Source organism: Muntiacus reevesi, chromosome 6 (assembly GCF_963930625.1).
Source record: "Muntiacus reevesi chromosome 6, mMunRee1.1, whole genome shotgun sequence".
In the NCBI taxonomy this organism is placed as follows: Eukaryota; Metazoa; Chordata; class Mammalia; order Artiodactyla; family Cervidae; genus Muntiacus; species Muntiacus reevesi.
The window spans coordinates 72,926,873-73,048,768 of record NC_089254.1 but is presented as its reverse complement, the minus strand read 5'-3'; the positions used below and the strand labels follow the sequence as shown (position 1 = coordinate 73,048,768).

General features: G+C 48.3%; 2 protein-coding genes across 2 annotated transcripts; both read right to left on the bottom strand.

Annotated features, from left to right (window-relative positions):
* Positions 1 to 23,998: 23,998 nt before the first annotated feature.
* NUDCD3 (NudC domain containing 3) lies at positions 23,999 to 93,217 on the bottom strand. Its single transcript, XM_065938636.1, has 6 exons — positions 92,760 to 93,217; positions 86,763 to 87,073; positions 48,076 to 48,208; positions 38,307 to 38,450; positions 28,622 to 28,810; positions 23,999 to 25,723 (listed from the first exon to the last, which is right to left on the bottom strand). The coding sequence occupies exons 1-6, from the start codon at positions 92,949 to 92,951 to the stop codon at positions 25,613 to 25,615; spliced, it is 1,080 nt and encodes a 359-aa protein (XP_065794708.1). The 5' UTR covers positions 92,952 to 93,217; the 3' UTR covers positions 23,999 to 25,612.
* Positions 93,218 to 98,358: 5,141 nt separating this feature from the next.
* NPC1L1 (NPC1 like intracellular cholesterol transporter 1) lies at positions 98,359 to 119,389 on the bottom strand. The gene is made up of 19 exons (XM_065938481.1): positions 119,336 to 119,389; positions 116,832 to 118,363; positions 113,996 to 114,096; positions 113,414 to 113,586; positions 113,044 to 113,172; positions 112,348 to 112,530; positions 111,133 to 111,247; positions 110,873 to 111,000; positions 110,277 to 110,414; positions 109,907 to 109,996; positions 103,970 to 104,160; positions 103,679 to 103,803; positions 102,961 to 103,087; positions 102,743 to 102,798; positions 101,646 to 101,796; positions 101,242 to 101,473; positions 100,985 to 101,098; positions 100,745 to 100,907; positions 98,359 to 98,558 (listed from the first exon to the last, which is right to left on the bottom strand). Exons 1-19 carry the CDS (start codon positions 119,387 to 119,389, stop codon positions 98,359 to 98,361), a joined length of 4,002 nt encoding a protein of 1,333 aa, XP_065794553.1.
* Between the last annotated feature and the right edge of the window lie 2,507 nt (positions 119,390 to 121,896).

Genomic DNA, 121,896 nt, shown 5'->3' with positions numbered 1-121,896 from the left:
GATATTCCTGAGGTCTTGGGCCATGCTCTGTCAGTTTGACGAGGGTTATGAATTTAACTGTGACTGCTACAAATCCAGTTGTTGAAACTCTAGTCCACAGTACTTCAGAATGTGACTGTATTTGGAGAGAGGGTCTTTAAAGATAAACAAGCTAAAATGAGGTTATTTGGGTGGACCCTAGTACAATTTTGCTAATGTCATTATAAGGAGATGAGGACACACAGAGAGATACTATGGATGCAGAGAAAAAGTCGTGGGCAGACACAGGGAGAAAGTGGCCCTCTGCAAGCCATGGGGAGAGGTCTCAGAGAAATCAACACTGACATCTCAATGTTCTAGTCTCCAGAACTGTGAGAAAATAAATTTCTGTTGTTTAAGCTACCCAGTCTGTGGAATTTTGTTATGGCAGCCCTGGCTGACCTATACAATCACATAGCTATGCTAGCATGACTTGTGGTGAATATCCGTTTCTGTAGACTGAGGCCCTGGGCTACCCTGCATTGGCTTTATCTCCGGGGGCTGAGCAACTAAGGCTAGTCATGAGATAGTGCAGCCAATTCCCAATATAAACCCTTGACATCAAGGCTTGGGTGAACTCCTTAGTTGGCAATGCTTCATGTGTGTTATCAGGCTTCCCTGGTGGTTCAGACGGTAAAAAATCCTCCTATAAACCAGGAGTCCTGGATTCGATACTTTGGTTGGGAAGATCCCCTGGAGGAGGGCATGACAACCCACTCCAGTGGGTTGCCTGGAGAATCCCCATGGACAGAGGAGCCTGGCAGGACTCTGGTCCATGGGGTTGCAGAGTCAGACATGGCTGAGCACCTAAGCACACACAGCACACTTGTGTATTATCACACTTTTTTATCAGGAAAATTAAACAACTTCACTGGGAGCGGTTTCCCAGGTTATGCCAGTAGTAAAGAATCTGCCTGCCAATGCAGGAGACATAAGAGATGTGGGTTCAATCCGTGGGTCAGAAAGAGTGCCTGGAGGAGGGTATGGCAACCCATTCCAGTATTCTTGCCTGGAAAATCCTATGGACAGAGGACCCTGGAGGGCTATGGTCCATAGGGTTACAAAGAGTCAGACACAACTGAAGCAGCTTAGCGCGCGCGCGTGCGCACACACACACACACACACACACACACACACACACACACACACACACTGGGAGGGATACCCTTGGAAACTAGTGTCTGGTTTCCCCTAGATTTCATTCACGCACCTTTCCCCTTTGCTGATTGTAATCTATTTCCTTCTGCTTGAAAAAAAATAAAAAAGTAATTGTGAATATAACAGCTCCTCTGAGCCCTGTCAGTCCTTCTAGTGAACCACCAAGCCTGAGAGTAGTCTTAGGGACCTGCAACACACATGGTCTATATTTTCCCATCCCTTAATTGTCAGATTCTCTGCATCCTTATATTTAAGATATGCCTCTTGTAGCAACATACAGTTTATTTTGATCCAGTCTATTTTAGTCTTTATCTTGGAATAATTCATCCCTTTACATTTAATGTGGGCTTCCCAGTTTGCGCTACTGGTAAAGAAATCACCTGCCAATGCAGGAGACATAAGAGACTTGGATTCGATCCCTGGATTGGGAAGATCCCCTGGAGAGGGGCATGGCAACCCACTCCAGTATTCTTGCTTGGAAAATCCCATGTACAGAGGAGCCTGGTGGGCTACAGTCCACGGGGTTGCACAGAGAGGGGTTGCACGACTGAAGCGACTTAGCACGCACACACATTCTGCCAATGAAGATTTTCATTTTTTAATTTTTTCTATTTTTCCTGAGATGTCTTCATTTCACCCTCACTTCTGAAGAAGATTTTTGCTACCAAATTCTATGGTATTCTAGGTTGGTGTTTATTTTTGCCAGCACTTAAAAATGTTATTTTATTGCCTTCTGATTATTCACTTGTGTTGAAAACTCTGCTATGTCTGATTGTCACTCCTTTGAAGTTACATTGTAGTTACTTATTTTTAGTCTGGCTCCTTTCAAGATTATCTTTGTATTTATCCTGCTTGTGAGTTCATTGAGTATCTTGAATCTGTGGGCTGATAGCATTCATTTATTTTTAAAATCATCTGCCATTATGTCCATTAATATTTCTTCGCTTCTTTCTCTTCCTAGGACTCCAGTGTACACATTTTAGAACTTTTCAACATGTTCCATATTTTCTTTTTTTCCATCTTTATGCATCAGCCTTGATATTTTCTACTGTCCTGGCTTCTACTAACCCTGTCAATCAACTTTCATTAGTTCTTTAATCTCTTGTGTCCCATCATAAGCCCACTGACTTATTCTAAATATCAGTAATTATGTTTTCAGCTCTAAAATATATAATATATGTTTCTCTAATTAAATTCTTTATCTCATCATCTATTTTCTTTAAAATATCAATAACAGCTATTTTAAAGCCTGTCTGATAACTCCAAAACCTGTGTCATCTAAAAGTTCCCTGGTATGTTGACAATTTATCACTGAATGTTGGATACTGTCCATGACAGTTGACTGAGGTTTCTGGATTCTTCTACATTTCTCCAGAGAGGGTTCATCTTATAGTCTGGAGGCAGCTAGCATGTGGGCAGACTACTTTAGTCCAAAGTAACTGGAGGCAGGATTTCAGTCCTTTTGTCTCCCTCTGTTTTTGGTTCATGCCCATTCCCAGGGTATAGCCTTCCCCAGGCCCCAACTCAGATCCTAAGTTCCAATTTTTGTCTCTTCATAACCATGAGATTATTGAAAATTCCTCTTCTCGGTTCTTAGCCTCTCACCATGCATTTAATATATGGGCAAATGCTTTAGGGGCCACATCTGAGTTTGGAGCTTACAGCCTTTTCAGTCCTGGCTAATTTATTGGCACTATAATTAAAAATGTCTCCTTTTCTCCATGTACGTGTAGAAAATTATGCTGGTTTCTATGCCTTTTAGCAATAGTAGCCCTATGCTCAGATTCGTAGCCTCTCTAAGCCAAGAATTGGCTCACATCTGAAGATGTAAGTGGTGTGCAGAATGTCAGCTCACATCTCTCCAGTTCTCTTTTCTCAGGAAACTTGGCTCCTCAATTTATGGTTGTCTGCAGCTCTCAGATGCCTTCAAACCAATTTTTTCATCTGGATTTTCTAATTGTTCACAGTGGTCTAGCCAAGTCCTCCACTGTAGCTGGAAGTAGAAACTCGAGGAAGGGATGACATCAAACTGGACAGGTCTCTCTCTCTCTCTCTCTCTCTCTCTCTCTCTCTCTCTCTCTCTCTCTCTCTCTCTCTCTCTCTCACACACACACACACACACACACACACACACACAGAGTAAATAATGATGACTGCTCCCCTCCAAGGAGCCCTCATCCTGTGCCAGACTTGGTGCTAAGTACTTACATGTATTATGCCATTTGATTTTTATGGCAGCCTCATAGGATAGGTATTATGTCTGTCTTCATTTTACAAATGTGGAAACTGAGACTTAGGAGGTAAATCTACTTGTCCAGGCAACCAATCTATCTCTTGGAACTGAAATACACACAAAATATTTTAAGTTGTTTTTATTTTAGTAAAATATATATATTATAAAAGTTACCGTCTCAGCTATTTTAAGTGTACAGTTCAATGATATTTAAGTACATTGTTGTGCAACCATCACTACTATTGTGTCTTTCCAAATTTTTCATCACTCCAAACAGAAACTCTGGTCATTCAGTAATAACTCCCCATCCCACCACCCTCCAGAGACTGGTGATCTCTAATCTACTTTCCATCTCTATGAATTTGCCTATCCTAGATATTTCAGATAAATGGGATCATACACAATTTGTCATTTTTTGCATCTAGCTTATTTCCCTTAGCATAATGTTTGCAACATTTGTCCACAATGTAGGCTACATTCCAAGCTCCCCAGTAGATGCCTCAAACTGCAGATAGTACTGAGCATTATGTATATCATGTTTTTTCTATACAGGCATAGCTGTGATCAAGTTTAATTTATAAATTAGGCATAATAAGAGATTAACTGTCATAATAAAATAAATACAACAATGTATGCTGCATCTGCTCAGTGGTGTCCAGCTCTTTGTGACTCTGTGGACTGTAGCCCACCACACTCCTCTGTCCATAGGATCTTCCGGGCAAGAATACTGGAGTGGGCTGCCATTTTCTCCTCCAGGGGATCTGCCCTACCCAGGGATCGAACCCAGGTCTCCTGCATTGGCAGGTGAATTCTTTACCACTGAGCCACCAGGGGAACCAATTATAACAATATACTGTATAAAAGAATTATGTGAATGTGATCTCTTCCTCAAAATATATTATTGTACTATATTTACCTTTCTTGTGATGATGTGAAATGACAAAATGCCTACAAGATGAGATAAAGTAGTGTGAATGAAGTAGGCATTGTGATGTAGCATCAAACTATTATTGACCTTCTGATGATGTGTCAGAAGGAGGATTATCTGCTTAGGGTGATCGTGGAACATGGAGCCATGATGATGTCAGTGGCTGAATGTCATGAGCTGACAGTGTCAATGACTGGAGATCTCAGACAGAATGGTGTGAGATTTCAACAACCTACTCAGAATGGTAAAATTTTAAGACTTAGGAATTGTCTATTTCTAAAATTTCCCATTTCATATTTTTGGATTACAGTTGACCATGGTAACTGAAACCTTGGAAAGTGAAACTATGGATAAGGGTGAACTACTATATCAGAAAGTCATTCATTTTTATGGATGAATTATATTTTGCTATCTGGATATACTATTGATACATTTTACTTATCCATTCATCAGTGGATAGACATTTCAGTTGTTTCTGTGTGTGCTAAGTCACTTCAGTCAAGTCCGACTCTTTGCCCCTCTATAGGCTGCAGCCTACCAGGCACTTCTGTCCATGGGATTCTCCAGGCAGGAATACTGGAGTGGGTTGCTGTGCCCTTCTTCAGGGGATCTTCAAGACCCAGGGATTGAACTCAAGTCTCTTGCATCTCGTGCATTGGCAGGTGGTCAGTTGTTTCTACCTTTTGGCTATTGTGAATAATGAGGCAATCAACATGGGTGCACAAGTATCTGTTTGAACCTGTTTTCAATTCATTTGGGCACTTACCTAGGAGTGGAATTGCTAGATCATATGGTACTTCTATGTTTATCTTTTTGAGGAACCAACAAACTGTTTGCTATAGCCACAGTATAGTTTTTCATTCCTACCAGCAATATGCAAGGTTCCAACTTCTCCATATCTTCACCAACACTTACTTGCCTTTCTAAAAAAATTGTAACTGTCCTAGTACAGGTGAAATGTACCTCATTGTGGTTTTTGCACTTCTCTATTGACTAATGATATGGAGGATATTTTCATCTCCTTATTGGTTATTTGTCTATGCACTTTGAAGAAATGTCTATTGAGATCTTTTCCCCATATTTTAGCTGGTTTGTCTTTTTCTCATTGAGTTGTAGTTCTTTCTACATTCTGGATATTAAACACTTCTCTCTTCTACTCTGTATGTTGTATTTTCACTTTCTTGATAATGTCTTTTGATGCTCCCAAATTTTTAATTTTAATTAGGTCTACTTTATCTAGTTTTTTGTTGTTGTTGTTGCTTTTTGGTGTAATACTTAAGAAGCCAATATAAAATCTGAAGTTCAAAGATTTGTTTTCTTCTACGAGTGTTATGCTTTTAGCTCTTACATTTGGGTGGTTTATCCATTTTAAGTTAATTTTTGTGTATGGTGTGAGGTAGGGGTCCAACATTATCTTATGACACAGGCAAGTTCATACAGATAAGATCAGTGGTTGATGAGGCCTGGGGATGGGGGTGGGTGGGTGGAATAAGGAGTGACTGCTAATGGGTATGAGGTTTCTTTTGGGGATGATTAAAACATTCTGCATTTAGATAGTGGTGATGGTTGCATAACTGTGAATACATTAACAACCACGAATTGTACACTTTAAAAGGGTGAATTTTATGCTATGTGAATTAGACCTCAATAAAGCTGTTATTAAAACAAACAAACAGAAAGAACAGCTGGTGGCCCGTAGGAGGGGGACAGGCCTGGCAGCCCCGCCTCCTGCTTCTAGGAGAGCAAGCATGCTGCCCTCCTGTGGCCTCTGATGGCCGCCAGCCAGGCTCCAGGACTGCCAGGGCTGTGTTCTAAATCAAACTCACCGCCCAGACCCAGGGTTCGTTCTCCTCTGCAGTATCACAGTTTAGGAGGAAAGGGTCTTCTTTCACCAACTTTTCTCCACTTTGGTCCCAACCCCAAATGCGACTGCAGTGGACTTTTAATCCTGGCAAATCAACAAGATGGAAAGAGCACACAGCAGCTCCTGGGCCGTCCTCTCTTCCAGGGAGTGGAGGAAGCGCAGAAGGAAAGGCAGGAGCACGAGTGGTCCCAGTGTATCCGTGGGTGAGGCCAAGATCGAGCTCTGCCCTGAGTTCCCTCTGTGCGGGGAGGGGCTGGGACTCGACCTGTCCTCTGGCATGAACAAATCTGGCAAGGTGTCTGGGGGTCTTCCTGCTGCAGGGTCAGCCTGGGTTCCACCTGGGACTTGAGCACTTGAGTTCGTAGACAGCCTCTCAGGAGGCCCGATTTGCACTGGTCCTTTGCACGAGGCTGCTTTGTGGGCCTTTTTGTAGATTGAGGGGATAGGAAGTTCTCTCATGGCTCCTGGGCATGGGGGTCTCAGGAAACCCACTGCCTTCCTGCACTTGGAGGGGCAGGGGCTTGGGGAGGGCTGTCAGCATTCTCCCAGGGACTTGGCAGCCAAGGCTGTCGACAACCTGGGCTAGAAAGGAGAAGGCGGCAGGCAAGGGGTGAGGACTGTGGCTGAACGACTGTGGATGGGTCCCTGAGTCACTCCCAGCCCCCTCAGTATGGCCAAGGCTCTAGGTTGGGAGCAGGGGGACTGGAACCAGTCTGATTGGTGCCATTGCTGTGTGGCCCCCAGTGGGCCTCTGCCTGGGAAGCTTGGGGTCACTCAAGCAGGCCTTGGGGGCCCTGAGCCCTCTCTTAAATTTCCTGCCTCCCAACAGGGCCGGGGCCCAGAGGAAGCAGAGTGTGGGACTCTGGGTGCAAAAAACAGACTTGAGAAGAAGGTCCTCTGAGTCTCCCTGTGAAGTCTGCAAGGCCGGGAAGGAGAAGGAGCAGAGGATACACTGCCAGGAAGGCACAGCCCTCCCCTCTCCCGGCCTGAAGGCCCAAGGGGCCTGGCTGGCCCGCTGCCCCTGGTGTCAGGCACTTGCGGCTCTTCAGCAGGATTCAGGAACCACCTGGCCGCTACAGAGCTGCCTTGGCATTTTAATTACAGTCATTAAGATGCCTCCTGCCACTGCAGCCCTGTCAGCTGTTCCAGGCCTTTCCGTGTGGAGCACCTCAGCCCCAGCCCCTCCGCCTGGCTGCTAACACTCTCCTCTGCCCCTCCAGGGCTCACAGTCCCCTGGGGCTTCTGGCCCCCCATGTCCCACCTCCCCAGCTGGACGGGCAGGGTTTTAGGCAGCATCTCCAGCCCCCCCCACCACCACTCTCCCCCCATTCACCCTGGCCATGAGGTCAGGTCCTGGGCAGAGGCCACGGTGACTGGGTGAGGGTGTAAGCACTTTCCCACAGAAGTATCCTCAACAGTGTCCAGACCACTGTCTGCCTTGTCCCTCTGGCATTGGGAGCTCTGCCCATAGTTCAATGGTGTCCCCTGCCCCCAGCCCACCCAGCCAGCCCCTAGCCCCTCTCCAGTGGGACCCCTGGGCTCCAAGTGCTGCCTCTTCACAGAATCTGTAGAGTGGGGATCTCTTCCACAGAGCCACCACACCACCACAGTTCGGGTGTGACAAGCACCCTATTTGTCTGTCTGTCCCCTCACAAGGCTACAAGCAAAGCACCTGTCTCCCTATGCCTCCTTTAAGACCTGGGCCTGAGTCTGAGAATCTTAATTCCCCAGAAAAAGCTGTTCAGCCAAACTTAGCACAGAATGGCAATTCTGGGGTTGAACTCTACCTAGCAACAAGATTAGCAGCTGATTTTGCAAACTGGTATTTTTATCCCTGGGACTGGAACGGCTCAAAAAGTGGCCTCCTCCTGCACCACCTGGGGACCCCGCCTCCCCAGACATTCATCCTGGCCCCATGCCTGGCTCTGCCTTCCCTTCTCGCTTGTAGGGGTCCCTGAGTTCTGGGAGGTAGGGGGGAGGATCGTGACAGCCCCCAGAGAGGAATGTCAGTCCCTCGGTCTGTGAGGAAATGCTGGATAGATGCTGAGGCTCCCAAAGTGACCTGTCCTCCCCTCCTCACTCACTGCCTCCCTTTTTCCTGTCCTCATCCCTCTGTCTCCACAACCCAGATCACTGATACCTTCCATGCTGTGCTGCACTGGGTGCCCCATCAGCCGGGGGATCTGTGGGGCCAGCGTCACAGTGGGCTGGGCAGCTGTGGGATGCTCTGGACCACTTCCTTGCCTCCAGCTCCCAGCTCCTCTCTGCTCACCTTCTCTCTGCCCTCCCCCCCCCCGCACAATGATCGGAACCTTCCGGCAGCCTAAAGCCCTAGTGCTGTTTGTGTGGGCTGCCATCTGCCAAGCTGTCATCTAGGAGTCATCATGGCTCCTTGTTTTAGAGAAAAAATATTGTGATGGTAAAACCTCCCAGAACTGGACTTTCAGTTCCAGAACAGGATGGATGGTGTGGACTCCTTTTTCCAGCTCCTCCTGCCTGGACATAATCCAGCAGACACCCATAAAAGGACCCTGAAACCTGGAAAGGAGAAGGGCAGGCAGCCTGGGGTCACAGGACTTGAGAACAACATGCTGTGTGTCCCTGGATTTCTTTTTATCTCTCATACATACCCAGGGCTGAGCACAGGGGCTTGCAACCTGGATTGACACCAGACATCGACAAAACAGACAACAGGAAAAGCTATTCTCAGGCCAAAGGATGGGAGAGGGGAGGCCCAGCAGAGCTGGTGCTCTGTGCTCTCCCATCAGATGTCAAGGCAAGCAGGATCATGGAGCCCTGCATCTCCCTACCTCCATCCAGTGCCTTTCAGAGCCCCAGGCCTAATAAAAGTGTGCCTGGCCTCACAGGCTGTGCCACCATGCAAGAACTCTGAAAACTAAACAGTTCAGTTCAGTCACTCAGTCGTGTCCAACTCTGTTGGACTGCAGCATGCCAGGCTTCCCTGTCCATCATCAACTCCTGGAGTTTACTCAAACTCATGTCCATTGAGTTGGTGATGCCACCCAACCATCTCATCCTCTGTTGTCCCCTTCTCCTCCTGCCTTCAATCTTTCCCAGCATCAGGGTCTTTTCCAATGAGTCAGTTCTTCGCATCAGATGGCCAAAGTATGGGAGTTTCAGCTTCAGCATTAGTCCTTCCAATGAATATTCAGGATGGATTTCCTTTAGGATTGACTGGTTTGATCTCCTTGCAGTTCAAGAGACTCTCAAGAGCTCTCTCCAATACCACAGTTGAAAGGCATCAGTGCTTTGGTGCTCAGGTTTCTTTATAGTCCAATTCTCACATCTGTACATGTGGTAAACACTGTTGCCACAATCTATAAAAGTAAGTCTGAAAGTATACATTAAACCTGAGAAGGGTGACTACCTGCTAAACAGAGGAGTTAAATAAGATCAAGACTCAACATAATAACCAAAATATCCAGGATATAATAAAAAAATTATCTCTCATCATACCAAAAACCAGGAAAACCACAATTTGAGTGAGAAAAGACAATCAACTAATGCCAATGCCAAGCTAAATTGGCAGTTAGAATTATCAGGTAAGAATTTTAGAGCAGCCATCATGAAAATGCTTCACTAAGCCAAGCAATTACAAGTTTTCTCCAAGAAACAAAGAAATGGAAAAACCTCAAAGAAGTTTTGTAAGTTTTTTTTTATAAAAACTTTTCTATAAAGAAAAGTATTTTTTACAAAGTAAAAATTATACCCACAACTGTTGAGTTTTTTTAATCATAAATGGATGTTGAATCTTGTCAAATGTTTTTTTCTGAATCTATCGAGATGATCACATGGTTTTTACCCTTCATTTTGTTCTTTCACATGTATTACAGTGACAGATTTGTAGATGTTGAATCCTTGCATCCCTGGAACAAACCCCACATGACCATAGTGTAGGACTCTTCTAATGAATTGTTGAATTCAATTTGTTCATATTTTGTTAACAATTTTTGCATCTATGTTCATCAGGGATATTGGCCTGTAATTTTCTTTTCTTGTGGCATCCCTGTCTGGTTTTGGTATCAGGATATTGCTAGCCCATGAGTTTGGGAGAGTTCTCTCCTATTCTGTTATTTGGAAATGTTTTAGGAGGTTTGGTATCAATTCTTCTTTGAATGTTTGGTAAAATTCACCAGTGAAGCCATCCGGTCTGGACTTCTGTCTGTCGGGAGATTTTTATTATGGCTTCAATCTCCTTACTGGTAATCAGTCTGCTCAGATCTTCTATTAATATTTCATCATGACTAAGTCCTGGTATGGACTTCCCTGGTGACTCAGACAGTAAAGAATCTGCCTGCAATGTGGGAGACCTGGGTTCGATCCCTGGGTTGGGAAAATCCCCTGGAGGAGGACATGGCAATCCACTCCAGTATTCTTGCCTGGAGAATACCCATGGACAGATGAGCCTGGTGGGCTACAGTCCATGGGGTCACAAAAAGTTGGACATGACTGAGTGACTAGGCACAGCATAGCACAAGTCATATGTTGTTAGGAATTTATCAATTTTTTTCTAGGTTGTCCAATTTGTTGGTGTATAATTGTTCATAGCAGTCTCTATTGTTGTATAATTGTTCATAGCAGTTATGGTTTTTTGTACTTCTATGGTACCTCCTCTTTCATGAAATTCTGATCTTATTTATATATTCTTTGTTTTTCTTGGCAAGTCTAGCTAAATGTTGGTAAATTTTGTTTACCTTTTCAAAGAATCCAATCTTAGTTTCATTGATCTTTTCTATTGTCTTTTTAACTTCTATTTCACTTATTTCTACTCTAAGCTTTGTTATTGCCTTCCTTCTACAAACTTTGGGCTTTCTTCTTCTTTTTGTTGTTCCTTGAGGTATAAATTTAGGTTGTTCAAGATGTTTTTTTCCCCTTGAGATAGATATCTATTGCTATAAACTTCCCTCCTAGTAATGCTCAGCTGATCGCAGCACTACAAGTGTCGGCAGCCAGCACAGGGCAATAGAAGAGACCAGAATGAGAATGACTGGCTCCAAACAAGATCTGATGAGCTGGACCAGCAGTACAATGAGATAAACAAGAGAGAAGGAGAAGAATATCCAGTTGAAGAGAAGAGTTGAGGATCTGGAGTCCAAGAAAAAGAGATGAAGCTGAAAGGCCTCTGAAAACAAAGTGAAATCACACCTCCACTCATGTCAGAGTGTGAGCACATCTCTGAGAAGTTACAGGCAGCAGAGAGAGACAGCAGGAACCTGGAAGACGAGGTGGGTTCTCTGAAGACAGACATCGAGGAGAGCAAGTACCGACACCACCTCCTGAAGGTGGAGCCGAAGAGCTTCCTGGAGGCGCTGCATGGGAAGATCTAGGCCCTGCAAGCCTTCCACCAGGGCCTCTCCAAGCTGGGGGCCAGCAACTAGGGCTGCTCCTGAGTCCCCAGTGTGTGTGAGAGAGAGGGCGTCTCTAGTCGTAGCACTAGGATGTCCTCTTATTTGCGTTGCTTCTGTAAATGCAGCTGCAGTGTGTCATGCTTCCAAACCAGAGGTGCTGTCCACTCTCTCCTCCCCAGAATTGAAATCTCTCTTTGCTTCTCTGGCCTTATGAGGTTGTAGATAACTGAATGATTCTGACTCAGGAATCCAAAACTAGGTCTATCTTAAACATTTATGCTGTCAAGGCAGGGATGTTTATATCTTTCTCAAGGGTTGTTGCAACCACATTAACTGAAAAAAAGGCTCTTCTAATCCAAATATGAATACCTTCCTTGGCCACTTTCTTTTTTTGAGTAGTGTTCAGAGTATTCGAATGTCCATCAGGCACCAGTGCGTGGGGATGTGGTGACAGCAACTTCCCTCTCAGTATACATGGAGATGTTTCAAAACAGCCACTTAGTAGAGATTTGTCCCAAGAAAGAAAACAAGTTTCTGGTGGGTGTGTTTTTTGGCACAGGAATCGCCTGCATTCACTCTGCCCACTTCCACTCGCCCCTAGTTTGTAGGGTTGTGACAATTTTCTTTATCTTGGCTTCATTTCTGAGCAGATTACAATGCTGTGGGGACACTACACAGTGAGGGTGCCTAACACAGTGCCTGGCACAAAGTAGGTGCTTAGTAAATATTTGTTCAATTAAACATATTGAAAGAAAACGTCCCTCTTAGAACTGCCTTTGCTGTATTCCATTAATTTTGGTATGGTATTCAGACATTTTTATTTTCATTTGTCTCAAGGTATTTTTTAAATTTCTTCTTAAATCCATTGGTGGTTCAGTAGCATGTTGTTTAATATCCACATATTTATGAATTTTCCAGTTTTCTTCATGTAATTAATTTCTAGTTTCACACCATTGTGCTTAGAAAAGGTGCTTGATGTAATTTCAGTCCTCTTACATTGATTAAGTCTTATTTTATAGTCTAACATACAAGCTATCTTGGAAAATGTTCCATGTGCACTTAAGAAGAATGTGTATTCTGTTGCTTTTGGATGGATTGTTCTAAAAATATCTGTTAAGTCCATCTGCTGAACATGTTGCTTAAAACCAATGTTCCCTTGCTGATTTTCTGTGTGGAAGTAAGTGGGGTATTAAAATCCCTTAGTACTATTGTGCTGCTGTCTATTCCTCCTTTTAGGCCTGTTAATACTTACTTTACGTATTCGGGTGCTCCCGTGTTCAGTGCGTATACAATTGTTATATCCTTTTGTTGGACTGACTCCTTTATCATTACACAACACCTTTGTCTCTCATTACAGCCTTTGCTTTAATGTCTCTTTTGTCTGACATAAGTTTAGCTATTCCAATTTTCTTTTGGTTTCCACTTGCATGGAAATATCTTTTTCACATCTCTTCACTTTCAGCCTGTGTGTCCTTACATTTAAAGTGGGTCTGTTCTTTGGACTCTATGCGAGAAGGCGAGGGTGGAATGTTCTGAGAGAATAGCATTGAAACATGTATATTATCAAGTGTGAAACAGATCACCAGCCCAGGTTGGATGCATGAGACAAGTGCTCAGGGCTGGTGCACTGGGAAGACCCAGAGGGGTGGGATGGGGAGGGAGGTGGGAGGGGGGTTCAGGATGGGGAACACATGTAAATCCATGGCTGATTCATGTCAGTGTATGGCAAAAACCACTACAATATTGTAAAGGAATTAGCCTCCAACTAATAAAAATAGTGAAAAAGTAAAAAAATAAATAAATAAAAACCATCCTCTTTTTTAGGGGAGATGCATGGAGAGAGTAGCATGGAAATTTACAACACCATGTGTAAAATAGATAGCCAAAGGGAATGTGCTTTGTGATTCAGGGAACTCAAACAGGGGCTCTGTGACAGGCTGAAGGGTGGGATGGGGAGAGAGAAAGGAGGGAAGGAGGTGCCAGAGAGAGGGGGCATGGGTGCATCTATGGCTGATTCTTGTTGATGTGTAACAGAAAACCAAAAAATTCTGTAAAGCAATTATTCTTCAAACATTTTTTTAAATGTTGAAAAATAAAAATAAAAACAAAAACAAAGTGAGTCTGGTAGGAAGCCAATAGATGGGTACTGGTTTTTGTTGTTGTTGCTCATTTGTTTTTTCAGCCCCTCTATGTCTTTGGAGAATTTAGCCCACTTATAAATTTTATTGACAGACATGTGCTTATTGTCATTTTGTTAATTGCTTTCTGGCTCTTTTTGTAATTCCTCTGTTCCTTTCTTCTCTTTGAGAGGACTCAAAAAAAGTCCTCTTCTTTTGTGACTTTACTTCTTAAGTAGTATGCTTATATTCCTTTCACTTTATCTTGTGTATTTACTGTAAGTTTTTGCTTTATGGTTACCATGTTGCTTACATATAACAACTTATATCCTTAACAGTCTGTTTCAAGTGGATTAACAACTTATGTTTGAGTCCATTCTAAAACTCAACATTTTTGCACTTTGTCACCCTTGGCTTAATGTTTTTGATGTCACATTTTACCTTGTGGCTCAGCTGGAAAAGAATCTGCCTGTAATGGGGGAGACCTGGGTTTGATCCCTGGGTTGGGAATATCCCCTGGAGAAGGGAAAGGCTACCCACTCCAGTATTCTGGCCTGGAGAATTCCATGAACTGGGGTCGCAAAGAGTCAGACACAACTGAGCGACTTTCACTTTCAATGTATCCCTTAGCTAATTACTAAACTCATTTTTTACTACTTCTGTCTTTTAATCATCATACTAGCTTTATAAGTAATTAAAACACTACTATCTATTTACCCTTACCAATGAGATTTACACTTTCATAGGTGTCCTTTCACTACTTAGCAACCTTTCTTTCAGCTTAAATAAGGTCCTCTAATATTTCTTGTTTAGTGGTAATGAACTCCTCTAGCTTTGTTTGTCCATAATACTCTTCATTTCTCCTTCAATTCTGAAGGATAACCTTGCTGGGTAAAGTGTTCCTGGTTGGAGGTTTTTTCCCTTTCATCACTTTGAATATATCATGCCACTCCCTTCTGGCCTGCAAAGTATATGCTGAAAAAATCTAATGATGGTCTTATAGGAGTTTCCTTGTATATACTAAGCTGTTTTTCTCTTGCTGCTTTTAAAATCCTCTCCTTGTCTTTAACTTTTGACACTTTAATTATCATGTGCCTTGCTGTGGATCTCCTTGGAGTCCTCTTTTTTGGTAGTCTCTGGATGCTTGTTTAGTTCCCCAAGTTAGGGAAGTTTTCAGTCATTAGTTCTTCAAATATGATTTCTGACCTTCTCTCTCTCTCTCTCCTCACCTGTGGGACTCCTATAATGTGAATGTTAATCCATTTGATGTTGTCCCATAATTCCCTTAAGTCACCTTCAGTCTTTTCATTCTTTTTTCTTTTTGCTACTCTGCATTGTCCTCAAGTTGATTCTTTTTCTTTTTCTCTCTGCTTCATGTAGTCTGCTGTTGAACACTTCTGATGTACTTTTTCCGTTCAGTTATTGTATGCTTCAGCTCTGTTGGGGTTTTTGTAGAATTTTTTAATTGGAATATAATTAATTTATATTCAATGTTGTGAGCTCTGTTGTTTCTATTTGGTACTTTCTTATATTTTCCATCTCGTTGTTGAAGTTCTCACTGTGTCCATCCATTCTTCTCCCCAGTTCAGTGATCATCTTTATGACAATTACTTTGAACTCTTTATCAGGTAAATAATTAAATAGTATTAATAAACTATTTAGTTATTTAATCAAAGCTTTTTTTCTGAGGTTTTGCCTTCTTCTTTCATTTGAAAACTATTTCTCTGTTGCTTCATTTTGCTTGACTCTATGTGTAAGCTTCTATCCAATAGATAAAACAACCACTTCTCCTAGTCTTGAAAAGAGCTACCTTGTATAGAAGAGATATCTTGTTCCACCCTGCCCCAACTTTTTGTTGTCTCTCAAGTTTTGTGCTTGTCCAGACAGCCTATTACATTTTTAATAGCTCCCAGTAGTTGAGAATGTGCCAAGACAAGTCAATGTCCCAAAGAAGAGGATCTCTGTACCTAGGTTCATGCTGGCTGGAAGCCAGACCCTCAGGTAACAGTTTTTAAAATACACAAGTATACACAGTCCTGTGGAACTGCAAGAGTGAGCCCCACTGGCCACCAGAGTTAGGTGATCTGGAGTTATCCCCTGGGCCACAGCCACAAAAATCAGGGCTCCAGATGAGTGTAACTCTTTTCTTGGTGACTCCAGTGAGCTGAAGCAAGACAGATGGAGAGTGTCAAGATGGTAACAGCAGCCTACATTCCTTGAGAGCAGCTCTGTAAGCCACAAAATGTGTGCCAAACCTGAAGTTTGCCCCTCAAGCTGATGCTCTAAGAGAAGCAAAGAAGCCTTTTTCACAGCAAGGCTGGAGGAGGGGCCTCAGTTCAGTCTGTGCAGTGTCCTGGGAGTAGCAGCCTCACAAGAACCATCTCTCCAACTGCCACAATCCTGTGGGACCCAGGAATAAAAGCCCTCCTGCTCATCAGAACCGGGTGATCAAGAGGTGGTTCCTGGGTGGGTCAGTCACAGAAAAACAGGCACTAAACATAAAAACAAGGGCACTAATGCAGGTAAAGATCCCCCCACTCCCTGCCACCAGAAGATGTGGCCGCTGTAGCATGGCAGGGGGTAAGTAGAGAGAACATCCACCCTCCCAGGTCTCTGGAAAAGATTACAATTAGCCCCTAAATCCAGTACTTTTGCCTGGAAAATCCCATGGACAGAGGAACCTGGTAGGCTGTGGCCCATGGGGTCGCTAAGAGTCGGACATGACTGAGCGACTTCATTTTCACTTTTCACTTTCATGCACTGGAGAAGGAAATGGCAACCCACTCCAGTGTTCTTGCCTGGAGAATCCCAGGGACGGGGGAGCCTCGTGGGCTGCCGTCTATGGGGTCGCACAGAGTCGGACACGACTGAAGGGACTTAGCAGCAGCAGCAACAGCCCCTAAATGCATATCTAATTAGAAACCTGCCCCTTAGGCCTCAGTCATGATGATTAGCTAACAGGTTTTCTTCATAGAAAGGCAGAGCACCTGGGTCTATTACTTCTTGCTCTGCCTGAGGGTGGCTGTTTAAGAACTCTTTCTCCATTGCTTACAATCTTCAAAAAGATATATGTTCCCTCATGTTCACTGTAGAATTATTTACAGTAGCCAAGACAAAAAAACAACCTAAGTGTCCACTGATAGATGAATGGATAAAGAAATTGTGATATATACATCTGACGGAATATTATTCAGTTATAAAAAAAGAATGAAATCCTGCCATTTGTTGACAACATGGATGGACCTCAAGAGCATTACACCAAGTGAAATAAGTCAGAGAGAGAAAGACAAATACCATATAATGTCTCTTGTAAGTGGAACTTAAAAAAAAAGCTCAAGGATACAGAGAACAGATTGGTGGTTGACAGAGGTGGGGTTAGGGGTAGGAAAAAAATTTTTTATTAAAAAAAATTAATATTTTCTGTAAAGTATAAATTATAGAACTGAAAAATACACTAGCCAAATTAAAAACTTTCCTGAACAAACTCTCCAGTAGATTGGAGATGACAGAGGATAGAATCAGTATACTTAAAGAAAGATCAGTAGAATTTACTCATTCTGAACAACAGGCAGAAAATAGACTGAAAAATAAAATGAACAGATCTATGGAATAAGGACACAAGATTCAACATTCATATTGCATCATTCTTATTATATTAGAAGGCAGGAAGAAAGAATATGGGGCTGAAAAAGTAATTTAATATATGGCATCTTTTTAAACATCCCAATTTTTACAAAAGAGATAAATGTACAGATTCAAGAAGCTGAGCAAACCCCAAATAGGAAAAATCTAAAGAGATCCACACCAAGACATCATGACTAACCTTCTGAAAACAAAGAAGAAGAAATCTTCAAAAGAGTCTGAAACAATAAATTTCTATAGAGGAATATCATTCAAATGCCAGCAGATTTCTCACATGAAACCCTGGTGGCTCAGAAGTGGGTGGCACAATATCATATTATTTTTCTTTGTTGTTGTTGTTGTTTTATCATATTATTTTTCATGTGCTGTAAAAAAGGGAATAGTCAACTGCAAAATCCAGTGAAATTACCCCTCAGGAATGCAGGGGAAATAAAAGTATTCCAAGATGAAGAAAAACTAAGAGAATTTGTTGCTATCAGACCTAACTTTAAAAATGGCTTAAGGAAGCTCTCCAGATATAATGACAGTAGAAGGCAAGGAACTTTTTCAAGAAAAGAACAATGGAGAGGACAAATATAAAGAAAACAGGGAATCCCTGGTGATCCAGTGGTTAGGACTCTGCGTTTCCACTGCCAGGGGCTGGTTTTGATCCCTGGCTAGGGAACTAAGAGCCTACAAGCCATGTGAGGTGGCCAAAAAATAAATAAACACAATAGACTACTTCACTTCATGAATTTCTTTTTTTGTTTGTTTTTTTTCATGAATTTCTTTAATAACATTTCATGGCTTAAGTAAAAATCCTAATACCATCTGGTGTGGTTTCTCAATGTAGAGAAAATACTGAAGACAAATGTATTTTAAAACTTAGAAGAATAAAGAGACATTAACAAAAGTAAAATGACTAGACTCAAAGTGAGAAAATGTCAACACCACTGGACCAGTTATATATGTGTATGAGATACTTAGGGCAACCACTAAATAAAACTATACAAGGCACTATATAAAAAAATGTTACAAATAAATCAGAGTAGACTTATTAAAAAGGTTCAAGAAATGAAAAGAAAGCCAATGAAAAAGAAACAGAGGAATGAAAAAAGGAACAAAAACAGAAAAGAAATATTAAAATGACCAACAAAAGCCTAATATACCAATAATTACTTTAAATATATTGGTCTAAATACACCAATTAAAAGACAGAGATTGGTAGAATGGATTTAAAAAACATGACCCAACTATACACTGTCTACAAGGACCTTAGCTCAAAACAGAATGATACTGAAAGCATGAATTATAAAAAAATTTTAATAAATTGGACCTTGCCAATATTAAAAACTTTAGCTCGGAGAAAATCTGTGCTAAAAGATTAAAAAGATTTAGTCACAGACAGGGAGAAAATATTTGCAAATCACATATCTGACAAAGGACTTTTACCCAGACTATATTTTAAAAATTTAAAACTTTTAAAAACAATTAGTCCAATTAGGAAACAAGCAAAACATTTGACAGATATTTCACCAAAAAATATATGGATGGCAAAAGGCACATGAAAAGATGTTTACCACAGTTAGCCATTGGAAAAATATAAATTAAATCACAATGAGAAACCAGCACCCACCTATTAGACCAGTTAAAATATAAAATATTGACAGTGCCTAGCACTCACGCATGTTAATTTCCTACTGCTGCTTTTAACAAATTACCACAAATTTAGTAGCTTAAAATAACACATTTGGGGCTTCCCTGGTGGTCCAGTAGTTAAGAATTTGTTGCCAATGCAGGGTACATGGGTTCAATCCCTAGTCTAGGAACCAGGATCCCACATGTCACGGGGCAGCTGAGCCTGTGAGGCACCACAATTGAAGCCTGCGCACCCTAGATCCTGTGCTCCAAAATGAGAAGCCGTCACAGAAAGCTTGTGCCCTGCAACTAGAGTGGCCCTTGCCGTCGCAACTAGAGAAAGCCTACAGGCAGCAACGAAGACAGTGCAGTCAAAAATAAATAAATAACTTAAAAAAAAAAAGCATAGTTATTTTCTCAGAGTACTGGAAGTCAGAAGCCCCAGATGGGTCTCGTGGGGCGAGAGGCAATGTTGGCAGGGCTGTGTTCTTTTCAAGGCTCTCGGAGAGAATCCTTTTCCTGGCCTTTTCCAGCTTGGAGAGCCCGACGGCATTTTTTGGCCCACAAGCCCCCACCACCCTCATAGGAAGCAATGGCTGGTCATTTCTTCCCATCATTACAGCACTCTGACGTGAACTCCCCTGCCCCCACTTTCAAGCCTGAGGGAGTGTAGGCGGACAGTGTGGAGCGAAGGGGTTTGCAGTAGCTGGCTCCACCCACCTGCTATGGCCACAGCTGCCCGGATGCCACCTGCTTGGGTTCCCAAGCTGTCAACAGAGCCCAGAAACTGAGACTTCTGTTAAGTCTCATTTCCAATACCTGCAATGAATTTTTAAAAATTTTAACCGATGTGGAATTTCGCTTTGGGAAGATAAAGTAGTTCTGGATGTGGACAGTGGTGATGACTGCAGACCCATGTGAATGCACTTGATGCCATGGAACTGCACGCTTCAACACAGGTAAGATGCTAAATTCTACATCATGCACACTGCTGCTGCTGCTGCTAAGTCACTTCAGTCGTGTCCGACTCTGTGCGACCCCATAGATGGCAGCCCACCAGGCTCCCCCATCCCTGGGACTCTCCAGGCAAGAACACTGGAGTGGGTTGCCATTTCCTTCTCCAATGCGTGAAAGTGAAAAGTGAAAGTGAAGTCACTCAGTTGTGTCCGACTCTTAGTGACCCCATGGACTGCAGCCCACCAGGCTCCTCCATCCATGGGATTTTCCAGGCAAGAGTAATGGAGTGGGGCCCCATTGCCTTCTCTGCTATATCATGCATATGGTACCACAATAAACATGTTAAAAGGTATGGTCATCTTCCTGCCTTGAGGTCAGGAGACGAAGGCCTGAGGAGGTGGGGAGGAGAGTGGACGGAGGAGGGAAAGGATGGGAGCAGAGGGGAGATGGGAGCAGCGGGGAGAGGAGAAGAGGGGAGAGGAAAGTGGAGGTGGGGAGTGGGAAGCAGAAGGGAGAGAAGGTTGAAAGCAGAGGGGAGAGGGGAGCGGAGCGGGGAGGGGAGCAGAAGTCAGGGACTGGTTGGGCAGATTCACAGATGCACCCACCTCTCCAGGTGTGAAGGCGATGGTGATGGGGGGCAAGCTTGGGGTCACGATGCCACTGGAAGGGTCAACAGGTACCTTTTCAGGGCCTGTCACCCTGCACACCTGGCACACTTTCAAGATCTGGCCTTGTTGGGCCCTCATTGCCACATCCCTGGCCCCAGGCCCAGGGGTGTGTGGGGCGCCTGCCCACACCTTGGCCTGCCCTAGATCTCTGGGCTTCATGTGAGCCACTAACCCAGGGAGCTGGGGGTCCCATAGACCTTGTCGCTTGTTACTAACCATAAACACGGGATGTGCTCTTGTGACTGTCACTGGGAGACACTGATCTACGGAGTCCCAGGATGTCCCAATGGTGTCCAGTCCAATGGAATGCAATAGAATGTTCCAGAAACACCACCTGCTTCCCCCTAACCAAGGATTTGAACACACGAGCCCTCTCCTGTCACTGGGATGAGGCACTCAGACAGAGCAGGGGTGCACTGTAGCCCCTGGGGTACTCGGGTTGGGCAGGAACCCCAGGGGAGGGGTAGCAGCAGGTGGAACAGGCCAGTGGGATCAGAGTTCCCATGGGGAGGGGTGAGCCCTGCTACCCTCTCCACCAGAGGAGGCCTCTGACGGTGTCCCAAGGAACCCCGTATCCAACCTCTTGACAGGAAAGTGGTTCAGAAACTGGGAGGGGGCACAAACTCCCCACCTGCCTGCTGCTTGCTCTCCCTTTTTCCTTCCTTCCTCCCTCTTGGACCCTGAGTGTCTTGAAATGAGGTAGAAGGAATCTGGAGCACAAAAACGCAACCTCCCTCTCTAGCAAGCACCGCCAGCCCTCTCCTGAAGGCAGGCGAGGGCCAGCACACTGTCAGTGGGCCCCAAACACACGGCTAACCCAATGGTTGGATCCAGGGTGCCCCGCCAGGATGGGTGACAGCACTGCTCAGACTCTGGGAAGCATCTGGATTCCCACCTAGTTTCTGGCCCTGTAGGTCACATCTTAAGTCCTCCCAGCTGCTGGTACTGATGCTGGAATGAACCACTGATATGTGTGCTGACACCCCCGGAAGGAGCTGGCGCAAATCCCACACACTCAGGGTGGCTCCTGTGGATGCTTTGTGCTCAACGGATGGGGCTGTTTACGAACACAGCTTGTGTGGGGCTCAGCAGTGCCCTCCTCTCCCCTCCTTCCTGCCCCTGCCTCCGCTTCCCTTTGCTGTCCTCTGCCCTCTGCTTGCACCTTGCACCTTGGACTGTGGTCTCCCACCCTGGGTCCTCTGCACCAGCCCGGCCCTGATGGGCGGTCATTGAGAATGCTGGCACCTACCCCACCTGAGGGCCCGCTCTGCAGCCCCTCCCTGGCCTGTTAACCCCAAACCCTCTGTGGGCACTCTAGGCCAGACACACCCTCTTTGGGGGCTGCTGACTCCCCATGCCACACCTCTGCAGTCTGGGCCCATCAGGGGACACTCTAACCCTAACACGATGTTCCTGACCCTGGTCCCTGCAAGGTCATAACCTGAGCAGCTTCCCAATGACCTGTCCCTCAGGCAGCAGGCTCGCCATCCCTGCAGGAGGGACCTCTGCCAACCGCCCACCCCCCACCATTACTCCGCTGTGGCCTCTGAAATGCCCTCTGGGGCCTCTCTCGGAGTGTCTGGGCTGTCAGGGTTTCAGTGGGTGAATGGTGCTGGGGGGTGTTTTGCCCCCCTTCAGCATCTATATGCAGAGCCAGACCATCTCTGGGGCGATGCAAGAGCAGAGGCAGGGGGTTCCACTGGGAATGGGGGTACGAGTGGGGGCCAAGCTCACGCCTCAGTGGTGACACTTTCCCTGTGGCCATTGTACACGGGGCGTTTGAGCCAAAATGTCTCCAATGCCCCAGCCAGCGCTGGCCAAAAGCCTAGGATCCCTCCCAAGAGGAACCAGGACAGAGGTGATGGAACGTTTGGCCTGAACTCCCTGGAGAAGCCCTGACTCACCCTCAGGTCCAGACACCTCTCTTGCAAAGGCCTCCTCCAGAAAGGACAGGCCTGGGCCTGCTCTGCGGGAGGATGGCCACCTCAGGCCCACGGGTGCCCTGTGAACAGGTGGTGTCACCCTGCTTCACCAGGTTGACCCCTCTCAGCACCACCAAGTCTGAGTCATAATAGCCAGACTCTCCCAGCAGGGGCTGGAGGGTGTGATTCCAGTCCTCCCCTCCCCAGGCCAATGGCAGCAGATGCCAGATTCTGCAGAACAGGGCTGGGAGAGCAGGGAGTGGCGTCCAGCCTAAGGCTCCAGGGGCAGGGAGATCTAAGGCCCCACCTAGCATCTGAAGCTTTCTTCCCTTTGAAAGCAGACTGGTGACCCAACCTTGACGTATGAAGAATAAAACCAAGGATGTAGGTAGAGCAGATAAAACCAAGCTCGTGTGGACAAGTCGAGGGGTGAGCTGAGCCTGAAATCACAGATTATTCTTGTCCTCACCCCTGAAGTTGTGATAGGGACCTGAAGGAGAGGACTTGGGATCCCTAATCATGTCCAGGGGGCATCAGCGAGCTGAGCGACAGCGCACCAACCTTGTGTCCAGGAGAGGTGTGCCTGGGAACAGCCAGGCTTGGACAACCTGATTCCCAGGCCACGGGGAAGCAGTCCCATGCGTGCGCCACTGTCCGGGGCAGGAGCTCTGCTCCGGAGCCTGCCCTCTGTCCAAGAGGCAGAGAGTGCTTACCGAGGACTGCTTCCACGCCTACACTACACTCTTTATTCACGGAAACAACTTGTCCGCCCTGGGTTGAGACTGCTGCCAGCTGGACGCCTAGGGAGCAGATTGGAGGTGGGTTTGGGTCTGTTCCTCAGACTGTACTCGGAGTGGTCAGGTCTCTGTAAGGCAGCTGCCACCTCCTGGACACATTTGCACACAAAATGCTCCTGACTTCTCCCTCCTGCACACTTTGGAGGCAAACTGTTGAAGATGGCGCTGTCCTTCCTGGCAGATTATTTCTGCCCTGGGAGTTTGCCTGGTAATTTCACTGTTGGACTGTCTACATACTTCATTCATTCAAGAAATACCCACCAGGTTCTGTCCACTGAGCACGGCCCCTGGAATGGGGGTGGGGGAGGGAGGCCACACTGGAGAGCCTGCGATGTGACTGAGGCCCAGGACGTGCCACAAGCCTGGTATGCCTGGAGGGGTGCAGGCACAAGCATGAGCCCAGCATTCTGGGGCCACTGCAGCTAAACAGGGCACTAAGGACCCTCTGGCTGAAGTCTTTTGAATTCTGCTTGAAAATGGATGTGAGCTCTAGAGCTACAATCTTTTTTCCTGATCGAAAGCTTATTATGTTTCTGAAAGCTGTGTGAAGTCTTGCCAGGATGCAGGCTGGATAAGAAACAGCTTTGGGAGCTATTTAGGAATTCCCATTTTGGTGTTTGCTGTATACATGGGCCTGATGGCTAGAATTCGGGTAATGACCACATAGTGAAAATCGTCTTGGCAGAAAATATCACACACAGACCCAGAAATGCTTAAATACAGATTTATTGCAAACCAACACCGGAGACAGGGTGATTTCGCAGGCGGGCACCCCATTTTCCTTGGACCTCAGCTGATGGAGCTCAGTGGCCAAACTGCTCCTGCTGTGTCTGAAGAGAGAAAACAGGCAGAGCGCACAGACTCCAGGGCCCAGGCCAGCAGCGAGGGGCGCAGGCTGCTCACAGGAGGGCAGGCCCCCTAGTCCGCCACTCCCAGGTGCCGGCACGCTGCTATTACCCCAGGGGGGTGGGGAGAAACGCAAACACTTGAAAATAAAATCAGGCAAAAGGAAGACAACTGACCGTGGAGTCCACAGCTCCCAAACAGCCAAGGTGCAGGCCTCAAACCCCACCTGGGGACGGGAGAGGACCCCCTGGGGGTGGCAAAGGGGAGGGGACAGAGGCATGGTGCCAGGCAACAGTGCCAGAACGGTTCTCACACAGACCGGTGAGACCTCTCACTACGTGGGGCAAGTGAGATCCGGAAGATGCTGAAGGGGGGCCTCAGCATCTCCATGACCAGCCTCAGTGACAACAGCCAACAACAGGGCTCCGTGCCCCCTTGGTGGTGCTCCCACCAGTCACCAGGTGAACACAGCTTCCGTGACAGCATCAGAGCAAGCAACTGCTTCCCAGGGATGTGTCTACAGGGCCCTGTGAGCCAGAAACCTGCCCCCACACATGGCAATGCACCAGCTCCCACCCACGCAGCTGAAGGGGGAAGTTTCTAGAAGGAACGTCCCCACCCCCAGGGCTCTTCCTCCCCCAGGCCAGCACACAGAGCTCGAGGGCAGGTTCCAGGGTGCAGCCGTGCGGTCCTGGGAGAGCCGCGGGAGCAGGGCCCCAAGCTCTGGGCGGCACAGCCGGGCTTCAGCCAAGAAAGGACCGGGGGCTGCAGCGAGCAGGGACATACATGGGGCCTCCTGCGGGGGCCTGGCCCAGCTCGCTCTGACAAGAACCAGTTCCCCAAGGGGAAAGTGCTAGGCCGGGTGGCAGCAGGACAGGCCACTCAGAGGACAGAGATCCTGCAGTGCCATGCCTGAGGCCACCAGAGACTCTTCCAGCATCCAGAACCAGAGACCAGCACCCTGGTTTCCATGGCTCCTTGACAAGGCTGAGGAAGGCAGTGGACACGTACAAGCAGACGGGCTAGACTACACAAGAACACACCCAGCAAGAGGGCAAGGCGGCAGTTTCCCCAAACTGGCCCCGAGCCCGGCCCTCAGTCTGCACATCCCTGCCTGCGCTTCCACAGCCGAGGGGCACCCACGCCTGCCCCACGCGAGAACAGCAAGCAGAGAGCAGAGGAGCAGAGCAGCGAGTGGAGGCAGGGAGGGAGGGAGCGGCGAGTGGCGCCCGCAGGGCCCAGAGCGGCACCCGCTGAGACAGCCCCTACTCCCCCACGCCCCCTCGGCACAGGCCGCACAGCCCCGCCCTGCTCTGAAACAGTCTGGAGACACAGGGCCAGGGTGGAGGCCGGGTTCACCCTTGAAAGAAAGGATGGCAAAGGTGAACTAGACAGCGAGTCCCCGGCAGGAGGGAGCTGAGGGGCATGGCTGAGGCCCCGCTTCCCTGCCGGCGAGGGCGTCCTCTCCTCCGGTCATTAAAACTGCACAGCCCCCGGGGAGATGTTGAACATGGCCGGGTCGAATCGCTGGCCTCGGAAGGGAGAGCCTTCAGCATCCCACCCCTTCTTCAGCATCTCATGGACTTTCTACAAACAGAAAATAGAGAGGTTAACTGTAGTCACCAGGCCTGCACGTCCCAGAGCAGAACTCTGCTCTGCTTCCTCCGGAAGAGGACCTGCCTGGGGTGACAGCAAACCCTCCGCAAGCCTGCGCTCCCCACATTTGGGTTGCCCCCCATCCTGTCCCCAGAGCAACACCGGCCATCTTCCTGGTCTGGATGCTGTCCCTACTCACCAGGAGTATCTGTCCAGCCTCCAAATGACCTGAGGGCCACAGCCCACAAAGCTGACTGAGCTGTAAAGAAAGGGTCTCTACTCTCCTTTCAAGAGACACGGCACAAGGGTGGTGGTCTCCCGGCCTGTGCTCTCAGATAGTCTGGGAATGACCTAGGTTGTGACTCAAAGGGAGAGACCTCAGGATGTCTGACTCTGCACGCACCAATCACCGATCCCATAGCCACTGGGGGCAGGGGCCAAAGCTGTTATCAAAGGTGGGCTCAATCCTCCCAGTCTGGACCATCAGCCTTCGGGGGCGGCAGCAGGAGGCTGCGAAGCGAGGGAGGTCCCCTGCCCCCCAGGTCCCCACATCTGCCCTCCATGTCCTCCCTGCAAACACACTGGGCTGGAAACCCTCTCCCCTTCCTTCTGAGCAGGAGCAATGAAGAGACTCACGGCCACAGGGCCAGAAAGCCCTACCCACCTCTTAACCTCTAGGCCGACAGACTGAGCTGAGGGGAAAACTCCTGGTGTCTGACAAGACTGCAGGGCTCCTGATGTGGCCTTCTCTGCCCTGTTATTACACCTAAGTGGTGCAGCAGCAAACATGTCAAAGACAAGCAGTATGTAATACTCTCGACTTGGCCCACCTGACACACACCAAGGACCTTAGAAAGAGCACCTGGTACCGCCAGCGCTGCTGCCCGCAGGCCGCCCCGAGAACGGACCAGAGAGGCCCAGGCCCCGGCCACCCGCGTGACTCCGGGTGCCAGCAGTCACAGGGTGACCTGCAGCCCATCCTGCCTCCTCCAGCGCGTGCCCAACCGCCCCCTCTGAGCCTCCTCCTTCTCAGTTTCACTCCACGCCCCTCTTCTGAGCATCTGAGACAAACCCTCTCCAGTGAGCTCAGACTTGAGACACACCCTCTGAGTTCGACCCACGTCGATACCCTGTGCCCCAGCCTCGTCATGGGCAGTCTGACGGGCCCTCTTGCTCCAGCCCCACAGGGTCCTCAGCCCGCTCCCCACGCTGGTGCTGCCCCAAGCCCCTCACCTCCTACTTTCTTAAGCCACCTCTCCTCCCACCACCCTCATCCAGCCACCCGCAGCCGTGCTGACTCTCTTCTCCTTGGGATGCTTTCCTCCGGGGACCATGGTGACTGTGCAGGGCTTCGACACCACAGAAGCCAGCTGCCTCACCACTAGGCCACGCAAGCTTTGCCAGCTCCGCATGCCTCCACGCTCTTTTCTCGGTTCTGAACCGGCTCCCCACACTGCGTGTCCCTCAAGGCCCCGTGTGCCAAAGACAGTCCAGGGGGAAGCCTGGGAGGCCAGGCCCTGTATGCAGACATTCGTTCCCAATCCCTGCTGAGCCCAGAGGAGTCCCAGACAGCAGTACTGGTGCCCCTGCCTCTCCTAACACAGCCCTGAGGCGCTGGGCTGTCCAGGAGCAGGTCAGCTGGACAAGGGGTCACCACTGAGTCCCACCACCTGCCCCACCATCCAAGGGCTCCCATGTGTCTACTGAAGGTCTCCACAGGGCACTGCACTCAGCCAGGCACTCGTGCCATCACGGTCAGCACTGCCAGGCCCATGGCAAGTCCCGCCAGAACCACTTTCGACCACGGAAGTCTTTCCATCAGACCAGTGTCTTCCGCTTTCTTCTTCAGATGCTTCTTGGATTGGTGGATCCCAGCCCTGAGCTCATCAGCAGGGACCTCTTGCTTCTTATTTAGACTTCATGGCTAAATGCCTGCCAACTCTGGGGCCAGACACCCAAACTTTAAACAGTTGCCCAGGGCCCTCTCCAATCAGGCTGATGTTCAGACTGCTCTTTCATCTGGTAGCTGCAGGCAAATGCAGCATTAACTGGATAAAACTGCCACCTAAACGTGCACAGAGGTGGTTGCACTCCACGTCCTGTGTTAGGCCAGCTCGGGGATTACAGCCTGAAACCACTTTCTACAGATGAGACCACCAGGTGCCTGGGAGCCAATGGTCAACCACAGTTCTGGCCTCCAGCTGCATAAGCCCAGGGAAGGTTGGCAAACCAGATCAAGATACGATTCACAGACCCAGGGAGGGACGGCAGACAAGCCTGACACCAGCTCCGGGTTCAAATCCCACCCTGCTGCCAGACCAGGTACGGGACCTTGAACATGTGCTGTGACCTCTACACCTCAACGGTTTACTTGGGACACAGACTGAAACTCTCTTCGCTAAACAGTCACTCTTGGGAGTATCAAACAGGAGAAAGACAGCACATGTCTAATCCTCGTCTCTGCCACCACAGGCTCTGGATGAGTCTCCTCTCCAGTCACTGATGTCCTCCTGGCTTCTGTGGCTGCTGGCCAGCCACACTTCTCAGGCCTCTGACTTCAAAAGTGACTTGGAAGAATTTTCTTCCCACTGGTCCTTTGTGATCAAACCTGCACTGGACCTGAGGCAGGGTGGTGCCAGGCTGTTCCTCCTGTACTGAGGGTCTTGGAGGGGCTGAGGGGAGGGACAGCCCTAGGTGTGAGCTGGCATTACCAGGACCCTCTGGACAGGCACCTCTCAGCCCTGCCACCTGGGCTCTCGGTCCAGGCACGGAACCAGAGCCCCATCCCAGGCGGTGACCTGCCCTGTCGGGACCCAGGAGGCAGCTGCACAGACAGCAGCATGCCCCGTCCACCCCAGCTCAAGCCCCAGGAAGGGTGCGTGCCCGTACCAGCTCATGGCTCTGCGGCTTGCCCTGCAGCTTCTGGTGGTAGTCGAAGGTGAGCCTGTCCAGGACAGCGTGCTCCTCCTCGTCCACCGTGGCCATGGAGCGCTCCTTGTTGATCTTGTCGATGTCGATCTGCTCCTCGCCCTCCAGGATGGCGCTCCACCAATACTCGCCCACCTTGTTCAGGCTCACCTGGCACACGAGGGCAGAGACAGGATCAGGGCTGGGGAGGCGGCACTGGGGACCCGGGGAATGTGGGGACACTGGGGATTCCACTCTCCAGAACTGGACTGAGCGGTGCCTATGGTCCTTGTCCCCAGGTCCTCCAGAAAATGTGACCCCCCACAGGCATCAGCAACCCCACCTGCTCAGTCACCAGAAGCCCAGCCTACTCATCAGAGGGGACGTTTCCAGCTGCTCTGAGCTGCACCACCCATGGTAACTGGCCCCTGTCACAGCCTCCCGAGCTGCCAAGGGAAGCTTGGGCCCAAATAGGAGCTTCTTTCAACATCCACCTGTTGAGCCCCCATCAGCTCACCACCCGCCCAATGACCTTTCCTGCTTCCAAGCACAGCAGCCAGCCTCCTGCCTGCTGGGGACACTTGGAACACAAGGGACCAAGCATTCAGCCTGACAGACTCCCCCACAACCAGACGCCCAGGCTTCTTTGTCCCACTGTCCTCCCTGGCCTGGCCAGGGCGAGCACTGCATGTGACTCACTTCCTGCCCAGCCTCATCGTGTAGCCCAGAGAGGCGACAGAAGAGTCAGGGGGGGCATGAGAACTGAGACAAGATGCGGCACAGCAGGACTTGGCCTGAAGGTGAAGCCAAGTACACGCATCCCAGGGACCACACAGGGAGGGCCCAGGCCACACCCCTTCCTACACCCAGCGGCTGGGTTCTTGGGGAAACTCTACCAGCTGACCAAGAACTGACAGGTGAGCTGCGACCCTACCTCACACTGTCCACTCTGACAGGATGGAACCCCCAGTCACGCCCAAAGGGGTACAGGGGTGATAGAGATGACGAGCCCACAGCAAGAGCAGCTCTTACTCAGAGGAGCACCATGAGGACAGTGTGACTGGCTAGTGGGCAATCCTGACAAGTGACATCTGTGAAGATACTGCGTGCTCACAGGTCATAAGTCAGCGTGCCCCATGGCACATGGGCTGCGGGGGGCAGTGCTGCCAGCTCCAGCCCTCTGCCCCGGTGCACCAAGAGCCCCTACGGAGCCCAGGTTCAGCAGAGCTCAGCCCCAGGCGCTGAGAGCGGCTGAGGTGTGGGCGCTGACAGGGCGGGTCACACAGTGGAGACAGCGCCAGAAAACCGCGAGCACGGCCAGCACACAAGGCTGCCCCACTTCTGACCATCATGGGTGGACATGGCCGTGCAGATGGCAGGGGTGAGGTGGCAGGGGTCCTGCCCTCCTGATCAGATGAACGACCTCTACCCTGCCAACACCACAGTTTCCAGTCAGAGACTCTCTGTGTCCAGATGCTCTGCCCAGCTGCTCAGGCAGCTTTTTGCAGACTTACTCTCCTGCTTGCATGCATGGACCTGACCTGGCCCTCTAAGACCCCAGTGCCAAGCTCTGAGCCCCATCTTCATGGGACTGCAGATCTCTGGGCCAGTGCAGTGAAAGACTTCTGAGGGGGAAACCCACTCTCTCCATACTATTCCAGGAGAGCTTCTGAGGAACAGTCAGCCCTCTATCCACTGACTCAACCAACTTCAGATCACAAATATTTGGGAAAGAAATTTCCAGAAAGTTCCCAAAAGCAAGACTTGAACTTGTCTCCTTCAGCAACAACTGTTTACAAAGCATTTGCATTGTATTAGGTACATGCCATGAAGTATAAGAGAGGATGTGTGTAAGTTATGTGTAGACACACCATCTATATAAGAGACGAGAGCATCCTTGCACGTGGGTATCCTCAGGGGGTCCTGCAATCAACCCCCTGAGGATACTGAGAGACAACTCCACTTACAGAATATAAATCTCCAAAGAGAACAAACCCTTCAGATTTATTTTATTCGTGTCTTTGTTAGTGATCACTGATCTCAGCAGTGATCTCATTATCACTGCTGAGATCTTTCTTAACATGCATTATTAGTATTAATGCAAGCCCTATAAAATACATACTGTTACCTCTACCTGGAAGTCAGCGCCTCACCTGGATCGCCCAATGCCACCGGCAGAGCAGAGCCACGCTCGGGCCAACAGCCCTCGACAGCACTGTGGAGGGGCAGACTGCACCCCACCCCGGTGCTCTGCTGCTGGTCCTTCTCACACAAACCACAGGTGAGGTGTCTCAGTCAGGTCCACGCACACCTGGGCCTAACACGGCTCGGGGGCACCACGGGACTGATCCTGACAGGGAGTTTGGGGGGCCTCACTACCTGTGCCTCCTGCCTCCACAGACCACATCTGCATGGGCACTCTGCACATCCAACAGGCATCAAGATGAGCCTAGCACCACCTTTAAGGTGAAAGTCACATCAACGTAGAATTAGCCATTTTCGGGTGAGCAATTCAATGCACTCAGCACATTCAAAGAGGCTGCCTAGCTCCAGAACATTCTCGTCATCACAAAAAGAGAACCTGTACCCATGAGCAGTCACTCCCCACTCTGCCCAAAGGCTTGCCCTCCCCCAGCCCTGGCAACAAATCATTTATTTGCCTTTTCTGGACACTTCCCAGAAACGGACCCAAAGGCTATGTGTTCCATGCCTGGCTTCTTTCACTCAATGCGATGTCATCACATTCCTGTGCTAGTGGGTCAGAACTTTATTCTTTTTCCAGGTTGAGCAATACGAAATGTAGCATCCAGAGGACTCGGGGAAAATGTTCTTGGAACGGGGCTCAAGGATTCAGGTCTAAAAATAATATCTTGACAAAGTAGTCTGATGGTTTAACATTTGTTTTGATTTTTTAACATTGTTATATTTTTTTAATTGGGTTTGTGGAGGCGTAAGCTGGCACATAGTAAAACTCACTTGTGAGAGTACGTCCGTCCTATGAGTTTTGACAAATGCAGCCACATAGCCACCACTATCAAGCCACACCCTAAAGTTCCTGGTCCCCTTGGTCAGTGATTCCCCTCAGCCTGACACTTGCTTTGCCGTCTTGTTGGTCTGTGTTTTGGGCTGCTGTTCTCTTAGCATAGTGGTCTGGCGTTTAGCCACGCTATGCACGCATGGAGGGGTAACCCCTTGACACGGTGGGCTGACACACTTGTGGGTGGCCAGGTGGGCATTTCCAGGGTTCAGGAGTCACCTAACCAGGCTGCCTGCAGGGCTGTGTGTGAACATGCGTCTCCCTTTCCCTTCACAGACACCCAGCTGTGGAGCTGCTGGGTCCTACGGTAAGTGTAGGTGTAACTTTATGGCCTTCCCATCTGTAGTGTAAGTGTATGTGTAACTTTATGGCGCTCCTCTCCGCAGGAGAGCTCCAGGGGCTCCACACTCTTGCCAGCATCAGCTACTGTCGATTCTTTTCAGGACCCAGTCAAATATATATGTAGTGACATGTCACTGTGGTTTTAATTGGCATTTCCTTAACAACTAATAATGCTGAGCATCTTTCATGGACTTATGTGCCATCTCATTTCTTAAAACATTTTATCTGGAATAATTTCAATCTCAAAAGTTACTAGAATTGTTAAAGTACAAAGAATAGCCACACACCCTTTTCCTAGATTCACCCACTGTTAACACACTACCCCTTTTATCACATGCGTGTATCTGCACACACACTCTCACTCTGTAAGTTTATATATAATATGTGGTAAATTACAGGACATTTGTTTCAGAATCTTGGTCCTTTAACCTTAATACTTCAGTGAGTGCCTCTTCCTTAAGATATCAAAGTTCTTCACTATTGGGTTGGCCAAAAAGTTCATTTGGATTTTTCTGTAACATCTTAAGGAAAAACCTGAAGCTTTTGGACAACCCAGTAGAGTTCAGCTCCCTTTCCCTCCATCAGAGGAACCAGTCCAGGGTCCTGACTACATCTTAGTGGGCCTGCCCCCTTTAACCTAGAACATTCCGCCGCTGCTGTCTTTTGTTGTTAAAACCCATTCTTCATTTGGGGTCTGTCTGGTGCTTCCTCCTGATTAAACTCAGGCACATGCCCCCAGTAGAACCCTGCACAGGCGATGCTGTGCCCCTCCTGCAATGTCCCACCTGCAGGCACAGACATCACGTGACTGTAGCGCCTGGTGTTCCTCCCCGACCCTCTCTCCCCCGCAGTGGCGGGGAGACAACGCTTCCAGCCCCAACAGAAGCTGTGGGAGGCCAGCAGGGGCTTTCTCTCAGCACCAGCTCCTGGATGTCCAGCATCTCAACAGCTCTCACTCACTCCAGCCCCTGACCATGAAGCACTCGGAGCGCCCCAGCCCAGCTGGTCAGGGGTGGCTGCTGTGACTTGATAACTCACCCTCATCCCTCGGCCTTCCTCCAGGTTCCTTGTAGCAACTCGTCCCGGATCTAGAATCAGTTTCTCAGGGGAACCCCCAGAGTGCTGGCTGAACAGTTTTCCCAAAATGGCCTCGCAGAAACTTCCAACTCCACGTGGATCAGCTTACCTCAGCACCCCAATCTGTGCTGATGACTCACCAACACTCATCTCCCTCCCCTCCCCTCCCTCACAGAACCCTGTTTCTATTCAGGGAGGCAGTGTGCCCGACAAGGAAGACGGCTCCTCGCAGTTGCCTGTACGTGGGATCAAGTTTGGGCCAAGGAGATGTGCGTGAAAGTTGCGGGTGATGTTTCAGGGGGTTGCCTTGAAACCAGGACAGAGGACAGGCAAAGATAGCAGGGGGCCTGCTCAGCTCCAGGCAATTCTGCGGCAAGGACGTGATCCCCAGCTAGACCACTGACCTCTCAGGGCTTTGCCAGAGGCAGTACCATTGTGGGGAATCTCCCAGTCTTTGATGTTAACAAACTTTTTAAGCTTTACCATTAAAGCGCTGAGGGCCCGATGAAGCTGGCTGTGATGGGGGTGTGGCTGGGAGGCAGAGACCACAGGCTGCCAAGATTCCTCCACTCTCTCCTCCTACGTGGGATGGAGGGGATGCCTGCTCTGTCCACTGGGAGCGTGGTCCTCTGGTTAGGCTTGGCACATTCCTCCTGTTCACTGGGCAACTTCTCCAGAATGCTGCCAGAACATGATGCCTTAGGCCACCTACTTCTCAACACCAGGCCTCAGTTCTTCCTGGCTGGGACCTGGGGATTGGCAATGATGCCAAAACTGTGACCAGCCTGAGAAACATGACGGGTCCCGGGAGACATGGGTACTGAAAGCCAAGAACTTGCACTTCACTCCCTGGCTTGGGCTTTTGCCAAAATACTAACATTAACTTAACCTGTGTTTTAAGCTGAACAATGGTCCCTCAGGGCCAGGAAAGGGGCAGGTGGCCACCCACGACAAAACAAAGATGGTGAACCACTTCACAGAGAAACACATATCCTCCCTAGAAAAATGGAAAGGAACAAATGGGAGAAATGCAGATAAGTCAACAAAGACAAGTTAAAATTAACAAGCCCAGCGCTAGGGCGCAAAGGGGCCTGGTGATGTCACAGAAATCTGACATCCTTCCGGGGAGAGCCATGGCAATGGCCAAGGACAACAGTCAGCCTGTAACTTCACTTCTGAGAACTGCAATTTAAAGAAATCATCTAAATATGGGGGTGCAGCATGCATTAAAACACTCCCAGGCTCAGGCACCACACACACAGCAGTGTGAGCTTTAAGACAAGTGGACAAAGGTCTGCAAACACTGCAGCTCCTGAACTGACTTTAAATGACTCGAGTGTGGGTCATGCCAGCATGTTAATGGGCTTCGCCTCACAAATGGCTACAAATCAAGAGACATGGAGCATCACAGGCACGAGGCCATGGCCTGCAGGCGCCCAGAGCCCGGCCATTAGCCCCGCCTGCGGGAAGAAACCAGGGCAGTGAGCCGACGCGGGTTCTGGGACAGAACGAGGCACAGGGGGAGGCCCTGGTTTCACGTCTCCGTAACCAAGAAAGGAGCTTGCTTGAGAATCAAGCAGCCTCGTTTAACATTCTCAAGTGTGGGAGGGAGGGAGGCAAGAACTGTCATCCGGTTTTAGCTGCCACCCCTGCCTGCTCTGAAAGGCTGCTCGGGCGTGTCTGATGCGGATCCCGGCTCAGGCGAGGAGGGAGCAGTGGCTGGGAATCAAGGGGCATGTCTGCATCAGCCTGCCTGGGAGGTGAGGACTCAGGCCATGGGCTCTGGCGAGGTGATAGGCATCCCTGGGAGGACTCCCCTTGTCCCAGGTGGCGCCCACAGAAACCGTGCCTTGTGACACAGCCTGTGCGAGTGTCCCAGGGCAGCCATAACAAAGCCCACAAATGGTGGGCTTGCAACAAGACATCGATCCTCTCTGTCTGGAGGCTGGAAGGCCTACGTCGAGGCGCTGAAGGCCTGCACTCCCTCTGGAGCTTCTGGGGGACCTTCCCTGGCTGTCATGGCACTGTGTGTCTGTGTCTTTTCTTCTTCTAAGGACACTTGTCACTGGATTTAGGACCCACCTGGATAATTCAGGATCATCTCGTCATCTGCAAAGACCATTCCTCCAAATAGGCCCTATCTGCAGGTTCTGGGGTTTGGTGAGGACATCTGGGGGCCCTTTCCAGTCCACTCAGACTTGAGGAGGTGGGCCCTTGATGATTTCCCTCAATCGCCCCAGTGCCTAGCACAGGGTCTGGCGCTTAGCGATAAGCACACAAGGCTCTGAGCCTCACTCTAAGACCAAGGAACAGAGGTACTATGGGGCTCAGGTGGCTGGTGGGACTGAGGCAGAGAGCAGGCCTGGTGACCGCGGCAGCCGCGCTGCTTCCTCCAGAGGCTTGAGGGAGTGGCACTGGTTCTTCATAGCAGATGCATTACGATCTTCACACGTCCAAGAAGCGTGCTCACTGCACTACAGCATCATCTCAGATACATGGCGCTCAGTGTCATCAATAAAATAACTAATTACACTGAAAACACAGCAAACCTCCAGCTACACGAGCTACAGCATCTCCACAACACACAGGCATTGGCTTTACCAACAGTCAGGAGGGAGGCAGAGATAGGCAGAGCCCCACATCTCAGGAGAAAGTGCACGCCAGGTGAGCAGGGGCCTGTGCTGTCGAGAAAGCTCCAGAGGAGGATATGATGCTCTAAACAAGTCCCCTTTCCCTTCTACAAGTGGTGAAGCAGCATTAGAAATGTGACACCGTCCACAGATGACGAAAGTCACTCAAAGGAAACCAGGGAAAGAACCGGCGCAGCACCTGCAATCCCAGGGGTTTCCCCATGGACCCCGTGTGGTGAGCAGGAGCAGAGCTGAGCCACGCTTGCGGCAGGGACAGGCGTCCCTCGGTCCACAGCCAGCGCTGCTCCTTTATAACCCCTTCAGCAGCAGGTGCTCGGCAAAGCAAACTGGGAAGCTCAAAGGTGGCCAGGGCACAAGCTTCCTCCTGGACCAGAGGAGGACCTGGGGTGACTGCGGGGCCTGGGCACATGACCGGCCACCCGGGCCACCTCAGCAAGGTTGGCAGAGGCGGCGACACCCTGGCCTCCCTGCTGGCCCAGTGCAGCCTCTCACCAACACCACCACACTGCTACCAGCTCTCCTCCCCTGCCTGCTCCCCACAGGGCACCTTTCGGCTGAAAGTCAGAGAAGGAGGGAACAGGAGGCCTCCGGGTCTGGAGTCTGGCTCCACCCTGAGCAAGCCCTTCACGCTGAGTGTCAGCATCCTGGTATGTAAAACAGGCTTGCAGAGATGAAACAGCATTGCCAGGCACCTCAGACAGCCAGGCCAGAGTGCCTGTACGCAACAGATGGAGGCCTGAATTACAAGGAGTTAATGCCCTAGCCGCAAGCCACATCTGTGTTCAGATGTAAGTTGGACAAAACACACAAAATGACATGGCTCTGGAACAGGTGTGAAGAAGTCAGTGTCACCTCTTGTGACAATCACCCTAAAGAGTGAGCTACCTGGTAGCAACCTCGTTTTCACAGAAGTAACGTCAAGTAAAGGGAATCCTCGGTATCCTGATTACAACCCTGACAGACGAAGTGGGCTGTGAACAGAGGCTGTGAACCTTCAGGGTCCAGCAACGAGGTCAGTCTTTCCGTCCCAGGCACGGACTCAGGTTTACAGGGCTGAAGATAGCAGAAGTGCCCCTCAGAGGGAGACCAGCACAGCAGCTGCCTGCTGGGACTGCTCTGGACAGCCCATCAACCCCACACAGGTGATGTGAGGCCTGGTGCCCGTGGACAACAGGGCACCCAAGATCACGAGTCCACATTTCTGGGACCACTTGAGCCATCACAGCAGCACCTGCAGAGGGTAGCCTGCCAGTCGCTGGCTCCCACTGGCCACTGGCATGACCTTGGTAGGCAGAGGGAAAATGAAACCCTGGCTTTCTACCTCCTGCAACCAGGCAAAGTCCAGAGGAGACCATGACCACGAAGGCATTCTGCAAATGGAGGAACTGGTGATAAGAACACGGGCCATAGTTTGGGGAACGGCGCTGCAAGTGGGGAGGCACAGGGGTGAAGGGATGAGGGACTGAACCCCAGGGCAACGAGGGGGGAAATCATCACAACTGTCACACGCTCATGGTGAGCAGGAGAAACCTCGCGAGGACAGGGGATGTGCAACAGAGCAAGGTCTAAACAGGACTCTGGCAGACCTGGCCAGCACTCTGCCCAGTGCCCGTGTCACACAGAGGGGCCGCTGTGTGCTCATGGCTCCTGAGCACGCTGAGACCTCCAGCCAGCCCAGCACTGGTGCAATCCTCTCTGCTCCATCTGTCATGGGTGTCTGAGAGCTGAGAGAAGCCAAACAGAACCCCAGGGGCCCTGCTGGTTAGGACCAAACAGGCAGGCCCATGGGCATCTATTTTCCAGAGACTAGTAGATCTTGATGAAACTGTACCTAAAGAACATTTCTATATAAAATTCTGAAGCTTTTCTTTGTCCAAAGACTTAATATTTTTCTTTTCGTCTTTACCCCTTTCACCAAGCCCCAGGTTAAGCACCCCAGGAGGAGGGAAAAGAATGAACCCAAATATACAGTCTCCCTTTGCTGCAGGAAGCTTCCCTGCATGCTGCCCACTGAACAGGTGCAAGGCTCTTACGAAGGAAGAATGTAGTAACTGGAACACATTCCCCTTAGTTTGGATCACACACCCTCAGTTAGCTTAGCCAATTGAGACCCCCTTTATCAAATAAGGCTGAGTTTATTAACTCTGCATCCGCCAGACTGGCATTCGTGAAAATGATCTGCCTTTTAGTTTTTAATTTATTTGGTTTTGTCTTTTAGATATAACTGAATCCCTGAAGAGAGGACTAAAGAGACACATCTAGTGTGAACACAGCCACACTCTGGGGATGGTGCCCCGCCAGGACCTCCTCCGTGGTCACTGTGTGTGGTCTGTGAGTGGGCAGGAGGACAGACTGCACTCAAGGGCCCCTGAGTTTCTCACTGACAGGGGCTCCACCTCAAGGAGTCAAGCGCTGGGACCCCCAGGGGCCAAGGCTGCAGATGCGGCAGTGAGTCAGCAGAGGCCCACAAAGGTGCCTTCTGAGCTATGTGGCAAACCATGAGGCAACTCCCCTGCTGGCAGGAATCAACACGCCCACTGCCTCAACAGCCCACACTCACCAAGACACACTTCCCAGGTTCGAGGCTCCAGAGGGAGCTCTCGGTGTTGATCTTGTGGGTGAACTTCCCTTCCATGAGGACACGCTCCCCATTTTCCTCCAGCACAGCCACCCGGATGGAGGTGCTGCTGAGGGTCACCGAGACCTGGAACAGAGCAAAAGAGAATCACCCTGTGTTCCAAGACAGGAGGGGACAGTGGTTTCCAAGGCGCCTGGCTGCACACAGGAAGAGAACGGGAGGCAAGACCATGCCAAGCGTCACCAGGTCCACTGAGCCAAGAAAATAATACCAACTCACACATGAAGGAGACTGTGTCGTCATCTCCTTCAAGAGAATGTACTTACAGTTTTGATATGCCTAACAGTAACAGGGGGTGCTTTGTGTGAGCAGAATCTCTTCTCCAGTTAGAAGGGGAGACCAACTCCCTGGACGGAAGGCAAGCGGGGACAGTGTAGCAGGGGGCTACTCTCCCCACGCCCACCTTGCTGTCTGGAGTTCACAGCAGTCCCGCCCCAGAGAACATGCCCGGGGGCCAGAGCAGCCAGCTCCTTTCCCTCCAGGAGCTACTGTGCGGGCTGTGGCCACAGTTCGGCTCTCACCCAGGAGGGTGAGGCCAGGTCCTCTGGGTTTACATTTTGTGTCTGTTCTCCCATATCCTCATTTGTTGGATCTCTGCTCTCACATGTTTGTCTTCACACCTGCGCTGGAGCTGCTGGACTAGGGGCTCTGCTTCATGCGTGGATCCCAACAAGCAGCATCCCAAGTACATTCAGATCAGTAAACAGTCCAGGAAAGAAAACAGAACTACAGAGATCTCCCCCCCACCCCCAATCACCACCACCTTCTCTTTAAAATTCTAAATTCTGTGTTTTACAATGCAAAAATCTTTTTATAATAGTATTTACACAATGTATTCATTACATGAACAGAGGCTGGCTAACTCAGACCTTTCTCACCGGAGTGTGGGGTCAGTCAAGGTGTCAAAACAGTTTGGAGGTGGCCTTCCCATGTCACTTGGTAAGTGCTTATTAAATGCTTATAAAGCACTTGAAAAGATTCCCTCAGTGTCATAGAATTTTCAAACTGGAGTTTACACACACGTTGATGGAATCTGATACTATAACCTACCTGAATTTTAAATAACCATAAATGAGTGATGGAAAGGAAAACGATGTCTGCCCACAGGCATGGCCCCAGTGGGGTCCTGTGAGCCCCAGCTCCACTTACACTCAACTTTGGGAGAATTACCACTTTCTCGACTGATTCTGCTAAGGCACAGGCACAACTCACTTCACTCCCAGCTGCCCAACAGTAGACCAGCTCACTCCTAGATGGATCCAGACAATTGCTGGCCAAATCATGTCCCTGACCATGAACTCAGAAGTGCAGAGAACACCTGACAGAGTGGACCAAGGCTCCATCAGTTGGCCTCCCAGGAACAAGCTCACTTTAACAAATAAAATTCTCCAGCCAGCTTTACCTAACAGGATAATTTCTAAATCTGGGTGAGTTTCCACAACACCTGTCTCTTGTACAAAGGGGATGCACCCAGGCAGCAAGGGGAAACTAGGCAGGAGATGCTTCCAAGAGCTCCAGTCCAAGGTGTCACTCTGAGAAGAGGCAGAAAAACCCCAGACAACACAAGGGGAGAAGGGAGAGGCCAGGACAGACAAGCTTTTGACAGCCCTGTGGAGAGGAAGGAAAAGTGTGTGGGGACAGACTCCACAGAACAGGGGCAAGCACAGCTGCGTGGGGCCTCTGGCTGGCAGCTGGCAAGAACGGAGTGTGGAGGCAGAGCAGCTGAGTCAGTCCACAGGGCAGCTGGGCCAGCGAAGCCCCAGCAGGAGAGGCTGGAACCCGCCATGTGCAACAGGCAGCCCTGCTCCAGAAAACCTGGCCAGCAGCTGAGGGGACTGGGTAGACACTGGTCCAGCATACCATAAGGCAAAGCCAACCACCAGTCAACCCCAACCACCAGTCAACCCCTCAGCTGTGAGCAGCGATGGAGGAGCAGACCACAGACATGTAAAGGAGAAAACCATCAACATCATTCCACACTCAAAAGAATGAGGAAGATATATTTTTTAAATAAAAAAACTAACAGGAAACTAAGGACTGTATCCTATGAGAAAAAGCAGCAGCCCCAAAAGACAGACTTAGGTTAACAACAGAAAAAAAAGGTAAAGATTACAGAGCTACCTAAGAAAAAAGGCAATTTTAAAATATGTCCAATTTATATTCTGAGAGACCTGAGAAGATACTGCATCTGCAGAACCAGAATAAAATATGAAAACAGAACTAGACAAAACAAACAAAAGACACTTAGAAAAAAATAGAATGAAAGTAAAATTTTCAATAGAAAGGCTGGAAGATAATATCAAAAAAATCAAGGTAGAGTAAGAAACCAATCCAGGCAATCAGTTTGGCATCCCAGAAACTATGACAAGAAAACGACTACTTTCCAGTGCTTAAGAAAAACATGGCTTCAGTTTGAAAGAAACCACTGAGGGCTGAACAGAAGAAATGAGAGACGACAATTCATATCACTGAGTATTTAGAATAAGTTCCAAAAAGTTCTAAATAACAGGGTAAAAGTTTACGCACAAAGAACCGGAATGAAAGAGATTACTAGAATCAGTAACAGTGAATGTAAGCAAACAAGAGAATGACACCCACAGTCACGCTGGGGGAAGTCTGCTTGTTTGTTTGTGCCGGATCTCAGTTCCCCTACCAGGGAATGAACCTGGGCCACAGCAGCAAAAGCCTAGAATCCTAGGTGACCAGGGAATTCCCAAGAAAGTATTTTTCAAAGTTAGAATTCCATACACTCAAATCACAAAATAAGTGAAAGGTTAAAATAACTGTATTTCTTCTTTATTGACTATACCAAAGCCTTTGACTGTGGAAAATTCTTCAAGAGATGGGAATACCAGACCATGTGACCTGCCTCTTGAGAACTCTGTATGCAGGTCAAGAACCAACAGTTAGAACTGGACATGGAACAACAGACTGGTTCCAAATAGGAAAAGGAATATGTCAAAGCTGTATATTGTCACCCTGCTTATTTAACTTATATGCAGAGTACATTATGCAAAATGCCAGGCTGGATGAAGCACAAGCTGGAATCAAGATTGCCAGGAGAAATATCAATAACCTCAGATATGCAGATGACACCACATTTACAGCAGAAAGTGAAGAACTAAAGAGCCTCTTAAAGTGAAAGAGGAGAGTGAAAAAGTTGGTTTAAAACATTCAGAAATGTTTCTACATTCAGAAAACTAAGATCATGGCATCCGGTCCCATCACTTCATGGCAAATAGATGGGGAAACAAAGCAAACAGTGAGAGACTATTTTTTGGGCTCCAAAATCACTGCAGATGGGACTGCAGCATGAAGTTAAAAGACGTTTGCTCCTTGGAAGAAAAGCTATGACCAACCTAGACAGCATATTAAAAAGCAGAGACATTACTTTGCCAACAAAGGTCTGTCTAGTCAAGGCTATGGTTTTTCCAGTAGTCTGTATGGATGTGAGAGTTGGACCATAAAGAAAGCTGAGCGCCAAAGAATTGATGCTTTTGAACTGTGGTGCTGAACGAACTCTTGAGAGTCCCTTGGACTGCAAGATCCACCAGTCAATCCTAAAGGAAATCAGTCCTGAATACTCATTGGAAGGACAGAGGCTGCAGCTGGAACTCCAATACTCTGGCCACCTGATATGAAGAACTGACTCATTGGAAAAGATCCAGATGCTGGGAAAGATTGAAGGCGGGAGGAGAAGGGGATGACAGAGGATGAGATGGTTGGATGGCATCACCAACTCAATGGACATGAGTTTGAGTAAGCTCCAGGAGCTGGTGATGGACAAGGACGCCCGGCATGCTGCAGTCCATGGGGTCGCAAAGAGTCAGACATGACTGACTGAACTGAACTGAACTGACAACATTCAGGAGCACTGTATTTATTACCACACCATCATTTTGAGAAAGTTACTTGAGGCTATAACATAACAAAATGAGGATGAAACTAAAACAGAGAAAGACCCTGGGTGAGGGAGGGTCAAACAGTACAAACTTCTACTTATAAAATGAGTAAGTTCTGGGAATCTAAAGTACAGCATGGTGACTACAATTCACAATACCTGTATATTTAAAAGTTGCTAAGAGAGGAGAACTAAAAGTTCTCATCACAAGAAAAAAACTGTGACTATGTGAGGTGGTGAATGTTAACTAAACTTATGGTGGAATTATTTTGCTACACACACACACACACACACACACACACACACACACACATACATACATACATACACATTTCAAATAATTATGCTGCACATCTGAACCTACTACAATTATATATGCCAATTATATCTCAATAAAAATAAAGGGGGGGGGGTAAGATCCCAGAAAGGATCTAAAACACAGTGAATTTAATCTAGAAGTGAGGTAAAAAGAAGTTTTAGAATGCAAGCTACATAATATTGAACTAGAAAATAATCAGTCCAAATGGGAGTCATGGGTAAAACGGTCTGCAGAGTGACTTCTAGACAATACAGAGTACCAGTGAGAATCCGGGTAATTCCGAGTTCATGATGATAGTGTACTATTTTTGACAAGAAAAAAAAGCAAGACAGCAAGAAACTCCAGAAAAACAAAAAACTACAAGAAACTCCTGATCCAAAGGGATGCAGTGAAAGTGGAGTAAAACCAGAGACCCGAGCCCTGAGTGGAAGGGGCAGTGGGCTCAGGCACATACACCTTCGGGGTCCTGACAGATGAAGCTGGATGTCAGGGGAAATTCTGCGTCCCTTGAGACTTTCCTGGGCAGCCACCTGCTGGTTGGCAGGAAGAGCTGAGGCGCGGGGAGCAGGGCAGCAAGCGTATGAGACCAGAGCTGCCCTGGTAGGGCCAATGTGGGGAATGGGAGTGTACCATCTGTAGGGCCATGAGTGTACCATCTGTAGCCTCAAGTAACTTTCTCAAAATGATGGTGTGGTAATAAATACAGTGCTCCTGAATGCTGTCAATTCAGTTCAGTTCAGTCCAGTCACAAGTCATGTTTGACACGATATACATAGAAAACATCTGGCAGGACTTCCCTGGTGGTTCAGTGGTTAAAGTTTCCCCTTCCAATGCAGGGGGTGCAGGTTCAATTCCTGGTCAAGGAGCCAAGATCCCACATGCTTCTGTTACAGAAGCAACACTGTAACAGATACAATAAAAAATTTTAAAACGGTCCCCATCAAAAATCTTTTTAAAAAAAGAAAAAGGAAAGAAAGAAAGAAAACACCTGCCAAAAGATCCCAGAAACTAGTAAGGTGACTTCTGAGGTTGGGGTGGGGGCTTGAATAGGATAAATAGAGGCAGGAGAGAAGCTTTTCATTGTACATTTTTATTGTTTTGAACAGGTAAATGTCCTATGCATTCAACCAAAAAAAATTTTTTTAATAGATAAATGCAACCTATTAGCCTTTTTTGCTATGGAAGTTTCCCATAATAAAAGTCTTCCTACATTTTTTTCTAAACGCCTTCTAAGAAGGGAACATTGTGTTGCAGAGCTTTTTAGCACAAATTCCAACAGCTGCATCGAACTCTGGGGGCACAACATCACTGTACAAGACATGTCCAGGGGTCTTGGTGCTCTTCCGGGAGGTTCCCATGGTGAGGCTAGAGATGGCATGCAGCATGGCTATGAGCCCACCAGCCTGCAGGACCTCATTAGTCAGTAAAGACCACGCACCATCTCCAAGAGGAAAGAGAATATTGCAAAGGAAATTAATTCACTTGTCACTCACTGTCATCTAGTCAGGACTGTGCACAACAATATCATGATATTTTCCACTCAGAAGATGACTGATCAGAGAAGCAGGTAGGAGCTGGGTCCTGCTCTCTGCTCCACCACCATCTCACCAGACAGTGTGGGGCCTTAGCAGTTCACATCTCCAGGAGAGTTTTCTCATGTGCCAAGTGAGAGGTTAGACTAAAAATCTCTGTAGTCCAATTTTCCAACATTAAAATCCTATGATTCAGTGAAAGGCCATGTTTATAACCAGCCCCAGCTGACTTCTGCAATCACACAAAGATCTCCGTCCTAACTGCAAACTTCCCTCTCCCGACTCCATGGCTACGCTGAGCAAAGAATGGGGAACTTGGCTGCTTTTCCTGTGCAAAGACTTAACTATATCTCACAAATGAATGAGACCAAAGCTTTATTTTGAGAAATTTTCCTTTAGATTCTCCAGCAAAACAATAGAAATAACAAAAATTTTTAAATGGTTGCATGTAAAATAACAACGCTTGAACATAAAGCATAACCTACAGGCATTCAGCTGTCCCCCACTACACCTGAGAGGCAAACCCATTTCCACTTAAAAAAATAATCAACAAGGAGTAAAGGAGAGGCAATCTTCTGAGGCCTCAAGCACCAAGCTATAGTTGAAGAAGAGAGGGCCCAGGACCGCCCTCCATTAACACTCGGTGCCTCCCACATCTACCCGCTACGCCCAACATGCCTGCCCCCCTCACACAGAGCTACTTACAAACCCAGAACAACTGCGACTTCATCGGCTGAGCCGCTACCATCACAGCTATCATCATGATGGTATCTGAAAGGTTCCACAGACAAAAACCAAAAATAAACACTGCTGACACGTAGCTGTGATAGGTACCACAGGAACAGCTGGAAAAGGAGCCGGTCCAGAAAGAAAGTGGCAACTCAGAAAAAAACCCTTAGGCCAGCAAAAGCCAAGAGATACAAAATAAACCTACTCCCAAATTTTAAGTGAGGCATGACTAAATCTCTCAGATCATTAAAAACTAGAGATCACAAATTTTTAAAAGAAAAACACAATTTGAAAGTTGCTGAGAAGAGTATCTTAAAAGTTCTCAGCACACACACACAAAGTTCTGTAATATGGTGAGGATGTTAACCAGATATTGTGGTGATCATTCCATAAAACACAGATATCAAACCATTATACTGTACACCTTAAACTAACACTGTGTATCAATCATACTTTTCTTTTTTTAATGTCATGGGGAAAAAATACTACCGAAAGAGAAAAAACAATCCAACCACACAGGAGATTACTGCAAATTAAATCAGCAGGTATCATAATGTGCCAACACTAGATAAATAAATGTCTTACAAAGAATGCGCCTCTTCTAGTCCCAGCATCGCAAACACTCAGGTTCATCCACACACCCCCGAATGCGGGGAGCACTAGCTCCAGAGAAAGCGAGCCTGGAAACCCTGACCTTCTCTGTGTTTCCTCCTGTGAACCGCAAAGCCTCAAAGCGCTGCTGGGGGAAGGGCCCAAGGGGTGTCTGGCTGCACAGTGTAGGTTAAACAAACAGACTGTTTACACTCCACTCAGCCGGGAACTGTGCTGATACACCCGCCATCGTTATCTGAGCCCCACATGTCAGCTCCAGTGCAGTCATCTCATACCAGTCTCGGGGACCATCACGTGCTCAGTAAATGTCTAACGCAGAAATGAGCAAAACCCAGGGCCACCCTTGCTGAAAGCGAGGCCATCTCACCCCAGAGGTCAAGACAAGTGGATCTGAGAGGCAAGGATGTGACGGGGGCATGACGATCCATCCCTTAGCACAATGCGATGAAGGGCACGCCCCTCACAACACACTGCTGACGGCAGAGCTTAGAATCACGAGACCGACACGCCAGTGACTAGTGGGCACATCTGAGATGCTGTTTTCAATGAGTAGGCTTCCCAGGTAGCCGTGGGAAGCTCAGCAAGAGCTGCCAAGTGACCTAGGTCTCTTAAGTCAAAGAAAGGGAAAATAACTAGTTTGGGGTTTTGACAGGGGGGTTGCCTTTTGTGGGGAGGCCATGCTGTGCAGCTTGTGGCATCTCAGTTCCCCGATCAGGGATCAAACCTGTGTCATCAGCACTAAAAAACAATGGAGTCCTAATCACTGGATTGCCAGAGAATTCCCCAAAATAACTAGTTTTAGGTTGGGCCTAACAAAAGTCCTTCCAGAGAAAGTTCCTGAAGTTCATGGAGAAGGTAGAAGACAGGCTAGACCAGGAAGCTCTAACATTTTTAGCCAAGTAATTAAGTGTATAACCAACACTTTTCATAATTTATTTGCCTACATACAAGGTAATCCTACCAAAAAAAAAACCAAAATGAAAATCAACACCTGACCCACTAAAACTCTAAAGCATGCTGGGCAACTCACCCTGACAGGAAGGTCAGCCTGTACCAGCTCCTCTGACCTACTGTGTCAGGGGGGACACAGTCATCAAAAGTAGGATTCTGTGGGAATGACTCCTAGTTACCCAGTATGACCTGGATCCTAAAGTCATCAGGTCAGGAGGTCGCTGAGCCCTAGTGAGATCTCCTGGGCTGGAGTGGGAAGGAGAGAAAGCGAGAGACGTTTAGACAGTGCCGCTGCAGCTGGCACCATCCCCACGCGCCCTGACGCGCACCCACAAGGAGCTGTGAAGACCCAGGGGCTCCGGTCCTGCTCCTGTGCGCCGTGCTGCAGGATGGGCTGCATTCACCTGACACTGCTAGGAAGCTGCAGTCTCCTAGAGGCTTCCCCAGCCCCACCCGGACCACTGCAGAGGGCAGGCCTATTTTAGGTAGAGACCTGGGTAACCACAAAGGGACCAGGAGGGACCTCAGGATAGAAGTGGGCTAAGGGGAAGGTCTGGAAGGGCTTGCTCACTGCCCAGAGCCTGGATCTGACATGTATCCATGTAGGAGCCACTTCACAGTGGTCGTTTCTCAGAAACGTACATGAAACTCAACTTTCGTTTCACATGCTCTGGGACTGTCCCTTTTAAAGAAGGCTGCAGTTATTTCTGTTTATAAAGAGAGGAGTGGGACACAGGGAAAACAGTATGAGCTTTAGAAGCAGACACACCTGAATCAAACCACGGCTGTACCAGGGCACCCATTCAGTCACTCACTCCTAAAACATTCAGACAGTGCTCACTGTTCCTGGCATAGGAAGAGTGAAGGAACACATGGTGACTTTTCCATGTCAACTTGGATAACTGAGCAACTTCTCTCTGCCTCAATTTCTCATCTATAAAACATGAAAGATACCACTTACTTTGCAGGTTGTAGTTTCTCATGACAAATGAAATAAGAAAACAGTTTCCAGCATATGTAAGAATTTTTTACATTGTGGATTATAGTAACAGTGTCCCATTTCACATGAGAGTTTTCTTCTTTAGTGTGAAGCCTGCCTACTTACAATGAGCTATAATAATGTTATTCTCAGCAAGGTCCCCAAGTAAACATCTCTCTCTCACTAAAAGATTAAATTTCCACTCACTCAAGCTCCCCAAGATGGAGAAATCCACTCAAGCTATAGATGTTACAGCCCCACAGAGCACAGGAGCGGAAGTCCACTTATCACGGCAGAACCTGTGGTGCTCTCCTTTGCCTTTCAGGCTTCCACCTTCCCCAGTGTGAAATGGGAGTAACAACAACTGCCTTGCCTACTCTGTAGGCACTGGCAAAAGCACTGTGCTTTTGCAGAGACTAAAGACAATAAATGATATGAAAATACTGTAAGTAAAAAGAAAAAAAAAGCTCAGGTGCTATTCACATAGAAGGCTAAGTTGGGTCTCATACTTAACGTGGTTAAAGAGGATAGAGATTGGCATGCTTGTGACTGAAGACAAGAAGCAGTTTTGTGCTGGTGGCTAAGCAGCTCCAGCGCAGCCCACAGCCTGAAGCCTTTGCTTCAGGAAAGAAGCTGAGCAGATGAAGCTGGAAGGACCTGGCGGTTACCTGCTTGCCCTTCACCACGTGCTTGGGCACCGGCACCTTGAGCTCTAGGTCGGTGTAGTCCTGGGACCAGGTGTAGTTCTCACGCACAGCACCATTGTAGCTGTCGGGGTTTCTCTGGAACTGCTCCTGTCTCCTGAGAAAGAACAAGAAGTAAGACGACAGCCCAGGCCCACAAGCAGGGCAGGAAGCCCACAGGGTACTCAGGAACATACTGTTTCCATGTCCTGAGAACGTTCACCTAACCTTGCTTTTCACCTAACCTTCTGCGTCTAAAACTCCCCTTCCCTCTGGCTAATTTCCTTTCTGACCACCCAGCTCGGGCCTCCTGGGAAGTCACAGGAACAAAGGGAAAAGCCAAGGAGAAGCCCCGTGTGGCACCCTCAAGGTTAGGAAAAATATCCGTCACTGCAGTCCATGGCACAGCCTGGCCCTCCTGGTCTTCACAGAGCTTAGAATCCAGACCAGTCCACAAGCCAAAGAGTCTCATTAATAACATCTTGGGGCTTGTGGGTGCCTGGTTTCCCATACCCATTCCCATATGCCCTGCTTGGCAGGGCATATCTTTTAAAAAGAAGGGGGGGGATCAAAAAACAACTTCAGTCTATAGCTACTCAACTTCAGTTCTAATCCAACCCCGGCCTCCATCTTCCCCTGGTAAATAAATCAAAGCCAAGGCACTGCACTGAACTGCAGGCTGTCTTCAGATGTGAGCAGTGTGCTTATGAGACAGCCTAGGAAAGAAACCCCGTCAGCTGAATCTTCTTGTACGTGCATTACCAACCCAGCACAGATGCAAACAGGCATGGCCAAGAGGCTCATGTCAAAAACAAAACACAATAAAACACTTGTCACAAAATTTAAGTGTTAATAATAGTGAAAACACCACATAAAAATAAGTTGAGAGTCCATCCTAGTAAGTTTTTGATCTAAATTAAAAGACAGAAACCTAGTCAAGGAGGAGACAACACCTATGAGCATGCCCATCCCAACAACAGGTGCATGCAGCCCCTCTTCTGCATGTGCGGCGCCCAGCTGATGCGCCTGGAGGGAGAGGCTGATGGATGGGCTGCCACACTCACCATGCATGCCTACATGTCTGCAGAGGAAAACATACAAGAGGGTCAAGAGCTGTACCCCATCAGCCCCTCACCTCTGGTTAGGAGGGGCTGCAAGTGGTGGTTAATGAGGATGCACTTTTCAGGTGAACGTTGTAAGCCAAGAACACATTTATCTCCTATGGGTATGCCTTCCACACCTTAAATCTGAGGCTGGGCCTCTATCATAGCCCAGGTTCTCTGGGTCGGTAAACTGGTGGCTACTATGGGCTATGTCCCCCAAAATGAATGTGCTAAAGTCCTAACCCTCGGCACCTCATGCGGAAACAGTCTAAACGGATGTAATCCAGTTAGAATGAGGTCATTAGGGTAGGCCCTGACCCAATGCGACTGTGTCCTTAAAGGGAGGGGGCTCTGGACACAAAGACATGCACAGAGGAACAACATGAAGAACCTTGGGGAGAAGACAGCCATGTGGCAGAGGTGAGCGATGTGGAGCTGGTGTTTGTGGAGGGCGCTGGCCAGGCAGCATCACAGGGTGGGCAGCTCAGCAGACACGTGCCCCTCCCCACCCCCAACAACCCTGTACGGACCTGCAGCTTCTCCCCAGCACAGACTAGCAAGCTGTTGGGTGTTTTTAACACTCTAAATCCACATTCTCTTTAAATAAAGTTGATTATTTCCAGCCGACAGTGTGCAAAAAATAAGTCTCCTGTCATATGCAGGTGCTCTGGGCCCCCCCTCACCCTGCCCTCCCAGACCAGCCTACAGCCACACCCCTGCAGCTGTCGGCCAGCACCGGGGTGGGAGGGGGAAGGGGGCGGGCGGAGTGGGAAGGGTGGGAGGAGGAGCATGAGTCAGCAGCCAGGGTGCAGACGGGGAGCAGGCCTCACTGCAGCACCCACGCCTGATGAGCCGGATCAGCCCAGATAACAGGGTTGTGGCTGTGTTCAAAAAAAGCCCTCTCCAAGGGAGAGGCTCTGCTGGGCAGGCACCCACAGCCAGTGTCACCTGCACAGGTGGGAAAGGAACTCAGACCCGCCTCCCCTCTCCCTCCCTCCCTCCAAGCCCCTGCACCATGGGAATTAGAACAGCCAGTGGCGAGTGGGAGAAGCAGAGGGTAAAAGGGGTCACAGACCCCAAATAAAGGCTCTTGTGCAGGAGACTGGAGCCCATATAGGAAACAGGTTATAATTCAGCAGGGGGCACTCTCAAGCCCCTTTCCAGGTTCCCAGGGTTGGGGGTGGGGGGTGAATTCCTGGATTCCCCACTGTGTGGAGGCAGGTGCTGGCCAGCACTCACCAGGTTCCCGGAACCAGAAAAGAGCTGCTTCCACCCTGGAACATTCAGCCTCCACTCATTCACACCTGCCTCTCATGCTCTAAGGCAAAGGCCACCTCTCCTGGGTATTCAGTGGGACACAGGTGTGACAGCTCCCCACCCACCTGTAGATGCCACTGTCCGTGTACCTAGGGGAGGGGCCCAGGCTTGTGCGTGAGGCATGTGGTGTGCACGTGTACATATGAATGAGTATGTCCTGAGAGCATGTGTGTGGTGTGTATGTGTGTGTGGAGTACACAGTGTGTGAGCACTTCCATGTGCACGTTTTCCCTTGTGTGTGTGTGATGTGAACGTGTGGTGTGAGCATGTTTGCGCTGTGTGTGCATGCAAGCCTGGGGGGCGGGGGGGCAGTGTGCACGGTGGTTAGTAAACAGTAGTTCATCCTCTCCCTTTACAGAGCAGCTCCATCTCTCATCGATTTCCTGCTCTTCTCACTGATCCTACCATATCCCACACCCGGAGCTCGTGCTCTGCAATGAGAGAAGCCAGCACAATGAGAAGCCTGTGCACCATAACTAGAGAGTAGCCTCCACTCACTTTCACTAGAGAAAAGTCCGCGCAGCCAATAACAACAAAGGTATAACAGAATGAGATAATCACCACTGTGTAACCTACAATGGAAGCGCTGAGTCTGGGCAGCATTCCTTGATGGGTGTAGAGTGCTAGGTGAGAGGTGGATGGGAGTCTGCTCACAGAAGGAGTGGAAAAATCACCTGTGTCCACAATAGCCAGACACCAGGCACCTCCTGAGAGAGCCCCACCTCTGTGGTAGTCCTGCCCTAACGCTGAGCCTTAAATCCGCTCCACATCACAGGTCTAGTCACCAGACTACAGGGAGCACAGGTGGCAGAGAACACATCCATCAAAACCACCAACATAAAACCAACCAAGTCCAGCATCTGGGAGATGACCATAGACAAAATTCTAAGTTTCTTTACAAATAAATGGTTACAAAGGGCATCATAAAATGAAAAAACAGAAGAGGAATTATTCTAAATTAAGAGACTTAGAAGATACAGCAACCAAATGTAATGTTTGGACCTGCTGGACTGCTATTTTGAAAAAACCAACTGTAAAAAGACATTCTGAGACAATGAGGGGAAAGTGAACGTGGTCTGGACATTAGATGATTAAAGGGAATCATAAATTTGTAAATTGTGATATACATTTAGTCCATTTTTCTTTTTTACTGAAGTACGCATGGGTGAAAGAAAGTTTGTGATTTCTGGGCTCTGTCACATCAAAAAAAAAGGGATTAGGAAGAGAAAGGAAACATGAATTCTGACATATTGTTAATAAGAAAGTGGGGGAACCTCATGGACATTCAGTATGCTATCCTCTCCATTTTGTGTCACCAAACCTGAAGGATCTGTCTTGGCTATTCACCCAGGAGTGGATCTGCTGGGTCAAGGGTATAAAAGAAAGCATCTCACCCTTAAAGAGATAGTGAGAAACTCATTTCCAAGGGCTGCCCCAATTTTCACTCAACACAGGTATGCACAGGGGCCCTGCTCAACACTGGAGCAAGTTTTATCAAGTAAATGTATACAAAAAGCAGTGTTTCTGATCGGTCTTGATTCACATTTCCCTTCATATAATGTTAACTGGCCATATGCGACTCATTTCTGCAAAATTCCTGCCATGGCTTTTGTTTGTGCTTTCCCTGGTTGGAAGTTCTCCATAAATTTTTGATAAAATTCTTTGTTGGTTTCCGAGTATACAAACACCTTCTCCTGGCTGTTAAGTTGTCTTCCAACTTCCTTCCAGACGTCTGATTAACTCAAGCACCATCACTATCATCAAACAATCTCATAACTTCTTCCCTCCCTGAAGTCTGAAGGGCATTGTATCTATTTTCTAACAGGAATACTCTAATATTTTAATCTCTAATTTTTGGAGTTATCATGCCCTTTGCATGCAACCTGGCTTCCTTGTGTAGTCTTTTCTTCTCCTGACCACTTGGACCAGGAGTTTGTCTAAACAGAAAACCCAGCTGAGGAACACAGGGGCCAGCCGGGCACAGGACTCGCCTGCAGTCACTGCGTGCAGCAGCCCAGCTCCTCTGGGATACCTTCTGGTCCTTAGCGCCCACTCACCACCTTAAGGAAGGCTCAGTTTAATAAAAAAATTCTTACAAGTATATTTTGAAAGTGTGCTTTTAACATTTTAAAATTAATTTTGCAGTATGGTTAAAAATACGAGTTGATTCTACATTTACCTAAAATAAATGAGGCAAGGTGCTTGGAGTCTCATGATATGCCCATGAATCACTTGACAGGTGTTAATGCAAATTTAGGGAACGTCTTTGACAATCTGTATCAGATGGTCAGCCAACAAAAACATAATCAATATTTACTACAAACTCTTCTAATTAACAAAAGATATAAGTTGGTTATAGTGAGACATTTTCTTAAATCCTGTTAATTACTTTAACAAGGGAAAGAGACATCCCAATTTTTTTTACAAGTGTATAAATGTGAAACATACATTTTAAAACAAAAAGATAATTTACTGCATAAATATGCTGAATTCTTAGTCTTTTAAATCAATTTTCTATTCCTAGTCATCCAAAATCAGGACACTTATGACCAGCTTTACCATTTCAAGTCCCAACAGACTTCCCAACTGAGGGATACAAGTGTATCTGAGAGACATGGTAGGTTCTGTCCCAGACTACCACAGACCCCAATAAAGTGAGTCACGAGAATTTTCTGGTTTCCTAGTGCATGCGGAAGTTATGTGTAGTCTACACTCTACCATACAACTATTCTGTGTTAAGTGTGCAACAGCACTGTGTCTAAAAGACAGTGTACACACTTTAATTAAAATTACTTTATTGCCAAATAATGCTGACCATCATCTGAGCTTTTAGTGAGTCAATCTTTCTGCTGGTGGAGGGTCTTGCCTTGATGTGGTGGCTATGGACTGATCAGGGTGATAGCTGCTGAAGGATGGGGTGGCTGTGGCAATTTCCTGAAAGGAGGCAACAATGAAGTATATGCCACACGGGTTGACTTCTCCTTTCATGAAGGATTTCTTGAGCAGAGAATGCTGTTCAACAGCATTTTACCCACAGGAGATCTTCTTTCAAAACTGGAGTCAATCCTCTCAAATCCTACTGCTAATTTTATGTAATAATTCAACACTCTGCTGTCATTTCACGAACAATCTTCACAGCACCATCACCAGTAGATTCCATTTCAAGAAATCACTTTCTTTGCACATCCATAAGAAGCAACTTTTCATCCATTAAAGATTTATATTTATAACATACATAATAATAATGAAAAGCTATGAAATATTAGAATTACCAAATCGTGACACAGAGACAAGAAGTGAGCAAATACTGCTGGGAAAATTGGGCTGTGAGATCTGCTTGACACAGGACTGCCACAGACCTTCAACTGGTACTCAACACAGTATCTGTGACGCACAATAAAGCAAAGTGAGATAAAATGAGGCATGCGAGTAATGGGACCAGAGGAAAACAACACCCAAACTTTCAGGAGCTGCATGTCGTCAGGGATGCAACCAGCAACAGAGCCACGTGTCAAAAACGTCCCATTGTTAGTACTGAGAAGGCTAACGGAAATTTTATTTTGTTCTATTCTCAAAATGTTTTACTAAGACACTGCCTGAGATATGACAGGTCAGGGGTTGGTAAATGACAGCCCAGCACCTGTTTGGTAAATAAAGTTCTATTGGAACGAGCTACAGTAATCCATTTACAAAGCATCTTTGGCTGCTTTGGGCTCCAGAATGCGTGACCTGCAAAGCCTGAAATATTTACCAGCTGGCCCTTTAGTTTATGTAATTTTGGGATTTGGGGGGTTAGTTTTTAATGAGCTTTGGTTCATTTGGGCTTTTTGTTTTTGTTATTTTTGAAAAGTCATGTTTCAAGAAAACTTTTAAAAGGCAACAATTTTAATCAATAAGAAAGCATCTGAAATCAAAGGACTCCAATCACTGCAACACGTGGCCAGATGGCGTTTCCCCCACTCCCAGTGGCTCTAATCTAGGAAGGGTCAGCATGAACAGCAGACGGGCCAGGAGTTCAGGGTGATGAGCTAGACTACTCATACCCACTCTGGGCTGCAGGTTCTTCATCCTGTCACCTCCCAGGATTCTCAGGTGACAATCACGTGGAAGTGCATGCACACAGTGCGCCTGGCAACACACGTTTTGTGGGATTTTGTCTAGTGTTTCCCTCCCATAAACCCTCCCAACACCCCATCCCTGCCCCTGTCCTGGGGAAGAGAGCAAATGGTCTTTCATTCTGGAAGTCGTCTGCTGTCCTCTTCTCTCAAGACCTTCCTGACTTGTCCCCCTGACTAGACAATCTCAATATACCAAGTGAGGGGGACACACTCCTCCACCTCTCTAGTCCACACCTTACAGGGATGAGGATGAGGCTCAGAAAAAACAAGAGGTAAGGGAATTAAAATAGAGACTAAAAGGGATATCAAGAATCACCAAGACGATTCTGAAGAAGACAAACAGGGGCAGGGATGGGGAGCAGGGGACGGACACAGCCCCTGCAGATGTCAACTGTGGCCCTTGCACTCAGGGAGCAAATGGTGAGCAAGGAGACCACCCCGCCCTGAACCAGGGCCGCCCTCATGGACTTGGGTGGCACGTGGGTGAGGAAGAACAGCTGTCTGACAAAGGGCACCAATGCACAAAACTAAACCTAGAAGTGAAAAGCACACTTACACTTTAAACATTTTGTAGGAAATATTTGTACCACATCCAAGTAGAAAAGTACTAACAAGAAAATACATTAGATGTAAAGAAAATTTACATCTAAATTAAATGTAATACTTCTGGATGAGAAGGCCCCCCAAACACACAAAGTTAAGGACTTCCCTGGTGGTCCAGCAGTTAGGAATCCACTGGCCAATGCAGGAAACACAGGTTCAAGCCCTGGTCCAGAAAGATTCCACATGCCTTGGGATAACTAAGCCCACACTACACCCACTACTACACCATGACTACTGAGCCACACTCTAGATAGAGCTTGTGCTCTGCAACAAGAGAAGCCGCCGCAATGAGAAGCCTGAGCACTGCAATGAAGAGTAGCCCCCGGTTGCCACAACTAGAGAAAGTCTTCTCGCAGCAACCAAAAATAAATAATAGAAAATTTTCAAAATGCAAACAATTAGATGGTAGGCCAGAGTGAGGAGGAAGATTTATGACACATAACCAACAAAGAACTGAAATATATAAAGGATTTCTACAAATCAGTAACAAAAATAGGAAAGTCGGCAAGGGCTATCAAGAAGACATTCAGAGAGAAGGAACCCGAACTGCCACTGAACACCAGATGACATGGCCTGCGAGTAACCGCAATTGTGAGCAAAATGATGGACTCATCCGTCGACTGACCAAAAAACAAAGTAAACCACTGAGATAATGAGAGCAGGGTGACAGGAGTATAACCTTCCATGCAGCCCTGGAGAGTGCACAGCCTCCAACAGCACTTCTCAGAGCGCGGGTCATAAAACCTACATGTGGAACAGAACACGACAGGGGACAGAAAATGGGAAGCTGTACTGCAGAGAAAAAGCCAGCACAGCTTCGTGCAGCCGCCCCCACATTTGCACTGGGCAGCTGAGGGCGCAGCCGAGAGAGTCTGCATTTGTTGCCCAAGAGAACCCATCACACATGCAGGAAAGGAGCTGCACCATGGCCAAGAGAGGTCATGGAGTCAACAGAGGGTCATGGGGCCAGAAGGAGGGCCCTGGAGTAGAAAGAGGGTCACAGAGTAGGCGGGACATCATATCAGAGATTTATCTAATATCCAGTGGGAGTAAACATGACAGCAGGTTCAATCAGTGGTCCAGTGTATGAGGCTGAACAACTGGAAACTCAGTTTAAAGACAAAGGATGATGACTGAGGGGTGCTTGTGTCGGGAGATGGCTATATCCATCAACACAAGACCAGATAGCAGCACCTGGGGGCTCACAGTCAACCAGTCAATCACAAAAGCAGGAACACCTCCTCCAGAACACATCCAAGCTAGGACACAGAATTCACCTAATAGAAGGTTTGGCTTATTCCATTATAGGTTATAGGTGATAGGAACCCTATTCTCACTCTCAGAGAAAGGTACAAAGATTTCAATGTATTTCCAGAAAAAAAGATAATAAGCACATACACTGACAGGGCAGTGGGAGGGGGGCCCAGCGGCAGGGGCTCCCAGAATCAGTGAGCTCATTCACTGCCATGTACGGTTTCTAAGTATTGCCTGTAAAGAAAGCAATCAGGCTCCTTGGAGAACGGGTGGAAGAGAAAATATGATGAGATGAGCCTGGAACCAGGCAATACCAGAAAGTAAGGAAGTGCTCAAAAAACCACAGGATGCAGACCGTCAAGAGGACAAAGAAGCCAACCAGAGAGCTCCCAATGGGGCAGAGCTGGAACTGATGTGAGTGTAACATATACGTGAGTAAACATATAACCTAGTGTTGGACTATAAGGCAGAGAATAAAGTGATACCCATGAGTCACTCTGATACAAATGAATGACTGAATAAACAAACAACTAATTAATAAACAGAAGGAATGAGGGAAATATAAAATCAGTGTTAATACCACAGTGATAATTGCTGTAAGCAAGATTCACTGATGATGTTAAAAACAGTGGGTGAGACTTCTAAGGGGAAATGGGATATTTGCAAAACCTCACAGTATCTCCCCCCAAACATTCATCAATTAATAATGTGGTTTTAATCTATGTTGAGAATTTAACAAATTCTCAGCAACTCCTCTACCCTCCTAGGAAGTGGAACAGAAAGGGAACAGCAGTGACATTAGGTGAGGACACCTGCAGACTTATCCTTAACCAGGGGGCCAAGCTAACATCACGGTCTTAAGTCATGTTCGTATCACGGACACTCATAGGATGTGAGGGAGGGACACATCACCTCCGCGGTCTTCATCCCAAAATCCATATCCCAACTGGATCATGAGAAAAGACCAAACCAACTCAAACTGAGTGTCTACAACACACCTGATGTCTTCAAAAGTTTGACAGTCACAAAAACCAAAAAGATGGCGAAACTGCCCCAGGCTGAAAGTGACTGAAGAAACATGACAACAACACGTAAGGTGGCATTCTGTTCCAAAGGGAACAGAAAGGGAACACTAGCTAGTGAAGGGGTGGTGGTGGTGGGACCAAAAACAGAAAAACCCCCAGAAGACAAGAGCACCAGCTCACTTTAGAGTCAGAAGGGCGACTCCACTCTCAGGCTCACTCTACAACCACGAACTCAGGCCCCGAGATTCAAGCCACCCCGAAGTTTGAACCCTGACTTTCACTGGGGCAAGGGTGTTATCTGATCACATGTCTCAACCCCTTTAAAGCCTGGATTTCCTCACCTGCTTACTCACAGAGCTGCTGAAAGACTTACATCAAACAATATTCACAAGACCCCACCCAGTACTCCATGTGCAGCAGCTCTCTACGATGCAGGGTTGTTAATAATAGACATTCGCTAACATTTCCTGCCCGTGATGCTGAACCAAAGCCCAGGCAATGAGGCTTGGCATCATCTCCAATTCAAGATTACTGTATTTACTCTTTCCCCCCCTCCTTTTCCTCCCTATCTCCCAAACTTCTCCAGTCCCACTGATTTTGAAAAGGAAATAAAAGGGCTTTTACTCTTTGCATAATTTCCCTGCCGACTGCCATTGTTCATAGCACTTGATATAGCAAATTCTGGCAATGTTTTCCCATTTGCTTTATCTGGAGAGTGGTTATTTACTGCTCCTGCTGTTTTGGGGGGCGACAATGCCAGGGATCCACAAATAGCGAGGTGTGTCTACATAACAGTTAGTCCGTGGAGGGTGCCGTTGAGCTGGCTTCCTAACTTGAACCGCAGCTTGGCGACAATGGACCTAAGGGATTTTAGCCTGAATTACTCCAATCTAGACTCAGAAAGATGGTCCTTTGTTTTCCTGCATGCACCAACTCCTGGGAGGAATTCCAGCAGAAGAGCTATGCAATCTGCTGGGAAACAAGCCCTACAGCGTCAGCATCAACCTGCCCCATCCTGAGTAAAAGGGTCACCCACATCAAATAGCCCAAGTTCTCAGCACACCCCGCCTGACCCCCAGCCCCGCTGCCTGGTATCTGCCCAGCACTGGCCTCCCTGTGCCACCCTCTCCTCAGGCCCCCACATTCAGCTCCGTCCAGGCCTGGCCACCAGCAGTGCCAAAGCCACACCCCTGTGATTGCGGCATCCACACACTTGCTGCTCAGGAAGTACCAGCTGAGCACCACTATGCCTACACCATTCTGGGCGCCGGGGCCTGAGAGGGGGCATCAAGGGCAAGGCCCACTTGAGTGGGGCTCAGACCTCAAGGGCCAGTGGTGCACCAAGTTAATAAACACGACTGAGTGGCCCCTGCAGAGCCCCCAGGGCCTCCCACTGAGATCTGCTAAACGACAGGACAGACTACTCAGAAAGGTCACAGAGCCACATCTCTAGTCAGGGAGTCACTGAGAGGCTTGGCAGGCAGAAGGGTGCCTATGACCCTGGCAAGCGGGGAAGGCAGGCACCCAGCCCCAAGCCAGCTCTGCCAGAGACTTGCCATGTGACCCGGGGCTGATGCCTCAAGCTTTTCACTGGTAAAATGGGGACCTATCAGTACCAATCTCAGAGATGTGAGGATTAAATGAGTCAAGACATACAAACCACTGAGAGCAGAGCCTGGCCCAGAGTGTCACCATCATCAACATCATCACTCACCTGGATCATCAATTCTATAAACACTGTCACTGTTTGTCAAAGACAAGAAGCAGTTGTGCCAGGTAAAACCTGGGTTTTTAAAACCAGGGTATGGAATTTAATCAAAAAGTGACGGGTGGTCACCACAGGGGTGGAACCAGGAGTGATATCATGTGATTGCTTTAAAAGGTCCCTGCAAGGCTGCCACGTGGAGGTGATCAGATGGCAGGATGTTCCCAGTATGGGAAAGGAAGCTGGTGGGGGATCAGCAGGGACAAGAAGAGGTTGGAGGAGAGGGTGCTGGGGGCACCAGCCAGCGGGTGGCATGGGAGCCTGAAAGAGCAGTGGGAGTAGCAGGAGGGAGAGCACCTGGAGAGCTGGCAGAATCCAGATACGCAGAGCCTGGGGGCTGAGAGTCGGGGACTAGGTGACCCAACCACACTGGAGGCACGCCTCACCTCATCCATCCGTTTTCCTCAGCCTGCTCATCCATCCTTTCCTTTCCCCACGAAGCCCTTACCAGGACCAAGCTTCATCCCTGGTGATAAGAGGGATGAATCCCCCCTTCACACTCAACACCAGGACACAGACGACACTGCAGACACACACAGAGCAGGCGTGGTGTTATCTGCTCATCTCACACTTAAACACTTGGGCAGCAAAATGTACAGCTGTCATGCGGTCCCACATGAAATCACAATCTTCCAGAAGAAAAACCACATCTAACACGGGGTCTGCTATACAGCTGGACAAGCTTTGAACACATTAAATGTAAACCACAGAACTTATAACATACAGTCAGCATAATCTTAAAGAAGACATTCTCACCCTGTTTCTTTTAAATCCATCCAAAAAGCTTCAAGTTACCAATGTCTGAGCTTCATTTTCCATCTGAGAAGAATGCCCAGGAACTCTAAGCAGAGAGGGAGTCCATCTCCTCAGCTGTGAAGGCCCGGAGCCATCAGGGGTGGGGAGGGCTGTCCACTGAAGCAGCCTCAGGCCTGACCTGAAGTTGTCCTGTTGCAGGTCAGCCTCATGTCAGCCTTCTGCGTGTGCGCCAGCTTCCTCTCAGTAAACTCTAGAATGCCTTTTCAGCAGGCAAAAACTTGCACCTGGAATTCAAAAATCCCTTGGACTGCAAGGAGATCAAACCAGTCAATCCTAAAGGAAATCAGTCCTGAATATTCATTAGAAGGATTGATGCTGAACTGAAACTCCAATACTTTGGCCACCTGATGCGAAGAACTGATGCACTGGAAAAGTCCTTGATGCTGGTAAAGACTGAAGGCAGGATGAGAAGGGAACGACAGAGGATGAGATGGTTGGATGGCATCACTGACTCAATGGACATGAGTTTAAGCAAGCTCCAAGAGTTGGTGAGGGACAGTGAAGCCTGGTGAGCTGCAGTCTATGGGTTCACAAAGAGTCAGACACAACTGAGTGACCGAACTGAACTGAATTCACTAAATTCCAGTAAGTGAAAATCGATCCCAAACTGCAGGCTGATGACCTGAGACAGGGCCTGGCATAAGGCTGGCTGACCAGCATGCGGGCAGCCACAGGCGCAGGTCCCATCCAGCCACTTCTATCCTCTCCGCTCCCCAAGCTTCTGAGATGGAACCAGCCTGTCTCCTCCATTCTCACCTCAGGCTCCTACTGCCTGGCTCTCATTCCCCGCTTCGACTGTAAATCCAAACAAAGAAAGTCAAGGCAGGGGAATTAGCCCTTTTCTTGCCCAATCACCATCTTGACTCTCTCCACACCCTCTCCACCCTCTGCCAGGCCAGGAAGAGGTGCACCAACCCCAAAGACCTTCACGCTGGTGTGGCACAAATATATGTTGCAAAGAGAACCCCAACAAACTAAGGTGCTAGTTAATGGGCTTCGCTGGGGGCTCAGATGGTAAAGAATCTGCCCACAGTGTGAGAGACCTAGGTTCGATCCCTGGGTCGGGAAGACTTCCTGGAGAAGGGAATAGAAACCATTTCAGTATTCTTGCCTGGAGAATCCCCATGGACAGAGGAGCCTTGTGGGCTACAGTCCATGGGGTCACAAAGAGTTGGACATGACTGAGTGACTCACACACACACAAAGTGAAGCATTCTTTTGATACAGCCAAAGTTCCACTCCTAACTGAATGCTATGGAACACAAAATTTCGATGTTAACTAGAAATGCTGAGCCCTAGGGACTTGGGATGTTGCTCTTGCTTCCTACTGCCAAGGCCAACGTTGCCAGCCCCCTGGCTGCCTCCTGCTTGACCCTTCCCATGGATAGACTGTCTCTCACAGCCTCCAGCTCTTCTCATCTACTGCTACCCACCTCACCCCTCAGACCTTAAAAACAAACAAGGACTTAAAAAAAAACCCGTTCCCAACCAGCATTCCCTTCAGGAAGTCACTTCCTCTCCACCTAACCCTCCAGAGCACCCCACTGTGAAACTCTCTGGCAAGCCCAGCAACCTCCAAGTGTCATAGCCAAGCAGGGCTTTTGAAGTTTCAGAGCCTGCATTCCCCCTACTGTATCTGACATCAACTTTCTGCCCAAGACCCGGGCCCCCCTTCTCTCTCCTCCATCATCACACTCATCACCACCCAGTCCCCAACTCTCTCCTCCACCATCATACCCATCACCACCTGGTCTCCAATGGCCAACCTTTCCTCTGCCCCGTCCTCCCCATAAGCTCCAAGAGTCACAGCACTAACCCTGCAACTTCCACACACACCTCTGGAAACACTGCCAGTGAGGTATCCTGTTTGCACCCCCAGCTGCGTCTGCTCCCTGTTAACTTGCAAACAAGCCATGGTACCAAACCCTTGAGTTAGAAACCACTGGCAATTTCCCACAAGATAGGCCCACTTCTTCAGCATGACAGTCAGGGTCCTTCACCAGGTCATCCCAGTCCCTAGGTACAGACAAGCCCTCCCTCCTCTGACCTCCCACAGGACAAGAACACCAGCACACCAGTATAGGAGTTCCCCCGACAGGGCTGCCTACCCTTTGCAACCTGCTGACCTTCCACACCATCTCCCTGGGAGTCTGGCAGAGTCTCCCTACTAACTGTGCCTGGTGTTTCTGTCTGTCTGGTTTTGGAAGGAAGGAGGGTTGTTGGGGTATGTGTGTGTACACACACATGTGCACAGTAGAAGGTGCATTCCAGACTCTGACACAGTATCGATGGTACTCACAGTGTGAAGACCAGAATCAGCGGCTCTGAGCTTATGTGACACTGAGAAGCAATGAGCACCTGACCCTAGAGAGAAAGTGGAAGGCGAGGCAAAGGGGTTCATGTGTCTGATTCAGTCAGAGCAAGGAACATCTTCGAAGGAACTCAGATTTTTTTAAAAAAGCAGAATAATATAGTGCTCAAGGACACAGACCCTGGAATCAAGGTCCCTGTGGGCCACCGACCAGCGATGGAACCATGGACAAGCTGGCTCAGTTCTCCAAGTCTCGGTGTGCTCACTGGTGCAATGGGAAGTGTAACCCCTCACTGAGGAAATAGCACGGACTTGTGAGCAAATAGACTAGCAGTAGCTGACCTCCAGAATCCACCCACAAGTTGTACTGGTCCTTATCCCCGACTTACACATAAGATTGCACAATTCAGGTCCAAATACACACTGTGACCCCTGGGTCCCCTCCACTTGCCACCCACACGACCCTAAGCTCTGAGAGTGTGGTCAGGATTCACACTGACAAAACACACTTCTCCACATACATCCAGGGTCTTGGTCAGAGTGTAGCTGTTTTCACAGCCTGACAACAGCTCAACATGGAAGAGATGGCGGCCCAAGAGTTCAGCCAAAGCAACAATGTGCCATGGGAACACTAACGCCTGCTGGATTTCAGTATCTGCAAATAGTACTTTCCGTTCTCATTAGTTACAGGCTGCCAGGGAATTTTAGCTGCGAACAGAATGAAGACAGGCTGGAGAAACACTCCTACTATTTATAAAGTTCTGTGTCAGAGACTCAATCCTCCCTAACAGCCCTCTCCTCTTGCATATATACAAGCTGAGACCCTCCAGCCAGTGCTGCTTTGAGGGAGGCTGAATGGATGGCTGGACAAGACCCAGGCCACCGGCTGGCCAGATGCTCCGTTAGCCCCAGGGTCGTGAGCAGTAGCACGATGCCACTCAGCCTTGCCGAGCTATTTTGCTGTTTGGCTCCTGCTGTCTGTCCCCACACAGCACTGTTAATTTTATTACCTCCAGAAAAAAGTGCTTTGGAGGAACCTCTTAGACTACTGTATATATTTGCAACTCCCATACTTTTACCCTTTAAAGTAGTGGAACTAGATACTCTATCGAATGTAATTACCTCATTGGACTAACAATGCCTGAGGAACACAGCCTGGTTTCTGGCAATGCAGACTGTAGAATTCTATGTAGAGGTTTACAGAGAAAGATCTTTCTTTACTACTGGAAGAGTCACAAACAAAATCAGCATCAGAAAGGCACCTCTGACAGGCAGTCTTTCAAATATGGCATGTCTACTCAGGCTACTGATGGAAAACCACTCCTCCTTTCACGGAGGACACACTCTTGCCTTCCTCGGGGACAGGCCCTGGCAGGGCACCTGAGGGGTGCACAGGTCAAGGCCCCGAAAAGGGAGCCGACACTGACTCTGCAGTCACACCCTCACCTCCCAAGTGATGGAGGAGCCGGAGAACCTGTCCTCGGACACCAGAACATGGTTCCCAACAGGCATCCTGCCATCCTCACGACCAGACTCACACACGGCCCACCAAGACAGGCCATCACTGTCCATGGTAGGGCCCAAGAAAGAAGGGGCTGGGACTCAGTTTCACCATGTGTCTGGTGTCACCAGCCACCTTCACACACAGGCCCCATCACATCCCAGGCATGCCTAGAGTTAATACTGGGAGGTTAGGGTTAATGTTCCCCATCAAAATGCTGGGCTTCAAAATCTGTCTTTAAATGTAAAGAGTAAGGTTGTTTTGAGTCAAGAAATGCAAATAAAAGCCAATGATACCACCTCCCACCTGTCAGGGGTTTCCCTTGTAGCTCAGCTGTAAAGAATCCACCTGCAACACAGGAGACCCGGGTTTGGTTCCTGTGTAAGGAAGTTCCCCTAGAGAAGAGATAGGCTACCCATGCCAGTATTCTTGGGTTCCTGGTGGCTCAGATGGCAAAGAATCTGCCTGCAATGCGGGAGACCTGGGTTCAATCCCTGGGATGGGAAGATCCCCTGGAGGAGGGCATGGCAACCCACTCCAGTATTCTTGTCTGGAGAATCCCCATGGACAGAGAAGCCTGGCAGGCTATAATCTATAAAAATACTCAATCAGTATGTTGTGCACTGGCAACTAATATAATATTGTAAGTGAAACACATTGTAACATAAACCAAGCATCTTCCATATCAAAATAGTAAGCAAAGAGCACATGAACAAAGGATCTGCTGATCTACCAAGTTCTGCCATCCCAAATGTGGCCACATGGTTCAGTGGGTGAGTTCAACTCCCTGAACTCACTTTCAGTCCACTGAGATCCACCTCACCCCTTCCCCCGACAGCTCTGCCCACTGTCCCAGCTCAGGTCAACTAGTCCTTCCTAAACCCTCTTGCTTTCAGATCCCCCTCTATCCATCCTATCCCTCTTCACTGATTCTTCTTCTTCAACCATCCCCAGAGCTTCAGAATGCTTTCCCCAATCTCTCACTGGCCACAGCCCTTCTCACTCACAAAACTTCTTTTCCACGATTACAACCACCACTTCTACGATGATGAGTGGCTCCAACTTTTGCTCCCCTCCCTAAACTTCAGACTGACATGCTCCTGTCGGCTAACCACTTCCACTCACAGGTCCCCACAGTCACCTCATACCTGAAACCAAACATACCCTCCTTGTAACCACAGAATCCCCAATGGCTCTTGAGGTGGGGACACAGTTCCTTTAGCAAGTAGAGAAGTGGGGCTAATTACTAAGGACAGGATAATGGATCTGTCTAGGAAAAATTAGCCCCCTCCCCTATTCCACAAAGCAAGCAACCACCCCTACCTACTCTCTAAAACCTCAAGGTTTACTCAAGGAGCTGAATATAGCGACACACACACAACACACACACACACACACACACCACCCCCATCTTCATATATGTGTCCATCCTCTCACAAGAGTGAGATGATACTGCAGCCGCGAAGAACAGAATATTACGTTAGAGGATAGCAACACCTCTTTCAGAAAACAAAGAAAGAGCTTGTGGAAATGAATAATGATAGCAAAGTAAAAACTAATTCAATACAAAAGGACTGGACGATGCAGATGAGGATATTGTGCATGAGTTTCCCAGAAAAAAAGTCAGAGACAGAATACACAGGCATTATCACATTTTTACTGCGTTTTGCAGATACTGAAGCTTTTTTTTTTAAAAAAAAAACAAACTGAAGCTTTATGACAACCTTGCATTCACTAGCTGGTAAGGGTTAGCATTTTTTAGCCAAAAAAAAAATTACTTAATTAAGGTGTATATATTAGTTTTTGATATACAATGCTATTGCACACCTAATAGGCTTATAGTGTAAACAACTTTTATATGCACTAGGAAACAAAAAATATTCATATCACTTTGACATTTGCATCAGTGCAGTGGTTTGAAACCAAACCTGCAATATCTGCAGGGTGCGCCTGTAGCCAAAAAAAAAAGAGTACTGGAACAAGAGATCCAATTTCCTAATAACAGAAAAATTATATGAAGAATAAAGAAAATAAAGGGAAGAAGATAACCAGAAAGAATTTAAAGACATTTTGTAGAGATGAAGAATATCAATCTACAGTCTGACAGGCCCACCAGGCGCAAAACACACTGAACTGAACTAGAGCCAAACCCAGAGAAGCAGAACACACTTTGGAACAGCAGGAACCCAGGGAAAAGTAAGCTCAGTAACAGCAGGAATCAGAATGCCCTCTGACCCTCAGGAGTGCACCGTGAGCCAGAAGAAAGCAAGGGAACGCAGGGCACACTGCCAGCCTAACACTCAGCATAGAGCCGAACCACCAATCCAGGATAAAGGCTACACAGACAAGTGCAGGCATTTAGGGGAGTGACTGGCTTGCCCCAGTTTGCCCAGGACTTTCTTGGCTTCAGCACTGGATTCTCACATCCTGGGAACCCACTCAGTCATGGGCAATCGTCTGCCCACAAAACAAAAGTCCCTTATCCCAAGAACCCCTTAACCCCAGGAAAATTAGGAAGGCTGGTGACATTTCAAAAACATTCTCTCATGGACACTTTCTCAGGAAGTTAGTAGCAGGTGTTCTCAACCAAAACGTAAGAGTAAAGGAAGACTAAGGTCCACAGTTCATATCACATTTAATGGTAAAAGTCTGAATGCCTTTCCCCACGTCTAGGAACAAGGATGTCCACTCTTACCACTCTAGTCAATATAATACTGAAGGTGCTATCCAGAGCAATTGGGCAAGAAAATAAATAAAATGCACCCAGAATGGAAGGAAGAAGTGAAAATATCTCTGTTTGCTGAGGACATGATCTTGTAGACAGACAGAATATAGATAGATCCTTAAGAATTCACTAAAAATTATGAGTTAAACAAAGCTGTGGGATACAAAATCAATATGAAAAAATCAATTGCATTTCATAACAGTAGCAGTGAACAATATGAAAAAGAAATTAAGATAATTCCACTCATGACAGCACCAAAAAGAATAAAATGTTTAGGAATAAATTTAACCAAAAAATGATAAAACTTACACTCCAGGGACTTTCCTGGCAGTCCAGCAGTTAAGACTCTGTACTTCCATTGCAGAGGAACTGCTTTCCTAACTGCCACAAGCTGTAACACAGAGTGGCAAAGAAAATGCCATTCCTAAATGCAATACAAACATTAAATATCTGGATATTAATTGCGCTCAGAATACATGAAACCCGTATATAATTCTCCAGGACAACTTTCTGTAACTGAATTTAATGAGAGAAGGAAAGGAAGCCATGAACAATGCAATGATATATCTGTTTTTAACAAGATTTTTTTTTAATTTAATGGGAGTTTACTTGATAACATACTGAGTTGCTCTAAATGTTTGTTTGCGTTTTTCCACCACAAATACCACAAGACACTCCACATGAAGAACTGACTGTTATGCTTTTCACAAAATTTGCAGTAAGAGATTTTGGCTTTCTTGAAAAAATCTGAAGTCTCTGTTAAAGCCTATCTGAACTGCATGATGATTCATTTCCACACCCACCAATTCAAGGTGGCCCTAGACAGCAGACCCAAAGACTAGCCTGGTCACAACCCTGCCCATCTTACAAGTTCCTGAGCACACGCAGGGCCTTCACCTGCCTGTCTCCTGCCACGACATGGGCTGGAATACCAGGAAGCCCCCACTCCTAGCTTCTGGGGCCCTGTCCAGCACACCTTCTCCAGGAAGCATTTCAGACGTCTAAGCAGGTTGTCTGACCTCTTCCTGACACTCATCACACTGGACTACAGCTGTCTGTTGCCATCCCCACACCATGAGACTGCAAGCACCGCCTGTCCCTCCGGCTCCAACGGCAGGGCCTGGCACGGGACCCAGGAGACACTACACACACGTGGGATGAGAGGGCAGAAGCGCAGGGCCATAAAGAGACACTTCCTCTAACATCAGGGTGGCCTGCGAAAAGAAGAAACTTTACAAATAGTCAGAGCTTCCTACCACTGGACTAAGGGATTCCCACATTTGAGAGAGTGGAAGGGCAGAGGACAACCCACCCCCATTGCTGAGGGTCAGGACCCCACACCCACAGCTGTTGAGTGCAGGCTGGGCCATGCTATGAATGGAGTGCTGCCATGCCTTCAGCCCCAGGGTCCAAAACTGAGGAAAATGAGGAAAAGGGGAGCCTGGGAGCCACGCCCAGACAGGTGTGACATGGCAGTCCCTGGGGACACTGACACCCTCCTCAGCAGCTGGCCCAAACTCGTGACCACATGGAAGCTGTCCACACTTGCGATGAACAGGTGATGACAGGACAACTTCTACAGCAAACAACATCAGTGCTCAGACCAGTCAGCTGTGCAGGCAGATGTCCAAGAACAGGTGGCCTCCCTAGGAGACTGTCTGTAGCACTGTAAAAATAAAGCCAGACACACACTCCCTGGGAGAGAAAGAAAGACAAAGAGAAATGTGTGTTACCTCTAGATCCATGAGAATATTTCAAGTAACAGTAAAAGAACTGGATACATTTTGCCTACAAATAACATGTCATAAATTGCCCTAAAATTTCAACAGAAACTAATTTCCAGGTCACAGCTACTGAACTAATGCAACCCTTCAGTGTGTTGTTAACATGTCCATTATATAATAACCTATAAATAAATCAACACACATGCAATTCATATGCCAAAATCCTCTAACAATCAGGTCTCCAGGATGAGAATAAGTATAAAAAATTGATCAGTATGTAAATCTGGGACTTCCTTGGTGGTCCAGTGGCTAAGAATCCACCTTGCAATGCAGAGAACTCAGATTTGATCACAGGTTGGGTCCGTCTAGTCAAAGTAATGGTTTTTCCAATAGTCATGTATGGATGTGAGAGCTGGACTACAAACAAAATTCAAAGCCCAAGAATTGATGCTTTTGAACTGTGGTGTTGGAGAAGACTCGAGAGTCCCTTGGACTGCAAGGAGATCAAACCACTCCATCTTAAAGGAAATCAGTCCTGAATATTCATTGGAAGAACTGATGCTGAATCTGAAACTACAATACTTTGGCCACCTGATGCAAAGAACTGACTCATTGGAAAAGACCCTGATGCTGGGAAAGATTGAAGGTGAGAGGAGAAGGGGATAACAGAGGACAAGATGGCTGAATGGTATCACCAACTCAATGGACACTTGTTTGAGTAGGCTATGGGAGTTGGTGATGGACAGGGAGGCCAGGCGTACTGCAGTCCATGGGACTGCAAGCAGTCGGACACGACTGAGCAACTGAACTGAACTGAACTGGGGAATTAATATCCCACATGCTGCAGAGCAACTAAGCTCACACTGCAACTACTCTGAGCTTTGCAGCCCATGCGCCACAACAAGAGACTCCCACACGACACCACGAAGATACTGAGTGCTGCAACTAAGACCCAAAGCCACCAATAAATATTTTAAAACATGTAAGAGTGTGTGTGTGTGTGTGTGTGTGTGTGTGTGTGTGTGTGTGTGTGTGTGTATAAGCTTAACTTCTCGTGGAATAAAGAAACCTGAAAGCAGCTCATTCCACCTGTTCAAATGTGCACAAAAACAGCAAAGTCCTACCTGGCTGATAGCTACCAAAGGGAAAGATGCCATGAAGTGCTGGGGGCCTGGAGGAAGCAGGAGACTCTGGGCCTACACACTGTCCCCTGTCCCCCAAGCCCCCACACTTCCCTCTAGACTTCAGGCAGCCTGAAGTCAGATTACAACTAATCTGAGCCTGAAATAGAGCTTAATTTTAGAAAAAAATCCTAACAATCTTTTGCCTGTCTCATCACACTGTGAATTTTCCAGGTGTACAACCGTGTATGAATCTGCTTGATTCTGGGTCCTACTGAAAGTTAGTCACCTCTGAAAACGCTTGACTAGCACAACACTTAAGTGACTTGCACTGGTGGACTTAAGTACCTGCACTGGTAAACTTCACCTAGGATAGTAAAGTGCAGTGACACAAAATATTTCTTATAAAAAGGGAGCATGGTCTGGCAAGGTTAAGAAGTTTAGGAGGAAACCGAGTTTTCACTTTTTAAATAAACGAATGCTTAGCAACTCTTTGGAGAATCACCTCTTGATATAAACTTACAGAAAAGCAAAATAGGATCTAAAGTAGGGATCCCCAACCTCCCGGCCATGGACCAGTACCTCCAATCAGATCAGCATCGGCATTAGATTAGAAACAAAGTGCGTAATAAATGTAATGTGCTTGAATCATCCCAAAAACCATCCTCACCAAGCCACATAGCTCATCCCCACAGACAAAGCCACCTGCCAGCCTCTGTGCCCACGAAGAACAGTGGGCACAGGACTCAGGCCACACTCAGGGGACGCTGCGGCTCCATACGAGACAACTGCTCCGTGCACGTGCAGGACAGAGGGCCGAAGGGACCTCAGAGATGACCCAGCACAATCCTCTCATCTACCCAGGACAGAACTGTGACTTGCCCACAGGCACTGTCCATGGCTCTGCTGCCACCTCGTCCTGACCCACACTCAGAGGCCGAGTCCACTCAGGCACTTCCGGGGAGTAAGTGTTAAGCAGTGACTCAGACTCTCTAGAACAGGGAGGTGAGGGAGCTTTTCCCCAGCAGGAGCGCTGCTCGACAGGTGTCCTTCAGACCACAGGACACTCCTGGACGATGTGTGGCCCCTCAGTGTCACCACTGCCTCAGGGAGGGTCAAGGCAGAGCCAAAGGCTCCCACCCAGGGGCCCAGACCTGTCACGAGTCCTCTTGGAAGACACAGTCCCTGCAGGGTATCACAGATGTCATAAGGACACCTGAAGAGACATTTCGGAAATGGTAACACTGAATCCACATCTCACACATAGAGAGAGCAAATGGATTTTTTGTATATAAAAAAAAATGAGACCTCACAAGGGTTATTTTCACAGAACTACAGAAAAAACACTTACTTGTACTTGAGGAAAATGGCTGAAATCCTTCCCAAACTGAGCACAGGAAAAGCTAATTCAAAAGCCAGAACTCTCCCCCCAAAATTGATAAATTTTATAACACAAACATTATGAATATTAAAAAATGCTTTTGTTTGGAGCAAAACCTAACATAAACAAAGTCAACAGACAAACTGGAGGAAAATATTTATAATATATTACAGATAAAAGCCTAATTTCTCCAAAATAGAGAGCAAGCTCTTAAAAGTCAAAGTAAAAAAATAACAAACCCTAAGACAAAAATGAGCAAAAGACAGAGTATTCTCAGAAAAAAGATATACAATTAGCCTTAGCTGCATGACACTATGCACAACTTCACACATGATAAAAGAAATAAACATTAAAAATATGAATGTATCTCATCTTTCAAAGAGTAAAAATTCAAAAGCTCAGCACACCCTCCTCTGGCTGAGCTGTGGGGACAGGCTCGTAGACAGCAGTAGGAATGCAGACAGCTCAGCCTTCCACAGGGGAATGTCCATGGCTGATCTAACAAAACCATGGACACACTAGCAACTGTGAGGGAGGGGGTAGAGGGAGCACGTGGGCAAGTTTCCGGTTATTTCTCACTTGGGAATATCTTGTTCTGGGTGGTGATTCATGGCAATGCTCGCTTGTAAAAATACATCAGGCTATACTTGAAAACTGCACCCATAACAGATGTGTGTGGTGTGTCACTCTGCCCAAGGGCGCCCATCTTCGCAAACTCCCTTCCCTAGGAGGTTCTGAACTCAAGTCGGCCAGAAGTTGCCTGTGGATCGAAGTGAAAGTTTCACGGGGGCAGCAGACTCAACTGTGAGACGCACAAGACACAGGTCTGGGGTGTCTGGCGGGCTCCAGCTCAACCTCATCACTTACAGCTAACCAGGTTTCCAGCTGGTGGCTGAACAGACCACCATCAGACCTGCAAGAACCACGACTAAGCAGGATGTGGCCAAATTTACCAAGTATTCCAGGGGCCTTCCAAGTCGGGAGCCAGGTGATCCAGTGACCAGGGACAATGGAAAGATGATGGGGCCAGGGGGCCCTCAGCAGGGGTGGCCTTGTCCCCTCAGCAGAGCCAGGGGCAAGCCCTGTACTGAGAGAGCACCTTGCTGAGCAGCTGGTGCTGATGCCCAAGAGTACGTGTCTCCCCGGAACCCAGAGGGCATCCTGGGCATGTGGAGGGGGCAGTTCAGGCAGATGAGCTTTCCAGTTTCTCACTTACAACCTGCTTCGGATAATTAGCTACGGGGTGTACCCCTCAAGCCGAAGTTGTACTTACGCACACAGACCAAGTCTGAGATGCAGAAAAGGATACGTGACTGACCTCAGGCAGGCTGAACCCAGAACCAGTGGCACGGTCAGAGAGGGAGCAGGACAGAAAAGGAGCCAGGGCATAGAGGGGAGTGTCCTCCCGAGAGAGGGAACGTTCTGGTAGGATCAGGGGATGAGCTGGGAATGAGCCGGGGATGGAGGCAGGCAGGGAGAGCGGGAGACAGCTCCCTGGGGAGAAGTCTGAAGTAAAACAGTGCAGAGTGTGAGGTTTGCAGGACAGAAGGAATGGAGAGAAAGCACAGTGAGTGTCAACGAGCTGGGCTGAGTGACCAGAAGCCTCAGGTGGGGAGAGAGAGAGGAGGCCACCAGTTTTGGGGAAGTATCTTACACACCTGCCTGAGTGTGCATGAGACTAAAGGGGTTGGAGAAAGGCAACGAACCGAGTAAGGGGCTTCAGGCCCCAGTCTGCGTGGAGGGGTCAAAGATGCTGAGATAGACACAGCTCTGGTCTTGCCTAAATAAGAAGGGCCAGTGTGCTGAGGGCAGGACAACAGAAGGACTACAAGTTCACCTCCTGCCCTCTTCCCAGCACATACAAAATATGAACCAAGTGGCACCAAACCCAGAGAGTGTGGGGACACGTCTGGGGACACGTAGGAAGTGGCGCGCCATCCCCGCAGAACAGCGACTGGCACAGTACAGCCGAGGCCACCCATGCCCTGCTAAACACTGCTAGAGACCAGCTGTGAATCAATGACAGACTTCACAGGCAGGGTAACTGGAGTCTGGAGCACAAAAAGGAACACAAAATCAGGAACCACCAAGCCCTGAGACAAGCCAGCTTCCCAGGATGGGAGCCACCAAATTCTACAGGGAAAGAAGCATTGCTGCGCGCCCCAGAGGGAACAGGGCACCAGGACCCCACAACAGACACGATCACCCTTCCAAGCGACAGGAGGGATACTGCACTCTAGAAAATCCATCAGCCAGCTGAGAAACTAAAACTGGTGATCACTGATATTAAAAAAAAGGAAACACAAAGGGTGAACTCCAGGAAAGTAGCTGTCTCTGGGAACACACTGCAATCGGGGTGGTCAAATGGGGCCTAAGATTTATCTATGTTTCTGAGTGTACTCTTCAGTTATCTGTGTAAATAAAAATTAATGAAAATTTTCAAAGGAACATATTTTCTGGATGAAATATATGAGAACTCAGTGCTTCTATAACAGTCCCTCAAGGGGCAGAGCATCTAGAAAGGAAAAGGCCCCATGGACTAAAAGCTGGGTTAAATCCCATGTTTCTCTATTCCAGACCGACCTCTAGGTGACAGGGACATGGCACAGACCAAGGATACACGGACGCCCCAAGAACACACCAGTCACAGAAACACATACCTCTGCTGAGACCCAAATCTGTCCTTTTTTATTCTGTGGACCAAAAACCTTATGAAAACAGACAACCCCTACTCCTAGGCTTTTGAGCTGTCTCATCTTCCTCAATGAATATGTATTACTTCTGAAGACACTCTGAGGACTTTCAGAATCTCACAGTCTGTTTGGTCACTGTTCTCTGACTCCATGAGAAACAAGGCCGACAGAACTGAGTGACTGAGAACCGCTCACACAGTGGAACACGCCAGGCGGCCGCGCCAAAGAACACACAGCACTGATGAGGCCGGTGAGGACACATTTGTAAGAGCCACTGTGTGAAAAAGCAAGGGAAGAGCAGTGTACACAGCATGCTATCATCCCTGCAAAAATTCAATCTGAAAGGCAGGATGGCGACGTGGGGGAGGCTGTGCCTGTGGGAGCAGGGGTGCATGGGAACTCTGTACTCTGCTCACTTTGCTGTGAACCTAAAACTCCTCTAAAAAATAGTCTGTTTTCTAAAAAGTAGGGGAGAGGCATAAATAAACATTACGGATCCTCACAGACTTCCTCCGTGGTGACTGGCTCATGCTTGGGGGGGAAGACACCTCTCTGCGGAAAGAACAGGAGGCAGGGTCATGATGAGAGGAGGCCTGATATTCCATGGGTCCCCTTTCTGCTGCTCAAATCTCTTTAAATATTTGCATATAGCATTTTTCAAAACATCAGTAAAAAAAATAGTTTTAAGGAAAAAGAAAGTTCTAGTGCTAGAGGGGGGCTTCCCTGGTGGCTCAGACAGTAAAGAATCTGCCTATAACGCTGGAGACCAGGGTTCAATCCCTGAATTGGGAAGATCCCCTGGAGGGGTATTCTTGCCTGGACAATCCCATGGACAGAGGAGCCTGGTGGGCTACAGTCCATGGGATCACAGCGTCAGACATGACTGAGCAACTAAGCATGAGCATCAGGGCTGGAGAGAGAAAGGGAGGCATATCTAAGTAAACACCGCAGCAGCAAAATCAAAGGTCCGCGGCCTCAAGACCACAGAGTGGGAAAGGGATCAGCACAAGGAGGCAGTCTGTAAAGAAACAACCGCTGGACCCAGGGGCACAGCCTCGACCCTGCAGCCAACTGAAGCTGCCAGCCAGGTCAAGTGAGACTCCAGCCCTGGGCCACTCTCGGCAGGGCTCTCCCCAGCATCCGTGGCAGAAACCTGAACACTGCTGTTCAAGTGAGACCTGCTCTGGTCGTGAAGAGGGCACTGTCAACCTGCCAGAGGACAGGGGCCACACCCGCGTCCACGGACCCGCGCTGTGTGGCAGCCATCCCTCTCATTCACGACCCTGGGCTCTGGGAGGTACTCCCAAGTGTCTTGCTGCTTTTGCTCTTCAGAGAGTTGGGGACTTGTTTTCCTTGGGATGGAGAACAGACTTCTTTCTGTTCTCTTATTCAGGACACAACAGAGTGGGCTGGGGTGGGCGGTCCCACAAAGCAAGTTAAGAAACCAGTTGTCATGACATCGCTTTGTGCAGCACCCATTCTGCAAAGCACGTGGGCACAAGTGTCATGGAGTCCACATGCAGGTACTGGGGTCATGGGGTCACCCCGTAGGTACCAAGGTCACAGGGCCAGCCTGTGGGCACCAGGGTCGCAGAGTCAGCAGCACTGCCTTCAGAAACAAGAAGCCAGAAAAGACCTGGAAGTTTGTTCTTCTGGGAGAACATGAGCATTTGAAATGACATTTCTTACTTTATTCAGCTTTCCCCAGGGACGCCCAGAAAATGCTCAAGTGTTTTTAGGTCACAGCTAGTCCTACCTACCCACTTACTGTGACACTCTGGCAGCAGCAGAACAGAAAGCTCCCAGGGAGCGAGCCTGCCTGCCCGGGGATGCTAGCGGGGGTGGAGTGGCTGCCCGAGGCACAGGGCTTTCTTTGCAGGGGCCGGGGGACCAGCACTTCCTGCTGACTTGCCCCACAGAAAAGATTCTGTCTAAGCACCTGGGGGCTCATGGAAGCCTGAGGGGCACTGACTCGGTCCCCCTCACCAGCCCCCACGCTGCTCTTAGTGCGAGTCACACTCGATCCCACTCCACTCCACCCCACAGAAGAACTGGCCAAGGAAGGCAGAAAGGTTATGCCGGAGGAGGGCAGTAGTTCCTTCCAACTCCACACATGACAATGCCACCCACAGCCCAGCGTGGGGCTTGCTGTCGGAAGCAGAACGTACTTACAGAACAGGGACTGCTCATTTAGCTGGGGACAGTAAAGCGCCCACTCCTCCCTCCCTGCCTCCCTCCAGAGCCAAGCAGCTCAGGAAGGAGGAGGCGTCGAAGGTGCTGCCCCTGCACCAGCCGGGCAGAGGCCCCACCGGGTCTGGCGCTGCTGAACCCCACGTGCCCCAGATCCTGAAACAAACCTACACATGCATTCACTCCACAAACACTTGCTGGGTGAAAGAATCCAACTGAGCCCTCCGCCTGAACTAACATTCTCATTTCACTGTCTCTCTTCATCCTCACAACAACCCTTCAAGCTGAGAATCATCACCCCTATCTGACATATGGGAAAACTGAGGCCCGAAGGCCAGACAGCTTAACAAGGTCTGAGCTGGCATCTGAATGCAGGGTTTCTGACTCCCAAGATGCACACTCTTAATCCATACCATGAGTTTTTTTATAAAGGGGGAGGGGGCGGGGGGGGGGGGGTGCGGAGAAGAACACTGGAAGTGAAAAGTTGGGCAGGATAGTTTCAGAGGTAAAGAAACCGGGAAACGGGCATAAACCAGGCCTGGTAGCCAGGACACCAGCAGTGACAATACACCTGGTGCCCAGAGGCTCAATTTCAGACCATTCCCCAATCAAAACCCAAGGCCCAGGACTTCCCTGGTGGTCCAGTGGTTAAGACTTCACGTTCTAATTTAGGGCGAGTGGGTTCAATTCCTGGTTGGGGAACTAAGTTCCCACAGGTGGCATGGCAAAAAAAAAAAAAAAAAATGCAAAAAACAAACCCCGAGGCCTCTTGGAGAAAAAACTGACTTCACAAAAGGATGGCATGGAACATCCAGCGGCGCAGGCATGAAGAGAAGTGCTCAGAAAATGATGTGAAGGTGTCAAAAGGGTAAGTCCATCTGACGGGCTTCCTGAGCAACAACACAAGACGTGGGGGTCATAACTACAGAGTCAACATCCGGAAGGCACTCCAACACACAGAAACAAGTGCATGAATGAATGCGTGAGTGGAGGAGGAAGAAAAGTCATTCCTAGCAATAAAATCCCAACTAATAAATGTGGAAAGAAGGATATAAATGGGAAATCGCAACTTGGCAGACACCACAGCAGTAACAGTTTCAGGAGAGAATAATCAATGGTTGCTAAGATTAGTGGGCAATGTATGAGAAGAAGGAGTTTCAAAGTATCTCTTGCACAAGACACTTATTAATTACAAAGGGGAAAATAGTAACTCTTTAGCAGCAGGAAAAAAAGGTCTCACTGACACCCCTTAGCTGGTCAAAAGGAAACATTAGACAAAAACCACACTGAGAGACATTCTACCAAGCAAAAAAAAAAAAAAAAAGAAGAAGTCAGTTCTCTTTAACAGTGTCAAGGTCAGGAGAGACAAGACTAAGAAACTGTGCCAGAGAGCAGAGACTGAGGAGACGTGCCCCTGATGCAGTGACGACAACAAATGCAATTCTGGCCAGGGAGAAAGGACCCTAGTGGAACAATGGGTGAAACTGGAACAAGGTCTTCAGATGTGCTCACAGCAGCCCCTGGTTACAGGAGATACAAACATCTGGCATGCTGACAGAAGGATCTATGGGATTCTTTGCATGGTTTTTTCAACTTTTCTTTTTTTGGCAGGTCTTAATCATCTAAAACAGAAAGTTTTTTTTAAAGACCACAAAATAAATAGACCTTGAGAGTTATATGCAAAAGCACATGCTGCCCCTTGTTTAGCTAAGAAACAACTGATCCCATTCCACCACATCATCGAGACCGGGACGGGGACTTGACCCTCAAGAGAAACTCAGAATCCAAGCTCACAACCAACCAGACACACAGGATTCAAAGCTGAGTCATCCGAGATGACCTATTCCAGGGCATCTCCAAGCGAACTTGGAGGTGGAGCCCTATGTCAGCCAAACTGCTGAGCCCCCACCTGTCATACATGGTGGCCTTCCCAGAAGGATTTCTCTTACCCAGAGAAGGAGAGATTCCCTGGCTTAGGAGAAAGAGACTAAAAACTCGGGCCTGCTTCAGCCTCCTTGCAGTACAGCCTACAAGAGCCCAAGGCCCGCTCTGACCAGGGCTCTGCACGCCCAGTCCCAGGGCCTGTCCCTCAAGTGTTCTTCAGCAGCAGGAAAGCTAAGTGCCTGGCCTCTCCGTACAGAGACAGGGACTCAGGGCTCCTTGGTCACACAGGACTCAACCAGGGAGTTTACAGAACACTGAGTTGCCATAAAAGAAGACAGGGATGAACAGAACATAGACAGATGTGAAAGCTCTATGAAAATTTTCATAATTCTATGAAAATTCAAGAAAAGCTGAATGTTACTCGATAATGGAATTTATTTAGATATGTTAAAATTCAGAAGTTTATCACTTTTGAACATGACTTTTAATATGAGTCACTCATTCACTAGGCTGGTTACTACGCGCCAGCTATGTGCCAGGGACGTTGCAGGCACTGGACACATGGTGGACAGGATAAATAGAGCCAAGGTGCACACAGTAACAGAAAGCTGGGCTCCGTCCCTCCATCACTTTCTGCCAACTGCCCTTCTCCTGGTTTCCCTGGTGAGAAAACTAACACAGGGGGGTAAAGACATAAAAAAGGCAGTTTACATGGGGACACGCATGGGAGCCGCCACCAGGGGCCAGAGACAAGGGTCTGAGCCAGAAGCCAGAGAAGCTCTTGCCCAGGGAGAGCCAACCACAGAAACAGACCAGGGGAGAGGTCAGGAGTGCGTCCCAAAGGAAAGGAGGGACGACCGACGAGAGCGGCCAAGGATGCGCAGGATGGAGCAGAGAGCACGCAAAGGGTGCAGCAGCAGCGAATGCGCCATGTGAGGGTGCAGCACGTAACACCCTCGTGACAGGGCACTCGTGGTTGCCCTGCCATGGCCTGCACCCCCTGATCACACACCCCACTCTCCTGACCCCGAGACAGACACCCGCTCACCTCATGTACAGCGCCCCAGCTCTCACTCCTTGGACCTCTTCTCCATCTACATTCACTGCCTCATCCAGTCTGAGATCCCATCCAGTCAGTGGCTTCAGACCCATTCATATACTGATGCTTTTCAAACTCCCAACTCCAGTCCCGCCTACATTCCACCCTCTGAGTTCCAGGCCCAAGATCACCAGGGTCCTCAGACTTCACCTACATCACTCACGGACATCATGCACAGGACGGCAGCCAAAGCCTAACCTGTCACCCTCAGCACTAGCCATCCCCTACCCCGTCCCCTCGAGCAAATGTCAGCTCCACCCTTCCAGGTGCTCAGAGCAACAAATTTTAAGGGAGAGAAAAAAGTGAATTTACAAAAACATTTAAAATTTATATATTACTAAACACAGTTGTCACTGAAACACTATAATAAAACTAAAGAGTTTATATTTCTAGAAAATCAACTGAGATGCCATTACAAAACAGTGAGAGAATTCAGTATCAGTGCACAGGACTTACTGAATAAAAACATTAAAATTCTACAGAAGAACATAAAACAAGACGTGAATAAACAAAATATACCCAGTTCTTAGACAGAAAGACTCAATAAGGTAAAGCCATCATTTCTCTCTAATTCCAAACACATATTTAATGTATTACCAATGAAAATTTCAACAAATTTTTCACATGGAAAAATTTACCAGAAAAGTCTGTGGGCAAGGGATTAAACCAAGTATTAAAATGTGTCACAATAAAGCCATGGTAAATAAAACAGCTCGATACTAACAAACAAATAGAACAAATGGTTTAGTGTTTATAAATAAATGGAACAGAAGAGGAAAAAACACATTTTAAATAAAACCGACAGAGCAAAGGTAAGAGCAGTTAAGAAATGTGTTAGGGCTGCTGGTTGGCACCTGGAGTTGGGTCAGGTACGCACCATCAGACAATCTGGCAGAGACAGAACAAACTGTTACAACCTCTCTGAGACCACTCTAGCAATATCCATCAAAATTACACACTTCATACCCTCTGACCCAGTAATTCCTGTTCTGGGAATTCCTCTAACAGATTTTCACACACATGTTCCAAGAAACATGTACAGGTACAGCACATTCACTGCAGCATCATTTGTCATGGTGGTAGACTGGAAACAACGTAACTACACTCCCTGTGGAGACTCACTAAATAATGACACTAGCCACAGGGTAGAATACTTTGGGATGGCTGAAAGGCTGTAGTCAAGTCTGACCCTTAGCTACAGGCAGACTCACCCAGAATGCTTCTGAAAATTCTGACACATGGTGGCACCCAGGCTGGTTAAATTCGATCTCAAGGGGTGGGTCCAAGAATCAGCATCTTAAAAGTCCCATAGTTGGGAAGACAGTGACAATGCATATCAAGATAAAGGGCACCTGGCAACAGGAAGACTCAGTCCTTGTCAGCTGCTCAGGAATGTAATTAAAAGTCCACACAGCATATCATAAATAACAGGGAAAATATAAATCAATATGAAAAATAAAAAGCTTACAAGGCAGAAAAATTTTACATCTAGTGAGATGGATGAACCTAGAGTCTGTAATACAAAATGAAGTAAGTTAGAAAGAGAAAAACAAATATTATATATAAATGCATATATATGGAATCTAGAAAGATGATACTGATGAAACTATTTGTACAGCAATAGAGACAGACATAGAGAAGAGACTTGTGGACACAGCAGGGGGAGAGGACTGGACAAATTGAGACAGTAGCTGAAACATAAAGATTTCCATAGGTAAAGTAGATAGCCACTGGGAATTTGCTGTATGATGCAGGGATCCCACCCCGATGCTCTGTGACAACCTAGAGGGGTGGGATGGGGTGGGAGGTTAGGAGGGAGGGGTATACCTATGGCTGATTCATGTTGATGTACGGCAGAAACCAACAACACCAGTTATTTAATTATTTAATTATCCTCCAATTAAAAATAAAGTCAAAAGGTTTTTACAAAAGTATGGACAATGGCTGCCTTTAGGAAGAACTCATTTTCAGTACACACATAACTTCCAAAAGTGTTTACCCTAAATCCAACTGCTAATTTACTCTACTACATAAAAATCAGCGAGTGGGAAACTCAGCATATCAACAACCTGATTTTTTATTTTAAAACAAATAAATTTTGAGAATATAAAAGCAGAGGGTCAACTATAAGCAATATGTGGTTGGAGCCTTTAATTTATAGATTTAAACTTTTTAAAAAATTATGACATTATGAAAACCTGGAAGTTTAAACACTGGTTGAAAACATTTACAGATGAAATGATGAGGTAAAACTTACTTCTAAATAACACAGGAGGGGGAGAAATGGCCGGGTGCCAGAGTTGGCAATGAATACATGCAGATCCATGACATTCTTCCGTCTTCTCCCCTTTGTACTTAAATTCAACTTAATACATTTTTCACAAGGTGCATATACTTTTTTTTCAACAGAAAAAAAAAAAAAAGCAAGCATAAAAAGTTATACTTCTTTAGTGCTACCAAAAAATGCTCAAATAGAAAGCAACTGTGTTACTTTTGAAAAGTATCTCTCAGACAGTTCTGGTAATAGCTGTTTTCTTTTTTTTCTTAACACAACAAAGGGAACATCTGGGCCCCAAAGCACACTGGGTACTGCTTCAATTCCCCGTGACTCTGGCGTTCCCTGCTAACTATGGTTTCAAGCAAAGCACTCCACACTGCTCTCTCCATTCCCCGTCGGTGGAAAGGAAGAACGTCAGGCTCTGGCATCTTGAAGTGCACATTCCCGGGGCAGGGGGGGAGCTCCCTGGGGGAGTCTCACCGGCCCCCTGCTTCCCCACACACTCATGTTCACTCTCACAGGCTAGGACACCAGGTCATTTTTATGATACGGCTTCAGTATCCAATAAACTTAAGTCACTGCTGTAAGATATACAGGCTAACCTCTTCTAAATGAAGCCTAGAAGCTAGAAATGAATCTCAAAATGAAAACAGGAATATAATGTTTCTAGAGGAAAAAAAAATACTTCTAGCAAACAACCTATATCATATTTTCTTGACTTGCAATTTAAATCAAACCCTTGAGGCCTCTTACACCTGAGGTTCCTTAGAGAAGGGGCAGTTTCAGGTTGAATCACTGGGTGGGAAAGCAGCTTCTATACTGGATGAGACTGAAAACAGACCCTGAGGCAGGCGGGCCCAGCACAGCCCCAGTGAGGTCGGAGAGTTGTGTCTATGGGGAAAGCAGGCAGACATCCCTGGACCTCTGGCTTTCCACTTACTATTCTCAAAATGCATGTTTACAGCCAACACCATCATCTGAGCAAAAGAACCTCTTGGACACACAACACTCAACAGCACACACAACATGAAATCAAAATCAGCAAAAGAGATGCAGGAAATGTTCAGCATACAATGTTCAGCAAAACAGAAGCCAAGTGTAAGACAACTATATTATAAGCATACTGTGTGTGTGTGTGTTCAAACACACGCATGCACATGTTTATATGCATAGGAAAAAATTATAGGAATATCCCATAAAATTAAGGGAAAATGGTAGGATGTTTTCTTGTCTTTATACCCTTATCTTTGTTATCCAAATAGCCTACATTGATTATAATGAAGAAGAAAACAGTCTGTGCTTGTTTAAGTAAAGAAAAGCAATACCGAGAACAGTACCTACTTGAGGGCTCACTACGTGCAGGACTCCTGCTCATCAGGTCTTACACACTGACCTCAGTCAATCTTCACCATAAGCCAACAGGGTGGGTACTTGGGGTGGCATTCCGGTATGTCCACGCGACTCTATCAAAGTGCCTCCTGCAGTGGGCACCTGAAAAAGCAGGGGCCAACAAAGGAAGGACCCTGTTTAGAGACAAACCCAGGAAGCCGGCTCTCAGGAAGCGTGACTGCACGCAGACAGGATGCCCCGGCAGAAAACTTCACCTTTCTGCTCTTGTGACAGCCCATGCAGAGGTGCCCTCTGCATCTCTAAGGCAGAGATGTCACAGGACATGGGTGAGCAGAACCAAAGGAGAGGCACTAAGGAATGAACTCAGCATGCAACAGACACTCACCTAACAAGGAGCTAGGACCTGAGACAGGCTGAATAAGTCTCTGCCCAACGCTGAAAGATGTGAGAACTAGTCATAAACAAATGGTAAGATGAAACACACACTCAAAGGAGACGTGGTTACCTGTGGCAGGCAGCAGAAGAGAAGTGCTGGAAGACCTTGCTGAGTGAACAAAAGCACTGCAGAACGTGCTCTGCTTGGGGCAAATGCACCAGGTGTGATGAAGATGAAACATCTGCTAAGGATACTATTGGAAATCTGAAACTTCTCTTCCAAATTACACCATCCCCTTCCCAAGAAGCATCTGAATCCCTGGAATAACTGAACACAAAGGCCATGCCACCCAAAGTAAGAGAAGCACTGAGCAGCATTCTAACACACCCTTTTTGTACCAGGACTTTACCAGACAGGTCAACCCATCAAGTAGTTCCATGACACCCCCTTCTCTTCTGTCTGCTTCCCTGTGCAGGAAGATGGGTAGCTCGGGAGGGACTCAGGAATTCTGTATTTGCTACTGAAAAAAATCCATGTATAGGTGAACCTGCGCAGTTCAAGGTTGTATTGTGGAAGGGCCAATAATGCTTTTTTTCCTTTTTCTCCTTTTAAAAAAATTCTGTTCGTGCTTTTATAAAGACAAAAGCCAGAGGTAGCACAGCCTTTCAGACATCTTTGTCAGCACTCCAGCACCAGCAAGTGTGGTTATCACTGTTTTGCCTACAGCGACACCTGCAGATCCAGAGCGAAACTGCAGGGCCTACAGCCACCGAAGTGGGACCAGACACAGAGATGGGATCAAAGACGCAAACCCCACCAGCCGCTCTGAGAGGTGTCTGATGTAGCGATTAGGATGTTGATGCTACTGGTCTTGCATCCCTCTCTCCTCCCACAGGAACAGTAACGTCATAAGCATTTCTGAAAGTCTCCCAGTAGGAAAGTCCTTTGAGCACAGTTCGCTGGGTCAAGTACAATAGAAACACTGGGACTCTAAGCAGAACTTTTTACAGTATCTTCACTTCAGACAACTCATACTGGGAAGCTCCTCTGCAGAAAGCAAGCATGTTCTCAAAGCTATCTTGTATGGACAACAAAATCTGTGTGCCCAAATGCTCTCTTCTCTAAGGGATAAAACTGGGCACCTTAAGCACTGAGGTGGCATGTGGATTTATGTGTTAAAATCTGTACCTTATTTTATGTATATGCAAACTTTAACACATGGTTGGCAGGGCCTAGGTTAGGGACAAATTGACTCCAAAGAATGATTTGCCTGTAGACTGAGAAGTTGCCATCACCACTACCCAATATTGGCCAGAACCACTAGCAAATGGGTAGCAAGAAGGAGGAATCAGAAATCAGTCATCTCAAACTGGAAATCAAACTCTAGGCAACTGGTTTTTGGACAGGGTGCCCAGGAAAGGCAGTGCCTCTGTGTGGCTACCTAAACAGTAACTGTCCTAGGTTATTTAATTACAAGAATCCCCAGATCTACAGGGGCTTCCTTGATGGCTCAGATGGTAAAGAATCTGCCCGCAAAGCAGGAGACCTGGGTCCGATCCCTGGGTTGAGAAGATCCCCTGGAGAAGGGAACAGCTACCCACTCAGTATTGTGGCCTGGAGAATTCCATGGACAGAGGAGCCTGGCAGGTTCATGGGGTCACAAAGAGTCGGACACCACTGAGAGACTTTCACTTTCTTTCACTTTCCAGATCTACAGTTCACAGGATAAGTGATTCGGGCACTGACTGGAGGGACTTGGGGGACAAGGATGGCTTTCATGTTCCATTTCAGATCTGCCCCAGCACTGCCTTTCAGATAGAGTTAGAGATCTGGACCACAATTTCTTATTTTGTTCATAGAAAATCAGCAAGTACCTGAAGGCCAAGAAGGTTCAGTCCCTGGAACCACTAAGCCTGCTGCAGCACCAGTCTAAGGTTTTCTGGAACACACCCAAGTCTTCAGTCTATACTTACACCAGTGTAGGATTCACAAAACCAACGCTAATACTAACCCAGAACTAACCCAGAACCTTGGTCTAAGAAAAGGGTCTCTGCAAAACAACAAGGCAGCTATTCTAATCTATTAATCATGAGTCAAAAACAAGCCTCTCTTTTAACAGAATTTTTAGACATTATAAAAAGAATGCAAAAAAATTAGTAAAACACAGTATACAACTCATTGTAGAAAAATTAGAAAATATAGTAAGGAAGAACAAAGGTAATGAAAACCACTCACAATTCCACTCATAATGTATTTCCTTCCAGGCGTTTCTCACACAAACAGTTAACGCCCCTTGAACACATGCTGGTTATGGGCACTGATCCTCCATGCAATCGACCTCAGACTTTCAGACTGCTGTCTTGCCCCAATCTGTCTCCACAAAATTCATTTTCCCCAGAAGAGGTCAGAGGCAGAGTGCGAGGAGAGAAAAGAATTGAAGGGAAGTTAAGTTAGAAGGGATGAGGCAGGAAAGGGCAGGGAGCAGTCCTATTAAAGAGGAAGAAAGCAGATTTGCCTGAAAACAGAAACTGGCCAGGGGCAGTGTGCTCTTTCAGACACTGCCTCAGCTCACACACTAGGAGGTATCAGCTCTTCTCACCCAAACGGGGGCAGGGAAGCACCAGAAGGCAGAATCTCTGAAAAGTGAAGACAAGTACCAACACAGGGCCTGACTGAAGCCCTACCACTCAGTAGCTGTATGGTCCTTGGTTCGTTCAATAGTCACGACAGCCAGTGAGGCAGGTGCTTAATCACCACCTTTGCGTTGCAAAGGTGAAAACTGAGACACAGAAAAGTGACCCTGCTTGCCAAAGGTAATGCATTTACTAAATGGCAGACTCGGGGGGAACTCTGGATCCACAGTCCGCCGAATCAGACAACCTCTTCACGCATCCCTTAGACGAAGAGGATAGTAGGCCCGCGTCTCAGCAGTTACTTCTGCAGGGGAAGAACAGAATCAAGACTCTGAGGAGAAACTTCCACACGGATAAGCAGGTCTCATGGGAAAGCAAACTCTATGAGTCCAGTGCTCTAACTCTGGCTCAAGCTCTCAGCTGGCTGTATGACTGTGGGCAGATTACTACCTTACCTTACAGAGGAAAAAAAGGAAGAAGACTGAACTAGTTGACCTATAGCTTTCAAAATAGGCAAATAATACACAACTCAATAACAAAAAAAAACAAACAACCCAAACAAAAAATGGGCAGGAGACCTAAACAGACATTTCTCCAAAGAAGACATACAGATGGCCTATAGGCACATGAAAAGATGATCAAATCACTATTAGACAAATGCAAATCAAAACTACAATGAGGTATTCACCTCACACTGGTCAGAATGACCATCACTAAAAAACCTACAAATAATAAATGCTGGAGAGGATGTAGAGAAAAGGTCAGCCTCCTACACTGTTGGTGAAAATGTAAATTGGTACAGCCACTATGGAGGTTCCCTAAAAAAGTAAAAATAGAGTTACCACAAAATCTAGCAATACCACTCCTATATCCAGAGAATATTCTAATCTGAAAAGACATATGTACCCCAGTTTACAACAGCCAATACATGATAGCAATGCAAATGTCCATCAACAGATGAGTGGATAAAGATGTGATACACTCACATACACACACACACACAAAATGGAATGCTACTGGGCTATTAAGAAAAAAAAGAAGGAAATAATGCCATCTGCAGCAACATGGACAGACCCAGGGATTATCATACCAAGTGAAGTAAGTCAGACAGAAAAAAAAAAATATCATATGATATCACTTATACGTGAAATCTAAAAAAGATACAAATGAACTTATACACAGAGCAGGCGCAGACCCACAGACACAGAAAACAAACTTACAGTTAACAAAGAGAGGAGAAGATAAGTTATAAGGTTAAATTACCAGACGCATACTACTATGTATAAAACAGATAAGCACCAAGATCCGACTGTATGGCACAAGGAACTATATTCAATGTCTCGTAATAAACCATGATGAGGGGAGAGAAAAAGAAAAGAAAGAAGCAGCAAGTAGAAATCCTTACTTGGGAAGAGATGGTGGTTCCCTGGGGACTTGAGCAGCACCAGCATCTGCTCCCGGCGGCTCTGCCTCCCCAGAGCTGATAGCCACTTCCTGCACGGCGCCCTGTGGGCCTGGGGGCTCCTGAGGCCCACCTGAGTCTGCGGTGGAGTCTACCTCCACCTCCTGAACCGGGGCCAGGACTGGCCCCTGCTCCGCTGTGGCAGCTGCCGCCGCCGTGGCCTCCTCTTCTTCCTTCCTCCTGATTTCCTCCTCTAGGTCTTTTCTCCTCTTTTCGTCATCCTGACGGGCCATGTGGTCGAAACTTTTGAATACCTAAAATCAAACAGCAATTCAGTGTTGAGTTCATCTGCCAGTACTGTATCACACATTCTGTAGAAATACAGCAAAATCTGGTTTAAAAAAAAAAAAAAAAGGAATGAAAAAGCAATAGATAAGAAAATGTTCCCACTGGCAAAATGGAAATGCACTTCAGCTTCACCAAAAGCCACTATGAAAACAATCTTTAACAGGGGAATTCCAAAATCAATGAAAAAGTGAAACTTTTACAAGCCAAGGCTCACAATATTTATACACCTATGAGCCCAACATTTACGTCAAAAGGATGCGTAACCAAATGGTCTCCTCTGTCATTACTTCTACAGCCCCAGAGTCTTGTTCCAAATGCAAAGAACCCACTGTCCTGGTGCTGAGAGCTATAAAGGCACCAACAACTCAGATGCAAAAAGGGAAGATGGAGAATAAGCTGAATTTCAATCCACAATACAGGCCGGCTCGATGGACTGCTGCTATCTTCCTACACTGCATGGGAGGAGGGGCAATGCAGGTCTTACCCTGGGAATTCAAAAGACGTTCGCAATGTGCCTACAACCTGCCAGGAGCACCAAAATCCAAGGACAGCTCCCACCCTGGAAGAACTCAATTTTCTGGCATGTGGATCAGTCATTAATCTTCCCTGGGACCCAGTCACACCCAAAAAAGTGCTGCAACTCTCCATCCAACAAGTGCACAGGAAAATGACATTTTGCATGCACTATACAAGGGTGAACAGACCCAGAAATGACAAGTCTGACAGGAGAGGCTGTGATAAATACATGTGATGCCATCGGAACGCGGGTGCAAATGAGCATTCTGGCAAGAGAGAGCTAAGGACATCTCTTAGAAGAAGGGGGTCTGAATCAGACCTTGAATGAAAGGTATCTCTTCCAGAGGAATGACAGGAGGAAATGTCACAGCGCCAAGAGGTGGGCTCATCAAGAAATATCTCTTACGGCAGCTGGAGACAGAAAAGCCAGAAGATCCACCTTGAAAAGTAGGTGGGAGGAGACCCTAACATTCAATCCAGCAAACGTGCTCCTTGGTATTTACGCAAAGAACTTGAAAACATGTACCAACAAAAACCTGTACACAGATGTATATAGCAACTTTATTCATAATAGCCAACCTGGAAGCAACCAAGATATCCTTCAATAAATGATGGGATAAACAAACTGGTACATCCAGACAATGGAATATTATTCTGCCATAAAAAGAAATGAGCTATCAGCCATGAAGAGACATGGAGGTTATTTAAATGCATATTAGTAAAAGAAGCCAATCTGAAAATGCTACATAATGTATGATTCCAACTCTATGATACTATGGAAAAGGTAAAAATTTAGAGGCAATAAAAAGACCAGTGGTTGCCAGAGGTTGAGGGGAGAAAGGAATGAACAGATAAGACTACACAGGATTTTTTAGGGCAGTGAAAATACTGTGTGATGTCATAATGAGGGATACATGTCATCATACATTTGTCCAAACCCCATAAAGTGAACAACACTAAGAGTGACCTCCAAAGTAAAGTCTGGGTTTGGGTGACTATGATGTGTCAATGCAGGTCCATCCATGTAAGAAATGCACCACTCTGGTGGGGGATACTGACAACAGGGGAAGCTGTGGGGGTGGGGGTAGCAGGGAGTAAATGGGAAATCTCTGTACTTTCCCCTCAATTTTGTTCTGAGCCTGAAATTACTCTAAAAAGTAGTCTTAACAAAATAAAAGTGTTTTAAAGTGTGTAGGAGTCAGTTTCCAAAGGGTTAGAATGCAGACAGGGGCTAAATAACTGCTGTGTGCACTGGGCAAGAAGACAGAACAAGAGAAATTACAATGTCAGTGTTTTTATAAACATTCTCTCACAACACTCAGGAAAATGCTGTTAGGAAGATAGCACTGATATTTCAAAGATGAGGGAAAACTAACCTCAGAGGGTAACTTGCCCAAGATCCTGCCAATGAAAGAAGAAAGCAAAAAATTATACAGGAAGCACACTAAACACTGAAAGGAAATGTAGGCAGAGGAAGGCAAGGGAAATCCTAAGGTTAAAAACTAGAAACAGTACCTATCTCTGCTTCTCCAGAGAACCTGAGGCCCTGACTCACTCCTCTCACACCCATGTCAATGACACCAGACACCAGACCCACTGCCCTCAGAGCCATTCATCTTCCTGACACACCACATCTTCATCTTAACTCCAGAAAAGAAGTAACAGCAAGGGCTCTCTCCTAACACTGGGGACCTCCCTTGGACCCCAGCCTCATACTCCTGATGACACTGTGGCCCCCAATGCCCTTGCTTACTCAGCACCCCCGCCTCCTCTAAGATGACACCTGCTTCACCTCTCACATCGCCGCTGACTTCAGCACTCATTTCAGAATCCTAGATTGCGGAGCTGGAAGACATGTCCCTGACCTCCAGTCAACCTTCTCAACTGACAGAGGACAGTGATTCTCCCAAGACGTCCCAAAAAGCTCAGGGAGGAGCAAAAAGAGCTAGCTTTCCTGACTCTCATGGGGAGGTGGGGTGGGGGGGGGGGGCTAACCTTTTAAACAGGGTTCCCAAACTGAACTCCAGAATAAACACAGGTTCAACTGAAATGAACAAAATGTCAGTCTAAATTACTGTTTGCTTAAAATATACTAATAAATAAGGGAGTGGAATACAATTTCCACATGCACCTTTCCTGCTGAAGGTCCTTCAAACTGTACAGCCAGGCTGTGCAAGCCCTTAGAACTGGGAGGAAAAGCTGAAGAAGGTTTAAACCACACAAACATCCCATACCTCAAAATATCAGGGGAAAACAGGTGTTCCAGAATGAAGCACTACAATACTCCCATCCAAACTCTCTCTGCCTGAGTTCTGAAGAGACCCCCAAGCACCCCACTGCCCAATGCCTCTGTGAATAAAAGAACAGCTCCCCAGGATTTACCCTACTACTCAACAGCTCCCCAGGATTTATCTACTCAACTGCCTAGTCAAGGCTATGGTTTCTCCAGTGGTCATGTAAGGATGTGAGAGTTGGACTATAAAGAAAGCTGAGCGCCAAAGAATTGATGCTTTTGAACTAGGGTGTTAGAGAAGACTCTTGAGAGTCCCTTGGACTGCAAGGAGATCCAACCAGTTCATCCTAGAGGAGATCAGTCCTGGGTGTTCACTGGAAGGACTGATGTTGAAGCTGAAACTCCAATACTTTGGCCACCTGATGCAAAGAGCTGACTCATTTGAGAAGACCCTGATGCTGGGAAAGATTGAGGGTAGGAGGAGAAGGGGATGACAGAGGATGAGATGATTGTGGCATCACCAACTTAATGGACTTGGTTTTGGGTGGACTCCAGGAGTTGGTGATGGACAGGGAGGCCTGGCGTGCTGCAGTTCATGGGGTCACAAAGAGTCAGACACGACTGAGTGACTGAACTGAACTGAACTCAACCAAAATAACCAGGGGATATCTGCTCTTTTAAAGTTCCTTGAGCAATGCTGATGACTGAGAACCACTTTCAGAAAACACTACACTCCTCTTAACTACCTGCCAGAAATTGTCCCTCTTGGTTTCCATGGAATTTACTGCCCTGCCCACTTCCCTCCATCCCCCTCCCACTCCCACAGCCTCTTGCTTCTCCAATTCCTTCTCTGGGGTTCTTACCTCCAAAGGCACCTTCTCTCTGCCCTGCCCACTTCCCTCCATCCCCCTCCCACTCCCACAGCCTCTAGCTTCTCCAATTCCTTCTCTGGGGTTCTTACCTCCAAAGGCACCTTCTCTCTGCCCTGCTCCTCCACCTTCAGCTCCTCTCCTTTAAACCACTCAGATTCTTCTACCTCCCGTGAGCTTCAGTCCCACAATTCAACAGCCTATGGACAGAGACTTCTGTCTGCAATCTCCAATTCAACTTGTCTAAAACTAAGCTTCTTCCCCTAAATTCAGGTGACAGTTCAGTGAATGCATTACCATTATTACTGTGCCCTGGTCTGAAATCTTGGGTCACCTCTGGCCCATCCCACCCCTCTCTTTGCCTTGTTCCCCACCTCCACTTTACTAAACTGTTCACCAAGTGTTAACCTTTGAGAGTGTCTAAAACATAGTAGGTGTCTTACATACTGTTACCCTTACATACTGTTACCAGATTCATTACCTCTGTCAGTTCACCTGTAAAACAAGGAGAAAGATCAACCTTTTCGGTTGTTAGGAACAAATGACAACCTCGATAAAAAATTACATAACAATTAGTACATACTAGGTGCTCAGTAAATGTTCCTTTCTTTTTTCTGCAAAAGATCACCCTAGATGAAAGTGTTGCCACTCTACAATGGACTGGTTAAATAATAGAACAGAAAAATATGGAATCGGAAAAATGAAGTTTTGAGCTATAGCTCTATGATGAGTTTGGTCAAATCAAACCACCTGATCTGCTGAACTGGCACCCTCATCTGCCACATAAAATTCAACCTTATCTATTTCACAAGCTTCCGTGAAATTATTAATTTGCCAAAGGATTTGCTAAAAACCATCTCTGACACACAGCTCTCTGATCACTTGGATGGTACTTAACCACTACAAGGATGAGCAACAGCCTTAAGTTTTCAACTGAATACCAACCTCACTCCTCATTTGACCATATTATCTCCGGTAGTTATTCAAACATTTTAAGCTTTTGTTTCTTCATGCAGGCACTAAGGAAAGTAATATCGGACCAACCTGAAGCTAGTAGCAAGACTTCACGAGATGAACCTTTTGAAATCACTTCATAAACTGTACAGTGCTAGACGACAGTGAGAGGTATCACTAGAATTTCTACCTTCTCAGGTTCCTGGCTCAATGCTTGACTAAGTAGGCTCTTTCGATCCCATCAAAATTCCACCTCCTCTACAAAACTTGTCTTCATTTCCAAAAGATCATTTCTATTCCTTTCCTTCCAATGGTTCTGTCAGATAACAGGCAAAGGTCCCTGTTACTGTATTTCATCTCTTTAAATATAGCGTAAGTGTCCCAAGCAGAGAAACCATTATTTAACCATCCGCATAACCAGTGTATCTCCAATGCCTGCGGTGGCTGAATGTGTGAACTCTTGCTTATTACATTTCAAATACCCCGTCAAGTTCAGTGAATGATAGCCTCCAACATAAGCTTAACCTGGGATGCACAGTTATACGCTCATATGTAAACTTATTAAGTAGTATTATACTATGACTGTCTTTGACGTGAAAAGTCACATTTCAAATAAAAGAACCACACCCATCACACAGCCTCCCCCTCGTCCAGCAGTCGTAGTTCTGGGGTGTGCAGGTGTCCGTGCTACAGCCGCCCATTCCCCAGCCTAGCCTGCATTGTTTTCATTCACTGACTGGCCGGCCCTGTCACTCGAAGAGTTACGCGCTGCTGGAGGTGACCGGGGTCCTGAGCTTCTAGTATCCAAATGCACCCTATCGGACCAGGCTGCTCTAGAGCCGGCACCTCTCACAGGAGTAAACTGATACCAGACCAGCATCTCCGCAGAAGCCGCGGCCGCAGGAGGCGGGTCCGGGGAAGCGCCAGAGCATGAACTGAGGTCGGCAGCGAAAGAAGCGGTGGGCTCGCAGGAGCCTGAGCTCCCAGAGGGTCGGGGACTACCGGAGCGGGCTTGCGGGGGTCGGGGCTCCCACGATCTTCCCCCACCTCACCCCAAGCTTCCCGCCCGCCGCGCGTTACCTGCAGCACCAGCGCCTGCGCGGCCCCCGGGGGAAAGCCCATGCGGTCCGACGGGTGGCGCAGCAGGCGGTAGAAGTCCGTTTTGCGGTAGAGGAAGCCGAAGAGCACACGCAGAAAGTCCTGAACGTTGCCCACGTGCTGCAAGATGCCCAGCAGGGCCTGATCGTACAGCTCGGCCGCCCCAGGCTCCATGGCGTCGCCGGCCGGAGGAAAGCTCACTCACTGCGGGCGCGGCCCGGACGCCGGCCTAAGGCCACTTCCGGTGCTCTGCAGTAACGGCCCGGCCGCTGGCGCGCCCGGGAAACTTCCGGTCCGCGTTTGTTCGCCCCCGCGGTGGAGCTGGGCTGGACTGCGCCGGAGCCGACTGGACCCGGGCACCTCCCCTACTGCCCCCGGGCTTCTGGGGCGGTCTCGCAGAGGAGCAGAAGTGGGCCCCCGAAGAGCAAAAGGGCCCGGGGCTGCGGCATTGAGGGCGCCTAGTGGCCATGTTGGAAACTGGCGGAAGAGTTGTAGCGCCGACAACAACTGTTACGTGAGCCATGCTGTTGTCACGTGGTTTGTGGGCTGTGTTCCAGACTGGACGTCCTGAAACAAGGCGGGACAGCGAGAACCTTTTGCTTGCGAGTCCAAAGAGGAAAATGCGACCTTTTTGTTGGTGTGTTTCCCGTTACTAACGTAGTCGTGGGTGAAATGCAAGGTGATATGCATAAATAAAAGAAGACAAGATTGTCAAGTGAGTGCATGTACCAGGATTAAATGGAAAGAGCTAGATGCAGAAAAGAGAATCCGGTGTGCCGTGCTGTAAAATATACATATACGTATATATATGTGTGTATAGTATATACATGTGTACGCCTCGTATATATATACACAGACAGAATGTGTACGTGTTCTAAAGGTCTGTCAAAGCATAATCTGAAACTCAAAACATAAACACTTACTCAAATATATAATGAACACGTCAGAGATTTACACATTTTAATTAACAGTAGCCAATGATATGATAAAGCTAGTTTGGAGAAGCTTTTCGAGAAAGTGGGTATTTATAACTCTTTCAGAAAACAGAGTAAGATGTCTAGATTGGATACAAAGCTGGCTGGTATCCTATAAAATGATGTAGATTGTCTTTCCTAGTGGATAGAAATGATTTGCATAGCTACTGGCCTGAAACCTACAAGTTAACATGTATTTTAATAGTGTATGAACTCTAATGGATTGTGAACAAAGTCAAACTCAGATAAACTGCTGTAGAGCAGCGTTCTGAAACTTTTTGGACTTAGGACTTATTTACAGGTGATTCCCTGAGGGCCCAGTGGTTAGGACTCTGCACTCTCACATCAGAGTGCCCAAGTTCAATCCCTGGTCCAGGAACTAAGATCCCACAAGTGTGGCCATGGCCAAAAGGAGAAAAAAAAAAAAAAAAAGACCCATTTTCATTGTTAAAAATATATCAAAGACTCTTTGGAGTCTTCCATAAATTTTATGTGTATTATGTTTATTGATAGTTACCATATTGGACATAAAAACAGAAAATGTTTAAATATTTATTTATGTATTTTAATAACCATAAAAACATGTTAACATATTTTTGTAAAGAAATAATATTCTTCAGAGCAGTAAAAGTTTATGAGAAAAAAAAAGTTTATGAGAAACAAAGCATCCTTTTAAACTTTTGCAAATCTCTTTACTATCTAGCTTAATTGAATTGAAGACAGCCAGATTCTCACATCTGCTGCGTTCACTGTATTGCAGTATGGTGTTTTGACTGAAGTATGAGAAACCCAGTCTTATACAAATAGCAGTTTAATTGCCTTTTCAAGTAAATGTGAGTATTATTCTTGGAAACTACACCAACATTCAACAAATTGTACTTTCTTAAAGATTAGTTGCACTGTGAAATCTGAAATTGTATCAATAAATGTCTCCTACTTTGTCACATTAATATATGTTGGTCTGTCCTAATACTTTGAGTGAATCTTTGCTCACAATCTATTCTCTGTATACACAGAGCAAGGAGAGATGGAAGAAAGAGGCAGACCACTTCAGACTGGTAGGTAGGAGGTTTAATAAGCAAGGAAAGTTATAAGACTTGTCCTGGGCAGCCCCAAGACCAGTATATTTTCATGTCCACTTTGCCAGAATCGTAAACATTTATACAGACACCTTAACTGGGTTCAATCACGTACACTGTCCAGATGGGCTCAGAAACATCTTCCCCTCTCAAGGTATTGAGAGGAAGATGTTGTTGAAAACAACTCTTGCTGTGGGAATGGTAGGCAGAGCATACGTTACAAGCACAGAGGAAAGGGTGAGGAGTCTCCCATTGCCTGGGTCTAGCTAGAGGGTCAACCAGGGATCATGTTCTGAATACCCCCAATAAACTTTTACACATGTGATTTTGTAAAATCAGAATGGAATAAAGAATGTGATGCAAGAGTCTAACTATATTTAAAATGTATAAGGGCTTCCCTGGTGGTCCAGGGGTCAAGAATCCTGCCAATGCAGGAGAAACGAGTTCAATGCCTGGTCTGGGAATATTGCACATGCTGCAGAACAAATAAACCTGTACCCCACAACTACTGAACCCATGCACTTAGAGTCTGTGCTCTACAACAACAGAAGCCGCTGCAATGAGAAACCCATGCATCACAACTAAAGAGTAGCCCCAGATCTCTGCAACTAGAGAAAGCCTGAAGGCGGCAACAAAAACCTAGCTCAGCCAAAAATAAATAAATAAATATTTTTTAAATGTATAAAGCAGCTTCTCTGAAAGGGATACTGACCCCATCTGAAAGATGCTAACCCACGTAACTCTGGAAAGGAATGGTGTCTGTAAGACTAAAGGCAAAAGGAATTGCACGTAAACACTAAATTCTAAAGTTGTTGTCCACAGGACTGTAGGTTATCATTTCTGAGACTCCTCCATATGCGTAAAGGTAATCAACAACTAAGTAAATGGTGAGGGTGGTGGAGCCCGGCTTCTCTTTAGTGGCATGAGAGGCTCCAGAGAAGCAAGAAAGGAGTCTAGAATGATTCATGTGGTTATGGGTTAGAACTGGAGGCATCAGCATAAACTCCTTTTTAGTGTAGATACAGATTGCTTTTCATAGAAATATTCCTAGAAATGTGTACATATACAGGTCAGTATTCACATATGTATGCCCTTGCTCTCTCAGCTGAGAGGATCAGAAGCAACAAAGCCCCAGCAGCAACACACACTGAACACCCAGATCCTGATTTCTAAACTTATCTCCAGATGAAGGGCTGGAACTCCTGAGAGAAATGGCTGACTCTAGGACTAGGACAGGAATATATAAGTGGAGCCTGTACCATCTTATAATGCCAGGAAGTACGGAAGTGCTCACAAAGAGAGGAAAAAACCCACAGTGAAGGGAATATGTCAAAGGGACCTAGGAGCCAACTGGAAGACTTCCCAATGGCCAAATGTGGAACAAATAGTCACTATATCAAAACCCAAAGTAAAAACTGAGCATCCTTGGTTCCATACTGATAAAGATAGCATACTGAATAAATAACAAATGGAGGAGAACAATTTTCCTGTTCAGAAGAGTTCCAAATAATTTATGCAAACACTCCACCCTCCGGAAAGTAGAGCATAACCACTCACCCTTAAGTGTGGGCTGTGCGTAGCAACTTCCCTCCGAAGAGTGCAGTATGCAAACAGGCACAAGTGTACAGAGGAGACGCCTGGCCGACACAACCTCAGCCAGGTGGTCAGGGTCAGCGTGACAGCGACAAGCTATGGTGACTGCAGGCACCCTTGACACTGTGGGCTGAGACCGGCCCTCTGCCTCGTGGTCTCCCTCCGAAAAACCCATCACTTTTGTCTAATCGGGAGAAATACTAGACAAACCCCATTTGAAGGACATTCTTTAAAATACCTGACCAGTCTTCAACTGTCCAGGTCACCAAAAACAAAGAAAAGGAGAACCTGACATACTATCAGAAACGAAAGGAGCCCAAGTAAAGATGACAACTGAGTGTTGTGGAGTGTCCTGGACAGGATCCTGGCTCAGAAAAAGGAGCCTGGGTAAAATTACAGAAATCTAAACAAAATACGGATTTTGGTTAGTAGTAATTATCAGTACTGGTTCATTCATGGTACACTGACAAGTGTATCACACTAATGTGTTACTCGAGTAAATTTTGGGGGGCGGGGGGGCATACAGGAACTCTCTGTATTATCTTTGTAATTTTCCTGTAAAACTATTCTAAAATAAAAAAGTTTTCTTTTTAAAAAAGTATTTTTTTAAAAAGGGGTAACAATCTATAACCCCACTCCCCTCCCTCCCAGAAACAAGTGGAGTGTTGTGTTAGTATTGGTGCCGGGAAAGACGCACCCTTATGGGGTGGAGGTGTGCATAGGGCAGACGCCCTGGAAGGCACTAGTCTGTATCCCTTCAGTGCTACAGCGATGGTAGCTCCCCACACATAGACAGGAGACGTGTAAACACCTGCTGATCACACAGGTCCATGGTTCCATAGCTGAAGTCCCATATGTGAGCTGAATTTCAGAATTTAGAACATTTTTTCAGAAACGCAATTTGATGCTTACAGTACATTAGATATTAGACCTCATCAGGATCTGGGGTAGCAACATGAAATCAAACTTGTTAATGTGCTGCAATATATGACTATTCACATCAAGTTGGTTGAAGAGTGTAAGTATCCTATTTAAAAAAAAAAAAAAGAAGACTTGTTAGTCGCTCAGTTGTGTCTGACTCTTTGCAACCCCATGGACTATAGCCCGCCAGGCTCCTCTGTCCATGGAATTCTCCAGGCAGGAATACTGGAGTAGGTTGCCATTTCCTTCTCCAGGGGATCTTCCCATCCCAAGGATAGAACCTGAATCTCCTGCATTGCAGGCAAATTCTTTACAATCTGAGTCACCAGGGAAGCCTATTTATAAAGAGTATAAATAAATACATCATGTCTGATCAGTCTTTGCTACGAAATGAGTTTGTCCCAAACTTACAAAAGAAAAAGACAAATGCACTAGGTTTTCAGAGTTCTGGGGGTTCTGAAATTACACATAAGTGACTTGGACTTATAGCAGAAAAATAATTGAGGACAATGTGATTGCCCACTAGCAGGGGAATGGATAAAAAACATCCTGTTCATTCACACAATGAAAAGCTGCGTCGCAGTTAAAATGATTGGACTAGATCTCCATGTATCGACATGAATAAATCGAAAAAATGCCTGCTGCATAAAAAAAAACCTCATTGCAAAAGTTTAGGTCACGTATGGCATCGATTAAGGAAAATTTTAAATGTGAACGTATATGTTGTTCACATATATGGAACTAAAGTTTTAAAACTTGCATGAGGAAGACACATGTCAAATTTAAGAGATGGATTTGGACCAGGTCACATCCAAGCCATCACGTGCCACTTCCATCACAATCGGTGTCCTTATGGGTGAGATCTGGTGGCCAGAGGGTGACCAATGGTGGGTGGTCCTGTGGAGACAGCCTCTCTGAGGGCCTGGGGGAAGGATAGGTCAAAGGACCCTCAGGAGGAGCCTTTGCGGCCCCTCAGGTCATGGCCGATGAGCTTGGGCAGGGGCTCTGGCCCCATCAGAACTTCTGCCTGTTCTCTGATGGAGAGCTCGAGAGGCCTCCTGCACTCTTGGCAGGATGTTCAAAGCTGTAGTTGACGTAGACACCGTCATCAGTGCTCATCGGGGCGGAGTGCTTTGAGCAAGAGGTCTCCTTGGCTGCAGCTGCCTCCTCCTCCTGCTTCTGCTGCTGCACCAGAGCTGGGTTGACATCGGGCCCTGCAGAGGGACAGACCCAGAGCAACACGGTCAGGGAGGCGGCGTGCCAGGTGCAGGATGCAGGCGTGTGTTGGAGCCTCAAATGGAAGTTCCGGGGGGGAGAGCTAAATACTAAGCCCCCCACCTCCATCACTGCCCTTCCCTCCAGTCCTCACTTGGCCATACCCCCCAAAAGCTGGTAACCATCAGTTGCCACCCACGCCCAGCCCCTGCTGCCCCCTGCCTTCCAGTACAGGCCCCTGCCATCCAGGGGTCTAGCAGGGGAAGCCCCAAGCTGCCCATAGCCAGTGACTCTTCCCCCTCCTCTCTTCCTTGGACACGCTGTGCAAACATTCCTTGCTGAGAGAAGCCATTCCTCACTGTCATCAGACTCAGGTCAGAGAGGGGACCTGGGACCCCTGAGCCTGCCTCTCGCCTCTCTGTCAGGATCCCAGCCACTCTGCAGGGGGTGGGCCACTCAGAATCTCCAAGGGGTGGCCATGACCTGTGGGACCTGTGGCTCTCCAGCCAAGTAGCCTCTGGGGAGGTCCCCAACAATTACACTCTCCTCTTCCAAAGGGGGTCAGGAAGTTTCTACAAGACTGGGATGCCTTGCATAGGGGCTCTGGTGCTGTGTGGCCTCCAAATACACTGCATGTGACCAGCTCTATTACTGGGATGGAGGGGTCTCAGGTTCCTCATCTGTGAAATGGAGATGAAAACATCACCTACCTCCAGGGATGATAAGAGGATTAATATATATTTATTAGCACACAAACACACCCTTCTATTAATATAAATGTTCCATCTAAAATTACCATTATTATTATTCCTGGTATCAGGGAAGAGTGCAAAATAGAACTGCTCTCAGCTTGCCCACCTCATGGGGGAACGCTTCATCCAGGGGCCCTGTTTCAACCTCTGTGGAGCGATGGAGTGTGTAAAATGACTGTGCTCAATAGGGATTTTTCTAGTGGTCCACTGGTTGGGAGTCAGCCTGCTAATTCTGGGGACACAGGTTTGACCCCTGGTCCAGGAACTAAGACCCCACATGTCTCGGGGTAACTAAGCTCATGCACCACAACCACTGAAGCTCATGTGCTCTGCAACAAGAGAAGCCACCACAAAGAGAAGCCTATGCACCACAACTAGAGAGTAACCCTGCTCGCTGCAACTAGAGAAAGCCCACAGCAACAAAGACCCAGAGTAGACAATAAATAATTCTTTAGAAAAGAATAACTATGCCCTACAGTAAGCTCCGGGAGTTGGTGATGGACAGGGAAGCCTGGCATGGTGCAGTCCATGGGGTCGCAAAGAATCAGACATGACTGAGCAACTAAACTGAACTGAACTGAATGCTCTACAGTGAGGAAACAGAAATGTACATGTTGCTAGTAGGAGTTTAAATGGTAAAACTTCTTGGAGGGTGTTAACAGTTGGAATGAACAATCAGTATTCATGGACTGAACTTTCTCTAGCATATATTGGAGAATGAGGTCAAAGATTCAGCCACAAGGATAGTCATCGCAGCACTGGCAATAACATGCAAAGTCAGAGATAGTCCAGTTCTAGTTCTAGTTCAGTCACTCAGTTGTGTCCAACTCTTTGCGACACCATGGACTGCAGCACACCAGGCTTCCCTGTCTGTCACCAACTCCCGGAGCTTGCTCAAAGTCATGTCCATCAAGTCTGTGATGCCAGAAACAGTCTAATGTCCAGCAACTGGGAGCTGGCTAAATGGACTGTGGCCAATCCATACAAAAGGAAATGTTTTTCAACTGCAAGCTGTCACCCATGAATGAGTCATGAAATCAATTTCTCAGATAACACCAGAATTTTTTTAAAAATCAATGATAGAATAGAACAGAAAATACCTGAGGCTTCTTAGGCAGTGTTATTTTGTGAAAGGCCTGTTCTACTCTGCATGTCCATGTCCATACCTGTACACATCACCTCTCAGTGTGAAAATATATTTTTTGCTCAAAGTCATGATCAAAAGTTCAAATGGCCACTGAACATGTTTGAAACACACATCTGACCCAAAAAAGATGTTTTCACACGCTAAGTGAAAAACTGTAGCTTCCAAACCAGGAGGAACTGCGTGCCCACAATTTGGGGCAGTGCCTGTCCCAGGTGAGGGGGCGCTGTGAGTGTTCCTGGCATTTTGCCTGTGGCTTGGAGTCTTGCAGGAGGGGCCTGGCACTCACCCAGGTAACTGAGGATTACGGGCAGGAAGACCAGGCCATGCAGCAGGCCCAGCACAGTGATGAGGAGGTTGAGACGGAAGAAGAAGATCTGGATGAGCTGCGCCTTGGCCAGGCCCAGGACGAGGATGCCAGGCAGGTTGGTCATGGCCACTCCTGCAAACACCTGGGGGTCACAAGCAGGCGTCAGACTTGGCAGGGGGTGGCTGACCAAGGACCATGCAAAGCAGCCCATCCACTCACCGCACTGCCCATGGAGACGGTGGCCTCCTTAGCCCTCTCCAGCCGTGTGGGCTTGGTACTGATGGCAAAGGAGCGGGTGATGTGGGACACGAACTCCACAGAGATGCCCACTGCCTGAGGGAAGAAAGGGGGCTTCAGTCACCCAAGGGCAGGGGCAGAGGTCTCCACCCAGGCCAGCAGGCAGCACCTAGACTCTAGAAAGAACTGAGAGCCTCGTTTCCTGCACTAGAGCCCCGACACTCCCTCTGGCGGGTTACCGTGACCAGGTTGATGAGGGACACAGCGTTGTAGCTGATGTCCCAGAGCGTCATGAAGCCCACAGTGTCCACCAGGATCATGATGATGGAGAAGAGGTTGAGGAGACCGGAGCGGACGTCCATGCCCAGCAAGAAGCAGCAGACGACAAAGGTGGGCACCAGGCAGATGGTGAGCATAAAGAGCCCCTCGGGGACTATGGTCAGGTACTGCTCATAGAACACGTTGGTGACCCTGTGGGGCACAGACCACAGTCACCACTCCGCGGCCTCCCATGCGCACTTCGGGATGAACTCCGGGCCCAGTGCAGCTGAAGCCTTCCTGCTGGAGCCCACCCCCACCTTGCGGCCACCCTCGCCAACCCAGCACCCTCACCCACACCCCCCTCTGGAGCACACACACTCACGAGTAAGGGAAGACCTCAAAATCTGGGTCGGTGCCTGGCACCTTCCGCAGGTCGGCGGTGATGTTGGCTGCCAGCGCCCGAGTTGCCCGCAGAGCCTCCGTGAAATCCTGCGAGTTCTTCAGCGGCTTGTTGTAGGCCATGAACCGCGAGGCTGTGAAAGCCAGAGCCTGTGTCAGATGCCCTCAGAACCCCCAGGAGGCACTGCCCAGCTGAGTTCAGGGCTCTGCTGCCACCATTTGGGAACTCTTAATACATGTTGAGCAAAGGGCTCTGCATTTTTGGTTTTCCACCAGCCCTGCAAGCTCTGTAGCTGGTCCTACCGCTGTGCCAGACTCAAGTCCTGGCCCTGCCTCTGATGGATGGAGCTTAAAGAGATGTCCTGAGGGACTTCACTGGTGGTCCAGTGGGTAAGACTCCAGGCTCCCAATGCAGGGGGCTTGGGTTCGATTCCTAACTGGGGAACTAGATTGGGAAATTAGTTATGACAGGCTGCATGTCATAACCAATACTCAATGCAGCCAAAAAAATAAAGTTTGTTTTTTTTTTTTAAAAAAGAAAGAGATCTCCTGGATGAATCCAAACACTGCTATGTACTGTTTCAAAACATGCATTGGATTCTTAACATTAATTTCATTATTTTTCCAATGCACATTTTCCTAGAAGAAAGGGCCAGAAAGGGAAACAAAAAAAAATGCAACATTTGGCTTAACAGAGCTGTGGGTTGGGGGACCCCCTGGGTGAGTAGAATAGCCATTCATTGAACCAGCTGCCCACTGCCCACATCTGAGGGTGACTTGTGCCTGAGAGAAGAGGAAATAGGTGGCTCCCAAGTGCAGCATCAGCCACTGAGAATTCCTTGAATGCCACACTGACTGTGAATTTAGGGGATGGGGAGAAGGAAGTAGGCAGACATGGGGTGGAGTCCGAGGACGTGGAACTGGGTGACATGACTTCTGAGGATAGGACCAGGGCAGTGAGAAATCCCCCAGGAAGGAAGAAGGAGGGAAGGTTCAAGATGGAGAATCTGTCTCCTGGGACTCATGGCGCCCCCGGCGCAGCTGACTCTGGTCTTCCCCGCCAGTCGAGGCCAGGCTTACCTAAAATCTGGCCATCTGAGCTGATATTCACTGAGGTGCTGTATGCTGCCAGGCCCCTGCAGGAGGAGGACCAGAACAGATTAGACACGGACCTGTCCGTGAGCTTGGCCTATGGCTACCCCCAGAGACCCCGCACTGCCTCCTGCCCACTGTGACCCCACCCTGGGCACCCACACAGCTGTCCTCCTCGTGCCCCCCCACCACCGCCCACCGCCTACCCTTTGGGACATTTGATGTTGGGCTCGTCACTCAGAAACCAGGGAAGATATTTGTGGAACTGCTCCACTGATGGCCGGGCAGAGCCCGCTGTAGGGCTCACACAGGTCTTCAAGCAGGCCAGGGAGTCTACAAAGAGAGTGGGGGGCTCTAGGCAGCAGCACCCCAAAAGGCCAGGCAGACCCTGCCCTGCCCCGCTTTGTGCTCGCTTGCCATCAGGATCCCCACGCACTCCCAACTGCTGTAACAAGCCTGGTTACTCGGGGGGGATATGTGATGCCTCTGCAGATGGGAGGAGTGCTCCTCTCATATATGGAAACTGCTGGTACCTTCAAGCAGGGGGGAAGCAGAGTTCAGGGCAGAGAAACAGCCTGCACGGGGCCTCCCCACTCCACCTACAAGCGCAGCTGCTGAGCCAGGATCATGCACCAACCTCGACTCTCACTCCACTCCCATGGCACTTGAGCATCAGCCTGCTCAGGGTGCATGGGCACAGCTCAGCAGGACCAGGAGGGTGCGACTGCCCAGCAAGCCAGCTGGACTTCTACCTATCTAGGTGTAGGACCCCCACCTGCGCTCCTAGACAGGACCCCCTGCCCCAAACTGACCCTGTAGGAGGGCAGGAAGGGTTAAGACATCCTCCACTGGTCCTGTCCTTTCTCTAGTCTCAGTTTCCCCAAGCTATGATGGGCCCTGAACTCCCAGAGGCTCCATACTCACTGACAGTCGAGGGGCAGAACTCATCTTTATTGGGACCAGAGATATAAAGGCGGCAGCAGGAAGATGAAGTCAGCCAGTCAATGAAGTCGTCCACCCAGGAGGAGGCGGGGATGGCCAGGTAAGACCTGAATGCCAAGGGAGAGGAAGTCAGGGGACAGGACTGGATAAGCAGGCTGTGGTGGGTCCTTCCTACAGTCCAGCCTCCACGCCGGCTCCCCTCAGGCGCCTGGCAGCAGGTGGGCAGCAGGGCAGGAGGGAGAGAGACACACAGAGGTGGGCTGGGACACTCACACATCAGGGAAGTCGGTGGCGTACTGGATCTTCTGTGTTAAGGAGAAGTTGTTGCAGCCTGCACTGGAGCAGATGGCATTCATTCCTTCCTCAGTGGAGAAGTTGTAGCCCCCAGTGGTGACAAAATAGACCGGGGCACCCACCTCAAAGTAGCGGTTCATAAAGAGGAAATAGTCGATCAGGTATGAGTCCTGCAATGGAAGACAGTCAGTGAGGCCATGGCCAGACGCACCTCCAGCATATGCTCAACAGATACGCACACAGCGATACACACAGAGGTACAGGCTCACAGACTCACATGTACCGTTCCACTACAGAGGTACATGGTCATAAGTATGCCCACAGAGGCACACACACACTCCAAGTACACCTGTCTAGGTATGATCACAGGTACCTACACAGAACACACTCACAGAGGTGTAAGCACAGGCCATCATCCCCCTGCGTGAACACGCTGTCTGACACACACATACAAACACATACACATAATTTTACCCCTTCCTATCATCCCCTGTTTGGCACAGCTGCAGTCTAGCAAGTTAGCCTGTGACCACAGCCCACATGGAGACACACATATATACACCCTCGTGCACACCCTCAAGGCTGTATGCCGAACATCTTCATGGCTCATTCCCTTCTCCCGCAGCATAAACTTCAAAGTGACATCAGGAATGATGGTGGAGTAGGAAGTACCAGGATACCAGGATTCCACCTCCCCATCTAGACAATAACTGCACTGGCAGAATCTGCCTGATGTAACTATTTTGGTACTCTGGGGTCTATTGAGGGCTTCAGACTTCCAGAGAAAGGCCTGGATGGTAAACTGTGGTTAATTTGATCTACTTCAGCTCTTAGCATGGTACAAGCTAGTCATCGTTTATCCTCCCGGACCTGCGGCAGGCAGCCATGAATGCATTCCAGGAACAGTCTGCACACAGCTTGCAGACCCACCTCTTAAATATCAAGGATCTGTGTTCTCATCACTCATTGCTGCTTCTAATCTCAGTAGAGCAGACACAAAGTCAGGTGCCGTTAGAACCTTCACCTCAAACTGAAGTGGCTGCCAAGATATTTAAAGGGCAAGTGCTAAATTTGTCTTCCCTCTTCATATTTACCTTTTTCTCCTTTTAAGAGCCAGACATTTAAGAAACATGACACTCAAAAGCAACCACAAATACAGGGGAAAGTAGTCACTGCACATGCCCAGGGAAAAGCAGAGACTTGGAAAAGATCTATAAAGACTTTACATCTCAAGCTGATCTTGAGGACAGAGACATCCACAAAAATTAAATTTTTTAAATAAATGAATAAATTAGAAAATTCTGGGGAAGGGAAAGAATCTGATTTCTGGAGTTATTGCAGACTCAAATGTCCATTTTTCAAAAACAACAACAAAATCATAAAGCATGCAATGACTCAGAAAGATATGGCCCATACCTGGGGACAAAAATTAATCAACACTATCCTTGAGAAAGACCAGACAATGGGTATATTAGATAGAGACTTTAAAATGACTATCTTAGAGATGTTCAAAGAGCCAAAATAATATTGTTTTCTGGACACAGTCAAGAAAACAGTGTACGAACAAAACGGAGGGACTTCCCTGGTGATCCAATGCTTAAGAATCTGCCTTCCAATGCAGGGGACACAGGCTCAGACCCTGGTCGGGGAACTAAGATTCCACATGCCTTGGGGCAAATAAGCCTGTGCACCACAATGAAGACCCAGCAACAAGAAAGAAGAGGCTTATTACATATAAAGATTATAAGCATAGTTCCTATCAGAAAACTTGGAGGCCAGAAGGCAGTGGATTTGTATATTTAAAGTACTTAAGTGGAAAAAAATTCTCAACCAGGAGTCCTATTTTTGACAAAACTGTCCTTCAAAAATGAGGGGAAAAAAAATTGAGGGAAAAAAATTAAAGCATTCCCATATGAACAACTACAGAAGAAGTCTGTTGCCACAAGACCTGTCCTGCAAGAAGCTATAAAGTGAGCCCTTCAAGTTGAAGTGAAATTATGCTAAAGTATAACTCAAAGTCATGTAATTAAATAAAGATCACTGCTAAAAGTAAATACATGGGAAATTATAAAAGCTAGTTTTATTATAACTTTGGCTTATAATTTCATTTTTAAATTTCTTCATATCTTAAGCGATTAATACATAAAAAAGTATTATTCTATGTTTTTGAATACAGAGTGTATAAAGAGGTAAGTTTATGATAGCAATAACTGAAAGGAAATGGAAAGGAGCAGTATAGGAACATATTTTTTGTATGCAATCCATGTTAACCTAGGGTAAATTCAACACATTGTAGAATATTTAATGTAATTTCCCTCGTAACCACAAAGGAAATAGTCATATAACATACCCAAAAGGAAATGAAAAAAGAATTTAAGCATTTCACTATCACCTAAATACAAAAGAAGATGGCAATGCAGGAAATGAGAAACAAAAAAGCTATAAAGTACATAGAAAACAAATAGCACAGTAACAAGTCTCTCCTCATCAGTAATTACTTTACACATAAAAAGACTACTCTGTCCAATAAGAAGTCAGAAGTTGACAGAATGGGTTAGAGAAATAGGATCCAACAAAATGTCTGTAAGAGTCAGTTGAGATCCAGAAACACCCACAGGTTGAAAGTGAAAGTATAGAAAAAGATATCCGATGCAAATAGTAGACAGTTTGCAAAGATTGCAAAGATATTCCATGCAATAGTAGGCTATCCTACTACCAGGTAAAATAGGCTTTAAATCAAAAAAAGTTTACAAAAGATAAAGAAAAACATTATATATTATTTAAAAATTCAGTACAGCAAGGGTAAGTGTGTATAAACAGTTCCACACCTAATGAATGACTATCCAAATCTATGAAGTGAAACTTGACAGAGTTGAAGGGAGAAATAGGAAGTTCTGCAATGAGTTCAATACTCCACTATCAGTAATGGGCAGGACACCCAGAAAGAAGATAAGTAAGGAAATGGAGGACTTGAACAACACGAAACCAACTAAATCTAGCAAGGTTACACAGCAACTCTGCCCAACAACAACTAAGTACATATTCCTCTCAAATACACGTGGAACATTCTGCAAGACAAACTAGGTATTTGGCCACATATTAAATCTCAACATTTAAAAAGATAGATGTCACATTATGTATATTCCCTGACCATGACTGCATGGTTAGAAATCATTAACAGAAGGAAAATTGAAAAATTCACAAAGTCATAAAAATTATACATCCCAGCAATGATTTATCTTGAATATGACACCAAAGGCACAGTTAACAAGAAAAAAATAGACAAATTAGACTTCATGAAGATTAAAAACTTAAGTGCATCAAAAGATACGACCAATAGAGTAAAAAAGCAACCAACAGAAATGAAGAAAATATTCACAAACCACATATCTGATATCTGATATTAATTAATCAGATATTAATCCCCCATATCTGATAAGGGACAGTTATCCAAGATATTTAAAGAACTCTTTAAACTTAACAACAACAAAATCCAGCCCGATTCAAAAATAGACTTTTCTCCAAAGGAAATATACAAATGGCCAATAAGCAAATGCTTAACATCACTAATCATTAGGGAAACACAAATAAACCCCAATGAGATACCACCGCATCTATTATGATGGCTGTTGTCAAAAAACAAAACCCAGAAAATAAGTGTTGGTGAGGACATGGAGAAATTGGAACCCTGTGCACTGTTGGTAGGAATGTAAAATGGTACAGCTATATATAAATCAGTATGAAGGGTCCTCAAAAAATTAAAAATAGAATTGCCATATGATTTAACAATTCCACTTCTGGGTATATAGCCAAAATAATTGAAAGCAGGGTTTCAAAGAGATATTTGCAAACCCATGTGCATAGCAGCATTATTTCACAATAGCCAAAACATGAAAACAACCCATATCCATCAACAGAAAAATGGTTAAGCAAAATGTGATATATATGCTTCCATATATACAGGAGTATCATTCAGCCTTAAAAAGGAAGGAAGTTCTGATACATGTTACAACATGACCAACATGAGGACATCATGCTAAATGAAATAAGCCCATCACAAAAGGACAAATGTATGATTCCACATATGTAAGGGACCTGGAATAGACAAATGCAGAGACACAAAGGAGAATGGAGGGGGGAAGTGCCAGGGACTGGGGGAGAAGGAATGGGGAGTTAGTATTTAATAGGGAGAGAGTCTCAGCTTTGCAGGATGAAAGAGCTATGGAGATGGATGGTAGTGAGGGTTGTACAACATCCTTAATGCCACTTAAAAAAATGGTTAAAATGGCAAATTTTATGTTACATTTTACCAGAAAAACATTGAAAGAAATACACTTTATATAGTCATAAGAAACAAATCTCCCCCAAAGAAAAATAAACAAACAGCATTAACAAAACCTCAGCTGGGGGAATTCCCTGGTGGTCCAGTGGCTAAGACTCCCCGCTCCCAGTGCACGAGGCCTGGGTTTGATCTCTGGTCAGGGAACTAGATCCCACATGCTACAACTAAAGATTTCACATGCCATGACTAAAAGGTTCCGAACGCCCCAACTAAGAGCCAATGCAGCCACAAAAAAACCCTCATCTGGTCTTACAGACCAGTACCACCTTCCTTCTCACTGGTTTGGCCTACCAGGCCACTGATACCCATTCTGAGGTCACTGGGGACCCTCTTCTCTTCAGCCGTTTGAGCAGTCCCCAGGGCCACCATGAGTGGCAGAGTCATTCTGGACCCTTGCTGGCTTTGCAGCCTCTTCTTGCTCCCTATGAGCTTCCCTGGCGGCTCAGATTGTAAAGCGTCTGCCTGCAATACAGGAGACCCGGGTTCGATCCCTGGGTTGGGAAGATCTCCTGGAGAAGGAAATGGCAACCCACTCCAGTATTCTTGCCCAGAGAATCCCACAGATGGAGGAGCCTGGTAGGCTACAGTCCATGGGGTCACAAAGAGTCAGACACGACTGAGCGACTTCACTTCACTTTTCTTTCTTGCTGTCTATGCTGGCTTGAAGGTGCCATCCTGCCTGTTTGCTCTCCTCCCACCTCATCTTGCTTCCAAGAACAGTACCACCAGCAGATGGCTACCAGGCCACTGAATCCAAGATTCCTGCCCATGCCCAGACCCCCATCGCCACTCCTACAGTGGCCCTGGATGTCCAAGCCCTCATGATGTTCTCTCTCCCCTAGAGCCCAAGTATGCAGACTTGCTTTCCCCAGCCACCAACCCACCTCTGGTTGCATGTCCAGACACACCTCAGGTCCCTGGCCTCTTCGATGTACGATTCCTGTCAACCTCATATGCTTGCTGGTCCTGGTCAGCACCTTTCCCCACCCCTCACCTGCAGCGTCTCCAGCTCTCGGGCTTACCGCCTCTCCTCCCCAGACCCGTAGTCATCCCTGCACACAGGAAATGAGTCTTGGTGCGCCCCAACCTCCCCTGCGTCAGTGCTGTGACCCTTGCCTCCTTCCTCTGCAAATCCCACTCTTGCTCAAACAACCCTCAAGCCTCTCCTCCATCCAGAACCCTCAAGCCCATCGAGGTCTTTTCTTCCCCAGGCCCCCCAACTCTCCCTGTCTTTCCAAGGACAGTCCAGGGACATTTGCTGCTGCGGAGCCCAGGCCTGAGGACACAGAGTGCCTGGCACTACGCAGGCACTCACTGAGGTGTTGGTCACTCTGCCCGGACGATCGGCTCCCACGGCCAGTCCCTCGGATGCCCGGTCATCTCCCTCTGGTGGCCTGGGGCTGGAGCCGAACTCCGACAGTTTCCATGCAGAATATGGCTTCTCTTCCCAACTCCACATGATGGATGGTCCCCCACTGCTACCACACCCCTGGTTCAGGCCAACCCATCCGCTCTGTGCTGCTGATTTCCCTCACAGACTTGGGGACAAAGGAGAGGGGAGAGAGGGCACCCACCTTGGGCAGAGCCAGCTGCTGGTCCAGGCCCACATTGATATAGCACATGAAATAGAGACTCGCTCCGAACAGAGCCAGGAAGAGCAGCACCTGGGAAGGGAAGCGTCAAGTGAAGGCCTCCCGCCCAGCAGCTCCCCAGTCTGGGTCTGGACGGGGTCTTGAAGGAAACATTCTAGAGTTGGGCCAACTTGAATCTCAGCAACCCCTCTCCCCGCCCCAGCTTCAACCCCTGGAACTGGGCGAGCTCCAGACCCCTCCAATGACCACGGGCAAGGGTCAAGGCTAAGCAGACCCTCCCGCCCCAGGCACTGCCAGGCCCCCCAACCCTGGGAGGCATGAGGTCCCCCTGCTGTCCCTCCCGCCCACTCACCACAACCACGCGGGTGAGCCAGTGGAACAGGAATGGGACATAGAACTTGCGGAAGAATCCGAGCAGGAGCCCCTCATCCTGGCTCGGTGGGGGCAGCTTCCGGGCTGTCTTGCAACAGCAGATGTCCATCCGGGAGGCCTAGAAGGAGGAGGGCACTCAAGATGGCCCCAAAACAGACCCTGGGGACCACCTCCCTCCCATGGAGTGGGAGAGTCACCTTCCACAGGTGGACTGTGCCAGCACCGCATGGTGGGGACATGCCAGTGTGCTCTTTTCTTTATCTTCAATTTCTGCTTTGATAAAATACCTTTGAACTTCACACCATCACTGAAACAATAGCTCCCTCCCTGTCAGTCTCTCGTTTATGTTTTATTTCATGACCTCAAATACTTTTAGCAGGGTTGATCATATTCCCCCAAATGGCCAAAACAAAGTAATTTTCCATGGGACATCAGGGACTTCGTGGCCTAAACATTCCAGCACGCTGTTCCCACACTCCGTCCGCATGCTCTGAGCCTTCTGTGCAGTGACGCCACTCCATCCCCGGCCAAGATGGGAACCAAGGGTGAGTCCCTGGGCCTTGCCTCCACCCCTACCTCTTGCCTCCTGCTGTCGAGGGAGAGCAGGGCGACGAAGGCTGACATCTGTAGCAGGAAGTCAAGAAGCACTGCAAAGCCGGAGGTCAGGGCAAAGGTCCGTACAGCTGGCATGGGGGTCAGGGCTCCTGAGGGATGGGGAGGGGGGCCAAGGGTGAATCTCAGGGCCTGGCACCTGCTCAGATGGGAATAGAGGGAAAGGGGGCTGCCAGCCTCCAAGAACTCCCAGTGCCTGGTGGGGAGGGGTTGCTCGAGCTCACCTAAGAAGAAGCAGATGGCCTCAGAGAGGCTGCAGAGAAGCATGCTGGGGGCCACTCTGCCCAGGGCTCGGCCAATGTGGGCCTCTCGTTCTTCCCCAGGCCTCCGAGGCAGCCTCTGTGTGGGGACGGCAGGGACACGGTCAAGATCTGACCAAGGGCTCTGTCCCTCACAGGCCAGCAGGGAGCGACCACATGCCCTCACTCCCCAAGGCATGGGCATTGCCTGGAGATGCAGCCAGGCCCGAGAAACTGCCCACACCTTGCCCAGTGGGAGCAGACCCTGCTGACACTCTGCCCTGACATATCTTCCACTTCTCAGATTCTGGCCCAGAGAAACGCATGCTGTATTTGGGGATGTCCATAGCATCCTTCTTCTGACTCATCACTGGAACCTTACATGTTCACTAACAAGAGAGGCTAAAGACTCTACTTGTCTTTTTGTGGAATGCTACCTAGCACTACAATAGAGATGTGGCTCCATGTAGAACAGAGAAGAACAAACATGACTCCATATTGGACCTCTAACCTTTGTGCTCTGTTGCCTGTGTTTAGTCTTGTTGTCTCTGGGTCTTTTGTAAAAGGATGTTGCCCAGAGCCTGGAATGTACATGATAGCCCATTGCTAAGGCTCTGACCTTTAAAGGTATAACACTTTTCCATTCAAAGGAGATTAAAAGGTTGCAGAACAGAATCTAACATTTGCCTTGTTGGAGGGGTTTAGGACCTACTTTGACAGCTACAATAACAAAGATTCTGGCACCAAAAGGTTTGCAACAACCAGCCACACCACTATGCCTTTTACTATAAAAGAAGTCTAAACCCTAACTCAGGTAAGGTGGTTCTTTGGGACACTAGTCCACCATCTTCTCAGCCTGCTGACTTTTCAGTTAAAGTCACTGTTCCTTTCCCCAGCACCTCATCTCTCAATTTATTGGCCTGTCATGCAGTGAGCAGTATGAGCTTGGGCTCAGTAACATATGTACTGTGTGACACTCTTGCCAGACACAATGTGGGGCTAACTGAGAGCAAGTTCAGGAGACATGTGAGGTATGAATGCATTTATGTGAAAGATAAACATAGAGCACTGTTTTCCACAGGAATTGTACACATGCACATCAGTGCTTAGGAAGAGGCTGAAATAAACCCAGCCAACCCATGGGACCATGCCTGGGTATGTAGGGGCAGCTGGGGGTGTGCAGAACTCCTGCTGTCTTACCTGGTACTCAAGAACGAAGATGAAGATGTTGTCGGCCCCCACGGCAAGCACCAGGAAGGGCACCACTTGAAGGATCACCAGTGAGGAAGGGACACCCAGGTAGGAGAAGAAGCCCATAGAGGCCACAACTGCTCCCAGCACCACGGCCACCCCGCCCAGGCCCAGCGTGGCCTTGGAGTCCACCTGCAATGGGACCAGGTTCAGCCTTCTGACTGCAGGGCTGCCCCTCCAACCCCAGTTAGAGGAGAGCTGCATGCTGTGAGTTTCTGCACTTTGGCCACTCTGCAGTGCCGTCCTCCCAAGAGCAGGCCCGGTGAGCCTGACCACTTCTTCCTCTAGCGTGCATTATGATACAATGTAAATACCAACTTTGCATTTGCACAAGTCAAGGGAGGGTTGTCATGAGCAGAGTGAAAACTCGCATGGCCTTTCGAAACAGAACACTTTAAGAAGCATCACCCCCTGGAGGAGCCACCCTGGATATGTCCACTTTGCTGTTTTGAAGTGCTCTAGAAAGTACTCTTGCCCGGAGAATCCCGGGGCCAGAGGAGCCTGGTAGGCTACCGTCTGTGGGGTCGCACAGAGTTGGACATGACTGAAGCGACTTAGCAGCAGCAGCAGAAAGTAGGTTGGGAAGGTTCCAGGCACCCTGATGGTGGGCCAGCTCACCCTCACAGCTCCCCTCTCACTTCTCACCGGTACCCGACGCCAGCTGGAGTAGCTGCCCAGGGCCAAGGAGATATACAGGAAGATGACAAGGTAGCTAACAGCAAAGATGGGCAGGTCCTCGGCCGTGGTGCTGTTGATCTCATCCTCCAGGGAACGCTGTGGACACACACCCGACCAGACCCACTGACGCAAGAGCTCCGCCAGAAGGCACCGTGTGTGTGAGCCCCCGGAGCTCCAACATGGCTGCAAGAATAGCTATAGCATCACCCCATCCTCCTGGGCTGGCACCCGTTAGCTCAGGGTCACTCAGGAGGGGTGACGGCAGGATGGGGATGCAGGACCCCACCGAAACCACCTGAACCGTCTGCCCCAGAGCCAGGGACCCTGCAGCCCCTACCTCCGCCATGAATGTGACCTGGAACACACCAGCTGTCCGACGCTGAAAGGCTCGCATCTCCTCCAAGAAGGCTCCCTCCCAGAGCTTAGCCTGGGCCAGCTTGGGGTCCCCAGGAGCGTAATTGTTGAGGGAGAAGGTCATGATCAGGGCCTCTGCCTCAGAATAGTCCTTTCCTGGAAGGAGAAATGCTCGGCTACCTCCAACCACACCTCTGCTTTCCTCCCCCTGCTCCAGCCTCACCCCTGCTTCCCCTCCCCCAACTGCAGCCACACCCCTGCCTCTCCTCCCCCACCCTCGTCATCCAAGTCATTGTGTAATTATACATCCCACTTCCCTCTCTCAGTCAAAGGCAAAACCTGGGGTTCCAGGCACAGAACCAGAGAACCTGAGCAGGGTTGGTGGAAGATGCAGTAAGTGACAGAGAAAGGATGTAGGATGGGCCGGCCTGCCGTCCCCATGAGCCCCCCACCGGCCCAGCCACTCCCAGGCAGCGGGAAGCCCCCATGGCCACTCCCACCCTTCTGTCCATGACTCCTGACCCATATGTCCACTCACTGGCCTCCTGGAGAGGTCAGAGCTTACCTTTGTAGCCCCCCACGGCGAGGAAGGGGAAGATGGGCGCCCCATAGTCCGCCATGCAGCTCAGGGCCAGGGCCGTGCCATCTTTGTAGGTGAGGGGGGCACTGGTGGGAGAGGAAAGGACTTTTCCTGATTCCACTCCGACCACTATGGCCCCTGTGCCTCGCCCCAGACTCCCAGCGTCATCACCTGACCCTCGATCAAAATATTTCTTGATCCTATCCAGAGTCAACTGGAGCTTCCTGAGCAGGACCTCGAGTTCTCTCTCCCCTCATGCCGGCCTCATGCTCCTGGCTCCACCATCATCTCCTTCCAGATTGGCAGGGGGGTAAGCATCACACACACTCCCCTGGAGTGGCGGTTGGATTCTGGTACAAGCCCCTCCCTGAGTCCTAACCACCAACAGAGACACGGAGGCCTCACACTGCCCTCAGCGTTCTGCTCCCACCAGCCCAGAACCCTCCAGGCCCTGAGGTGGGAACTCCTTTCCTCATTCAGCGTTCCAGCCCTGTAACTGTGGGCAGGTCTCCATGTCCTCCACTGAGGCCTTTCTGTAAACAGGTCACAGGTGCCTGGACAGAGCACTCACTTTGAGTGCGTCTGTGAGTCACCAGCTGGCTGGGAGTGCCGGTTGCTGTCTGACCTTGAGAAGCTGACCCTCTGAGCCTCAGTTTCCCTGTCTCTGAAATGGGGATAATCAGGCCACCCAAGAGTTGTTGTCAGCATCCAAAATCAAAATAAAGGCAACTCAAGGACTGGAATGGATGAGATGGTTAAACGGCATCATCAGCTCAATGGATATGAGTCTGAGCAACTCCGGGAGACAGCGAAGGACAGGGAAGCCTGGTGTGCTGCAGTCCATCAGGTCTCAAAGAGTCAGACATGACTGAGCAATTGAACAACAACAAAGGACTGGAAACCCGGAGTCAGAGCTTCCTCCCTTGATCTGCCAGTTCTGAGGGCCAACTGAGGCACAGACTCTGGGATGCAGCCCACACTTGGCTCACCTGAGGGGTGGGAGCCCTGACTCTCTAGTTCAGAGGTATTCAGGGTGACCCAGGGTCTCAGGAGCCCTAGAGACCCTTTCAAGGTCTACAAAGTCAAAGCTACTTCCATAATAACACTAAGATGCCATTCTGTTTCCACCCTTCTTTGATCTCAAGTCTGTGGTATACAGACAGTTCACTGACATGGCTTTAGTTTCATATTGCAACTAACATTTAAGAAAACATCACTTGCTGAGTTTTGATGAAGTAGTAAAAAAAAATCCACAATTCTCTGGAAAGGCTTTGACAACACATTTCCCTCCTCTGGGGGTGTGCAGCCAAGCATTCTCGCTGTGCTTCAACCAACAGGCCAAATGCAGAACCAGATGCCAGAATCCAGCATCTTCTGCTAAGCCAGACCTCAAAGAGATTTGCAAAGATGTAAAGCTTCCCTGGTAGCTCAGACGGTAAAGCATCTGACTACAATGTGGGAGACCCGGGTTCGATCCCTGGGTCGGGAAGATCCCCTGGAGAAGGAAATGGCAATCTACTCCAGTGTTCTTGTCTGGAAAATCCCATGGACTGAGGAGCCTAGTAGGCTGCTGTCCATGGGGTCGCAAAGAGTTGGACATGACTGAGCGACTTCACTCACTCAAAACAATGTTACTGTGATCACTCCTGATATTTTCAGTACAGAAAATACAATTATTTTCATAAAAATATGTTATGGGACTTCCCTGGTGATCCAGTGGTTAAGAGTCTGCCTACTGATGTGAGGGACATGGGTTCGATCCCTGGGTCAGGAGGATCCAACATGCTGTAGAAGGGCTGGGCCCATGCATGCACCACAGCTAATGAGCCTGTGAACCTCAACTACTGAAGTCGGTGTGCCTTTGAGCCTGTGCTCCACAAGACAAACCACCACAATGAGAAGCTTGAGTACCACAACAAAGAGCCTGTGTGCCGCAACAAGGACCCAGCACAGAAAAAAAAAAAAATTAATAATTTCCTTTAAAAATATAAATAAATAAAAAATGTTATTTGTGTCAGCATATAATGGGCCTATTATTGTTATTGTGGCAGAAATAATTAAATATTTTGTCATTTCTCAGTTTTACTTTCTCATGTGGTAAATGTCAGTGAATATAACCTCTACCCACACCCCAGCTCTCTGGGGTGCTCGGTCTTTTGTTAAGTGTGAAGGGACCCTGAGACCAAGCATTTGAAGACCTCTGCCCACTCCAACCCCAGGGGCCTCAATGCTGCTGGCCAGCCTGCTCCCCTCCAGGTTTGGTAGCTCTCAAACCTCCACTCTTGGTCCCAAGACCCATAAGCTTCACTGGCTTCCTGTTTGCTCCACAGCCAAGTGGATGCAGCCGAGGACCAAGCCCCACACAGCTTGAAGGGGTGTGGCTGCAGCCTGCAAAGGACACCTGACCCAGGCCCAGGCCCCTGCCCAGGCCTGGGGCACCTCATGGACTGCCCATGGCCCTGCTGGCTTGCACCCAGGCCGAGCACAGGAGCAAAAAAGAGAAACTAAAAGCACACCAGTGAGCAGGGCCTTCGGATTGCTCTGTGACCCTTTAACCAAGAACATGCAAGGATGGGTCCAGCTACATCAGGAGCGATACAGAAAGACCACATGGAGGCCAGGATGGTCAAGTGTGAATCAGCTACGGCGATCGTGCACCCCACTGAGGATGGGGCGCCCAAGAAGGAACTTGGAGAGACACAGCACAGCATAGTCCGTGTGACCGAGATGCAGAGCACCTCGACCAGGTACAAGATGTGTACCCGGCCTGGGCCCCAGGAGGCCCACGCTGACCCCAGGACCTGGTACCACGAGGACTCACTTGGCGCAGTAGAGGAAGTGGTCCCTCCAGTCCACCTGGGCGGTCTGCCCTGACAGCGTCTGGTTGGCTGTGAGCAGCAGCTGAGTGCGGTTGTTCTGGAAGTACTGTAGGAGGCTGTTGACGCAGCAGTCGGACAGACTGGCGTTATGTGGGTTGAGGGGGGCGTAGCAGGTGTCCTTCAGGGAGACGTTCCGCTGCTCGTCTGGCGACCACACCTGCAGATGCCGCAGCCTCTCCTGCAATTCCAGCACCTCCAGCAGCAGATCTGAGGACAGGATCCCGCTGAAGTTCTTGGGCCCCAGCAGCAGGGAGTCATACCTATAGCTGGGCCGGTGAGGTGCCGTCATGAATACCTGGCTAGTTCGGAAGAAGGGGCCGAAATACTTGTCGTGAAATGCCTTCTCACGTCGGGCGAGGCTGTTGGGGGCCGACCACAGCTCCACGGGGTCTGTGGTCAGTTCTATAAAAGCCAGGCCCCCTGCCAGGGCCACCACCACGACCACAGACACCGCCAGGATGGTCAGTGGCCACGAGGCCACCCATGTGCCCCAGCACTGGAACCAGCGGCTGAGAACGGTGTGGGTGGAGAGGCTGAGCCTGTGGGCCAGGCTGATGCTTGCCTTGGCTTTGGGCGTCTTGCGCTTGCCCCTGCACCACTCGGCCAGGCGGGGCCGCATGAGGAAGGCCGTGAGCAAGACAAAGAGACAGCAGAGGATGATGATGAGGGCCAGGCTGCCTTCCATCCAGCCCAGGCGGAAGGTGGGGTCCAGGGCCTGGGGCTGGGCAATCACAGGACAGGAGGCAGCACAGTCCTGGCAGGAACAGGCCGCTGCACCATCCCCCTGGGACTGGTTGCAGGGCACGACCTCATCATTTAGAGGCTGTATCACGCTCCCCTCTGCCTGGCTAGGCTCCCACAGGTGGAAGGTGATATCCAGGGGTGCCAGGCCATTGCTCGTGTCCCCCTGGAAATTGAGCCAGCGCTGGGCGTTGCAGAGGGCAGAGCCATAGACACCACACATGGAGCCCACGGCTAGTGCGGCAGCCGCGGGGATGCGTACACGGCTGCAGGAGTTGTAGGTCTGCTCGGCGAAGCTGCGCTGGTAGAAGGCCTCGTAGGCCACCACGGCCTGGGACTGGTTGTCCGCCTGCGTGACCACTCGAGTCACGTTGATGAAGAGGCTCTGGTTGGGGCTGCAGGTGTTGTGGCAATGCAGGCTCACGAAGTTGTCAGAGCAGGCGGGACAGCGGGTGAGCAGGGCCTTGGTGACCCGCAGGCTCATGTCCAGGGCCACCAGCTGCTTGGAGGAGCAGCAGGCGTAGGTGGAGTCGGGGCCGGTGTAGAGACGGGGACAGATGCTTTGTAGGAGGGCCAGGTGGTCACCTGTGATGTGGCGAGCAGGCGAGTTGTCAAGGCAGGACACATTGGACAGTGAAGCCAGGCTTCCAGACAGCTCCGGGTTCTTCCCGCACTCGTCGTAGAAGGCGCAGTAGCCAGGCTGGTGTATGGGTGTGTACACCTCACTCTGGGCCTGTGGAACAGGGCAGTGTCACCAGGGACCCCAGCGCTGGCCAACACCTCTGGGTAGCTGATGGGGCAGTGGGCAGCCAGGGAGGGCATGGGGAATGAGGCCAAACAGGCCGGGTGAGGGGTGGACGTTGGGCAGCTCCAGGTTGCCAGGGGATCCGGGGGAGCACTGGAGGAGATGGGGTGCCCAAGCAGCACATGGGGCTCTCGGCGGTGTCTAAGGATGCTGAGCGGATGGGTGAAGGCCTGGTTGACCCTGAGTGACAGGGTCACTGAAGAAAGAGGTGACCTGACATAGCTGGGAGAGAACAGGGCCACCCAGGAGGCCCCTGGACCCCTGTGTGGTCCTCCTGAGAAACAGTGGCCCCTGGACCAGTCAAGGGGCTGACTCCCAGGGGCCATGTGGATGCAGGCCCTGTGTGCCTCGGGCATCATTGCCATAGCAGTCAGCCACCACCATGCCCAAACTGCGGGCCACACCCAGAGGCCAGGGCGCCTCTTAGAGATTCTGAGCAGAGCTTCCCCTGCCTTCACCTGCCGGGGGCTGAAAACCTTCACCCACCTCCTCAGATGCGGAAATGAGCAGGAAACTGGAGAGGCAAGAACCTCGGACCTCCTCCCTGGATGCCAAATCCTCTGTGGGTGATTCTCCCCTTGAATCCACCTCATCAGCACCCCGGGACCGGATCTTCCTTTAACCTCCCACCAGCCACCTTAGGTCAGGACACCCACAGTGGACCAGGGATGGGAAGAACTTGGTCACATTCAAACCAGCTGCCCAATCCCCCATGCTTGTGTCCATCTGACCCCATGATCTGGAGACTTGAGCAGTCCAGGACCCCCGAACTGCACACCTTCTCTGGGGAGCCTGGAATCCCTCATCTATGTAGAAATTGCCCCCATCTGCGACCCCTGGCCCTCTCTCATAGTTGCCAAGCAGCCCTTGCCCGGAGTGGACACGGGGACTGAGACTCACCGAGTGTAGGAGCAGGGCCCAGAGCAACCAGCCCTTCAGGCCAGTCTCCACCATCCTGGCACTGGGCAGGGGTCAGAGGGTAAGTGAGGCCAGGCCTTGGGGACAGCCAAGGGCCAGCTCCTGACAATGCCAGAGCCCACTTCAGCCGTACGTATACTGAAACTGGGGACGGTCTACAGGGCAGCTTCCCTATCAAGGACAGCATCACCTGACTGGGCTGGGGACCAATGGGGCTGAGCCCTGTGCCTCCCAGGGCTCTCAGCTAGTTAATGATCGATGGATCACTTGTCCCTCCCACCTTTGGTCCCACCCTCTCGGATGAGCCTCTCAGGGTCTCCCCTTTGCCCACTTCCCAAAGTGACCAAGGCCAGAGGGCTGGGCCAGCCAGCGACCTGCCGAGAGTTTCCCACATAGCCTCGGCTGCAGGAGCTACCAGGCCCAGAAGAAGAGGCAGACTCAGGTGGGTCTGGACACCGGCCCTCCGAAACTCTACCACCCCTACCTCCCGCCCCCAGATCCCAAGCCTTAGACCCCTCCTCTCCCCAGTGCCCTCTTGGGTCCAGGCCAGCTCTGGCTGGGGCACACCCTTGCACTGTCATCCTTAGCAACTGTTGTTAATTAATATTAACAATCCAATAACAGAGGGGGCAGTGAGGGGTGGAGTGACGCAGGTACAATAGTTTCCTCCTCCGGGTAGAGGGGACGGCCCAGTTCGCTGGCATCTGACAGTGCACAGAGACCCAGGGCTGAGAGCCACAGCCTCGCTCTTCAGCCCTGGCCCCCTCCCTTATGTCCCTTGCCTGGGTCTGTCCCCACCTACCGTGGAGGGGGCTGAGTGTTGCTGGGAAACCCAGGCGAGCAGCCCCGCCCCCCATGGGCCCAGGTACTCTGCACTCACCCCTGCTCCCTCTAGATAGGGATCTCTGAAGACTTCCTTGGGCTCCCTATCACCAGAATGGGCCAGACCTTGGCCCCCATGCCAAGGCTGAGCTGATAAGGGCAGCCTATGGAGACTATCTCCCCTGTGGCCACCTGCCAGAGGCAGTTGTAGGTAGGAACCTGCTATCTCCCTGGTCTTGTGTTTGTTTCATGGACCCTGGCCTGATTCAGAGGGAGCTACCCAACACATACAGGGGAAGACAGAAGCCAAGAGGAAGGGAACCAGATGCCAAGGGGGGATGCCGGGGCAGGAGCAGACAGATCCCTAAACCTGGCATCAGCCACAGTGGAGAGGAGAGTCAGTGGACCAGGGCCTGCCTGTATGCAGTGACCTCCCTCCTGCATCTCCCTAGCCCTGCCCCCACACCCTGACTGGCAGATGCTGAGGATTCCAGCCCAAAGTTGTGGGCTCTGTTCTCTTTCCTAGATGTTTTCCCCAAGAAGCAGATGCTGAGACAGGGATTCCAGTGTGAATAGTTGATTTGGAAGGTGATCCCAGAGGGCAGTACCCGGTAACAGGGATGAGCCAGGACATGGAAAGAATCGACCAGGGTGCATTGAAGAGTGGGCTCTTGAGACTTCCCTGGTGGTCCAATGGTTAAGACTCTGCACGTCCATTGCAGGGCCATAGGTTCAATCCCTAGTCAGGGAACTAAGATCCCACATGCTGTGCTTTACAGTCAAAAAAAAAAAAAAAGAGTAGGCTCCCATGTGGGCATCTGTATGCCCACAGAGATCCGCCAGGAAATGGTGGGGAGCCTGCCCCAGAGGGTGTGGGCTGGTTCATCACTTTCTTTGGTTGCTGGTTGAGGACGCTCCCTGCAGATTCAGTCTCAGGCACCCCCTGCTGTGTGTGGAGCCCCCAGGCACCCCCCCTTAATCTAGTTTGTTACCAGGGGAGGCCCATAGAGACGGAGCCCAGATGTATGGTATCTGCGGTCTTCTCTGAGACACACACAGGATGGGAGCAGTTACAGAGGCAAACGCTCAGCCACAGACTCACCACCTGGCTCCCTGTGCATGTGGGGGTCTCTGAGGTCACGCCCTGGGGCACAGACTTCTGTTGTGATCGCAGTTTCTGTGCACTCCTGAATCCCACTTTATCTCCTGACTTTTAACACAGACTCAGCGCTTCCTTTACTCCCTGACTAGCACATGTGTCACCGGGTTGTGCCTCACAAAGTGATGGATCGTCTGCTTTCCTGGTGCCAGAGGTCAGGCTGCTTCCCATAAACAAGTTTTTGGTTCCTATCTTCTTGCCTAACCCTGTTTCCTCTATTTCATGTTTACCTTCCTTAATCCAGGATTCTAGAGATGAAATTGGAGTGTTAAAGAGTACCAGGTTTACAACCCTAAGTGCACACAGTTTATCAGCTCTCTCCTTGGGCTAATCTAATCTAGGATACATTGAATAATAATCTTGATAATTACTGATAGGTACTGATTGGTTCTGGTTGGTGTCTGGTGATGGTAGACACCCATGCATTTTCCAAGGGCTGTAACTCTTCTCACTGACATCAGCAAAAATAAAAAATGCCAAATCACTAGCCTTATCTTCACGGTGTATTCGATCTGTTATCAAGATTTACAAATTTAATAACTGTAAGAAGGTGCCTCATTTT

What these genes read in the sequence shown, in the direction of transcription:
- NUDCD3 (XM_065938636.1), bottom strand. Translation starts at nt 92,951, where the DNA reads ATGGAGCCTGGGGCGGCCGAGCTGTACGATCAGGCCCTGCTGGGCATC. An exon ending in ACGTGGTGAAGGGCAAGCAG is followed by an intron (nt 38,451 to 48,075) that starts GTAACCGCCAGG and finishes GCTCTGTTCCAG; the next exon opens with GTCTCGGTGACCCTCAGCAG. An exon ending in AACCTGGGAAGTGTGTCTTG is followed by an intron (nt 28,811 to 38,306) that starts GTGAGTGTGGGC and finishes CTCGTGTGCCAG; the next exon opens with GTGAGCCTGAACAAGGTGGG.
- NPC1L1 (XM_065938481.1), bottom strand. Translation starts at nt 119,389, where the DNA reads ATGGTGGAGACTGGCCTGAAGGGCTGGTTGCTCTGGGCCCTGCTCCTA. An exon ending in GGGCCCTGCTCCTACACTCG is followed by an intron (nt 118,364 to 119,335) that starts GTGAGTCTCAGT and finishes CCTGTTCCACAG; the next exon opens with GCCCAGAGTGAGGTGTACAC. An exon ending in CCAGCTGGCGTCGGGTACCG is followed by an intron (nt 112,531 to 113,043) that starts GTGAGAAGTGAG and finishes GTCCCATTGCAG; the next exon opens with GTGGACTCCAAGGCCACGCT.